At 30.2% G+C, this 144179-nt stretch overlaps 9 protein-coding genes and 4 non-coding genes across 18 annotated transcripts; 4 read left to right on the top strand and 9 right to left on the bottom strand.

Moving 5' to 3' along the window:
• Window positions 1-9115: 9115 nt before the first annotated feature.
• On the bottom strand, window positions 9116-13235 carry LOC123199114 (protein BRASSINOSTEROID INSENSITIVE 1). The gene has a single exon (XM_044613960.1). The coding sequence runs from the start codon at window positions 13046-13048 to the stop codon at window positions 9467-9469; it is 3582 nt and encodes a 1193-aa protein (XP_044469895.1). The 5' UTR covers window positions 13049-13235; the 3' UTR covers window positions 9116-9466.
• Window positions 13236-34662: 21427 nt separating this feature from the next.
• On the bottom strand, window positions 34663-41518 carry LOC123198659 (UDP-rhamnose/UDP-galactose transporter 4). Of its 2 annotated transcripts, none has more exons than XM_044613396.1 (6): window positions 41305-41518; window positions 40146-40336; window positions 39115-39299; window positions 38819-39019; window positions 38342-38503; window positions 34663-35284 (listed from the first exon to the last, which is right to left on the bottom strand). In XM_044613396.1, exons 2-6 carry the CDS (start codon window positions 40273-40275, stop codon window positions 34964-34966), a joined length of 999 nt encoding a protein of 332 aa, XP_044469331.1. In that variant the 5' UTR covers window positions 40276-40336; window positions 41305-41518; the 3' UTR covers window positions 34663-34963. The 2 variants fall into 2 exon arrangements, with proteins under 2 accessions (XP_044469331.1, XP_044469330.1); XM_044613395.1 differs by having other exon boundaries at window positions 40146-40339; window positions 41305-41513.
• A 15883-nt stretch (window positions 41519-57401) lies between these two features.
• Window positions 57402-60647, top strand: LOC123198658. Its single transcript, XM_044613394.1, has 3 exons — window positions 57402-57901; window positions 59648-59728; window positions 60155-60647. The coding sequence occupies exons 1-3, from the start codon at window positions 57743-57745 to the stop codon at window positions 60509-60511; spliced, it is 597 nt and encodes a 198-aa protein (XP_044469329.1). The 5' UTR covers window positions 57402-57742; the 3' UTR covers window positions 60512-60647.
• A 2498-nt stretch (window positions 60648-63145) lies between these two features.
• LOC123198785 (TSL-kinase interacting protein 1) lies at window positions 63146-67378 on the top strand. 2 transcript variants are annotated; one of them, XM_044613558.1, is made up of 8 exons: window positions 63146-63278; window positions 64260-64400; window positions 65026-65249; window positions 65330-65565; window positions 65645-65894; window positions 66262-66675; window positions 66768-66881; window positions 66982-67378. In XM_044613558.1, the coding sequence occupies exons 2-8, from the start codon at window positions 64274-64276 to the stop codon at window positions 67072-67074; spliced, it is 1458 nt and encodes a 485-aa protein (XP_044469493.1). In that variant the 5' UTR covers window positions 63146-63278; window positions 64260-64273; the 3' UTR covers window positions 67075-67378. The 2 variants fall into 2 exon arrangements, with proteins under 2 accessions (XP_044469493.1, XP_044469494.1); XM_044613559.1 differs by having other exon boundaries at window positions 63203-63278; window positions 64263-64400.
• A 1360-nt stretch (window positions 67379-68738) lies between these two features.
• Window positions 68739-80519, bottom strand: LOC123198572 (crossover junction endonuclease EME1B-like). 2 transcript variants are annotated; one of them, XM_044613281.1, is made up of 13 exons: window positions 80137-80519; window positions 74898-75050; window positions 74640-74713; window positions 73864-74049; window positions 73618-73771; window positions 73402-73511; window positions 72247-72422; window positions 71456-71519; window positions 71228-71346; window positions 70843-70932; window positions 69968-70082; window positions 69251-69443; window positions 68739-69142 (listed from the first exon to the last, which is right to left on the bottom strand). In XM_044613281.1, exons 1-12 carry the CDS (start codon window positions 80423-80425, stop codon window positions 69273-69275), a joined length of 1701 nt encoding a protein of 566 aa, XP_044469216.1. In that variant the 5' UTR covers window positions 80426-80519; the 3' UTR covers window positions 68739-69142; window positions 69251-69272. The 2 variants fall into 2 exon arrangements, with proteins under 2 accessions (XP_044469216.1, XP_044469217.1); XM_044613282.1 differs by having other exon boundaries at window positions 80173-80519.
• Window positions 80520-95997: 15478 nt separating this feature from the next.
• LOC123198614 (ubiquitin carboxyl-terminal hydrolase 27) lies at window positions 95998-100551 on the bottom strand. The gene is made up of 10 exons (XM_044613328.1): window positions 100113-100551; window positions 99537-99648; window positions 99093-99193; window positions 98775-99008; window positions 98569-98637; window positions 98315-98443; window positions 97939-98076; window positions 97411-97473; window positions 96990-97307; window positions 95998-96639 (listed from the first exon to the last, which is right to left on the bottom strand). Exons 1-10 carry the CDS (start codon window positions 100512-100514, stop codon window positions 96367-96369), a joined length of 1839 nt encoding a protein of 612 aa, XP_044469263.1. The 5' UTR covers window positions 100515-100551; the 3' UTR covers window positions 95998-96366.
• Window positions 100552-109648: 9097 nt separating this feature from the next.
• LOC123199851 lies at window positions 109649-109772 on the bottom strand. The gene has a single exon (XR_006498454.1). It is a non-coding gene; the product is annotated as a small nucleolar RNA SNORD14 (small nucleolar RNA).
• A 178-nt stretch (window positions 109773-109950) lies between these two features.
• LOC123199829 lies at window positions 109951-110074 on the bottom strand. Its single transcript, XR_006498435.1, has one exon. It is a non-coding gene; the product is annotated as a small nucleolar RNA SNORD14 (small nucleolar RNA).
• Window positions 110075-110158: 84 nt separating this feature from the next.
• LOC123199828 lies at window positions 110159-110282 on the bottom strand. Its single transcript, XR_006498434.1, has one exon. It is a non-coding gene; the product is annotated as a small nucleolar RNA SNORD14 (small nucleolar RNA).
• Window positions 110283-110456: 174 nt separating this feature from the next.
• LOC123199840 lies at window positions 110457-110563 on the bottom strand. Its single transcript, XR_006498446.1, has one exon. It is a non-coding gene; the product is annotated as a small nucleolar RNA snoR99 (small nucleolar RNA).
• Window positions 110564-114835: 4272 nt separating this feature from the next.
• Window positions 114836-119414, top strand: LOC123198468 (protein S-acyltransferase 8-like). Of its 3 annotated transcripts, none has more exons than XM_044613148.1 (5): window positions 114836-115146; window positions 116640-116690; window positions 117217-117525; window positions 118049-118279; window positions 118787-119414. In XM_044613148.1, exons 1-5 carry the CDS (start codon window positions 115096-115098, stop codon window positions 119069-119071), a joined length of 927 nt encoding a protein of 308 aa, XP_044469083.1. In that variant the 5' UTR covers window positions 114836-115095; the 3' UTR covers window positions 119072-119414. The 3 variants fall into 3 exon arrangements, with proteins under 3 accessions (XP_044469083.1, XP_044469082.1, XP_044469084.1); XM_044613147.1 differs by having other exon boundaries at window positions 116640-116825; XM_044613149.1 differs by lacking the exon at window positions 116640-116690.
• A 1467-nt stretch (window positions 119415-120881) lies between these two features.
• Window positions 120882-127907, top strand: LOC123198484 (26S proteasome non-ATPase regulatory subunit 12 homolog A). The gene is made up of 12 exons (XM_044613168.1): window positions 120882-121034; window positions 121126-121320; window positions 124218-124325; window positions 124412-124516; window positions 124602-124658; window positions 124776-124972; window positions 126044-126143; window positions 126225-126337; window positions 126452-126605; window positions 126697-126774; window positions 127317-127562; window positions 127654-127907. The coding sequence occupies exons 1-11, from the start codon at window positions 121032-121034 to the stop codon at window positions 127533-127535; spliced, it is 1329 nt and encodes a 442-aa protein (XP_044469103.1). The 5' UTR covers window positions 120882-121031; the 3' UTR covers window positions 127536-127562; window positions 127654-127907.
• Window positions 127908-131652: 3745 nt separating this feature from the next.
• On the bottom strand, window positions 131653-133832 carry LOC123198866 (ethylene-responsive transcription factor ABR1-like). The gene is made up of 2 exons (XM_044613664.1): window positions 133151-133832; window positions 131653-132422 (listed from the first exon to the last, which is right to left on the bottom strand). The coding sequence occupies exons 1-2, from the start codon at window positions 133428-133430 to the stop codon at window positions 131731-131733; spliced, it is 972 nt and encodes a 323-aa protein (XP_044469599.1). The 5' UTR covers window positions 133431-133832; the 3' UTR covers window positions 131653-131730.
• Between the last annotated feature and the right edge of the window lie 10347 nt (window positions 133833-144179).

The raw sequence follows: 144179 nt of genomic DNA, 5'->3' as shown, positions 1-144179 counted from the left end.
TATTTATATTTGTTGATAAAAAAAATATCGTTTTATTTTATATGAATTAAATTTTTCCAAGATTAAGCTTGACAATATGAAACACTTAGGCTCAAGTCAAACTCAACAATATAAAGCCCCTAGACTTAGATTCTAGCTCGGTTAAGACAAACTCGTTTTAAACTTATTCAAATAAAATTGATAAATAAGTTCATGTTTAACTCAAATTTAACCTCTAAAAACAACAAAGAGATTAAGAATTGATAATATCATATGTATCCACCGATCTTCCCAATATGTCACACTAAGTATTTTATAATTATAATATTATATTTCAATTTTATCTTTAACAAATATACTATAACAATCACGACACAATTTTTTTTTATTTTAGCAAAATATTATGACACAATTTTTTTTATCATAAATAGTAATTCTAAAAAATTCTTCCCATAATTGTGGGGATGCTTTAGTTGGAAGGAATAAGAGATTATATTTGTGATTTATTTTTATTATTTGTTTTATTTTATTTAGTTTATTAAATAATAAATAATTATAATAATTTTTTATTAATTATTAATTATTAAAATATTAATAAAATAATATTATTTTTATTATTTTTTAATAAATTTATGTTAACGTAAAATGATATATATAAATAATTATACATAATAATTATTTATATATATTAATTTACCATACACCTGGTTAATTTATAATCATGGAACAGGGGAGTAAAACATTAAAAGTCACGTGCCAAGTACACATTGTGCCGCACGTCTCGATCGGGTAAAAATCCCGAGGATCACAGATGAATGATGACAAGTTAACGTGATGAGTTCATGGGAAATCGGACGGTGAAGAACGAAGTTCAGAGGTCAAATTGAGTGGGCCTAGAAAGCGACAGTAGGATTATATGGAAGGCGACGTTGTAGGGGAACCCACGCGACAAAACCAGGTTGCCAATTGCCCCACGTGTCAGGCACCATGCGCGTGTTTGGGTGAAAGCTGTGGCTCCGTATGCGCCAACCACATGAATGGTAGCAGCCCATTTTGGACCTTGAAAGTCACAGACTCAGTCTTATTCATACCCTTACTTTGTCTCCCAAGTAGGTCGTATTTTGGTCCCTGTGCGGCGGGTAACGGTATCAATATGGATAATAATATTGGATGAATCAAATTATCATTTTTTTTAATTAAAAAGACCAAATTTCAAATCTCTATTAAAAGAATTAAGCTTTCAGATCTTTCCATCGGATAAAAAACACCTAATTATATTTTTTATTAAAAGTATCAAATTAATCATATAATTTTAAAAAAAAAAAAATAATTATAATTATGTTTATTCGACATATTCAAACTTAATAAAATATACTAAAAGTTTGGTCATTTTTACAATAAAATTGGCAAGTTTAATTCTTTTATAGAAAATATGAAGTCCCTTTAGCAAAAAAATTTGAGAGTTCAGACTCTTTAATAGAAAAAAAGATCCATTCATTAAAAAAAAAGATAGTTTGAGATCTTTCAAGTGTTGTAGTCCCTTATCAATGCGGTTATTAGAATGACATGTCTCATAGTAACAATATGGGCGAAAATGATATGTATAAAAAATTGGTCACGTATTATATGACACAATACAAATCAATCCATATTGTTAATTTTATCAATACAAATCAATACATTTTTTTAGAAGTGTTGAAGTTGTGAAAATGTATTTCAGAATTTTTAAAAGGCCAAAGGACTTATTCCCACCTAAATATTACTCTTTTCTCAAATTCCCACCTTTTATCTTTCAAAAACTCAAATACTTATTTATCTATTAAATTTTTTTTTGTTAGAGTTAGAGGTAAACTTGTCATTTAGCAAAAAATTGAAAAACTAAAAATTTATCATATTTTTTGCCTAGTTTAAAAATCTAATGATTTTTCTTGTAACACTCATAAGTAAACCTAAGCAAGTTCTAGTCTTTTCTCTTGTCTTAATTGAGTTAATATTGATTTTCTAGAGAGATGTACACCCATGTATAGGAGTATACTCGATCGTGCATACTGCATTGTCAAAAAATTTTGAATTCGAGGATAAGATAATAATCATGACAAAATCAGATGATTTCCATAATTGGATGACACGACACACACCTCACCTGTGTACCATAGATACATGTTCATGTGTCGAGTTTAGGAAGCAAAATAAAATAGGCGTTTAACCTAATTTTCGCTATTCTTTACACCTCTAGCCACACACCCAAAAGAGAAAAGAGTGAGAGAATACCCTTGGTCGTTGGAGGAAGCCACCGATTATCAAAATTTCCCATAGTCATGCAAAGATTGCTTATATGTTAGAAGTCAAGTAAGTAAGGTGGCTTTTCAGTTGATTATTTTATGAATCCATGTTGTTTGATGATTTGGTTGGTATATTGAATCTGTTTGATGTTTGTTTCCATTGTTTTAGCTAGAAATATCTGTTAGTTATATGTATATTTAGTTATAAATTTATAAACATGGAGATTGAATGAAAAGTGTGTATGAACTTGCTACTAAATAGTATGATTTGCTAGTATAGGTGATTGTGTATGTTTTTGGCCTTCTTATTGATAATATATACGTATATATTTATGGTTGATTATCGTGTGAAAGTCTCCAACCATGAAAGTGAGATGAATGCAATAGGTAGATAATGATGATGACTAGGCTTGCATGTGTTAAGCATGTTCACATGGGTATAGACAATGTTTTTAAAATCAGACATTGAATGAATCGGTTGTCTCATTGATTCATGATTCAATCAAAAATCGATCGATTCAACTTACTATCAAATTATAATAATTTTTTTAAATAATATTGTATTAACCACATATTTTACTTAAAATTTTGTAAAAAACAAAATCAATCAGGATACCCAAACTTATAGTGATTAGAATATATCATTTCTAAATAGTAATAATTATTTATCTAATTTTAATGAAACAATTGGATGAAGAAAATATTTCTATCTTATGATTAAAAAAAAACTGTAATTATGTAAATCATTATCTATAAAAGACATTTTAATAGATATAAGACACATTTTTTTCCTTTTTTATTTTATTTTTGAACTTATGTTTTCTTTACAGACCTTTAAAAATTCATCAAATTTAATATAAAATAATCAAATTACTCAAAAATAATTAAATTTTTTAAAAATATCTTAAATTTTGGTCAAACTCAATTCTATCAATTTTGACTGGGTTTAACTAAGTCAATCAATAAACTACTTTTTAATATTAATCAAACCAAACTTAGAGTCGATTATCAGTTCCACAGGTTAAACTAGTCTATCTGATTAGTTTTCAAAATGTGGTTATAGATATGACAAGTTGATTTAGGGGGGTTGCAAGTATGTTTTGAAACTTGTATATGTGTATGGATTGTCGAAAAAAATTGAAAATGATTAGAACCAGTAGACCTGTGACTTTTAGGCTGCGATACACAGTTGTGTAGGGTAATCTACACACCCATGTGTCTTATGTTTAAACTAGGGCAAGTTTCATCTTTTGTGCGCTCATTCTGAGGAAAAGCGCACAAGGTCATGTGATATATGACATTCGTTTATGCATGACTTTACAAAAATGGATGTCGTGCTTAGATAAAAGCACATGGGGGTGCAACACTAGGCACACACCTTTGTAATCAATAAAAGTCAAAAAAGACCATTTTACCCTTAATCCAAGTACAAGAAAGGAAAAGAGAAAGAAAAATAATAAAAGACCTTAGCAAGAAAGACAAAGTAGTTAAAAATAAAAGAAGTGTTTGTTTATGTGGAATGTATAAACCCCATTTGAATTAGATCTGGGTCGAAAATTAGAAAAGTTAAGCAAATTGGTACACATCCATATAGCCACCAACTATATGTGTAAGTGGCAAGATACATGAAAGTAGTAGGACTTGATTCCCACGAGATACATCATATGTTTGGCGCCAAAGTGCTAGGGATGTGCACGGTCTAATTTGGTTTGAGAGTTTTTTCAAACCAAACTAAAAAAAAAAAAGGTTTAAAAAATTTTTAAACCAAACCAAATCATTTTAGATTTCAAACTAAACCAAACTGAAAAAATTCGGTTTAGTTCGATTTGAATTATGGTTTGAACTATAGTTATTAGTATCATACAGTACGCTATACGATACGATACAGATAAAAAATAATATGAATCATAAGATGTATCGATTTAATATAACACAATAAATGTGTTATAAAATACAATATGTATCCTATGATACAATATATATTATCGATATAAATTAATGCATATTTTTAGAGAAAATGAGAATGCATTAGGAATGTATATGAAAAGTTTTTAAATGCTAATGGTGTTTATGATATTTTTCAAAATGATAATATGACAATTATAATATTTTATTATTTTAATTTTTAAAAGACGTATCATACTTTATAATACCCCATATAATAAAATATGTTTTTAATATACGATACAATATAAGATTCAACTACTATAGTTCGAATATTTTAAAATCGTTCATATATATATATATATATAATTTACTAAAATTAACTGAATTATAGATTTCTAAAACATAATATACACATATAAAATAAATATACAATATAATGACAAAATAAATATGAAAAAAAAAGTTGTATATCTAATTATTTATTGAAAAATTTTGTCAAACATAATTATATATATGTATTTTAAAAAATATAATTTACAGTTTAGTTCAGTTTGAAAATCTCCCAAACTGTAACCCGAATTGAAAAACATGGTTTAGAAAATTTTAACCCAAACTAAATCATAATTTTTAAGTAGTTCTGTTTGGTTTTATGATTTGAATCGAATTATGCACACCTCTACAAGGCACATAGGCCACTTAGTTCAGTTTAAATGTGCATGGTAAGAGATCGTGGTTTTTCAAATATTTCTCACTCGATCAACAAGATGCATACATATATACCCATGGTAGGGGCTATTCTAAGATGGTTTTAGATAGCAGTTTAGTGACTAGCATATGTAGTAAGGGAGGGATTGCTACTAGATTTTCCTCACATAGCAGGGTATCACAGTTAGTTAGTTCAATATGTCGTATGACACGTGTACAAGACATAATAATTAGTAGACATACAAAGTGTCATATGTTTTCACCATTGCATTAGATATGTCGAGTTGAACTTAAGCCTTAGTAATTTATGTGGATGGCCTATGTCAGGGCATGAGGGTATTGAGTTGTGACCACTTCAAGATTCACTAATGAAAAGCCAGATTTATTACTTGGAAGCATTATTCAAATAGTCGAGAGGCCACCAACTTATTAAATGTTTTCACTTACGTGTTCCTTTTTTGTTGTTTTGTAGGTAGAAATAAATAGTATGATATACAGGAGAGTTGACAGTTTAGTTGAGTAGTTGCGTGAGGGTGAGGGGTAAATTTGTCTTTTTACAAATTTCTTTTGATTTATGTATTTTTATCATTTTAGTTATGATTTCATGATTAATTATGCACAATAACTATTGGATTGGATTCTCAGACACTTTGATTTATAAAGTTTAATAAATTAGGTATTTCAGTTAATATTTCATGTTCCACCTTTTTGCATGCATTCAAGTTTGAAAATTTATTATCATATTATCTTCCGTTGTTTTAAATTTAAAAAGTTAAGTTGTACACATCTTTTCAGATCATATTTCGTGGAGGGATATGTATTTAGATAGAGGTGTTACATCCCCTCACCTAAGGTTTGAAAAGTAATCATTTTTTTTCTAACTTTTTTACCTTTTTCTAATGACAACAACGGTTTCAACTGACAACTCCACCCAAAATTTCTCTCCCTCTCGAATTCTTTTTCTCTCTTGGTCATCGCCCTTCCCTGTGATGAAAACGAAATCCCTATTGTCTTTGACGGAGATAAAGATGAGATGAAAATGATTCATCATCTTCATCTGAGAGACGAAGATTTATCATCTTCATCTAAGATGAAGAAGGCAAAGGAGGGTGACAACCAAGAAAGAGAACGTTGATAGTTGGAATCATTGTTGTCACCAAAGAAGTGAAAGAAAAACCCTATAGGGAAAATGGTCACTTTTCAAACCTTGGTGGGGGAAATTTATACTTTTAAACTAAGAGGGGAATGTGATAAATTTTTAGTCGTTTAATATTTTTTGCTAAATAATAATTTTATCTCTTCTTTTAACAACAAAATTTAGGGGTTTGCACAGCCCGATTTGAAAGTTTTTTCAAACCAAATTGAAAAAAATGGTTTAGAAAATTTCTAAACCAAATTAAAAAAACAATTTGATCCAATTTGGAATACATTTTGAATCATAGTTATCAATATTCTATGATATACTATACAATACAAATAAAAAATAATACATATCATAAAATATATCAAATTAATACAATACAGTAAACATATCACATGATACTTTACAATACGATACATATAACTGATAGGATTAATACATTTTTTTGGAGAAAATGATGGTGCTTGTAATATTTTTCCAAATAATGAAATATCAATTATAGTTTATTAATATTTTATTAATTTATTTTTTTAAAAGTGCATCATATAATACGATTTACAATATGAAAAATTAGAGTTTTGATATATGATTCGATTATTATAGTTTAAATATTTTAAAATCATTCAATTATAAATATATATTATTTAATAAAATTTACTGAATTATAATTTTTTAATACATAATATAAATTATATATACAATATACATATACAAAAAATAACAAAATTAATATAAAAAAAAGTTATATATATTGTTTATTGAAAAATTCTCTTAAAGATAGTTTTATATATATTGGTAAGGTTTAAAAATCATCCAAACTGAAAAAAACAATTTAGAAAATTTCTAACCCAAATCAAATCATTTAACAAATTAAATCAAATCAAACCGTAATTGTTAAGCAGTTCAGTTTAGTTTTATTGTTTGAACCAAATTATATATACCCTAATAAAATATAACAAATAAGTAAGTATTTGAGTTTTTGATATATAAATGATAAAAACTTAGAAAAAAAAAATAATCTTGGGATGAGAATAAGTTCTTTGGGCTTTTTAAAACTTTGAAGATTTTTAAAATATTTTCTTAGATAATTATATGATAATCAATTATTTATTATTACTTTAAAATAAATACATTATTATGTAAAATTATATATGTGTAATATTATTTAGTTTAATTTATATTATTATATTATATTATACAAAACGTACGATACACCATAAAACACTGATAATCATGACTGTAATGCAACAAAAGTACCTTTTTACAGAGGAAATATCCGTACAAATTCATGAAATAGAACAAGACAATAACAAAATAAAATAAATTATTTATTTAATTATTATAGCCCCGACAGCTTTTGCAAAATTCAATAATTTATATTTTAATGTTGATTACAACTTGAAATAAGCTGTAACCCATGCTGTAGAACAAAACAAAACAAAACAAAAGAGCTTGATTACAATATTTAATTATATTGCTAATTACAATTAATTTAATTAGGAGACAGCAAATTGTGACATTGTATCAATCTGATTAGGGTTTAAATTAATTAATAAATTAATTAAAACCCTAATTCCCTTTCTTTGGATCTGAGATTCATGCATGGATGGAGCTAGAGAGTGTGAATTGACTATCATAATATATTATAATTTTTTTAATTATGATATAAAATATAATATTGTTGGTGGGTTTGAAATTAAAAATTAATTGAATTTAAATTATTGTTATGTTGGAATCTAATCTACTATCTTGATTTGAATTGATCCCCAAAATTTGACCAAATTTAGTGTGTTAGAATTTGATTTGTTTTGAAAATAATAATCCTGTGTTCTATTTTAGCAAATTTATTTCATTTGTTTATGTTTATTTATTTCAAAGTAATATTTAAAAATTAAAAAATTAAATATTTTGTATAATTTTTTTAATTATTATTACTATGGGCAGGTAATAATTATTTTGAAAACTCAACAATCTTTTAGGGGTAGATGAAATTACCCTTTTTTAAACTCAAATTTGTTTTTAAAAAAACTATTTAAGTAATACTATAATAGGAACTAACTTATAGGCATCAAGGATATTAATAATTTATTTACTTAATTTTTAATTTAAAATCAGTAAATTATATTATATTATGTCAATTCTTAATATCTATATATTATAACATAATATTCAACTTAAACTTGAGTTTAAGTTGGTGCACAATGTTACTGTATCTCCAAGGAGTTATTTGAGTAATAACAAAAGAAGTTTTATGTATAAAAAAGTACGAGTTTAAATATCTTTTAACGATATTTTTAAATTAAAATTTTAATTTATTTAGTACAATGGTTATAAAGTTGATCATTGTATTTATAGTTTGATTTATTCAATGTGATTAGTTTAGTCTTAAAAAGGTGATTTAATTCGAATAAAATTCTTTGTTATTAAAAAAAATTGCAAGTGAAGCGAAAAGTATCATCATAAGGGTACAAATGAATCAATTTTAAGCTGAGTTGGAACTCTAGTTCAAAATCGACATGTTCTAGTTAAGTCATGAATATGATACATACTAGCTTAAATAAGATCTTCCCCCTCACACAACACAACTTCCAAGATATAATTGAGATTGGTATTTTTTAAACTACAAGGGATGTCATGGATGATGATTTAAACCTCAAGGGGCTCAAAAAACTTGCCCAATTATTGTATTTGTATTGCTTTCTTTAGTATTTAATTAATAGGCCCACAATTCTTATTGGTCCATTTTATAGCCTGGAACAACCCCACAACACTGAAACCAAGTAAAAGAGGAATGGCCCATTTTGAGTAAATCTTTAAGGACCACTTTCAAAGAAATCAAAGTTCATGTCCTCGAAAGAATTTTGATGTGTATGAACAGTTACACAAATCCAGAGTTTTCGGCACAAAGAAGGCTATTAGTATCTAATTTAAAGTTTTTAATTGAATATTCAGATAATATATCATCGTATAATTAAATATTATTGTATTCTAAAATAAAAATTATTAAATCACATTATAACACATCATCTGAATACCTAATTGAATACTTAAAACTGGATACATAAAGAGAGAATGAATAGGAACAAATTGAGCAAAATAAAAGGCCAAAACAACTCTCCAATTGGTCACAATTGATGACTTCAAGTCACAAATCAAAATCTAATCAAGAAACCAACTTAGGAAAACAAATTGGCATTGTATATTTACACATTTTCTAGCAAAGATGAACAGCCTTTTTATGTATAAATAACAAGAATTTTAAAAGGGATACAAGAGATACATACATTAAACTGGTAAAGATACAAAGGCAAATTTTTTCCTGCCACATTTTTGAGTTTTTTTTCAAGTGGGAAAGAAGAGGGAAAATTCTTTAGGCAGCTGAATGGGATCATTACCATACACCCTCTTTCTTTGTTTCAAAGAATTCTAGTCGAAAACTGGTCAAATTCGATTCGAATGTGGGTTTGTTGTTCTATGCCTTGTTGCTTAGTTCGGGGGCTTCGCTTATGGTCATATTAACCATTTCGACTGTACTAGTGAAACCTCCATCATCAGTGGCAATGGTAGATTGCGAATCAAGCCCAGAACCAGCTTGAATCTCCTTGAACATTGCCATAACCTGAATCATTGTTGGTCGTTTCCATGGTCGATCGTCTAAGCATGCACACGCTACATGCAAGTGTTGCAGAAGCTCAATCTCAAGGCTTGAATCCTCTTTCATGAGTTCTGGGTCGAAAACGTTGCTTATTTTGAGTTTTGCATGCTGCTTCACCCATCCTACAAGGTTATTGTCACCAAAATCTGCTGAATCTGTTGGCCTTTTTCCTGTTAGCAACTCCAGCAACACTACACCATAACTGTAAACATCGCCTTTCGTTGAACATCTAAAGCTCTGGTAGTATTCAGGAGGCACATAACCAGGTGTGCCCGCTAGTGTGCTGACACTCAGATGTGTATCGACTGCACTCATAAGTCTAGCCATTCCAAAATCCGACACTCTGGCTTCAAGGTGTTCATCGAGCAGGACATTGCTCGATTTCATGTCCCTGTGTATAATGTGTGGGGTGCAATTGTGGTGAAGAAAAGCTAACCCTCTTGCAGCTCCAATTGCAATTTTCCTCCTTGCAGCCCAGTTTAGCTTGATCCCAGCTCTCTTCTGATCATGTAAAACATCTTCTAAACTTCCATACCTCATGTACTCGTAAACTAGAAGCCGCTCTTCACCTACCTTGCAATAGCCCAAAAGAGGTACAAGGTTCCGATGCTTGATTTTCCCAATGGTTTCCATTTCTGCTGTGAATTCTCGATCACCTTGTCCACTGATATGTATCAGTTTCTTGATTGCAACAATGCTTCCATCTTTCAGTTGAGCCTTATAGACATCGCCAAAACCACCAGAACCTATAAGACTGTCATTGTGGAAGCCATTGGTGGCTTCAAGAAGATCTGCAAAGGTAAGCTTTCTTAGGGGCTTCTCAAATGTAGCAAGGTTAATGCTTAATGCTTCGCGAGCTCCGGTTAGCTTCCAACTGGTGTTTGCAGTGCCAGAATGTGATCGACTGTCGATATAAACATCAAGAGTTGAATCTTTCTTTTTCCTCCTTTTCTTCATTTCCACACCAACTATGATCAAACCAAAGATGCAGAACAGGGAGAACAACAATCCCATTGCAATGCTGCGCACAAGAGCAGCTGGTGTCCTATCAGACTTATTATGCTGAGAATTCACCCTTGTTGTAGGATCTTTCCCACATGGAGAAAGAGGCAATCCACAAAGGCCTGAATTGTTGATAAATTTCGAAGGTGGAAAAGTTTCAAGCTGTCCGCCTTCAGGAATCATTCCAGTGAGATGGTTGTTCGACAGATCAACCTCTGCCAGAAAGCTAAGAGAACTCATCGATGTTGGAATCGTCCCTTCAAGATCATTGCTCGAGAGGTCAAGAATGTTAAGAAGCGTTAGGTCTCCCAGCTCCAATGGAATAGAACCCGAGAAACTGTTGTGCCCCAAATTCAAGATATAGAGAGTTGACATGGTGCCAATCTCCTTCGGAATGGTTCCTGACAGCTTATTGTATGAAATATCGAAAAACATCATTGATCCATTGTTGTTAAATGTGGGCTGGGTGAGCCCTTTATACACTCTAGTGAAGTTACAGGGGTTCTTGATTGAAATTCTGTTCAACTGCTCCTGTCTAATTCCTGCAAACTCAAGCAAATTTCCTGCTCCATGGCACTCCTTACTACCATCATTCTTAATGTAAACATACTTCTTTCCTGCAATGAAATTCACCGCGATTTTACCCGACTGTTTGAACAATGCAGGAGGGATGGATCCATTCAAGTTATTGGTATTAAGATCCAACCAAATTAGGCTCCTACAATCACCAAGCTCAGGTGGGATGCTACCAAAAAAGGAGTTGTTACTGAGCTTGAGAATCGCGAGGTTCGAAAGCTTGCCAATCCAACGGGGAATCTCACCGCTCAGCTGGTTATTCGACAATGAGATCCAAGTTAAATTGGTGCAGTTGCTTAAACCAGAAGGGATGGGTCCAGACAACTGGTTGAAGTCAAGAATCAATGTCTGCAATGTTTGAATGTTACCAAGCTCCTGTGGAATCTCCCCATGGAGATTATTCAACCACAGCTTCAAATCCTGAAGCTTGGACAGAGAGCCCAAGCTTGAAGGGATAGTTCCAGAGAGACGATTGAAGCTCAAATGGAGAGAAACAAGCTGTGAACAGTTACTAAGGGTTGGAGGAATGAAACCAGTAAGCAAATTGTTAGCAAGATACAACTCTTTCAAGCTATTTCCAGGATCCTGACACAAATTAGCAGGAATAGAATCTGAGAAATTATTTGAACTCAGATCCAAAGTCTCCAAGTTGGTGAGTTTTGACAAAGAATCAGGCAGAACACCAGTGAAATCATTAAAGGATAAAACAAGCTCCTTCAAGCTACTCATTTGCAAGAAAGTGTCCACAGGCAATTCACCTGAGAATTTGTTATTAGAAATATCAAGAGAGGCCAATGAAGAGCAAGAGCTGAAGCTGCTTGGAACCGTACCAGACAAATTATTAGAAGAAAGATCGAGCTTGACAAGACTTGAACAAGAATGAGCTAGTTGCAGAGGAATCTCCCCTTGAAAAAAATTGTTTCCCAGGAGAAAATACTGCAAATTTTCAGCTGAAGAGAGCACAGGAACTTGGCCTCCAAATTGGTTGCTAGAAATGTTCAAGAAAGTGAGCTTTTCACAAGCTGAGATTGCATGAGCAATATCAAAATTGAACTTATTAGCCGAGATATCAAGATGCTCCAAGGCTAAACAATCACCAAAAGCAGGCATAGGCATTGAGATATTGTTTGCAGAAACATCCAAGAACTTTATATTCTTGCACTTTGATACATTTATCTCTCCTGTCACTTTGTTGCCCTTCAAAGCTAGCAACTTTAAGTCCTCACAACCATTGTAGACAATCCATGGAATAACATTGGGGCCTGAAATCTGATTATTATAAGAAAGATCAAGAGACTCCAAACTGAGTTTCAACCCACCAGACTCTTTTCCTGAAAAAGCAAGAAGATTACTTGAGAGATTGAGACCTTTCAAGCTTGAACAAGAAGCCCAGTTGGACAAAAGGGACAGCGACCCGGATAAGCTGTTGTGAGACAGATCTATGGAGGTCAAATATGAGCTGCACTTAGATCCAGGAGGGAGAATAATGGTGCCTGAAAGATTGGTGTTTTGCAGAAACAGAGTTTGGAGATTTTCAAGAGTCAAAAGATAAGAAGCAACAAGATGAAAATCGGTGTTCAAATGAAGAGAAGTAAGGTCTATCGAAGAAACTCTTGTTTCATTACATTTTACACCATCGAAGCTACATGGGTTCTGGTCTAATTGCCAGTTTTTCAGCACAGAAGGGTCTGGTAGAGCAAGTTTGAAGTTGATCAACTGTTGAGCATCCGGGTTTTTTGCAGAAGTTGAAGAAGAAGAAGAAAGAGAACTCTGAGAAAGAAGTAAAAGAAACAAGAAGGAGAAAGTTGTAACGCTAGCCATAGAGAACTTAGTTAAGAAGCCTTAAAGCTTGGAGCTTTGAGAGAAAGAACTCTTTAGGGGTTACTTTCAGCCATTAGAGAGAGCTCAGGAATGAGGAAGAAGGAAAGCTGTGTTGGTCTCTTGGTTGTTTGTTGTTGTTTTGTGCTTAAGAGCTGTGTGTGGGATGGAAGCTGCAGCAGTGAAGGAAAAAATAACAAGTTAAATAACTAAAAACAATAATTATTAACAAAAGGGATGAAAGTGAAAGAAATCAAAGTATTGAAGGGACGAAAGTGAAAGAAATTAAAAGTTTGAGAGCGGTGTTTCTCAAGTCAAGTTGAAGTGTGGACACAACAGCTGTTGCTCACATGCCATGTGACACTCTTTGTTTCACATAGCTTTAATTTTTAATTAATTTAGATTTAGATTTAATTAATTAATTACTTTTCATGTTTCCGAGGAAAACTCTTAAACTCTAAACTAGGGTTTTTGTTCTTCAATCCTTACAAAATTATGTGATAATTTTGTCTTTCTAGGTACTTTACACACAACGTGATGAGTAAGATTCTGTAATACTTTATATATTGATAATAGTTACAATTAATTGCGTGTAATTTTTAGGTCAAAACCACACATTTATATCCGGATAAAATTCAATTCGAATTGAACTCATCCAATTTCAAAAGTTAGGCTCGATTTAATTTAATTCAATTTAAATTTATTAAAATCAAACTCAAATTTGAATTTATAATTTGAGTTAAATTAGAATTTATAATTCAAATTTATAACTTAAATTCATTATTTAAGTTCAAAACGATGTTATTTTACCTATTATTAAACAAAAAAAGATTATTTTGTCAATAAAATACGAATCAGAAACACGAATTTGAGTTATAAATTTTAATCATGAATTTGAGCAAAAATGTTTTTATTTAAATTGAACTCAAGCTATCATTAATTTTGGCTCAATAAACTTAAGCCCATCCATTTTTAACGTCAGTCAAACTCAAGTCAAGAAATGTTTGAACTTGACTCGGTTTGTATCTATCTCTAGAAGGGTTGACTTATTTCTAAAATTAAACTGAATTTATGCTAAAGAATTCGGCTTTATCCTATCACAAGTTGAGTGGTAGATCAATTCAATTTGAGCTTCACTTATGATTTGGTTTAAGTCATATCAAATAATTATCAAATGACATTAATTTTGTTGATGAGTCATATACTCGAATCGCAAATTCAAGCCACAAATTCGAGTTATGAATTTAAATTACAAACTTTAGTTGAGCTTCAAATTTCAAACTTAAAAATTAAGTTGAACTCAAGTTACCCTTAATTTTGACTTTGTAAATGTGAATTGTCCTATTTTTCATTCAAATTCAACTCAAGTTAAATGGTGTTCATACTCAATTCGGTCAATATTAACCTATATGTCTAAAGGTGTAATTGAGTCCAAGCAAGTAGAGTATTACTTGCTCTAAGCTTGACTCAATTAAACCCTAACCTTCGACATATTATTTTAAATTTTATAATTTATATATTTATCTATTATCTTAAAATTTAAAATAAGATTTTAAAAATATGAATAATAATTTTTAAATATTTAACAATTTATTAATATTTTACACCAGTTAAGTTGTAAATTCGGCTTGAGAGCTTAAACTAAGAAATCCGAACCCGAATTCAACTTGTTTTACACATTTATTTATTTATTATTTTTATTGCGAGTAGTATTTCTAAATATGAATGTAAATGGAATAATTTCTTTATTATTATAATTATTGGCCCTTCTCAACTGGGTCCAGCTTTTATATTTTTCAATTATAATTAATTAAAATAAAAATTTTAACACTTTGATATTATTATAAATGGAAATAAAGTTTGTATTATTTTTATATTCTCTTTGTATTATTAGAGGTCTTTTATTTTTTAGATTATGAAGGTTTAAAAGGGTTTCAGTTTTGAATTCGAATTTAGAAATAAATTTTAATTTTTCTGATATAATATAAACGAGCATTAATTCCATAAAAAAAAAAATTATTCTATGTCAATATTGTAATATCTCTGATTTAATAGTAGATTCACTGTCACTTTAGATAGATAATTTATCATAATTTTATTTTTAAATTTTTATAACTTTAATCAATATGAGATATACAAATATATTTGATATCTTTTTATTTTATTTTATTAATATAAAATTTAATTATAAATATTATAAATACGGTCAAATCAGTTAATATAGTATGGTTTTAAATACCCCTTCGAAACTAAATAATTTCAAATTTTAGAATTTTTTTATTGAATATTTACTTTTTACTCTTTAAATATTTTCGTGGGCAAATTGTCATTTTGCTTGTCTTAACTTATTGTAGCTTCTATCTTAAAAGAGATCATGGATTTGGTTTTGATGAGGTGATGATGTGTAACATGAATAAAGTTAAATTTTAGTAATAAATTATTTTTACTTTATTTTAATTTTTTAACTTTTATATTTAATATTTTAATATATTTTATCTCTCTAAAACCATCTCTTTATCTCTCTAGCTTTTCTCAGCGTTCGTGTGATCAACGACTGATCCATCACTTTCAATTAAATGAGATTCCATCCATTAATTTTTTTAATTAAATATTAATTTAATTTTGTCTTCCAATACTTTTTTATCTTTATTATTTTATTATTGAGATGGAATTTGCATTAATAAGAAATATATTGATTCCTCGGAAAATTCAGTAAAAACATGAAAGGAAAAACAGGAAAATGAACTAATATTAGTTTTTCATGTGGTTTCGCTAGGCATGGATACAGATTAAGTCAACTCTACAGGGTAGTTCGAATTTGGTTTAATCTATAAGTTTAAAATTTAATTCGAATTTATAGTTTAAATTTGTGATTAATAGATAAAATAATATCATTTTACGAACAATAAAATCATACATATATCTATATTTTATATATTTGAATATACAAATAATATATTATAATACGATTAGATAATTTCGAATTAAAAATAAAGTATCACTTAATAATATATTATTTATGTATTTAAATTGTGTATAAAAAATATGTATATATAGTATTTCTCTTTTCTAGTTCTATGTTGCTTTCAAAAAAGTATACGTTTTTTTTTTTTTTAATTAAAAATAGTATTAATTAGGCGTCATATTAATTTAGAAGTTGGAATAACTAAAATTGAGCAATATTATACATAGAAATTTTTGAATACACAATTAAATACGTAGATTATATATCATCATATAATTAAATTAAACTTTTTTTTTAATTCAAAATCCTCCAATCACGTAATTACATATTATCTATATACCCAATTATGTACTCAACGTGCATATGCATAGTTATATTATTTAGAATATTTATCATGGGTTTAAAAAGCCAGATCAAATCAATAAGTTAACCCAGTTGAACCGTTAATTGCTAATCAAATCAATTAGATCATGTATAAAACAGGATTTGACTTGCCAATATAAAAAATTGTTTTTTTTTTTAAATTAATTATAAAAACTAAGTTAATTTTAATATATATACTATCAAATTAAGTTATTTTAATGTTAAATAAGTTAAATTATATATTTAATAATAAATTACACAAAAGTTTTTGAATATAGTCTTTGGATAGTTAATCGGTTTAGCTATCAATTAGACCAAATAGTCATTTTTATCAAATTAAGATTCGTTCGATTCTAAAAATATTGGTATTTATAACCAAAATACAAATGATTAATAATGAATTTTAGAGTTATTCTAGTACATTGGCATGGTGATAAAAAAGGTAAAATATATATATTATGTGATTAAAATTTCTCCTTAGTCAAATTTGCTTATAAGTGAAAATGATCTTATTCAGAAGTTACAAATAGGAAATAAGGGTTGATATTTACCATAAAGTCCACGGTCTTTCTAATATCAAATATCAATTTCTTATTGTTTTAGAATTACTTTTCATAATTTCAGTAATTACAGTTATATTTAAATAATAAAACCACGTATATACATTTTTTTATATATAATTTGAGTATTTAAATAATGTGTTATCGTGTGAATAGATAATTTTAAATTAATAATAAAGTAATATTCAATCACATAATAATATATTATTTATATATCAAAATTATGTATATATGACATTGTTCATAATGAAATCACTTTGCTTTTATATTGAGATTATGGTGACATCTATCATATAACTCTCCACTTTAACTAAACAATTACACATGTAACTTTAATCTCTAATAGCATAAATTTAAAGAGCAATATTATATATATTCATTCTGAATGTATAAATTGGTACATACTATATGTCATCACGTGATTGAATATTATTTTATTCTTAATTTAAAATCATATAATCATATGATAATACATATAAATATGTATTTATTTACGTATCTAAAGTTGATACATATAGTTTTATTGATTAGAAAATGAGGAAGTTTTCTATCATTTTTAACGTATTAAATCACAAATATTTCAAATTTTGAAATTGTATTTTAATCTTTTTTTTTTTTTTAAAGTTAAATTCTTTGATTGTATGGGTTCTTCTTGATCACAAAATTAATAAAGTGGATTTGGTTTTTAGGGGTGTTTAGTTTATAATATATAAAGATTAACTTTGACAATTTATCTTTTATTACTAATATTATTTTGTTTTATTTATCAGAATAAAAAAATTAATAATTTATTATTATTAATTGTACTGTGACAAGTAATATAAAAGATTATCTGATTATCATATTCACCTTAGATATTAAAAAATTATCGAAGTAATCTTAATTTTATTACTATTCTATTCATATTTATTAGTTGTTTAAGACATAAATATCCTTAATTTCAATTGATATAACAACTTAACAAGTAACATAATATATATTTTATATTAATTATACATAGAGTATTTAAGTAAAATAATATATTAGTATTTTTTATTACTTCCTATCAAATACAATAATTATTATATAGAGAACCAATTCTTATTAAATTGTATCAAATATAATAATAATAATTTATACTTAATAAATTTAATAATAATTTATTTTTATAAACAATTTTTATTTTTGATAATAAAAAAATTATTAAACCCACTAGCACCCATGATACCTTTGTTTAAACTCCATTTATGAGAATTAGCAAGGGTAAAAGTAATCATGGTTCGGACATCCTAATGGAGCTAGTCGGTTCAATTGGTCCGAACAAGACTTATTGTCCAACCTGATTTGATTAAGTTTTATTTAAAGATTCGCAATTTAACCAATTCAAGTGTCACTTTAATCTTGGTCTAATGGATTGGTTGAGCAAAATTTCCACTTGTCAACATCATCATCTTAAAAATATCACAAACACCATAAAATTCTTAAATTTACATATACACCATTACACATTATTACTTATCCGAAAAGATGTATTAGTTCACATCATTAAAATTATCTATTCGAATAAATATATATAATTTTACATCAATTTTTTATATATTATTTTTTATTTATATTATATTATATATTATGATATAAATGCATATTATTATTATTATAGAAAATATTATTGATTAATAATGCACTAATGAAAACAAAACTAATTTTTAATTTAAATTAACATCATGGAAAATAATTTTTACAAAATAAATTAAAATATGATTACAGTTTTATTAAATAAACTTAGGCCAAAGTATCATCCAACCCAAGGCTTGATGAAATGACAGTTCTCATCCGCCAACTTTGAAGAAATTATTTTTTGACTAATTTGTTAATTTATTTAAAAATATGTTTTTTTTAAATAAAATTGATGAGAAGACAAAATAATCTCAGTCTAAATAACACTTTATCTCAAAAATTTTATTAAATATTTTTTTATCCTAATTTATATTAATCTCAATTAAAAATAAAAAAATTTAGTAGCACCCATATTGATAGGATGGTTAATGGCACAAAATCATGAGTTGGGGATGCATTGTGATTTTTGAAAATGTTTGGAGTGTTAAGGAAAATTTTCATGAGAATTTTTGGAAATTCAAAAAAATTTTGAGTTGTTTTTTATTTTTCGAAATTTTAAAAAATATTTTTTACCCTAAGTAAATTTAAAAAAATAACATATACATTGCATAATTATATTTATAATAATATTTTAAAAATATTTCACTATTTAATTATATAATTTGAATTTAATTATAAAATAATATACAATTATATAGTAATATATCATTATTTGATATTAATTTAATATTAGTTATAAGTGTTAATAGCATTATTCAATCAATAAAATTATATATACAGATAATAACGTATCATCGTATAATTAAATATTATTTTATCTATAATTTTAACTATTTAATTATATAATGATACATCATTATTTTTATATAAAATTGTGTATATTATTTATGAATATAATATTATTTTTATTTAATTATAAAAATTAAATGATATTATATGTATAATATTATATATAAATAATAATATATTACTATTTTAATAAATAACTATAAATTTTATCAATAAACCGTATAGATAACCATGCGTGTGAAAGCATCCACAAAAACGTAATGGCAAGACTGTCCTTATACTGTCACTCTCGCTCGTGTATCAAAGGGACTGTCTCAATCCAAACACTGACCATATCATTAATTATTTCTTAGCACAACCCCAATCTCACCTGTTTACGGTGTAAGCACGCTCCAATCAGCCGTGGGCCACGGCGTTCCATAAGTGACAAAACAACATCAATTTTGTACAGTTCGGCCTCACCATGTACCTGACAAATCACTTCATTGTTAAATTATTTGTGCGTGGTTACCACGCGCTGCAACTAGATTCTCTTTCGTCAATATTTTTAAATACTTGGGCAGAATGGGCACTGTACGGTGAGGCCCATTTGTCTCCCGCTGTTTCTGACCGTTGATCAGATCTGACGGTGGACATTGAACTGGTGATGTTAGAAACTATCAGTGGTTGGCTTCTCTGTATCCAACAGTAAATCTAGTACTCATGTGGTTAACTACGTAATTGTCCCTTGACAGTGGAAGCTCCCTATCTGTTTCCGAGGGTGATTTGGTAAATTTATGATTTTCAGGATATTTTTTTTTAACTGTAATGGGAACAACAAAAGTACAGAACACAAATAGTGCAGTTAAACACTAGACAGTTTAACTGCGGTTGAGTTGAAAAAGACTAAGGGTGTTTTAGTAATTAAGCATGATTGTGGTTGGTTTTATTTTTTTTCTATCGAGATTACATATTTAACCTTCAATAAATCAATCGGTATACAGTTTTAAATATAATTAAGTATATAAATAATATATTATTATATAATAACTAAAAGATTTGTTTCACCCCAAGGTTAGATGTAATCTCAAACTTTTACTTTCTAACTTTAAAAAATTCAAAGTTTCGTCTATGAGCAAAATTCTGTTAAAATTCTTTGGTAAAATTAAAGACAAAATCATTATTTAACAAAATAATTTTAAAAACTAAAGTTTTATAATATTTTTTATTTCTTAGTTTGAAAATCTAACATTTTTCCTTACTCAAAGTTTGAAAAATAACAATTTTACTCTTAAGGTTTTGAAACCATCGCCAGAAATAGCAAAGTTCACTGTCTCTTACACTTTTGTCCTCCCACCTGGGTTATCTCTCCCTATCTACTTATTCCCACCTAGGGTTGGATACGAGTCGAGCCCAAATAAGGCTCAACTTGTTTTTAGTGAACCCAAGCTTTGGCTCAGGTTCGGACTCGTCGAACTTACTAAACATATGTTTGTGTTCGACTTGTTTTATAATTTTAGTATTCATGATCGATTCACACTTAGTTTAGGTTCGTGTGTTCTAGCTTGGGTTCACTTTGATCAACTTTGGGCTCGTATTTCAAGTTGGACAACTCAGCTTTAGGCTTGCATTTTAGGGAACAAATGGTGCCGTTTGTTCCAAGTTAAATTTTTTTTCATTTGAGTGAGCGGCTCAAGAGTTCGGCTTGCTCAACCTGTGCTCAGGTTCGAATTCGTGTTAGTTTTTCGCTTAAAATCTAGGCTCGCATTCTTACTCGAACTTCTTTAAGGCAAGCTTGGTTTGGTCTCGTTCAAGCAAAACTCGTTTTGAGTCTGAACAAGCTCGCTTTGAATCCAACCTTATTCCCACCCATTGATTAAAGCGATTAACTCTAACGAAGACGAAATCATCTTCGTCAAAGTATCTTTGTCTCTAATTACCCTTTAATAAAACTACGTATATATAGTTTTGAATACAACTGAATAAAAAAATAATATATCATCATATGATTATATAATTTTGAATTAAAAATAAATAACATGTAATCATATGATAATCTATTATCTGTATACACAATTATATATTCAAAATTATATACCCATAACATTACTCTTTACCATTGCCAATATATTATTATTATTATTATTATTATGTGTTTAAAATGTTATTTAAAGGGTGTTATTGGAAGATTATCAAACTATAAGCTTATTATAAAAATATATTACCAAAGGCTTTTACTTTCGATAATATTTTCTTTTTAAAACAAAAAGATTATTACCAAAAAAAAAATAATTTGAAGATTAATAAATATAAATTAATATTGTCTCTAGGGTGAATTAATATATATAAATAATTATTATATTTATTTTAAGGGACCAAAGGACTATGTCACATCCAAGTTTTACTTTAATCTCAAAAGCACATCGTGACAAATAAAAAATCCAAACACCCACCAATCTTTAAACTTTTGTTAAATTTTGTGTTAAATATAAAAGTAAAACCGTCATTTAATAATAATATTAAAAAATATATAATTTCATATTGTTTTCTCCCAAGTTTTAAAAATTAACATTTCACCCCTAAATCTCAACTTTGAAAAATGATTTTTTCCCTCAAATCTCTAGGTTTTTTCTTTACACTTCTGCCCACAGGTGATTGTCGGTGGTTAAAGGCCCCAAACGTTGCTTGACGACGAAGTGTCATCCATTTTAGATGACACTCGTCGTCCAAACCCCTAGATGATGAAGCGTCATCTAGAAGTTACTACGCTTGTCGTCAAGAGGTCATCTTTTAGAATACGACATCTTTGTCCATTGTACAGTTGCCATTCGCAGGAGGAAATGGCTAGATTTTAGGTTTAGTATTTTAGGGGAAAAAGTGAATTTTTCAAAATTTAATTGTGAGAGAAATTATTAGTTTTTTATACCAAGAGAGAGAAATAAGAAATTATTTTAATTATTTTAATATTACTAGTAAAATAATAATTTACCCTTTAATTATAACAGAAAATTTATAGGTATGTCCTAACAGGCTAAAACTTGGGTAGGTATTTAGGTTTTTTATCTGTTATAGGTATATATTTGTCATTTCACTAAAACTTGGGTGCGTATTTGAATTTTTCATCTGTCATGGGTCATTTCACCAAAACTTGGGTAGGAAATAGTCTTTTGCCAATTTGTAGTAATTAAAAAAATATTGAGATATTATTTTACTTAAATAACCGTAAATATATTAAAACTAAATCAAAAGTATAGAGATAGAACATTGAAACAAATCAAATATGAGAGGCTATAGAAGAAATGGCAAGGGAAATTACAACAAATCAAATATGGGAGGGGCTATAGAAGAATTGGCAAGGAAATTTGTAATAAATCAAAAGTCAAGGATTGGATAAAAAACCATACGTTGTCGAAAAAAATCTATTGAAAAATCGTCCATTATAGTACGAAAACTTTACGAAACTACCCATCATTAATAGAAAACTACAAGGCAACTACTCATATCATAAACGACGACATGAGAGCAACATCATAAGGGGCCAATCTATCTAAAAGCAAACATACGATATGCTCTAACCTTCGTCGTCTTCTTTGCATGACAATAAGATCTAGACATCTTTGCATTTTTCGCATAATAGTGGTTGGTTGAGACCGGTGATGGCACGGTTAAATTTAATTTAAATGAATGGCATTTTTGTCTTAATTTATGTTTAAGGAAAAATAGTCAAATGGGGTTTAGGGGTACATGTAATTTTAATTGAATATGATGATTTTTTTTTCGTCTTAGTAAAATATTAGGAAAAAAATTGTTACAAAATTAAGATTACATTAGTAATTTTTTAACAATAAATTTATGTGTATACATTTTTAAGTACATAATTAGATACACAAATGATATATCACTTAATCACATAATAATACATTATCTATATATTTAATTATATACTTAAAAGTGTATGCACGTAGTATTAATATATAATCAGAGGATGGTAATCAAATTGAATAATATTATATATACAAACAAATTAACAAATTGATGTGTACAAACTGAGATGATAGCATTCAATTAGATAATTTTGAAATAATAAAAAAAGATAAAACATCACATTATCCAATTACATGCTGATACTTCAGGTTGTATAAATTAGTTTATATAATTTGTTTATACACAAAGTTTTATTCAATTCAATTATCTCATATAAAACTTGTCAAAAATAAAATATTATTATAATAATTTATTATTCTGTCAAATAAATATAATAATGTTAATAATAAAATATAAATTATCGGGATAATTTATTATTACCCAAACATACGCACCTTACGAATCAACAAATTTCTTTCTTCAACATGGCCCCAAACACAAGCACCCTAAGAATTAATAAATTTCTTTCTTCAACATGTACTTACAAGGCAATCTCTCCAATCAATTTTTACTTTTTATAAATATTTCTAGAAGCTTTTTTTTTTTTTCTAATTTGAAAAAAAAACAATTCTAAAATAAAAAGAATTACATATTTTATATATAATTCAAAATTTCAATTTAAGATAAATTATATTTCAAAAATAAAAATTAATTTTAGTTTCTTAAACTAATTTGCCTATAAAATATATTAAATTTAATCATAAAAGGTTTTTTATTTCTAGAAATACTCATAAATTGATCTATGTTGCGATTTTAAATTAAAATAAAAAAATAATTGTATTTATTCATTTGTCTATTTTAACTCAACATTTTTGACTTTTTGTTGCATCCAATAATTCAAATTGCAAGTACACAATAGGATAAAAATTAATTGAGCTAAAATTCTTTTTAAAAAAAAAGTCAACAGGAAGGACAATTTTTTTTTGATAACGATTAGAGTTGGATTCAAACTGAACCTATTTGAGCTTGAGCTTGAACGAGCTCAAAATGAGCCAACGCTAAGCAAGCTCGAGCTCTCGAGCTTGAGCCAATATTTTTCGAGCTCAAGCTTGCTCATCAAACTCTTTGAGTTAAAAATTTTGATACAAAATGACGTCATTTTGACTAATATGTATTAAAACGACATCGTTTTAATAAAGAATTAATTAAACGAAATCAATCGAGCCAAACTCAAACCGAGTTCGAGCTCAAACGTAATGAGCTCGAGCTCTATTATATGTTAGTCAAGTCGAGCTCGAACTCGACTCAACTCAATTCGAATCTAACCCTAATAACGATAAACTTTATCTAAGTCAGATAATCCAACCCTAATAATGATAAATTTTATCTGAGTCAGATTACTATATTAGATCAAAATCAACCATATTAAGTAAGACAAAATGAACTTCAATTAAAGTAGGCCTAATATATTTGATCAAGGGTCTCAATTCATTGTGAGTTTGCATTGTAACTTCTTTGATAAACTAATTGCCCATGAAATCAATCAATCATTTTCATAATGTTGGCTAAAATGAGACCAATCACACAATTACTGACTAAATGTGTTGTCTACACGTAGATTATTTTGGAGTATAGATAGAAGGGTTTTCAACTAAAGATAGTGGAAAGATTAGAACTTGGTTGATTCTACTATTTCCGTTATTTCTTCAACATACCAAATTCAGTTTCCTATATTAATAGGAGTGTACTCCTATTCCATTTTCCACTTACTATAGAAGTGCAGTTGGAAAAAATGTATAGATTCATCGTAATATTAAGAGAACTACATTCTATTATGTAATTATATGTAACCGTACCTTTTATTTTGTAAATAAAAGATATTATTAAGGTAAAGGGATGGAACTTGTGAGACTAGATATTACTATTAATTAAATATCTAATTATAAAAAAGAGATATTATAGTTTATGTATAAAAACTATGTGTATAATTTAATTAATAGGTAAAATAATAGCTTTCTTTCTAAAATTAAGAATGAATTTGTAATATTAAAAACTTAAAGAGGGCAAAAATGTCAATATAAGCACACAGGCGCTCTCTCAGTCAAGCTAATATTCTTGCTGGGCCCCAAAAAAAAACCATCATTTCTCATCCCGTTTTGAATAAATTGGCACTGAAATTTTGAGAGCTACAAGATGATGGATGATGCTGATGCCGTTGATGATGATGGGCGATGATGCTGATCTTCAGAAAGTTTAGGGTCCCACAGGCTGCCATCAACACGTGCTTCTGTCCAGTCTGATGACGTGGACCCCATTACGAACGTAGATTTCTATAAATGTAATGTCGATCTACCACCGTTGATTTGTTCCATCGCTTGGCCATCGACAGCTGGGCATGGCTGTCACGGTTAGTATAGCCAATATTATTTGCTTGTGTCCTGAGAGTGTGTGTTACAGAGAGTATAGATAATATAAATAATTTTATATCTAAATAATTATAATAATTATATGATTTTATATAATTAAATATTATACTATTTTAATTTAAAATTATTAAATTATATGATAATATATTATTATTTATATATAATATTTATATATATGATATTATTTTTTATGAAATAAAATAATATTTTATCTTATTATAATATAAAATAATATTTAAAATAAAAAAAATCTCTACTTCTAATTAAGTATCAAAAATGAGTTGAATAAATCCTAAATTTAAATAATAAATTTTAATTTTTAAATAAATGTGATTAAAATACTCCATTTGATCATAAATTCGATAAATATTGTCAAATAAAAGTTGGTCGAATATAAACTAATTTGATCAAAAAACTCTATTGGCCCAACTGGATAGACACATGCTGAAATATTATCATTGTTACTTTTTTTTTTTCATTTTTATTTTACAGATAAAATTATAAATTTTGCAAAAAACAAAAAAATTTTTAAAAACATTTCAACTAAATTTATTGTTTAGATAGATAAAATATGTTGATAAACCTAAATAAAATAAAATTTATATATGATAAAAATATTTTTAAAAATTTAAATAAATGCGTTTCTTAGCGATAAATTAAAATTAATTTAAAATAAAAATAAATAAAGAATAGGGCCTACAATTTTATTATTTTCTCTTTTTAAAGTGTATTGAAACAATAATAATAATAATAATAATAATAAATAATCGGAGAAAGAAAGAAAGGAACACCACACGTGCGCAAACACGCGCACGCAATTATTGAGGGCCCACTTCATTAGGACCCTGGCCCATTAATTTTTGGGCGGTTTCTTTTCTTTTTTTGTATTTATATTTATTTTTATAATAAAATTAAAACAAGGGTCAACATTAGTTTTAGTAATTTTTTCTTAGATTTGATAATAAAATTGAAATATAGAGAAATCTCCCCAAGTCTATAAAGTTCTCCAGGCCAAGAAAAGTAATGTTTAGGGAAAATTTTATGTGTGTCCAGTTTCAATTATATAATTAAGTATTTAGGTTATAATTGAATATTATTTTATTTTTAATTTAAAATTATTAAATTATAGAATAATATATAATTTAAGTATCTGATTTAATACTAAAAAATAAATATATATAATTTTATTAAAAATTAACTTAAATTTTGCCTCAGATAAAAAATTTTCCCATGTATAAATAGTTAGATATTAACAAATATAAATAAATTGATATATCATTATATAATTAAATAATTTAATTTATAATATTTTAATTTATTTACACCCGTAAATACCCATTATCTATTAATGTAATATTGCTTTTTTTTTTTTCGTAAATTACCTTTACCGAGATGTAAATAGACTCAACTAGTTTCGAAAATTGGGTAAACTCAAATAATTACCTTTTTTTTTTCAAAATTTACCCATTGTTTTTATATTATGAAAGATCAATAATCATAAAATTTATTGAAATTTTAGAAATGGTTGACGACTAATATATATTTATAAGTAAACTCTATGGCTACCAAAGTTTTGTAAGTTGTATTTAACAGTGTTGATATAGTTTCCTATAATATTGAAGGGAATTTCTTCTATAAATATTACGCATGAATGATAAAATATCATATAATTATATACATAAGATTTCTCACGATTAAAAAAAGTATATTAATCTGTATTATATGATACACATCATTATTTTAGAAAAATATTATAAATATCATTAAAAAAATAAGATTTCTCATATATATATTATTATATTATTATTTTTTAAAAAAGTATATCAATCTATATTTTAAGATATATATTATATCATATAATATATTTATTATTTATATTAATTTAATACCTATTATAATATATACTATTTTTTACATATAGTATAAAAATACTTACCATATTAAGATGTCGATAATTATGAGAACAATGTAGGGGCGGTGTAATTGAATGGATAAGAGAGAGAGATGATTAAGTAATGAATTGAAAATTAATTAAATTAAATTAATTAATGAAAAGAGAAATGTTGGGTAGGAGAGGGAAGCGGGGCTCACATTCTTTTTGGTGTTTTAATTGTATGAAATGGGTAAAGTACAAAATAAAAGATTATAATGAAATTCAATGCCACACGAGAGAAGATGATGCCATGAAAATTGGGGACCCAACTCCTTAATTATTTTGCTGTCAAAAAAAGAGAGAGAGAAAGAGAACTACAAGATAAGGGTGGGTTAGGGTTGAATTGTTTTGGGTTTAATCTACATTTGACTCAGAGTCAAATTAGAATTCCATTTCGATAGTTCAACTTTTTTGCACATTTAGTGACATTGTTTGGATAAGTTCAAATTAAATATTATGAATTTAATTTAAGTTTGACCTGACTCTTTTTCGAATTCAATTCGACTCAAATTATCATTGTTATTGTGTTATGTTTTACTTTTGCTCTAACAACATATTGGGCTTGTGGGCTTTGGGCCCATTAAAAAATCCAAACCCTATAATGCTTACATGTTGGGGACTCCTATAAAAATGATTGATTTAGGGGGCATTTTGTTTTACAAAATTAGGGTCAATTTGTTTTTGATTTGAATAGAGTTAAAACTCTGAGAGTTTTTGCAGACGGGTGATACTATTGAGTACCGATATTAGTATAAATAATTATATATTATTATATAATTGAAAATTATTTAATCCTAATTATAAATGTACATAATTTTTATCATTTGGGAAAATATTTCAAATTTATTTGAAGTTCAAAGAATATTTTTGATTATGCTTAGCCCTTTCAACTAAATATTAATAGAAAAAGAGTAAGTATTAATTTGAGTATTAAAGATAATACGCATAATGTGATAATGTATTACTTTGAATCTAATTTTAAATTACTCACTCATATAATAACATATTATTGTGAGTACACAAATTGATATTTATTGATAGTACACATAATTTTATTGTTAAACATAATGCCAAAATACATGGTTATTAGTACCTACAAGACATGATACATATTATACAATATGATGCAATACAAATAAAAAATTATATATTTTTTAAAATATATAAAAATAAATACGATATAATGGTTATAAATGTATTATAAGATATGTATCATACAATATGATATATATTACTTATAATGATCTATACGCCTTCTTAGAGAATTAATTATATGAAATGGGTATATCTAAGGAATTTTATCATTTTAGAAACTTTGTAATAATTTTCAAGATGATGATGTGACTATTATAAATTTTTTTATTATTATTATTTTAAAAATATATATAATATATATGATACATAATATATTATATAAAAATTAAAATTTCAAATATACAATATGTCACGTAATTCAACTACCATTATCAGAACTACTTCCATCCTCTCACGCATCTCCATGAATTTGTGACAAAGAAACAAGCCCTTATGGGGCACAACTTCACATATTGCAAGCTAAGCTAAGCAAACTTGTATTTTGGTCTTTTCATTTCAAATGACAACAAATTTGGTTATGGAAAAACAAAAACAACAACAAAAGCAAAACGCTTTTGAAATGTTAGCTCAACAAAAAAATTGAAAAAAAAAAAATTAATTTGTTGAGATTTCAATACAATGAATCTCTCGGGGTTTTTATTTTTTTTTAATTTTTATTTCTGATTTATAAATTAAAAAAGCCTATCTCCACCAATTGAAAAGTATTTTGTTTGTGGTCTTCCTCCAAGTCTTTGTGGACAAAAATTTGGCACCAATTATTGATTGCATTTACACCAAATGGGTCCCCAAAAAATCAGCCTAATTTTAACAAAATCTTTCTTTGAATTTTATGCTTCAAAGGTTGAATTTTATTCTTAAATTAATGGGAAGGACAACACTCAATGACTGTTTTTAAACGTATCTAAACTATTGAAAATTGACAAAAACACTCCTAAACAAACTTGGATGACGAAGTCTATAATGTTAGATAAGTTATGATAGATCAGTTCAAGACAAGTCAAATTCAGCCAAATTAAGTCGAGTTTGAGCTTGTGTGGTTTGAGTTTAGCTTTCAAGCACATAGTTACATGACTTGACTAGCTTGTAATTTCTAAAATCTTATTTATTAACTTTAAATATGAGATAATTAATGAGTATATAATTTATGAGATTTAACTGTAATTTTTTAAATCAAACTTGAATTAATTGTTTTTATCTATAGTTTGAGCTCAAGACTATAACTCCAAACTCCAATTTCGTATAAACCTAGTCAAGCTAAACTCAAATCAAGTAATACTTAATTCGATTCGATTGTAGCCTTAGTCGAGACCCTCAACAAATTTCAATCTATTCATTATATATAATAATCTTTGGTGTGAACATGCTGATTTGCATTGAATAAAAGCTATTGAATAGTCACTAGTTTACAAGACAAGAGCAACCAAACGTTGATATATCATCATATAACTAAGTAATTTTGAATTAAAAATGAAATAATATTTAATAATATGATGACATGTCAATATTTATATATGTCTTTGTGTTTAATAGTAACTACTAATTCACCTTGAATTTACTTATTAAGTATTTTAAAATTTAAAATGTTTTCATTTAAGAATAAACAATGTTATGTATATACAGTTTTAAGTACACAATTAGATAATCAGATAATGTGATATTATATGATTCAGTATTATTTATTTTTAATTAAAATTATTAAATAATATGATAATATATGATCTATTTTTCCTATTATATTCTTAAAACTAAATGCCCATAGGTTTATTGTTTAAAAATTCCAAATAAACAAAAATTTAATTATAGCTATTTTGTACCAAAAAAGTTGAGCAATATGGCAACAGTAGGAGTATTGAAAACAAATCATATGATTATAATAATTGAATGTGACATTTGAGACAAAGAAAAGAAAGAATAGACTAAAAATAAATTGTCAAATTTTAATGACTGTAGAGAGAAAATTATTTGAAGTAACTATTTCAATCCTAATTTCATAATGGATATGAACCCCCTCAAAATGAACTGTTTCACAACATGGAAATATTCTCCAACAAATGTATTTAACTCATTCAAATCTTGTAGTATATTCACCTAATTGTTGTGAACAAGTTTGATTTCTTTAGAGTAGGGGTATATTTGATTGGAATTGGGTTTAAGGTTAACTCAAGTTTGATTCAAAATTATAATGTCTAGTTCGAATTTAAGTTTAAACTTAATCAAACTGGTATATAATATCACAAGTGAATCATCGACATAAAAATAGTATTGTTAAAAGAATGAATAGTATTATCAATAAAATAAACAATAATAAACAAGTTGATTGTAAATCAAGTTAGAGTTTATTGACTTGTTCAATCTAAGTTATATATTTGATTTAAAACGATTCAGATTAGGTGTAACCTTACTTTAGGGATGAAGAACATGAAAACAAAACCATATAGGGACAAATAGAAGCAAAAATTACTTGCTAGTATTCCTTTTCTTTTTTCCCTTAATCTCGATATCTCTATTCGGCGATACAAAAACAAGAAAAATGTGTGAGGATTACAAGATTCTTGAAACTTTGGGTAAATTTATTAGATAAGAAAATGATCCAAATTCAATAAACAAATCTCAACTTCTTTATGAGTTGTAAAGAGATAACAATCTCTTCTAATTTGAAATTTTACTTGAATTATTAAGAAACAAGACAACGATCGATAATTAGAAAAAAAAAAACATATAATAAAAGAATAAGTTTTTATTTTTTATAAGCAAAAAAATAAATTTTTACTTGAGTAATATGTTAAAAAACAATAATCACTTTATTTATAAGATATTAAATTGACACATATAAGTTTTGTTGTCTAGTCAATAGGCGAAGACCTTACTCCTCAATAAAAGGGCAAGGGGTGTAGGGGATATCGCTCTCAAGCCCATACATAATATTTAATTACCTACTACTCATTTCCTACTATATAGTGTATAAGATGTTACCTATTAATAGACTTTATCTATAATTTGAGTTTATCACGTAAAGGGCCGTTTTAATATTTTATAAGGAATAAAATTCTTAGTAGGGTTTAGTTTGGTAATAAAAGTTCTGATACAGTTTCATTTAGGGATGATAATCCAAAAATAGATAAATAAAATTATTTTCTTATATGAGTGTGATAACAATTATGTAGCATATGCATTCATTGTAATATAATAATATATAAAATAATATCAACCCTATCAAACGTAGTTGTTTTTATACAAATCGAGATAAATATTGTGTACATATATATATATATATATATATATATATATATATATATATATATATATATAAAACTAAGGAACTTCACTTGTATTAGTTGGATAGATACATAATGAAACACAATCTCTAGCCCATTTTCTAAGTAATTAACAAGCAATATACCGATTTAAAAAAAAAAAAAGGAAAAGACGTTAGTGTCAATTGGTAGATATTTTGAAAGAAAATTACAAGAGAAAGAGGATCTAAATTCAATGTCAACTCGTAGATATTTTTGAAAGAAAAATTATAAGAGAAAGAGGATCTAAATTCAATGAACAAGAAATGGGTGGTGATGTTTACTTTGGTCAAAATTTAGGGGACGTCCATTTATCAAGAACTCATACATCACCAACTGTTTGAGAAATTGAGATTCAAAGGCTTACCTTCCTCAACATGTGAAAAAACAAGGATTACTTACGTTTCAACAGTGAATACCTACTTTATTCTAGTGGCCTTTGCCCCCACAAAATTAATTCAGACAAAGAAGTGGATGGGACTATTAATATTTGAAATTAAATTATAAAAAAAAAAATTTATACATAATATATCATTAAGTTTAACACGATTGTTCTAATAATATTATTTATTCTATTAATAGTATTAATTATTTTATTAATAATACTGTTTATTTTGTTAATAACATTTTTTGATAAGATAGTAAATCAGTTTGAATTAACTTGAATTAGGCATTATAAATTACAGCCGAGTTTAAATTGATTCGAGATTTGGGTTATCAAATCCACCCTATTATAGATTAAAAAAATAATTCTGGAGAATTAGTATACTGCAAAATGAAAAAGGAAATGTGAAAGTTGATGCACAATTTTACTTTATTCACGTTTCAGATTTGAATTAAAGGGGGCCTGGAAGTGCGTGCTTTAAACTTCAAGAAAAGCTTACAAGAAGAATGAGTCAGTGAAGCAAAAACTCCATGTGTTCAATGCGTAATTGTCAGAAAACTTCTTGTAAAAGTAAAATAATAATAATAATAATAATAATAATTTATCAACATTTTCTTGATATATAAATGAGTTGACGACGTTGATACCCCCATAAGGTGTATGATTTATTAACAAAAGATCCTTTCATTATTAAGTTTGATAATATTTATTAATTTTTAATTTATCTAATATAATAATTATAGATTGAATCATTATATTTTATATTTATTTATTTATCTAATATGAATGAAATTTTCTGTTACAAAAATAAATAAGATAAATTCGTAACAAGTACATTTTTATATTATTTTGTTTTGAAAATCTCAACAAAATTTTGAGAATGAGACGACTCAAACACGGAATTTAGAAGTGGATTCAATTTAAACCTGGCTAAGTTGAATAATAGTTTTAATTTAAATCAAATCTATAATATTTAATTTATTCGAATTGATATACAATATCATCAAAAGACTATCAATTAAAAACAATGTTATCAAAAAGATGACTATCAGTTTGGATCGAATCTATCCATAATTAGATGTCTAATTACTCAGCTAACTCTTCATGGATACTCTTAAGAATTATTATCTACACAATAAAATGACCAAAAACCCCCTCAAGAGAGAGTTAAATAGGAGCATGGTTATTCAATGCGAACACCATTAATCCGCAAAAGTTTCAGCAAGATCACCGCGTAAAAGAAAGCAATCAGCAGTCACCAGACTAATAAAAAAAATTGAAGGCTCCCAGAAGTTGCTTCCAGGCTATGGCCTGATAAGAGGCAGTTAATACTTAACGTGTTACAACCTGAATTTAAGGCTTTTAAACAGAAAAGAAACAAGACGGTGTATTTATTTTTGTTTTAAAGCCCTGTCCTCTCCACCAAGCACATGCACGCTCGCAGCACCAACCAAACACGCCATTAATGACTTTAAATTAACAACTAAGTTATGAAATTTCTGCACCAATGCATCATTCCCAATGTCTCCAACTCAGGGTTTGTTAACTCCCTGCTTACGGATATATATATATATATATATAAAACCTCACATACAGATCCACTAAGAGGCGAGTTTTGACATAACATGACCTGTGAACCTAACAAGCTGCCAAATATAACCTAGCATAGCCACGAACATCTCTAGGCACTATAAACCTTTTACGTAAAAGTCTAATAAGATTTAGGATTACAATTGTAACCGGGCTGAACCAAGTAGGATTGGACATGAGTTTTGCCCAATTAAGGCACAAGCCAAGTTTGAATTCAAGATAAGAATGATAGATGAATTTGACTCAAAAAATGATAGTTAAACCTTGTAAATTATATATTTATCAATTATCTCTCATACTTAAAGTAAAAAAGTTAGGTTTTAGAGTATAAATATAAAATTTTAAATTTTTAAGAATTTATGAATATCATCTCAAGTTGAGCTACAAGCTCACAAGCTAACCAAACCAAACAACACGCTTGAATTTAACTTCAGAGTCAAACTCAAACTACTTGAGCTTAAGCTCAACTTGATAATAACCGAGCAAAGCAATGAGCGGCTTGACTCATTTACGGCCTAGTTAGAATAACTAACGGTAATTTCTTGACCATACTAAACTGTTTGTATCCCGTAGTAATATAGTTATGTTAGGAGTTAGTGGGCAGACCTAATTGTACAGGGACCACTATCAATAAGCAGATGCAGGAGCAAGAAGCTGAACCAGTGCTTTGTTATAACCTCAATTATTCAAGACTTCATATGCCTTACCTAATATTATATCAGCATTTACTAAGCCTGCTTGAAGTTCTGATACTAGAATTTATTCACAACGTACCTAAATTGAATATGAAAATTGACATGGAGTAGGCATTTTATTGAGTAAGGAAATAAATTACCATTAATATTATTGGTGAAATAATGAAACTTTTACAGGGAAATTGCTCCCACTCAACAGCATCTTTTCCCTTGAATAAATTCTAGAACACAAGAATGAAGACGTATAAATTAAATCTAAAGATAAAAGAGGTAGCAATCATTTAGTATTCTTACCTTCCAGGTATAAGAAATTTCTGGAATTAGGTGAGTAAGAAGCTCAATTTTGCTTTGTCTGTTTTTATAACTGTCTGATCGTTCATTGACTCTAGACCTTCTCGTCCAAATCAGTGGACTCTACAATTTTTTGAGATTTGTTGCTAGGCATGGAGAGGCTGCGACGCTCCTTCCCGCCAGGCTTGGATGAGGCATTGCCATACCAGATCATCCCCAATACTGCAATGATCATGCCTAGAATCACATGGAGATTGAGACCCTCTTTTCCGAAGAAAATGAATCCTAATGTAAGCACAAGAATGGTCTTCATATGGCCGAGAACTTGGAATGACACAGCAGTGAACCTGCCTATGCAGATGAATTGGCTGAGGTTGGTCCCGACTGCAATGCTACAGGACAATATTATGAAGAACTGCAGACAAGAAAGAAGAATCCATGTCATTTACTACGGCCAAAACAAAGTGCAAGAAAATGGACAACACATATCCGTAATTATACAGATAAAGAAGCATATGTCCAGCACAAACTGTAAGATTGCACAAAAGTTGTCCAATTTTTTGTCACATCATAGCACATATAACAAATATGATCATATAGCAATTGTAGGAAAAGAGCGAAGAGGGACCAACGTTACCATTAAAAAAACTACTAGGTATCAATGTTGGCAATAAAAATACAAATATGCAAAAATTAACATTAAACACTCACTAGCTCATCATACATATCAAATACCTGAGCAAAATCTAAGGTCACAGAAGGGCATAAATACATGTTATATTACCACAAAAAAGGCACTATTAAGGAAGGACAATAAACCATGGTTGGTGATAATCAACACCTAAGCTTGTATTTTAAGAACATATTCACAAGACTGCTGTACCATACAACCTCACAACCCAAAGAGTGTTCATGTGCATCAGTTACAAAACCAGTATAATAACAAGAAAAAATTATGAGATATTAATTTGTAAGTCCAGGATTGGAGAGGTAGAATGCATCTCTTTACAATTCACTAAAGTGAAAACTGCCAGCATTAGGAGCCGTTCTTGTAATTCATACCCTCCAAACAACTACCATGTCAAATGAGCACTAGGTGAGATGTGAGGAGGTAGGCAACAAAAAGATTCTTCTGAATATATCAAAATCTTGAAGATTCGCAGAGACCCTTACATAAACACCAAAGATAACTTGGCAGACAGCAATTTCAGTTCACTAAATTGGGATATTTTCTCCCAACAATTAGTGCAGTAGTAGCCTATATTGATGGTGTGCCTTCCATAATAGATAAAACAGCCACAGTTTTTTCCAAAAAAAATTTTAGGGATCCATTAAACAATATGATGCAATAATGAGATTGGAACAGTTCCCACGAAATTGACACAAAATATTAAGAGAAGTATGATGATAATAACATCACAGGTACTGTAAGACTTGACCAAATATGAAAGGAAAACTGTTTCGCCAAGAATGTTCCATGATGTGCAGATATTTCCTGGTTTGGAAAAAATTTTAACTTCATACAGAATTCTACAAATCTTGACAAAAAGGAAGGTGCAAACTATTCGGTTACTTGAAATATAGAACAAATACAGACAAAATTTATCATACTAGGACAAACAAAGCAAAACAAGCACAATTTATTAAACAGTTGCGCATAGAAAAGCTAAACTTCAAAGGGAAAAACTCAGATCAGTTTCACCAGAAGTTAAAGCGAAAATAATTTAAAAGAACAGAAAAGGAAAACTAGATGACAAAAATACGAGATCATCCTTGTATAAGGAAATTCAAGACTAGAAACCATTAGAGAACCTGTTTCAGATTAGTTGAACCTGCCTACACAAAAGTTCTAGGTGTCTTACTGACGAAGGGCCTAACAACCAATGACAGGGAAACTTGTTAGATTTATTGTTTTGCAAAATTCTAAAACAATTGCACTTATTCAGAGAATTTTCCAAAGCATATGGTATGACTTTGAGTGCGATATAGAAAATCACCTAAACTTATGAAAAAGTCAGCAAAAATACTCTTCTTTTATTAACTTATTAAATAAATAGTTTCAGAGAATTCTAAAATAACCCCACTTGTTCCGACAGTTTTCAAAAGCATATGGATAGGTTTTTGAGTGAAAAACAAAATTACCCAAACATTTGAAAAACTTAGCAAAAACTCTCTCCCTCCCTCCCTCCCTCCCATTTCCCCAATACTTATGAGTTAAGTAAAGACACTATGCTGCCTTTTACTTCTGATTTTTTTTATTTTACAATTTCTTAGTCCTCTATACCAAAGCATGAGACTCGGAAAGTTACAGTATTCCTTTCCCCCTCCATTCTTTCTCTTCTCCATCTTCACCTCTATTTGTTCTAGTTCCTGGAAGTGTAGGTGGTAGATGTTCAATGAACACCAAGCAGCATCCACGTTTATATCATTTGATTGAAGTTGGCAGCACACAAAAATTGCATTCTTGAACAAAGTAAAAAATATGGCTACATGTATCTCTTAAGTGAAGTAAGGGAGAAGAATTTGTGCATCAAATTTAGATGACATAGGTACCAAATAACATAAATAAATGAAGGTTAAATGGAAACAGATTCGATCAGCAATAGGTCAGTGTTAAATATAACAAAAAGATTCCAAGCTCTGCATAACAAAATCCAGCAAAAGGGCTTACAGAGCGGATGTACAGAATGCAATAGAAAATTTAGTGACAGACTTGAATATGAGCAGTAACTTATTCTTAACTGCCAGTAAGAGTGCTCTAATAACTAATCAACAGTTGTACTAATTTAATCCTAGTTCAAATTTTGCTAATATCCTGATATAGCTAAATTTTAGTGAAATGATTTTTGTACAGGTGCAAGTTTAATAAATGACAGAGCCAAACAACAGCCAACACCTAATGATAAAACCAGAAGACTATTAATTACCAGAAACTGTCTGATGGCAGCCCTTTCCAAGGCAATGCAATTCCTAAACAAGTGCCTAGGTAAACAATAATTTTGGGTCCCTTTCATAGATATTTCTCATGTTCCTTTCGTCCATATGTTTCCTCTTTAGCATGATTTTGAAGGTTCCATCTAAAGAAGTCTGAATACATATCAAGGACGCCCAACAACTCCAATTGGATCCTCACTTGCTATTTTAATTGGTCAAGCATTGGCTAATTTTGACCAAAGGTCTATTTGGTTTCTTAATAGTCCATAATATATATACCAACTATGGCAATAACAAAATCAGACATTTTTAGAATGAAACATGCACTCACTGGCACGGATACAACTTGAAGCCTTTATGAATGCGACCACAATAAGATGTTCAAAGACATTAAATAATAATGATAGCATGGAGAGAGGAATGATAAGAGCCATGCTGACTGAACTTTTCATAAGCAAATACAAGCTAAGCAGAAAGAAACAATCATTATAGCAGCTAAGCAGAGATAACTCTAATTAAAAGACACAGACACACTTACCACTGATGTTAAAGTATAGTTATAGGCATCAACTCTCTTATCTGTCAACCAGTAGTCCACAAAGGGCCCAACCAGCAGCAGAGACCCTGCTTGTACAGGAGCTGTATGCCCCAAAAGGTTGAAAGATCCAAGAGAATAATTCCTTTGAAGATAATGTACATACTGCACAAACATGAAAGATTAAGATGATATATTACATTCACCAAATAGTGAATACATAAGAGACCAACATTAGAGTCAAGAATGGAACAACACTGTCCAGAATCATTTAGAACCAAAATACAAGTCATAACTCCTTCAACATAGGGTAAAGATGATGTACCAGGTTAAAAAATTAGAAGCTAGATTAATATCTGATGCATGTATATAAATGTCTGCGTAAAAGACCAAAGTAAATTGACATTGCCACCTCCAAACTCAGTCCACCTTAGTAACTTTTATATGTAGGATCAAGGGGTTAAATAAAGAATTACTTACATACTGCTGCAAGGCTGTGCTCCAAACAGCAATGAAAGCAGCTATAAAACCTTTGGCATTGACACTCACATCTGTAACAGTACACACTGCAACACCAAGAAGAACTAACACTATGCTAAGCTTTGTGTCTCTTGAGTATCGCACCTTGTCCAATACAACTTCCAGAAAACAAGACACCGGGATCATACTCAACTTTGCAATCTGATAAGAAATTTTAAAATCAACAAACATCGTAACTTCCAAAAATCTAAAATAGAAAAAAGAAAACAAAATATCTAAAGCTTACTGAAACTGACCTGATAGAAACCCACTGAGTTCCACATTAAACTCACATTCATTCCCACAATAGAGAAGTTTGCAAAAAGAACAAATTTCAAAAGCTCAGGTACTGGCAGATGAGAGGGCTGGATATATCCCAACCATCTAAGAAATAGAGTCAAAATGGTAGTTGTGGCAAAATGCAGACCAGTTAATGTTGTCGCTGCACAATATCAATACATAAAAACAATATCAGAGTTTCTGTTGATAGCAAATATCAAGTAAAATTTAAGTAGATCTTTGAATCTAACCTCAAGCAAACATTACACAGTACAAATAATTCCCATGTGCTTTATAATTAAAATATAATATATACACACGCGTGTGTGTGTGTGTGTGTGTGTGTTGGCTTTATCACAAACTTTTACTCATGATGGTTATCATTTGATTCTCTATACCAATTTCACAAAAAAATGTAAAAACAATCAGGACTCTTCCCACAGAATTATTCATTAGCTCATCCTTTAACCCAGACTTACAAAGCCTCATGCGTTGTCAGCAAGCACCTTCATGGTCAACATAATACTTCTTGAATCACCATTATTGTTCAATTCTTTACTATTTATTTGACTTAAATTATAGATACCAAAGTCTATCTGGCAAGACAAAAGACCTGAAGAACAACAAGCAATTTAACAAAACATGTCTTATTCTGAAATTGCTAAACTCGAATCAAAGTTCAGTTGAAGAAGTGTTAAAATGGGTGTACAGTTCCATGTATTTTCCTTTTTCAACATGGAAATAAAGAAGGCAAACTCAAAGTTGGCTTAACATAAATCAAATCATAGAAATACATAAAAATATAAAAATTCAAATTGTCAATAAGTAATGCAAGAGCAGAAAATATTTCAATCCAGTAACATGAAGGACAAAAATAGACATGAAATGCAAGGTTCCCCTGCCTCAATTGGTTCTCTAAAAGCTATTGATCCACCTTAAAAAAATAATGCAAGAGCATAAGTTAATAAAAGTTTGTGAAAGATATATCATATAATCAACAGGGCTGTACCAAAACTGAAACCATATGTCGCCATCAAGGCTTTATTGACCATGATAATTCCAACAGACGTGACGACATTGAACATCCATGAGGCCGCATCTAAGGTTGCCTTCTTGTCAGCCTTTATTGTGGAAGCCATTTTTGTTTTATAGCTTCCAATTTTTCAGCAGAAGTCACTAGTCAAATCTTCATGCGAACAACTACTATATTCAAATGTAAAAAGCCAATCATATATCTGAAAGTAAGAGATTATTTGAAAACACACAATTGAAAAAAAAAAAAAATCAGAATTAACAGTCTTTCATTTAAAAAAAGGGTAAAATCAATTATCAAGAGACATCCAGAGACAATCAAACGAAACAAATTACAATATCTATTATGTAGACATGAAGAAGCATAAACTGATGGTCTACAGGATCTCTCTTCACTTGCATACAGAATGTTTAGACAACTCAATTAAGACGCTTAAAATCAAATATGCAAGAACCCAAAAATAATTTTAACTTCATATAAATCCCCTCACGCGCAATCCTAGAATTCATCATCAAGCTTTTTACATAGATCAAGACAGTGCATTAAATCTACTGATGGTAGCAAGATTCAAGCATAAAAAGCTAAAACAAGCAGAAGCTATTAGGTAATTGAACAAGAACAGCTTTAGGCAGCGATAAATAACCTCAAAAACAGATTTAAAAAAAAAAAACTAAATCCATTGACAAAGTCAACGAGTGAAACCAAAAAGCTCATTGTAGACACTAATTCTTCACAAGAAACAAGTTACAAGCACAGTAAATAAAATTCACTCCAAATCTTCCAGCTATTAGGGTTAATCACTAAAACAAATTCCAAAATTTCCTGACTTCAAAAGATCACGCCTCATGATCAAAGAAACCACAATCAACACAGCAATTAACAACAAAAACGAGGCAAATTTCAAAAAATTTCCAAACAGATCCATCACGCTTCAACACTAAAGTTTCCCCAAAAAAAAAAAAATCCACATCCTAATCCTATACATTCATCCGTTCACTCATTCAATTACTTCACTTCATCCACAAAGTTTCAAACCACAAACTGTCTCTTCCAGCTAAAACCGAATAACTATTTTTTCTCGAGAAAAGAAAAGAATTTTCCTGAAAAACAAGCAGAAAATGACTGTTTCACTGACCTGGAAATAGTTGAGAGAATGAGAAGATTGTGGCACTCCGCTTCGAGATTTAAATAAATCAATCGATTAAAATGTGAAAATATTAAAATAAAAATGGTACTTAAAATATTTATTTTATTTTTTGCAGATTGAAGTGTTTCGTCGTCACCATTAAAGTAAGAGACGTAGAATATGAAACAACACAACCGTGTTTTCCACCTTTTCGCTTCAAGAGAGATATTTCCACGAACATTCTTCAAGGTTTCTATATATCAAGTAGACCCCTCATAGTTAGGAGTAGACTTGGACAAAATTAGCGCTGCTCAAGTTGGCGTTTGGCTTGAGTCCTCCTTTGACGATACTATTTATTTGTCAATGACATTCAAAAGATATCTCTTACATGCTTAAATTCAGTTTAAGTTACTTATTATGAAATCAAGCTAAACTGAAGCCAATACAAGTTTTAACTTGACTCAAATCGAATTTAAGTCGATTGATAGTTTGAAAATTGAAGATCTTTTCCAAAGAGGTTGAAATCGAGATAGCTTTGAGCAAAGCCGAGCTAACTTAAATTTGAATCTATGTTTGATTCGAATGAGTTAAACTTAGATCAAAGTTTCAATTTAATAATTCGGTTTGAGTCTAAGAACTCATAAGTGATTCCTCATCGGAGCTCTTCCTCTCCAATAATTATTCTTCTTTGAATTATTGGAGAAGATTCGAATTATATAAAAAAAAAAAAAGTAGGAGAAGATTTAAGTTGAATTTGAATTTAAGTTCGCTCAAACTAATAAACAATAACATTTAAAAGATAAATTGCAATACTAAAAAGGTAAATCGATAATGAATTCTCAAATTTTAGTCAAATTAAAATTTTAATTTGAATTTAACTCGTTTGAGTCTGTCACTTTAAAAGGCTATATTCATAAATATATGTTATGACGGGTTCACACACTATAGTAAATTTTATTGTGATTACAAACCGAATCACCCCAAAACAGACTTGAAAAGAGGAAAATGAGTAGTTTTTATGATTATGGGGGTGCTTAAAAAAGTAGTACCAAAGGTTAGGGGTTTAAAATGGCTCACATTAAAGTGGGGAGATTAGTCGTATTTTATTTGTTAGAATTAAATAATAGTTAGGCTAATTAATCAAGAATTATGTCTACATCCCATGGACTTGAAAAAGACCAATTAGAATACTTCTACGGCATCTTGTACTTGTTAGTAGACAAGTAGTGGTTAGGTTTTTAGTTTGAACACTAATTCCATATCTCACGGAACGATAATTTGAAACATGATTTGTTAAATTAATATGCATAATAAAAATTAAATTAAATAATTTTGATATTAATAAAAAAACAAATTATGTTTGTACCAACTCATTTGTTAAATTGATCATATTCGGATTAATCTTTTATAACTTAAACGTAATATGTTCATGATATAAATAAAATTACTCTTCATATTCTGGATAGCTCGATCTCTTATCTTTTCCTTCTCGCATTTGCATCACCCTTCTCTTTCGTCTCTTCATTATCGTTATTCTCTAGAATCTTATTATTGCCCTCTTCACCCTTCTTGTTCTTTTGATCTTATTCTATTTGCCTTTCTCACTCTCCTTGTCCTCTCTAATGTTGCACTCTTCACTCTCCTCATTGTTTTCTCCAAATTCCAATTTTGTTTTATTTGTTCTCTTCACTCTCTACCTTTTACCTTCAATCAATAACAGACATAAAAATATAATACAAAAGAGTTAAAATTAAATAAAAGTAAAAATATAATAAACCAATTAAGAAATGATAAAATTTTAAAAAGATTAGTGTGAACATTTAGAAATTATTTTAATATTTTAAATATATTAAACTAATAAATTTTTAAGTCTAAAAGGTATTAAAATATTCAATTTTCATACAAAGGGCGGTATTTCAAAATTTTCAAACCCAAACATCTTGGTCTGTCCCTACCTTCAACCTTATTTTCTTTGGTCTCTTACATGTTTTTCTCATTGTTATAACACGATATGATATGTGTCTAAAATATGTGGTATTGTGTCAACTTGTTCACAAATATATTATATTTAAATCACTATAATTATTCTTTGGATTGTAATCTGACATGTAAAATAAAAAGATATAACACGAACACAACTCATTTATAAAATTGTCGACTTTAATTAACATCGTCAATCTCTATTTAGGAAAAAAATATACGAAATTATACTATCAATTCCACTCATCTAACTATTTGTATAAAATCATACCATTGGCTTTGCATAGTTCTTATTGAAGTACGTGTGACATTAGATTTTTCAAGGGCTTTGATTAGTTGTGGAAAAGTAAAAATAATTGTCCAATTTTGAATAGACTTTTCAACATTTTGAAACAGTCAAATTTGTCATTTCATTTAATTATTCAACCTCTACTATTTTTTCAGGTAAATTTTGGAATGTTCTTTTTTTCTTTGACTGAGTCATAAATACTTTGAATTAAAAAAGAAAAGAACTTTCAAAATTTCCTTTAATTTCTAAAATTGATTGAAAAATACCCACATAGAAATTTAATTATTATTATAATTATTACTATAATCATTATAATTATGATTATTTTTATTGTTATTTGAAATGATTGGTTATTGAGAAAAAGAAAGGTAGGTTTTGTAATACAGTTAAGTAGGGCCAAAAATGTCATTTTATTGATAATTTTCAAAGTTGATTAATTTATGATCAAAATTAAGAACTGGAATTTGTGAACGTGAGCGGTTGTGGCCCATTTTGCGATCTTCACTTCCACATTGTTAGGTTTGATTTTTAGAATAAATTAGGCACGTTGGGTAGAGGCTGCTAAAAAGGAAATTTGACAAGTCAAACCGAAATCAAAAAATTGGTTAACCGATCCATAGGTTATGGTTTGGATTTTTAACATTTTAGTTTTTGGATCAGTTTCGATTCTTCGTTCTAAAACATTATGGGCATTGGTTAAATGAATGTTTAAGAAAAATAAACATATATGATACGACGCTATTTCTTAAACCATTCACAATTCAGTTTTGTTAAATTTGGGATAAAAATGAATAATGAAAGAATATTCATCTCGATAAGATGAAATGCCTGTATTTAGCCAAGAAATATTGTTTCATTACTTGTACCTCTTTCGAATGAGATTAAAGCAAACTTGGTGTCGAGAATGAATGCTCGACCTAGGTTAATTGGAACACTTGTTCCTTTATTATACCTATTTATGAAATCTTATAGATTCCACAATTCACGGATACATGGAAGACTAAGGATTTTTTTTTTTTTAAATTATTAAGGTTTTATGGATGACTTTTGTTTACTTAATTATTTGACTTTTTTTTGGTTGTGTTTTTTTAATTATTGAAGTTGTATGGTTGACTTTTGTTTATTTAATTGTTTGTTTTTCTTTTTTTGGCTAAAGGAGTATTTTCCACCCAAGTTTTAACCCGTTCACAAAAATATACTTACGATATTTCAAAAACTCAAAAACTCAAATACTCATCCATAAACTGTTAAATTTACCCAAAATTATTAGTTATAAGAGATAAAATTGTTATTTTACTAGTAATATTAAAATAAATAAAATTATATCATATTTCTCTCCCTTAATTTTGAAAACTAACAATTTCTCCCAAAATTAAGTTTTGAAAAACCTACTTTTTCTCCTTAGGGTTTGGAAAACAAATCCGACCAACTATTTGGCGAACGATGACCTCTCTCTTTGGCATTTCTCTTTCTCTCCGATAACCTCCTTCATCGTCTAGATTTGGACAACTCACTTTGTCTTTCATGGTGGTGGGTGGTCATTCTTCATGATCAGATCTGAAAGATATGTGTAAAATGTTGACTGTTAGTTAGAATAGTAATGGTCAAAGAAGGAAACGAACTTTATGGGTGAAATGTTAACTTTTCAAATTTTAAAAATAAGGGTAAAGTGTTAGTTTTTAAAATTTAGGGAAAAAATGATATTAACTTTTAGGGTTTAATAGTAAAATAATGATTTTTCTCTTACATATAACTGAAAATTCTAACAGAAATTAATCCATGAATAGGTTTTAGGTTTTTAAAATATCGTGAGTGTGTTTTTAAGAATAGACTAAAACTTGGATGAAATATAGTCCTTTGGCCTTCTTTTTTTACATATACAACATTTTGAAATTTCGAGTGAAATTTGATTGAATTTTTAAAATAATGTTCGATTGGTTAAAAAACCAAAATTACGGATAATCAATCCAATATTACTCGTTAACCGCTAATCAATGGTATTAAATTGGTTACAATTCAAAATATAGAAAAACCGATAATTTGGACATACACAATAGAGACTTAGTTTACATATACAAAATTATAATTCGTTTACAAAATAATTTAATATATGTTTAAAATTTAGTGTGAAAATTGAAATGAGAATTATAAACATGATAATTATTTCTCTTGTTTTCCATATTTCCAACTCTATTAAAAAAAAAAAAAAAAAGTCTCTAATCACATACTAAAAACTACATATTTTAAAAAAATTTAAAATTTATAATTCTAAATGTTTATTTATGTTGGGTGAGTAAATTTTATTGTCAAAAAATATTTAAAAAAATTTAAATATGTTTATTTAATATTTGACTTTCACTGACATTTATATTAAAATATTTTAAACACTTTATATCAATTATTTAATGTAGAAATTGAAAAGGCACTATAAATGTTTTTTTGACTCAAAATTTTTTTAATAATAAAAAATTACTTCGAAATTCACTTCAATTCCAAGCAAAAAAAAAAAAATTGTTCAATTGAGTATAGTAAGTGCCAAGATGTTTTTATTAAGTTCTAACTTTAAGTCTAATTTAGAGTGTCTAAATATTTTTTTAATAATTTTAATACCTAAATTATATGTAAAAAAATAAAATTACACTAACAAACATTTATTATAAACTCAACCGTATTAACTAACATGACAAAATATGATTGAATGAAATGATTATTTATAGTTTTTGATCGTATAAAATTACTTACCCATATGTTGACACGTTAGTTAGTATGAATAAGTTAATAAGTAATATTATATATATAATTTTGTATATAAATAATAACATATCATTATATAATTGCATAGTTTTATATTAAAGATAGAATAATATATCATTTATACAGTGATATGTCATTATTTGTGTACAAAGTTATGCACTGTCTTATTGTAAGTTAATAATAAATGTTTGATTCATTGAACAATAAGTAGGGGTTGATTCGATCAGAGAAACTGGTTCAGTTCGAATTCATAAATCAACTCAAACAAGATGATCTTGATTCAGAGCTCTAACTCAACTTTAGTTCGTTTCTTATATTCATCCAGTGACATTGTTAAATTTTGACAACACTGATCACACTATCAAACAACCTTTCAATGATGCTATAAACTAGCTCGAAAAATGACATAATTAATTTGATCTGAGCTTGAATGAACCCCAAAATTAGCTTGAATCAAATCTACCCCTAGCAACTTCAGTCTCAGGGCAAAGCAAAGAAGTGATGCTCACTCGACCAAAGTGAAGCAGAAGGGGGTAAGTTGACTCTCTTTCATCAGCCACGGCTGCCTCTCTCTGGCCAGCTTCAGATCGAAGACAACAGTGAAAGGGGCAGAAGCGATGTTTCACATTATAGAATTTTATATAAACTTAGAAAGAGTTCATGAGAAAATTTAAAAATTTGCTTTAAAAAAACCTATTTAACTAGAAACATATAAAATAATTTTATAAACACTGATAATAAATGCATATAATTTTATGAGAAAAAATTTTAAATTATTTTCAGACTTAACCTAACTTTATCTAATTCCAAAATTGCCCTTTCCCTTTTGGATGGTTAATAAAATAATACTTTAGTGACAAGTATGATCCAAATAATTTTTTTTTTTGCATATTTTAAAGAAAAAATAGAAATATTTTTTGGAAACAATAATAATTCTTAATTAATAAAATATGATCTCTAATCACTTTATTTATGCTCAAGAAAAAACTTTTAACTTTGCGTAAAATGTATGCTATTTTATTATTATTTGATAAGGCTGGCTAAAGTAACGTTTACATCACTACGTTAAAATGCTCAAATTATACGGCACCGTTCCATCACTACGTTAAGATGCTCAATTTATACGGCATCGTTCCATTTTTGTTTACGTAATGCAGAAATCTACGCTTAGTAAGGGAGTACTATTATATTGGTTTACCCTGAATCTCAAGATTTGCACTTGCATTGACATCCGTTTGCCTAAGTTTCCTAACAATAATAATACATTAATACCTTATTGACAAAGGGTAAAAATGTGATTTTAGTAGTTGAATTTACATTTTATTTTTTAAATAAAAAAATATACAATATTATCATAATAAGATATCATCACATCCATCACCTTTATTATTGACATTTGTTTTGGTCGCGTCACATCACTTACACTTAGATTCACCTGAAATGTAGGTAGCAGGATTACAAACTATTTGAAACTCAAAATCAAATTATTTTAGTTTATCTTTTAAACAGAAAAAGTTTCTAAATTTTGTGTTTACTTTCTTAAAATCTCGATACTTAATTTTAAATAGAAAAAGTAATTAATAAATATATAAATTTATAAGGTTTAAAAATATTTTTTTCTAAATTAAGGGATTAAAATATATTTTTTCGAGTTGAGTTCGCCCTAGCTATTTTCATCTTAAGCTAGAGTTTGAATTAAGATCTTATCGATTCGATACATCAAAGCTTTATGTATGTATTGAGTTGAGTTTGAACCAAACATTACTCGATTTGGTTTCTTATATTTATAGAGATTATATTCCTATTATGTCTTTTATCTTTATAGAATAATAACCACTGAGGTTATCTATTTACTGTAAAAATAAAAATGAAATAATTATCTAAATTTATTATATTATGATTTAATACATTCAATTGGGCTAGTATGATGTTTTATTATTTATCTTTTTGATAATATTATTTATTATATTAATAACTTTTTAATGGTAATGTGAATCAATTTAAATGAACTTGAATTAGATAATTTAAATTTAGACCGAATTGAAAATTGCCCATTCTAAAATTTGGTAAGTTGGAATCCATCTTTGTTTACAAGGACAAACATGATGGGCTTTCCCCAAGGCCCATATACTTTCCACTTTGCCAGCAAACCACCAGACCAACTAAAAACCGACCTCCACAAACATAACCCACTTGGTGCGTGCTTTAACTACCGGCCTCCACTCATTATGCATCGCCAAAGCCTCCATATACATTTATGAGAGCAAGTGGATGAATTTAAAAAAAAAAAAAAAAGGGTTTCGGAGTTTTGATCATATTTTTTATATTTTATTAAAAAAATTAAAAAAATTATACATATATAATTTTAAATATTAATTAAATACTTAGTTGATATATAAGTTATACCTAATCATACAATAATAATATATAATTGAGTATTTAAAATTAAATACACATTACATCATATTACTCTAATAAAATTAATGGTACCAAGATCTGATGGACCGATAATTTATGGTTTTCGAGCAGTTGTTGCATTTAATAGTAACTATCAAATTATAATTAATAAGTAAATATATAGCAAAGAGAGAGAAAAATTACTCACGGTTAACCCAAATTGACTAAATAGTGGAATAGATGATGTTGTATCGTTTGTTTTAAAATTTGGATTAGATAGGTCAAACAAATTGATTTAATCGAGATTTGGTTATTAGTTTTATTCGAATTGATATATAAATGTATTTTATTAGTTGTATCAAATTGACTCAAATAGAGTCAAAAATAGATAGAGTCAAAATTGGCACATCCCACATAAAAGCAGGCCTTTTTATTGGCTTTGTTGGCCTATGAATTTTCAAAGTTCAGGGCACAATCCAATGGTAGGTCGTCTCTCCGTGGGTTTTTTCACAAGCCTACAAGCTATAATATAATTTTTAAAAAATTAGTTATTAATTCTTTTTTTTTTTTTTTTGTTGTATGTGTTGTGCCGATTACAAGTAGGGCTGGATTCGAGCCGAACCGAGCTCGGCTCGCAGCCAGCTCGGGCTCGGCTCGGCTTTTTAATGGCTGGCTCGAGCTCGATTCGAGCTGACCTTGGCTCGGTTCGAGTTCGACTTGCTTTTGGTTCGACTCGTTAACGGCTCGGTTCGGTTCGTTTTTCATATCAAAACGGTATCGTTTTGTGTATATATATAAATCAAAACGACGTCGTTTTGTATAAAAAATTAAAAAAAAATCAATCGAGTCAATCCGAGCCAGCTCGAGCTCGATCGAGTCGAGCAAAGCCCGGCTTGTTTCGGGTTCGAACCGAGCTGAGCCGAGTCCGAACTCGAACTGGCTCGATTCGAATCCAACCCTAATTACAAGCCTTCTTGTGAGACCTTGACATGACCTGTTTCATTTGTAGAGCATGTTACGCGTGGGCCATGCCCACAATTTGTGAGTTTTGTAAAGACGATCCATAAACAACTTTAGACTTGACGTTGAACTAGATCAATATATGATTATTACATATTATTAGGATAAAATTATATTTTGTTGTATATTGTTACGATGCTTTTTAAATAATTCATTAGTCTGATATTAATTGGATCAATCATGACCCAAAATAGCCCTAGATTGGATCAAAACCTGGTCTAAGTCTTAAAAATATTTGTTGTACCAGGATGGCAAATAGGGATTTGAATATTTTTCTTTATAATAGCGTTCTTTGTTGTTGGGAGAACCACGACAAATAATGAATTATTATATCATCTTTAAGACAAATGCATTTATCTTAAAAATCTTTGATCATATAAACTTTCCAAATATCTGGAGACAAAAAAATTATGCAGATTATGAATAATATCCCAAAAACAAACATTATATTGATAAATTAAATGAGTTGAGTTCGATTTGGATACTATCATGATTCAAACGATGGTTCAATTTAGCCAATTTTTCTTTTTTTTACACAGTTGGAACTGAAGTTTGAGCCCTAAACATTTTATGGAGTGGGCGCTGTGAGGTCACACACCATAACTAATTTTTTTTTTTTTCCATTTAAACTTATATTTGGTAGGATGACCAATTGATTTGCGCTAATTTTTTCATAGTATAAGTGCCTGCTGTGAATATGAAAACCATAACTGATACTTCGATAAAAATTTGTGAGATGAGAAACAATTTCAATCATGCTTTCAAGGAGTTATTTGAAGAGTTTGTTCAATTTCAAAATATATTTTGCTCAAACAAATCCGAACCAACCTTATTTTAAAATGAACACGAGCCTAAGTTTTAAGCAAAAAACGATTACGAGCTTAAACCTAAACATGGGCTGAGCAAGCCAAGCATGTTTTGCTTAAATGAAAAAATTTTTAAGCAAGTTTCATATGATATAAATTATTGTACATTTGAATAATTATACTTAAAAATATTTAATTAAAATAATATGTGATAATTACACAAACCAAACACACCTTTAAGATTATTCATTTTATTTTGTTTTACAAACAAAATAAAATAATTTAACCCCTTTAATATAAGATAGTGAAATATTTAGTATTTTAATAAAAAAATATAAAATTTTAGCTTTTTTAATAAAAAATTATTAAATTGAGTTTCTTCCATTAAAAAAAAAAAGGGTCATTTAATGGAATAAAATTGATAATTTGATGATTTTAAAATGTTGTTAGCGTAGACCTGGCCACGGTTCATGAACCGTCGGTTTCGATTCGGAACCACCGGTTCACGGTTCGAAAATATAAGGACCCTGAACTGAAACCGTAACAGGACGGTTCGTCCACGGTTCGGAATCGCCGGTTCCGGTTCATGGCCCCGGTTCGGAACCGACGGTTTCGATTCAGAACCGACAGTTTCGATTCGAAACCGATATTGAACCGTCAATTCTAATACATGATCTTGATTTAATTTTTAAATTATTAATTACAATAATTGAAATTTAAAAGAAAGGCTTGGACTTAATTTTTCAATTAAGCTTCCTACGTATCTTCTTGGGGTTTAGAAGAATCAAAGCCTACATAGTTCTCTTACCTTTGCATATCTAATAGCTGACAGTACCCCCTTACCTTATCATTCACCTCCACTATCTTGAGTATTATTTCCCGTCGTCATCGAACTATCCGTAGTTAAATCAAGCGATTCTTCATTGAAGTCCACTTTTATTTCTTGTTGTCGTAATTCGGCTCTTGTCCAATCGTCCATGCATACTTGAGCTTCAATAGATTCGAGAGCCAAACTTGATCGTCTCTCATCCAATATATTACCCCCTTGACTAAAAGCTTGTTCTACTGCGACAGTTGATACCGGTGCTGCTAGAACTTGTTTATCAATAGCTGTCAATATTGGAAAAGTTGATGCGTGTCGACTCCACCATTCTAAAACTGGAAAGTCTTTACCTATATTGCTGTCACCAAACTCAAAAATAGTAGTTAAATAAATATCAAGTTCCAAGGTGGAGCCTAATGTTCCTCTTGGTCTTTTGCCCCTTTGCATCATAATACGATCACCATAACTCATATTTTGGGTTGATGATGGGGCAATAAGTGGTAGAGAGGAAGAAGAACCACCATAAATTAATGCATATTCAGCATAAATTTCTTTAATTAAATTCATAATATTAGTTATAGTTAATGGAATATTAACTTCATCTAATTGCAAACATTCATAATATAATGTCAAATAATCTGTGACACCATCTAATTTAAATCTAGGATAAAAAAAACATGCAACAAGAAAAAGTTCTGGAATTATTTTATAGTAATTTAATCATTTTGTTTTCATTAAAGAAACAGCTTCTTGTAAAATAATATCTTGTTCGGCTTCTTGTAAAGCTCCAATAATATTAACAGCTTCATTTAAAAATAAATGAGAAGTGGGATAATAAACCCCACTTAAAGTATATGTTGCATTATTAAAATTTTTTAATACATTTAAAATTTTTGAACAAATATCCCAATGTTGGGGATATAATATAATTTGTGGCACATTTTATGAAATAAATGAGCATAATAAATCCTTATAATCAAATGACTCGTTGAGTAATTCATATGTTGAATTCCAACGAGTCGGGACATCTTTAGGAAATCTTTTTGATCTTTTATTATGTTGTTTACAAAATTTATCCCATTCTTTCATAATTTGGGGATGTGTCCATAAATATGAAATTGCTATTTTTATTGGACTAATAAAATTATTAAGACATTCTAAACCATCTTGTACACATAAATTTAACACATGACATGCACATCTAATATGAAAAAATCTACCACCTAAATTAGGTCTGCAAATATCAATTAAATTATTTATTGAGGTAGTATTTGAACGTGCATTATCAAATGAAATTGAAAAAATTTTATAAAGTAATTTATATTTTTCTAATATTCTTTTAATTATTCGATAAATATTATCAGCCGTATGTCACTCATCAAACACCCTAAATGATAAAATTCTTTTTTGTAATAGAAAATCATCATCTATCCAATGACAAGTTATACCCATATAAGAGTGAACTTGCCAATGGTCACTCCAAATATCCCTATATAGAGATACACGTCCATTAAAATTTGTAAAAAATTGAATTAATTTTTTTTTTTGTTTTTTATATAAACTAAATAATGTTCTTTTTAATGTATTTCTTGGAATAGTTTTATATGCAGGATTTAATGCAGTTTTACAATAATTATTAAAACCTAAATTTTCACAAAAACTAAATGCTAAATGATCTATTGCTACCATTTTTGTAAATTTTTCTTTACTTTTATTATCACTATACATAAATAAAGATTTGTGTGTAGAAGAACCATACCCGATTATTTGTGTTTGGCCTCGGCTTTGTCCCATTTTTTTCGGATGCTTTGACTCCAAGTGTCTTTTGAATGTCCCATATCCACCTCCTTATTTGAATTTGTAAATTTGCCTACAATAATTGCAAGCAATATCAAAATTACCATCTTCCTTTTGTATTTTCTTGAAATGAATTTTGAAAATATCGGATGTAGGAATTTTTGGAGATTGTTGTTCCATCTCCATCTGTTGTTGATGTTGTTGTTGTTGCTCCACCTCTTCATATTGGTTTTCACTTTCTTGTGAATGAAAATCATCTATAAATTGATTTTCATTCACATTTGATATATGTGAATATTGACCAAATCTTCGTGAACCGGAAGAATTTCCACTACTTGTCATTTTTTGATAATAAATAAAATTAATTATATAAATAAATTATATGATTAATTATAAAAGATAATAAAAAAATAATAAATAAAATTAATTATAGAAATAAATTCTATAATTAATTATGAATTGTATAAAAAAAAAATTGAAATTGAAATTAATAAAAAATTAAGAAAGAATTTAATTAAATTTAAGAAAATTTAATTGAATTGAAAGATTGAGAGAATATTAAGAGTTTAAAGAATGAGAATAAGAGTTTGAAGGATTGAGTGAGAGAGTAGAGAGATTGAGATTTGAGAGAATAAAATTTAAAGGGGTATATATAGAAAAAATTTTTTTTGAAAAAAATTAGAAATAGGGAGGTGAATTGAAATTTCAAAAAATTGCAGGGGACCGGTTCCCTGCGCAGGGAACCGTTGCCTTTTTAAATAAAATTAAAATCAAAATCAAAAAATTTTCAAATTTTTTTCGGTTTAGCACAGTAAACCGCCGGTTCATAAACCGGTGTGAACCGGCGGTTCCACGGTTTTAATTTATGTGAACCGGAACCGAACCGTAGAGCCACGATTTCGGTTCTGATTCAGTCCGGTTCTAGGTCTGCCGGTTCTGGTTCTGGGTTTATTCGGGCCGGTTTCGATCCGATTCACGGGCCAAACCGGCCAGTGGCCAGGTCTATGCGCAGGGAACCGTTGCCTTTTTAAATAAAATAAAAATAAAAATAAAAAAAATTTCAAAAAAATTTCAAATTTTTTTCGGTTTAGCACAGTAAACCGCCGGTTCCACGGTTTTAATTTATGTGAACCGGAACCGAACCGTAGAGCCACGGTTTCGGTTCCGGTTCAGTCCGGTTCTAGGTCTGTCGGTTCCGGTTTCGGGTTTATCCGGGCCAGTTTCGGTCCGATTCACGGGCCAAACCGGCCCATGGCCAGGTCTATGTTAGCGGAGCCAAAAATTCGTTCTTTGTAAATAAATCCTATATCCTTTATGAATTTTGCTTGTAATAAAATTGCAAAAGCTCTTCAGCAATACAATTAGGCCAAATGACTATTTCCCACCCAAGATTTGGTGCATATCCACTTTTTATCTACTAACTATCAAAAATCTAAATATTTACCTATTTATTTAATTTTACTATTACTATTAGAGATAAAATTATTATTTAATAAAAATATTTTAAAAATTAAACATTTATCACATTTCCAACCCCTAGGTTTTAAAACTGCATTCTCTCATTCAAAATTTGAAAAACTTATATTTTCCCTCAGAATTTTTCCAGCACATTACTGATAATCAGAGACGACAATGTTCTCCCTCCTCTTGGCTTATCTCCCAGTTTCACTCTATTTTCAATCATCACTAACCAACAAAGATGAATTATGTCTTCATCAACCTGTTTCTTCGATCAATGATAGCCAAAAATGAATCACGACTGACAAAAAAGTCAAGAAGGGGAGAGAACGCCACTGTCGCCATCTCTGACCCTCAATAGTGGTGGTTGAAAAAATCTTAAGAGAAAAGATTGATTTTTCAAACCATAAATTGAGAGAAATTTGTTAATTTTTAAACTTATAGGAAATAAATGTGATAAATTTTTAATTTTTTTAAATATTTTAGTAAATAACAATTTTTCTTCTGACAGTAATAGTAAATTTTTATAGATAGATAGATATTTAAATTTTTGATAACTAATGGGTGGAAATACACTTGTGCCAAACCTTGAGTGGAAAATAGTTATTTGGCCATACAATTATTCAACAAATTATGCGGCGCATTAGTACTTGTAACATTTATCCAAATTGTGATTGAGCAATTCTAAATTGAACTGTTAATAGTTTGTCCATAAAATGTGATTGAATAGATTTACATATATTCCATTAAAAATAAAATGTCAATAGTTTACATATATAAGTAATTGAATGATTAATTAATTTTTTGTAAATAATATTGTGAGCTGATATACTCTCTTAATCAAACAAACTTAGGTATACAAATTGAGTGTGTCATTGGCAAGCACATCAATTCAAGATACAGGTAAAAATCTTTTCATCGAGAAATAATTGGAGTAGTCCGAGTAGGAAAATTTAATCATTTCTAGAATCTCTCTAACAGGTTAAATCTATCTCTATAAACTATCAAATTATATTCTATCTTTATATCTAGCCATATGGGGATGATAATTACGGTTGGATTTATGTCAAATTCTCTTCAAAAGTGTTTAAGTTTTACTCATTTAAGAATAGTTAAATTTTAGTTTGATTTGATTTCAAACTTAAATTAAGTTTTAAACTTGATTCAATATTATAACCAAATAAAAATTATTAAAAAAATAATATCATTTTGATACGGTAAAAATCATATTATTTTAATCGATTTATATTAAAAATTTTTACATTGACAAACTTGATAAGTCGAACCACCTTAAATTCAAAAATATTTAATTTGAACCTAAATTTGGACTTACTTTAAACCGATTTAAAACTTAAATTTGATTTAAATCTAACTCTAATAATAATCACTTCTTTCCATTTCGGGAGTAGAAGATCATTCACTTTTGATAGAAATCGAATTGAATAAATAAAGTTTAATTATATATTATTGTATAATTTCATTGTTATCCCTACCACTTTTACTATGAACAAAAAATTATATTGAAATCCAACCATTTCAAAACATTTTATTATTAATCAACTACTTGTACTGAATTACACGTCATCATCTCATTTTTTTTTATTTAAGTTTTGACATCAAGAAACTATACATAGGAACAGGCGTATAGCAATATTTTAAAATGATAATATATTTTTAAATTATAAACAAGTAAAAAAATTATTCAATATAAATAACGGCGGCCAAATGATTATTTTTCTTTTAAGTATAAACTTTATTTTTTATTTGTTAATTATCAAAAATTGAAATATTTATTATTTTATTAGATTTTATTATTATTTTTAAAAATAAAATTATTATTTAATAAAAATATTTTAAAAACTAAAAGTTTATTATTTTTTTAAACCCAAGTTCAAAAACTAACAAAATTCTCCTATTTACAGTTTAAAAAATTTACATTTTCTTCAAAGATTTTTACAACAATTGTAAGAGGTCGAAGATAATGACGATGAAGACATTCTCCTTTCTTTCAGGCTTCTCTCTCAATTATGATCTATTTTTTACTATCATCAGTTTCTTCCTTTACAGACCAATACATAATGAGATTAAGATTTGGGTATCTTTGTCACACGACGATAGGATGTTAGTATCTTCGTCGCATGGCAAAGCAATGAAGAAATCGAGATTTCCTTGTCATTGACAAAGAGATTCAGATCTCGATATTGTCATGCTCTGACTAATAAGGGAAGAGAACAGTCAATAATGATCGAAAATGGATAAAGGTTGAGAGAGAAGTCGGGAGGAAAGGAGAACCTTGTTGTTGGCATCATCTTTGGCTGTCGACAACTACTATAAAAACTTTAGAAGAAAAATATAAAATTTTCAAACTTTAAATAAAAGAATGCAAGTAAATTATTAGTTTTCAAATATGTGAAGGAAAAGATATGATAGATTTATAGTTTTTAAAATATTTTTATTAAAAAATAATTTATTTTTAATAATTATAATAAAATTTAATAAATAAATAAATATTTAAAATTTTGATAATTAACTAATGAAAAAGAAACATCGCACCAAACCTTGGTGGGACACAGTCATTTGGCCGATAAAGAATTATCACAATTAACCATTTGTAAGAATTAATATTTGAGTCTTACTTGCAAAATTTATAGAGAATTACTGAAACCAATGAGATGCTGTGGGACCCACAGAGTAAAACACAGTAGCCCACGTGTTAATACACGTGGCAGAATATCCTCAAACACAAGCAGAGACAGAAATCCTTCTTCCCTTCTCTCCTATCTTGCTTCCTTTCTTCTCCACCCACCAAAACTTTCCTTTCTCTCCACCTTTTCGTAAATAAATTGTACAACAACGAAGACAAAATCTGAAGAAAAACAAAGTAACAATTTATAATAATAATAATAATTATTATAATTAGAAAAAGCAAAACCTCATCGGCTTCTCTCTTTCAACCGTCCACGCAATTCACACACACCAAACGAACGAAACTTTCACAGCAACAAGAAGACAAAAAGGAGGATAAAAGGGAAATAAAAGAATTTGGGGAAGTTTTTGAAATTGGAAACAGGGTTTGATTTCTCTTTTGGGTTTGCGATTTTTTTTGAGGGGTTTGATTTTCCCATGGCGAAGAAGAGGAAATCAGACGCCACGCGCCTTGATGAAGTTGACCGTACCATGTACACCACCTTCTGCAGCGCCGCCAACTCGCTCTCTCAGCTCTACTCGCAGGCGATGAACCATCAGCGCCTCAGCTTTCAGACCGGCGAGCGCCACGCGCTGGTATGCTTTTATTTCTGAAATAAAAGTTTTGATTTTAATTTTATTTTTTTTTCTTGAGCTGCGATTTGATGGGGTTTCTGTGATGTGTTATGCGTGATAGGTTTATCTCTCTCTCTTTTTGTAATTTTTGATTTTGTGAGAAAATTGGAAATTTGTATGTTTTTGGCCTTTTAATCTGATGCTTGGTAAATTATGTGGTTGATCAGCTTATGTCTTTTTGGTTGGTGAGATAATGGCAGGGAAAATGCGAGAGCAGTTTTGGCCATGTTGGCTTAATTGTTTGTGTTAATTATCTGGTTGATGAACTGGTATCTGTTTGGTCGGTGAGAAAATGGAAGAGAAAACATGAGAAAAGTTAATGTTTTATGTATTTTAAAATTTTTTGAAACAAGCTTTGTGGCTGCTATAGGCTTGGTTGAGCCAAGCTTTTACTTTTTTTTTTTTAAAAAACTATTTTTGGGTGTAAAACTTTGATTATTTTTTCTGAGAGAACAAAAATGATTACTTTCTGTGCATTTGCCTGGAAGTATAATTTTTTTGAGTTCATCTCTGTATTTCATGTTTTTTTTTGGCAATTCTGTAAAACAATGTCTCATTCCTTGCACTGCTGAAGGCTTATTTGGTAATTAAAACAGCCTTTGGTTGTAAATTCTTCTCAGTATTGTAAGAAAGACTGTATGAGTGCTGAAACAAGTTTGGATTGCTAAGAAATTTGTCGTGATGTCTGCATCTAATATTTTGATTTGAATTTTCGCTGCTAATAATTAATTAATTATTTAGGCTTTATTGTTTGTTTTGGTGTTCTTTCGATTGTTTGTTATATATCTAGGGTTCATGAACATTTCCCCGTGATAAAATCAGGGTAAAGACATGTAGAATGGTGTAATAGTTGTAAAAGAGTCAAAGTTTGGAAATGATTGAGTTCATGATTTGCGATTAATAATTTGAATTGGTTTGTTTAAGTAGTCACAGTACAAATTCTTATGTGTTCATCTTAGTGGATGCCTGCAACTTTCTCTCTCATGTTTGAGCTAGCAAAGAAGAAATCACATTCGTGAAACTTCAGCAATTTCTTGTTTCTGCATGCATAAAAAGCAGGAAAATTTTCTTTCTTTTATTTGGTTGTAGACAAACAGGGTATAGGCACATGATATGGATCTGTTACTGTCATGCTCTAAAGATGCATACTGGCATACATACTGCAAATGAAATGACGTAAAATTTTATTTTGTAAGGGAATTGGCTAATCCTTTTCTTTTGAGAGTCTTTTCATTTTTTTGCTGACCTGTTTTCCCTTGAACCGGTCTGCTTTTTGCCTATTTAACTATGACGTTTTGGACCTTTTTTTTTAACTTAGAAATTCCATATCTATTTTACTTGTACATGTATTCTTTGCTTTCCGTTGTTTAGGTGGTCATTCCTTTAGGGATTTATAAAAAGTTTATTATACTTTCCTTGTGGATGAGGTATATCGCGTGTTGCACTTTTAATAAATTCAATAACTTACAAAGAAATGGCTTCTTAGTTTCCAGATTTGAGTTTGTGGTTATCTTATTATTTTAATTCCCTTTCTATGCTCGTCTTGTTTCTTGTATATGAATCAATATCTACTTCATGTTTATTGTAATTTCCACTTTCACGATTCTCATGAACTGTTGCCCTTTCATTTTCTGTTTTAGTGCATGTCACATGTTTACTTATTTTATGACTTTGTGTATACTTATGAACACACTCCTTTAATTCCAGGAGAAACTTTATCAGTGGATTCTGAGGCAGCAAGAAGAAGGATCAAGAGTAACAACTGTTGATATAGTTGCTTATTTGCAGGTTTCTTACTTAACCCTCATTTATCGATTTTATGCATGCTCTTGCTGTCCTGATACATCTGTAACATGTTGTTGTCTAAATGTGTCATAATTCAAAATTTTCTATGCATATAGAAATGAGATTTTCCATTTTGGATGAATGTTTCATGGTGGAAACTAATTAAATTGTGCATAGTTGTGGAATCATTCGTGTAAAGTATTTCAGAAATGAATTTTATCTATATATTGATCTCCATATTTCTCACAGTATCTCAATGAAGACTATGGAAGATAAGGTATATTGTTTTGCCTTATAAAATTTTGGAAATACATGAATTTTTCTTCTGTTATATTCCATTTATGAACATCCAAATCTTCAAAGGCAACTTGAAGAATTCACTTGGAGAAATCTAATTAGCTCTGGAAATTTTTTCTGATATTTGTGTAGAATGAGCTTGAATATGGAGTAGAGGAGCCTCCGGTGTCCCCCAGGTTGCCTATTCAGCACCAACATCCTCAAACTGCATTAAATAATTTAGGAGTTCCCAATGCTTCGATTCCATGCGTGCCAGCAGCAGTGGGGCCTGGAGTCCGTCCTGGACTACCAGATCAAGCGAAAAACTCTGTTTTCTCAAATGCTCTCTCCAGCCCCGTTCGTCGCAGCCTTCAGCACTATCACTTGTCACATGGTCCTCGGAATACTGATGCCAACAATGTTCATCAGCAGAACAGGGATGCCAATTCTCCCAGTTCTGAATCCATGGATATCCCTGCAGATAGTCCAGGCCATGACTTTCCATATTGAAATTTATGTGTGGTTTTTTTACATTATTTGTTTTTTGTTGTTTAAAGGTATGTGTGGTGCTTAGATGCCTTGAAAATTCACTGAAAATGTAGTGTGCAAGTTCCATTTTATGTACTACTAATATCATATTTCTCTATGCTTGGCTATGCATCTTTCTTAGAATGGCGATGTGTGTGCTTGCGGCCACTACTGAGGAAAAGTTCCTGTTTTACCTAACCACACTGACACATTTAGGGCTGGACGGCTGGTTTTGACTTAGCCGACATAGTTTGATTCAAAGTTATACAGGATGAATTCAAGATGAGCTTGAGTTATGATGGTTTGCTTGTTTTTGAAACCTAACAGAACTCAAGATGGAGGAATTGGGCTCGGTTTGCCTCACAAACGGGGCAAATGACTCGAATCTATTTAAGCTTAGTTTGCTGCACATTTTGAGTTGTGTCAAACAATTATAAAAATTATATTGTTTTGCCTATTATTGATTAAAACAATTTGAATTATTAATTCGAAGCTAACTTTAAACTTAAAAGATCAAACTAAACTTAAGTTTGTGATAGTTAAATTATGTATTAGAACTCTAATTTTTTATATTATGTATTATATTATATTGCATAATATATCTTTTAAAAAATGAAATAATAAAAAAATTATAATTGATATGTTACCATTTTAAAAAATATTATAATCTTTAAAATTTTAAAAATTCATATGCAATCATATTGTATCATCATTTTTTTCCAAAAATATGTATCGTATTACATGATAAGTTTATTATATCGTATTAATTTAATATACTTTATGAGACATTATTTTTTTATCTGTATCATATTGTAAGATATATATCATGTATCGTAGAATACTAATAATTATATTTAAGCAATCCTTAATTTTGATTTGATGAAACGAGTTGAAGTCAAATTATTTTATTTTTTATTCAAATTGAAGTTCAATTAAAAAGTGTTTGTGTTTGGTTCAATTCAATTCCCAATGAAACACAAGCACAAAGCTATTAATGAGTATATAACATTACTATAATATTTTAGGTACAAACAGTTAAGTATTATTTGATATAAACAAATGACGTATTATCATACGATTGAATAATTTTGAATTAAAAATTAAGTAAAAGTAATGTTACGTACACTTATTTTGAGTACATAAATAGGTACACACTTATGTGTTATTATGTAACTAAATGTTATTTTATCTTTAATTCAAAATTAATTAATCACGATGATGATACACATAAAATATATACCCATTTATATATTTAAAATAGGTAGACATAGTTTCACTAATAATTTTTTCAATTAAAATACTATGATAAAAATTTATGAAGACCATATATCCATACCATCTGATCTAAAGTAAATTATAAAAAATTATCGTAAAGCCGATAGAAACTCTTAAGCATAAGATAAAGAATAATATTATGTGTATTTATTTTTGATACACAAATATATATATTTATATGTATCATATTATAATTGAGTGTTATTTTATCCTTAATTTAAAATAACAAAATCACGTGATAATATATATAAATATGTATTCATTTATGTATTCAAAATAAACACACATAAATTTATTGTAAGATAAAAACAATTTACTTAAGAATTGATTTAAAAATTAATTTTAACCACACAATTAAAAAATATATATACTTTTATAACTTAAATATATTAATCAACTTGCTATGAAATAAATGAAATTTTTAAGGGAATTGTTGACCTCAATAACTCATGAGTCAACTAACATCAAATTCAAACTCGATTCGATATGAATCGAGTTAAATATAACAACATTAATTAAATTGAATCATAAGTTGCTTGTTTTATTTACAATGTAGTTATTAGTATCTCATAATATACAATATGATACGATATATGTAAAAAATATTTTAGGTGTAACAAAAATTGTTATAATATTTTCAGTGTATTATACATTATGATACATATTGATACACTTTTTTTTTTTTTTAAAGAAATGATAATATGATAAGAGGTGTATTTAAAAAATTTTGGAATTACAAAAGATTTTTGTGACATTCTTCAAGATACTAATATCATAATTAAATTTAAAAAAAAATCCCACAATATGATATAAAATACATTATACCAAAAAATAAAATTTTAATACATAGTATGATACGCAATTCACTTATAATGGTTTTACACCCTTAGATTTACTATAAAATATAAACAAAAGCAACATTATATATACCAATATTTAAATATTTAAATATATATATATGATATATTATTATTTGATTGAATATTATTTTATTTTTAATTTAAATTATTTAATAATATGTATTAAATATGTACCTATTTATATATTCAAAATAAACTTGTATAATTTTAGAGTAATACTATGTGTACCCATTTTTGGTACACAATTCATGTATATAATGATGTGTCATTATGTAATTAGGTGGTTTTAAAACATGTGTTATCATATGATAAAGAAATATTCAATCACATAATAATATCTCATTTATGTATATAAATTATTTACCAAAAATGGGTATACATAGTTTTATTGATAATTTTATTGGTATAAACAAAACCTTTCAAATTAATCTTTAAAAAAATAATCATTTTGGGTCCAATCAAGACAAGGCCCGTAAACGTTCGGCCCAAAACGATCCATGTCTCGATAAAAGTGAAAAAATTGCCGCCATTAATAAGTCTTCCTTGAATTCATTCCCGCCAACATTTTTTTAATCTCATTATGAACACGTTCTCTCAATCGCGCTTCGATTAAGGTACGCGATTCGGTTCAATTCGATGCGATAATTTGTTTAATTCTGTATTAAATCTCTGAGAAATACTTTATTTCCAGAAAATTTGGAATTTTAGTTCTTTTTTATTCAATTCATCCTTTCAACGCCGTTGTATTATAATTCCATTTCGTTTCAGTAGCTAGAAATTCGATTTTTGGTGATTTTTATTATTTTGTGATTAAATTAGTTGTTTTATAATTTGTTAAGAAAAATTTGCTTTTGCATTTTTTATCATGTGGATTATATTTATAGTTTTTACGTTGTTGTTTGGTAATTAGGTGTCGTAGCAGTAGCTAGAACTCGATTGAGTGTAAATTCGATTCTTGAATTCGCCTTGTATATGATTCGAGTTGTTATTTGGCGGATTTGATGGCAATTAGGGTTGATTAGTTTTGTTAAGTTTTGATTTATTTTAGATAGTGGGATAGGGCTTTGTTGGTTTATCTCTTGTTGAAGTCAAGATTTAGATGAATATTGGAACTATAATGAAAAAAAAAAATTGGGATTTGGGTTAGGTATTTATAGTTATATTTGCTATAACTTTGGTTGTTTTGCTTGTGTAGAGTTAAATTATGTGAGGATTTTGGGTTTGTTTTGAAGGATATGAATTAGGAGTACAATGTTTTTTGAAGATGATAATAATGAGGGTTTTTTTTCGTGAAGTTTAGATAATTTTTAGGTGGTTGTGTAGGTTGTGTTATTTAAACTTCGTGAATGTATTGAGAAACAGTGATACATTTTAGAAGTAAGAATTATGTTCTCATCTCATTAGTATTTTTTGTTGTCTTTTATCTGGAAATAGGTAGAACTGATAACAAAAAGAATGGGAAATTGGGCAAGGGATTTTTTTTTTTTTTTTTAAATTTTGGACTTTAACGTAGTTTTTAGGATTGTGTCTTACATTTCTTGCTTATAACATGAAATATTAGATTCAATTTGTTTTACAAATGGTATGATATGCAGAAGGCTGAATTGCCATGACATCTTCTAGAAAGCGAAGGGGGAAGGTAGGTGAGACTCTGGGAAGGCAGAACACAGGTACAGTTGCCACTGGAGTCATTAAATCTGCAAAGAGATCTAATGTGCAGCACCATAAAACAACCGGTATGGTATTTCATCCAAGTTTTGTGCTTCAACTGCTTTTTTCAAAACAATTTTTTCTTTGAATTAATGCACTATTATGAACCTGGTTAAGACAAAATTTTCAGATTGAACTTTGCAGGCCATTGGCCTTTTGGTGTGGGCTAGGGTCAAACACTTACTAGTACTTCTCAAATTAGGTTCTGCTATGATACTCAAGCAGTACATTGGTGTTAACCGTTTTGAATTTAATTCTGGATTCCAGCTACAAAAGAATGTGAAAAGGCTTCACACCTCAAGCTAGTTAAACTAGGTGCAAAATTAATGGTTAGTGAAAAAAATAGGTGCTACTCCTAGTTCATCCAAAATCTCTTGTTCGTGTTCTGGTACGGGACATATAACCTTGTGTGGAATTTGTAGAAAACGTAATCTGGTGGGTCCATACAAAAACCATAAATAAGCAAAACCGAGCAGCATAAAAAACACATCAAACTTTGGCAATCTCTGGACTTCTGCACTTTTTTCACCTAGAACTAGAATACCTTTTATTTATCACATCATCCATCAGTCAACCATGACTGCTTTCGTTTATTTCGTCAGTACTCAATAATTTTTTATTTTGGTTTGGTTTTGGATCTTCTGTTTTCAGGGAAACGTGATAATTTTTCAATTGAAAATGATGAGAATTGTTCACCTACTAGATCAGCTGTAGCTGTGAGTCTGCAACATTCAGGAAAAGGTGAATGCCTCTTGGAAACAACTAAAAAATTACCTGGACTTAACTTCTATCCAGAACAAATACTTCATCCATCTGCAAAGATTAAGTTGCAGCTTTTCCCCCTAGATGAAGGCACTTGCATGGGATTGGAAAAGGTAAAGTGATAAAACTAAGCTTTGAACACATTAGAAGCTTTTTATAACCTATTAAGAAATATTATTGTTTTTCTGTGTAGGATGGATTTCATCCATACTTGGAGCTCACTCTAAACAAGCGGAAAAAGATATCTTCTGTGCTTAAGCATCTTAATAGCAAATGGGGTGGCTCAAAAGTTGCTCTTGGGGAACCCATACTTTTCCCATACAATGTGGTGGAAAATTTTGCTAGTTACAGATGGACAATGAATGACATTGACATTAGTGCAGGAGATGTCTATACAGCAATTGGATCTCCTGCCATCTTCCGGTTAAGGTCAAATTCCTGATCACTTTCTCATGTTGTAGGCATGTTGTAGTTTAGTGCGAGATTCTGACTCAGTTTCTGTTACAAGGTATGCCTGGTCTACCTGGTCTACCAATACTGAAGCTTCAACCTCTGAAATGCCTTCTACATCAATTTCAATACAGGGATCATTAAAATCTGAAGTACAGAAAGGTTGCAGCACTAATGTGGCAAATCACTATGGCAAAGTGAAAAAAATAGAAGAAACTAGTGCAGAATATGAACATGTTACTGGAAATGGAGCAACAACTGCAGTGCTGGCTGAGAACATGTCTTTTAATAGACCAATTGATCCCAAGGTATGACATTAGTAGCCATGCTATTATTTGCTGTTTCATCTTATATATTGGAGATTTTTCAAAAGCATAACATGTTACAAATGACTTTTTAGTGCATATTCAACATCTTGTAATTTTCCCCCAAATGCATATTGATGACTGAATATTGAATAATCATCTGGCTAATTATCTTCTGACAAGCTTTTTATGATTTAAGGATTTGACTGTAAAATTAAATGATCATGTCCAATTTCTTTGATACAATTATGGAATTGACTCTTATTCTAATATGATCTGAAATTTACCATTGTGAAATCTAGATTTTGAGCATATATCTTCCTCAGATGTTGTACCTCTTTCTGAAGCATACTCATTGTGATATAACTAGGATAGTGAAGTGAGGATCAATAGCAACGTTGGGCAATCATCGTTGTTGTGGGCTGATAGCCTAACCAACATTAGCATTGGAGGCTTGCTTTCTGAAGCATCCTTACAGGGCAGGTTCAATGCTGGTGACGCAAAATCAAATGAGGCCAATGCGGGCTTGCAGCCATCTCAACTAATTTGTGATTCATTTGATGCCTTTCTTGCTGGCCAAATGAATCAGTCTCAAGGTCCAAGGCCTCTTACTCCAACTCTGCCTCTGCCTCCGCCTCCTCAATACTCACATTCGTCTATTTTGGATGCTGAAGACACATGTCATGCATTTGCGTTTCAAAAATTCTCTTCCTTAGAGAAAGAATCCAAGTCAAGCAGTCTAGGTGCTGGTCCCAAGTCATTCAAGCTCCCACATGTGACTGAGGTTTGCTCAAATTTATGTATAATTTTTAATTTATGTTGCAACATTATGCACAATATATTTTTTCTTGAAAGTTTCCACCATACTTTTCGCAGGCCAATTCCCAACCGGCACTTTCACAGAGCCATGCTTGTCCAGAATCTGAGACAGACTTGCAGCTTCGGGTACACAATGATGAAAGCAGCCTTGGTCTGTCAGGCATCAAATGGGTAAATTTCTTATGAAAAGTGTTTTTAAACCTTCACTGCAGAAAACTATTACTGGCTAACCTTCCTCTTTCGATTTTGCGGTTATAATGTCTTTATGCAGACCGACTCTTTGGGGCCATTTGATCTTGGCTTATCATCCTTCCGGAAGATTATTAGTGGAGACAATATTAGCATGAGCAGCATTGTTAAGTAGCAGTTTCATTGCCGGTGGGAGCTACTTCCTGAGATCGAAAGGCTCCTTCTTTAGACACAAACATATAAAAGACCTGATAATTCATTATAAATGATTGGATATACTGTATACATTATTTCCTCTCTTTCTAGTTTTCCTTCTCGAAATTTTCTGCATTAACATCTTACAAAACAGAATCAGTTACGATGATTCTAATAAGTTAGAGTTTGAAGGGGTGGATGAGGGATGGAGCTGGCTTGGGCTCTTCCCCATGATATACCAGAGAAAAATGGCAGACCTTTTGGGTTGTGAAGTGAATTTTAGGGCACATAGCATGTTTTGTTTTGTTGTTTTTACGGGCAGTGACGTAGGCTTCGTTTTGATAGCGCGTTTTAGATGATAATAAATTTGTGTATATAATTTGAGTACAAAAAACAACAAAAATTATGGGAGATTTAAACTCATCCCAAAATTAGTATTTAGTCCTAACGTTTAGAGCAAGTGGGTGGAGTTTAACATGAATATAATAACATATCGTTTGTATAAAAAGTATTGTTGAGATAAATTTGAGTGTATACATTTGGTTGAATTCAAATAAAAAAGTATTATATATATAAATAATTATGTTATTATATAATTAATAATTTTAATTGAAAGATAAAATAATATTTAATTATATAATAATAATTCATATATAAAATTATGTATATTGTTTATATGTATAATTTTATTGATTTAAATATAATATCATTAAATTTTTAAAATTTATATTTTGTTATTATTATATAATTTTAAATTAATATTTAATTAAATAATTAAAATTAAATGCCAAAATAATTGTTAGGAGGATGATAAAAGCATTGATAAGAAAAAATAATAATAATCATCGGAGGTAGGGAAGAGACTGTTAAATGGTGAGCAAAACTGTTGACGAAAAGATAGGGCTACAAAGGTGATGCAGTGGTCAGGGTTTCAACCGTGGCGGCGCTGGTGGTGGACCTGGTGGTGCTGGTAGTCGGGCCCATGAAAATTAGGTTTTGAAAAGATGGGCTACCAACACAGTCCACAGTTCACTTCTAGCGGAAAGTGATGTGGGCCACAAAGGTCCATTAGATTCTTCCAATTTGGCAGACTCCCACTTATCACATTTTAATGTTTTACCAATGTTTTTAGATGCCATCAGCAAGTGAAAGGTTGGCCGCGCGTCAACCGATATGACAGACCAGTAATGTTTGCATAACATAGATAAAATATTTAAATAAATTCATTAAATATAATTATTAAATAATTTATCAAACAATAAATGTTTTCAACCTAATAGTGTATATGCCATCATACACTCTTTATTATAAATTTTAAATAAATGAAACTGTAATCTAACATATTCTACATATTCGCTTGATTCAACTTTAGATCAATTCAATCCAATGACTAAAACAAGTTTGATCTTTGGCCAAATTGGATTGACTATTGGTTCGATTAGCTGGTCCAAACTAAACTTTTAAGCATTGTGTTTTACATGTTCGAGAAAACAAGTATGTTCCATTTGTGCCGATGTAACATACTCTCATCAACCAATTGTGCTGCAACATGTATACAAAAATTTTCCCCTAAAGGTATCATGTAGTTTGAGAACAAAGATATAATTCTATCCACACACTGATGATGAAAATCACAAGAGAAAATGATGATGAATGTCCTCAGAAAATCATTTACTTCATATAAGATTTACTCTTATCATCAAGTAAAGCATTTACGTGACAGGTAAAAGGGCTCAAGATTCAGATGTAACTAAACATCATACTTGAAAATGGCATTGCTGAAATAGATATCGACACCACGAAAATAATTGGCTATTTTGTTGGCCACTTTTGCAACCCTAAAATGCTTCAAATTTATATAGGAAGTTAAATGAAGAAGCACTTATCTCCGCACATTCACTGGCAATTGGTTGGTTCACATCAGCCGAGCGGCGAGATGATCTTGAGACAATTTGATTTTGAGGATATGGGTCGATTTTGCATGCCACTTGACAGTGTATTCCAATTTCAACAATGTTGTCATCAGATCCAACTACAGAGACATGTACCTACAGAATATTTAAAATGCGACCAATGAAACTCCAGAAAAAAAGGCTATATTGAGTAGATATGACCAGTCCTTTTGTCTGTATGGTTAAAAGATCTCCAAGAAATACCATTGGAAGTTATTTAATATGACTAGCATCTGAAGAAATCAGCACCATCCTCCACATCATCAGTTTTGATGGCTCCATTTTGAGCCATAAGTACTCTGTACACCCTCTTCGAGCAAACCTCACCTAATCGTCTATCGCCACCAAGTAACCCTTCGGTGGTCAAGTCCTTGAGTAGAAATTCCTTTTCATGCACCTGCAGTTTCGATATAGGAGACATATACATATCTTACTATCATTAATGGTACCACTGATAGTAAAGAAAACAAAAAAAGAGAAATCAAAGCTTAAGAATGGCAGTGAAAACAGCACCAATCAAAGCATCATAATATAGCCATTCTGACAAATTTTTGGACATTGAATTTTGGAAATCACACAAAGCACGCTTTTACACCTGCCGTGGAAATGCCTAACGTGTTGCACATCATTACACGAAAATGCTAAACACCAATGCGAGTTAAAGGGGACATGGCAATTGCAATTACAAAGCCACAAAAATAAAACCAATTGAAACGTTAAGGAAAACCATCAGCTGTTCTTTAATAGATATTTTAAATGGTAAATTTTTGTACTGAATTTTCTGTAAAGCACAATGGAGTCCTTAAATATTAAAGCACGTACGCCTAACAGTTTATCCGTGGGCGTACCAAATATAGCAGCAAATAGAGCTTATATTTTTTATCATCTGAAAACAGAGGCATATTTAGCTTTTGAACTTACTGATTTATTAGGGTCCATGTAAACACTCAACAGAGCTTTCATGGTAGGATATTTCTTCCATATAGCCATGGCAAATCGGGGCTGTACCTTTGGAATAGCTACCAAAGCTTTCAACCTGGATACAAAGAGATAATTAAGAAAATAGAAATGCAATGCCCAAACAGAAAGCAAATATTTTGCACTTCATTTGTTGGCAGTTGATCATACACACAGGAAGCACATGGCAATCTCTAGTTTGGCTTGGAAGTGAACAAGTAGGAACTTCAGACACAGTGGCAGACAATTTATAAATTCCAGTGAGACAGCTGTAGTAAAAAATGGTCAAACAAAGCACCGTAACAACTGTTTGTTATTGATCTAATTCTTCTCAGAGAAGACATCAAACAAAACAAGCTGTAATTCCATAAGAAAGCACTTAAAGGACTCATCAAAACACTGATGTAGATATCCTTGGCTGAATGCCAAAAATAAAACCAAGGAAAAATTGATCCTTTCACAGAAAAAATAACAGTCTTACTTATCCCTTTGTCAGATAGGATCATATGACCAAGTCAAAAAGTTGAGATAAAAGAAACTTCATACAAATATTGCAGTCCATAAAATTGATTTAAGGTAAAAATTTTATTTATATAATTGGAACTTTTGGACATGAGTCAATAAAATAAAAGAAACAAACTACAATCTGTACATACATAGTGCAATCCACGGAATAAATTTTTAATGGGAATGGTTAAAAAATTGCAGTTGGATACATAGAAAGACATTTAACCCATTACTATTAGGAAAAATTTTATTAAAATTTGCAATGTTTTGATTATATAATATCTGTCAGAACGGACATGATCTTTAAGAATTATTTCGAAGAATGTACTTACCATGGGCTCTTCTTAATTAAATTCCTATCAACAGAGTCCTTAGGGACCAGTAACCCATTGGCATTTACAGAAAGTCGCGTTAATTTCTTTCTGCAATGTGAAGTAAAAGGCAGCTTTAGAGTATTGATCAGCTTAATTATGAGAAAGAATGAATGCCATTCACACTATGAGGTACAATAATGGACCACACACAGGCAATTCTTTGTTTTTTACAAATATGGCTAAAGAAGAAAGCATATGACTCTATTTATATCCAATTTGTTTAACTTATTCGTTTCTGCATAAATGCAAGTACTATTAGGTGGCCTCAAAAAATTAATGTGTATTTTTTCTAGCCCACACTTTTAAACCAAGAATTCACTCAAAATAGAGGATGATGCAGTACCTAAATTGGCAAGAGGCTAGGCTGCTTGTTAAACCAACAACATGTTCAGCCAATTCAGCTTCATCAATGCACTGTCTGGAATGAACCCTGACAAAATGTGTGGTTAACTTTGCCAGTACCTGTAGTACAGTTTTACAGATACATTCAACATTAAGCATCAAGAGTTTGAAACACCTACAGAAGATAGAAAGCATAAATTTTCAATAATTGTTTTCTCAATCATTTGACCTCCTCAACAGGTGGACGTGTCCAACTATTATTGTTTGCCAGATTTTTGTACTGTTCCTTTTCCCTGACATTGCAAGAATCAATGTTTTAAATTACTGCAATATTACATTGCTAAGAAAAGAATAGCATAGAATACCCAAAAAAGCAAAGACAAAACACTACACTGTGATTCTCTATTGCAATTTCATCACAATCAGAATTAGGAGCCTATCTCCATCTTTTAGTGGAAAAAAGAATAAAAAATAAATACTATTATACAAATGAAACAAAGTGCAATATAAATAAAGTCTGCAATAAAGAAATTTGTATTGAAAAACCTTCTGTAAGCTGGCACATGAAAAATGAACGGTAACCAATATATAGTGATGAGCATGACTCTTTCACAAATGAAACAATGGTTTACCAATTGAATAAAGAAAATCATAATAGTGATTGAACAAAGTCTACAAGAAATTGATTGTAGAAACTGTTTTGTTATGATAATAAGCCCATTTTTTTTGATGAATTACTAAACTATGAAATTTTGGTATAAGTTTTGGTTTTCTTTTCTAGGCAAATTTACTAACATCCCCTCATTTTTGCCTCAAAGTGTAAGAAGCTACTTTAAATATTACTCATGAAATTTCCATTAAAATTGACTATTGACATAAAGATCTCTGCTAACATGAATAAACCCCCTTTACAAGGTTTATATACATATTTATTGGGTGACATAAACAACTCTGGTACAGTACACTTGTACAATGCCCACAAACTTGCATAAAATAACAAAAATTTCAGTAATGGCTCACCTTTTATGAAGATATGCCATTAACCTATTTGTAAGGAAGCAAATTGTATAAGATGGATAATGTCTTCTAACTCTGGAAACATGATCCATAAATGATTCATTGAGAACAAGATTACAAAACTCTTCTGCTTCATATACAAGTAATACATATTGAATCACCATTCCTTGTGGAGAGAGCTGCAACATATGAATGAAAAAATAGATGTCAAAATGATAGTAATTGAGTGAATGTCCATCTACAGAAAGATCCAGGTAACAAACTTGCAGCAGCTAGAGCAAATCCTAATTTTATCAGTTATTACTATTTTGTCCCCACTGAAAATATATGAAGAAAAGACAGAGATAGAAAAAGGCATCAAACTGACCAATCAGATATAACATGTGACCAAACTTTTAGACATTGGCAATAAAGCATGTCAATTAAAAGATCATAAGAATTCTTCAACATAGTTGAATAGAAAATGCATTATGGAAACAGAAAAACATTCCGGGGCTCAAGACATAAGTTATGTGCTTCAAGCATCAGACATCGATAAGTAAAGCAGTTCTCCAGGCGATTGGCTTCATCACTTAAGCTGAGAACATATTTGAGTCAATCAGGAAAAGGATTCTCGTCAACAACCATTACTCTCATAGTGATGTAAAACATGGAAAATTGAATGTGCAAATAAGCAGAACACATCAACGTTGGCCTGTATGTCAATTCTAACAGAATAAGCAAACAAAATATGAAGACAAATAACTTGAAAGCTCAACAAATGCAACCCTGAAGAAGAATAAGAACAAGCAACAACTTTGCTGAAGGATATGTGGAATCCGTAGTTGTGAGTCGCTCTTTAGTGCAATTGCATCCATATAAGCATATAACTTCAGAAAACCCAATTAAGTTAAATATTCTTCCAGGCATTATTGTTTCTCATTATTAATATAATAAGAGAAATCGTAACAATTTATCTTGATGGAATACATCTCACTCTTCAACAAGGATAAATGATTTCTGCCAATTCCAACTAGTAGCAATTGATTCTAATATCTTAATTCCTGATTTACATATGAAAGGTTTTTCTTAAATCAAATATAGAAATGCAAACTCTGATTCAAGCGATTCCTTGAGTTGTTGAAGCTAAAATCTTCACATTAAAATCCAAGCAATTACCTGAGAAATATGTTCAGGAACTGTCATGGACCACACAATTGATCTTTCAATTGGATTTGAGGCTATGCGATATGTAAATCCTTTCTCTGCAAACCTTGAAAGCAGATGTCCTAAATTAAGACATAAAAGAACTTCTCAACCCCATGACCACATTGGAAGTAGATGACATTGATAAGTTAGTCCCTCAATTAGAAGGAGACATTAGAACCACCTCACCTCCTACTGAGCCTAGTTCAACTACTTTCGTGTCAATTTCAGCCACAATAGATTTTTGTGCAAACTTTCCCTTTTCCCATTTTAGCTTTTCTTTCTCCAATTTTTTCATTTCAGCGGCCTCAGCCTTCAGTGTTGCTTTTTGCAATTTTTCTTGCTGTATAACAAATTGTAATAATTTAGATATCTGCAAAAGTAATATAATAATATATTAATAAAAGTTCAGCAAAGTCAACATTAAGCACTCACTTCCTTCTTTTGTTTTTTTTCTTCCATTAAGAGCATTCTTTCCTCTTTTGTCATCCTCTTCTTCTTCCCCACAGTTTCAGCTTGGCCAGTTTTCTTTACAACATTCACTTGTTTACCTCTTCTTGTGGTTGGGATATTACTCATCTGCTCTATGCTAAAATTTTCTTTGTCAGGGCAATCCTCAACCTGATTGAATGCCATTAAATCATTAAAACAATTAATCAACAGAGAGGTAAACTTGGTCATCGGCGTAAAAACCATTTTTCATTTCACTTTAGGATATAAAAAGTAAGAGTAATCTATAAAAGATTATGTAAAATTAAACCCAAACTTCAAGCACACAGCAAACAAAGAAAAAGAAATTCACCATAATGAAAGACAAGTTTCCAAAGGTTTAGAGTTTATCATAATTTAACTATTGCAAGAGAATTTTGACCAGAAGACCATTCAACCCAAAAGCATAAGTAGATCAGTAAAGGTTCAACAATTTCAAACTTTTATGATAATGCATGAGCATAGTTATGACATTCAAAATTATCTCCCACCATAATTCCCCAGCAGAAGCAATACATAGTACTGCAGCCATTTATTGGATGCCACACCTTACAGCCATCTATCTTTCTTCTCTATAAAGATAGATATAAGGCATATGAAGAATAAGGTCAGAAAATTTCAAGGTATAAATTAAAATTTTATTCTCATGAGATGGCATATTTTCTGATTTCTCCAACTTCAGGAAATTATGAAGAAAATTATGAAAGGTCTCTGGCAGGTACCATATCACTATCATGGAGCAGACAGGTTGGTTGTGAAGAATAGTCCTCAGATGTCTGGATCAGATCGGCATTCCCTGATAAACATATTTCCTATAAATTCCATCAATAAGAAAGAAAACATATTCCAAATAATAAAGCTATCTTTTCTCACTTTCAAATATCAGAGAAGAAAATTCAGGCAAAGTGCAATCACAAAATATAACAATCTAGATTCGTTGCTCTTTTGGAAAGAGACTTCTAGATATGATCTCAACATACCAAGGAAACATGACAAATTAACAGCTCTAGAATGCCATTCTAAGTTCTTATCGTCAGCAGCACCAGAAGATGTTTCATTCTTTGCCAGATTGTCCCTTCCAGAACCACCTTCAGATTCATTGTCAGACTCCAAACATATCAGTCCATTACTTCCTGTGACATCACAAACAAGGACAATAATAGAAATGAAAATACTAATAATATGCTGAAAACAACATTTGTCTGTACTAAACATGGTACATAAAAGAACACACACAAAAGCAATATGAATACAATAAGACAAAAGTTTTAATTGCTTTGACAATAATCTCATTACATGCAACTAAAAATTAAAGAATCAACAATCAAACAAGCTAACCCAAGGGTGGCTTGAGTGGTGTTAACTTGGGATCCCCAAGAAGGAGGTCTTGGGTATGAGACTCTGCAAGCCCATATTAAGATCAAATCTTAATTTACTTGGTGTTATGGTTGTGGGGTCATTCACTAGACTTGGGGTTTGACTTGCTCGATGTGGTCGGTACAGTCCTGAAGGGGAGGCCTAGCTTGAGGAGGGTTCCTCTTTACCAAAAAAAATAAAACAATCAAACAGGCTCAAACAAAGCCCATTCCTCGTTACATAACGCATGCCATAAAAAATTGTTAGGAACTTGGCAAACCCTACAAACAACTAATTGACACAACTTTGACTTGCTCGGTGTGGTCGGTACAGTCTTGAAGGGAGGTCTGGCTCGAGGAGGGCTCTTCTTTACCCAAAAAAATAAAACAATCAAACAGGCTCAAACAAAGCCCATTCCTCGTTACATAACACATGTCATAAAAAACTGTTAGGAACTTCGCAAACTCTACAAACAACTAATTGGTACAATCAACCATTGTAAGAATCAACAAGTGTAATAAATTGTAATTGACAATCACAAAATATTCACTGACCAAATGCAACAACACCCTAGCAAAGTACCTTGCTCCTCTAGCATTTGAAAGGCTAGACTCTCTCCACTTCTGTTGGCTTTCGAGAGACCAACTCTCTCCCTCAAAAAGCCAATGGGTGTCCAAACAAAACCCAATTTCTTCTAGCTTCTCTCTACCCCCAATCTTTCTTTTATGCTTGCTTTCGTAATTGCCTTTGGGTGCCAGTTGTGCTCCCTAATTACCTTCTCTTACGAGTCACCTAAATCCTTGGCTCTAACATTACCTATACCTTTGAGAACCAACTTATCCTAAAGGTGGTAAAATTGGAAAGTCCTCTTCTTTCATAAATCACTAGACAAATATCCATTTCCTGGTCTCATCCTTTACTAAATTGATCGTCCTTATCCTAAAAACTTGTAGCTGCTCTAATACCAATTTGTTAGGAATCCAACCAATAGTCAAACAATAACCAATGGAATCCACACAGTCAGCCAACAAAGAAATGAAACCAATCATCAAAAATGAAAAACCAGAATACCCAAAACAGAATATAGAAAAGGACTATGCTCTTGTCTAGCATTTGAGAAGCTACTTTCCATTTTTACTGGCTTTCAAAAGTTCAGCTCTCTCCCTCAATCAGCCAAAGGCTACCCAAACAAAACTCAATTTCTTCTCTCTTCTCTTCTTACCCAATCTCTTTTTTATGCTTGGTCATTTCATAACTACCAATGTTTCCATGGTTTCAAAGTTGCTAATGCTTTCATAACTACCCTTATGTGAAACTGGTGCTCCCTATTCCCTTCATGTGATTCGCCTAAATCCTAGGCTCTAACAAAACAAGAACTAAAAATCTTAAAAACCTCAAGCATAAGCTAAAATATATACGACCATATGTATAATAACAACATATACACTCAAGATTTGGTAGAGGCCCCAATTTTCAAGTTCAAGTTGCCTCATAGGTTTCAGGGGATTATCCAAAAAGATATATATACAAATATGAATTTGATAAACTAAAAATCTAACAAAGAATTCAAAGTGATAAGAAATCTAATGACCACGAGCAACCTGATGAGCAAAACAACAATATTAAATGCACATAACACTAAAATCAATTAGATATAACCAACAGAAAACATTCAAAAATTTACCACTTTCCCTTTGAATCCACCCAAAAAAAAAAAAGTTCTAAACCGTAATGCACAAACCCACACAAACTTTGATCGTAAAGTAATAACAGTTAAACAAGAACCATAAGTTTACAACATGTGAAGTTTTGGGATTTGCAAAGTTACCCTAGAAGTGAAATCGCATCATGTTACCAAAATACCATCTATAAATACCACGTAATAACAAATGTCACATGAGTAACACTCAACATGTTTCCAACAAATTTATATTAAATTTCACTAACACTAGATTCTCTACTACTATCAATGAAATTATATCATGGTTCCAATGGCAATGCAACAGTACCACGAACAATTTTCCTAATTTCTTAGTGACTTGCAACAAATAAATTTGTTTGTTTGTTTGTTATTTTATTTCCATAGATTAAGGAAAAATTTTACCCTGATTTATTAGTTCCTAGCTGCTTTATTTGTTTCCCAAATAGTGGAAGAAGGGTTTTCAGTCTCTCCACCATATAAAGCTTATATGTTTCTTAATTAAGCAATGGAATAAAAACTCTCACAATTTTTCACATGGTATTTGAGCATACTTCGATCCCCAAAATTTCCACATAACCAAACATGGGATGGCCACTGAAAAGCATAGATCCTCCTCCTTTGAAATCACTATCTAGTCAAGATGATGGTCTCAAGTAATAGTAGAGGTTCAAATGGCAATCTCATCTCTATTACAGTTCACAAGTTGAATGAGCACAACTATTTCCAATGGTCCTAATATGTGATGATATTCATCACTAGTAAAGGAAAAAATGACTACTTCACTAAAGGTGCAGTTCAACCAAGGAAGGCTAATACAAAGTTTAAGGCACAGAAGTCAAAAAAGACATGGTCATGTCATGGCTAATCAATTCCATGACAAATGACAAGAGAAAACTTTCTACTTTATGGAACAACGTAAGAAATTTGGGAAGTGGTTGAAAATACTTATTCAAATAATGAAAATGCATCTGATCGGTACTTGAGTGAATTTTGGCAACACCTCCCCTTGTAAAAGCACACTCCCAAGAAGACTATTGTAAATCAACTTCTTGCAATCAAGTCTCCAACAATAAAAACTATATTACTCTATTGTTATCTCTTATCTCTATTTACTCAATCTCCAATCAACAACACAACAATCCAACATAATAAAAGCAATTCAATAAGACAGTAAAGAAATCACAAATGGAAAAGGAAAATTCATCTTCTTCCTTTCTAAGAATTTAAACATTCAACATAAGTCCATTACAATTGGAATTCACCACAAAACATTCTCAAAGCAGAAATAAAAGTAAACAACTGCAACTAATTTCCTAGACTATTCGAGAGGCCTAGTCTCTTCCTAATCCTTACTCTTTTTCTCTGAATGTTTGCCCCCTTCCCATTGATTCATTTCCAATTTTTATTTTTTCTCCATAACTGTTACCCATGCTATGCTCTTGCCACGTTCCAGTCTTCTGTCTATGTGGTCCAGCCTTCTTTTTGCATGAGTGACACTTGTCCTATCTTGTTCTTGTGCCTTTTGGTTTTTTTTTTTTAAACGGGTATATACATAGGTCCTAACAACATCATATCTATTCAACATAGAAAGTATTCTCCATGATTTACGTCAAGGTGATTTGATTAACTCAATACTCAACAGTTGGATATATTTGAGGAATACAAATGAAACTACCTAAAAAGATGGAATCAAGTACATGAAGATTGTCGAGAAGAAAAAAATAGACAAGTTCTTAATTGGTCTCAATAAATATTTTGATCAGTTTGAAAGAGAATATTGGGTTCAAAGCCTCTACACAACATTCTAGATCCTTCTCAAAAGTCTGTAGTGAAGAGAGTAGGAAAAAGTGATGATGGGGTCTCTAATAGCCACACTGAATCTAGAAATTCTACACTTTTTGTTTGAGGGGCTCAATATTATAATAGTGGAAATAGGCAAAGGAAAGGATGACCGTGGGGTGACTATTGTTAACAACCTGGCCATATGAAAGACACTTGCTAGAAGATCCATTGAAAACAAGCTAATTGGAAGCTTTCACGTTTTGCTAATGACAGAGAAGGTTGTAGCAACCTGGCCTCTACTGATGAGAACCCTACATCATCTGAGTCTAATCTCTTCAACAAAGAGCAACTAAAATTATTATAGAAAATATTCAGCTAGTCATAATATAGCCCTGTCACCTCTGTTATTGGAACCAACTTTTTAAGTGCCTTTAATTATAAATAGAAAAGTTGAGTCAAGAAGTAGTGTGTAAGTTGAATTCCAATCCATGGCACAAGACATATGAGAAGGAATATGGTTCAGAAGAAAACTGAGGAAACTGAGAATCTTGGTTGAGGCATTTATGAATATGCTCTGTGACACTCAATTTGCTATTAGCATTGCAAAGAACCCTATGTATCATGATATGACAAAACATGCAGAGATTGAACGTCACTTCATAAAGGAGAAAATGGAGGAATTGATAATCAAACGATTATAAAAGCTAACTTGTCTTCAAAAGGCTGACATTCTTACTAAAGCCCTACCAAAAAGTAATTCAGAAGGTCTGATTCCAAGCTAGGCATGGAAATATTTCAGTTTTAATTTTCCTAATTTCTAGGAGATTTACAACAAATAAATCAGTTGATTTCTTAATCCCAATTTATTAGTTTCCTAACTGTTTTTATTTTTTTCTGAAATAGTGGAAGAAGGTTTTCAGCCTCTCTACTATTTAGAACTTGTAAGTTTCTTTGTTAAGCAGTGTAATAAAAATTCTTTCCCATAATTTTCCACACTAACCTAACATCATTTGAATTGGTAACATGAAAGGTCAAAATTTCATACTACCTAATTTCAAATTACAAAAGAATCACTTGCAACACAATGTCATTTTAATAGTACATCATAATCACCCGGTAATTATGATGTTACCAGATCAGCATAGTGCTCCTCAATCAAAGACAACAATCAATTGGCCTCATTTTACACCCTAAACAGCTCTCAACACCCTTTTTTTTTAAGTACACCCACTATCAAAAAACCAAAAAATTAATTTTTTACTTGGTATATTCTCAAAATCAATAAATAAATAGTTAATTCAATAAAATTTTCATTTCTAAAATTTAATGATGTGTGTACTTAGTAAAAAATATCGGTGCGCATAGTCACTAAAACTAACCAGGGAAATTTCTATCAAAACTTGTTGAAACCCTACTTTGGTGATCAAGCGAAGAGGCCATGGAGCATTTGACGATAACCAGGTCGGACATCGGAGTCTCGGCAACGAACGACGGCGTGGAGGAGAGAGAGGAGGTGGGGCCCGGTTTCTCTGGGGTCGGGTCGTCGAGGACCAGAATTGTGTGGGTTTTCCCATCGGGTGGCCCGGTTCGGGGCTTCTTGGAGAGAGATTGAACTGGTGTTGTCAAGGGCGTTTGGTCTTCGTCGGAGAGAATGATCGGCTGAGCCATCGGAGGAACCGGAGGGAAATCGAGTGTGAGAGTGGAAAGTTCGAATGAGCGAAGCCAGCGCGGGATTTGTAAGGCGGAGGTGTTGTTTGGATGGTGAAATAAGTTTATTCTCCATCTCGGGTTAGGGCTTAAATAATAGAAATAAGTCCAGCCCAGTAAACTGGAGCTTTAATGGGATGGGCTCGGCTGGATTGGGCTGAACTAGGTTGGGCTTAACTCACAACCTTTCCGGGGAAAAATAATTAAATATTTATAAAATAAAAAAACTATGAACACAAATAATAGCATATTATTATTGATTAAATGATTTTGAATCATAGATAAAATAATATTTAATCATATAAAGACATATTATTATTTGTGTCTATTGTTTGTACACATATACTATTCATATAAAAATGACTTAGGGTGAATTACAGCTGAGTCAAGTCGAGGGTTGACTTGAGCTCTGCTTGAATCATAAATTCAAGTTTGAGTTTATTTGAATCGGTGTACAATATCATCAAAATGTTACTAATAGGACAAACGATTAGTAAGGTGAACAATATCTAAAAAAAGATAAATAAGTTGAACTGACAAGTTAGAGTTCTAACTCAAATTTAAATCAGTTTGAATTCATTTTTTGACATATTTATGAGATTTAGTGTGTGAAAATGATGATTAGGCTAATCACATGGTTATAAAAATTTATTTAAATATAAAATTCTCATTTTTTTGAATTGATCAACCATTAGTTTAAGAAAATGGCAAAATGCAAATATCGCATACGAGTAGTTTTTAATTTGGTCTGTAGTTTATAAAAATCAAAATGGTTATCTCAAACTTTATCAATATTACAAAGACATCAATAAATAACAAAATTTGAATAATTATGATAAATGAATCAGTTATAACTTATCACTTTACTTTTATCAATATTATAATAATATCGATAGATAAAAAACGGTGAACCTTTTTGAAAAATGAATCCATCATAACAGATCACTTCAAGTAACTATTTTCACAAACATAAATAGGTGTCTTCGTTAATAAGGTGTGTAGATGAAGAACAAATACATGTGAGGTTGTGCCCTAATTCCTTGCCAATAGTGTTTGCCGGCTCAAAACTTTGACATGAACTGAAGTTTGAAGAAGACTTACAAAATTAGTTAAGCAGAAACCTAATTAAGCCATAAATAATGAAGCAAAGGGCTTCATAATTATTGTGATTGCAATGTTAGATTTTGGGAGCCGTTGTTGAGTCCAAAAAGCATGAAAGAATTAAGGCATGGTGAGAGCCACCATGGAGCACGTGATGGACCATGGGTGGACCACGGGGGTTAGGCGGGCCAGGACATGGTTGGAACAGACATCCTTCTCAAATGATTTGTTAAAGTCGGTTTGAAGTGATTCGTGTGTCTTTCTTTGTTTGCTCAATTAGGGTTTGTGGACCATCCATCAATGGCATTGGCCCCTTTCTTCTCTTTGGCCCTTTGTGGGTTGATGGTTTGTTTGAGCTAGGGCTGCGACGTGGTCATAGCTTGAGGCTTGTTATCGGCATTGTGGGCACGGCGAAAAGGGTACTTGTTTAACTTATTAGATTATGTTGTTTATTCGTTATTATTAAATTAAAATCAAATTATAGGTGATGATTTATTTGTTTCTGTAAATCATGTCCGAATCATTTTAGTCTGTTAAATATAATTATCAGTATCTTATAATATATAATATATATTTTATGATATGATACGATACAAATAAAACATCATACGTATCATGAGATATATTAAATTAATACCATACAATGACATATCATATGATGTAATATATATAATACAATATGATATATATTATTGATATAAAATGATATATTTTTTTAGAGAAAATGAAAAAGTAGTAAAGGTGTATAGTGAAATCTTAAATTTTCAAAGGTGCTTATACTATTTTTCAAAATGAGGATATATCAATTAAATTTTTTTATTATTTTAATTTTTAAAAGTTATATCATATGATACAATACGATATGCAATTTGACTATCATGGTGTTAAACACAGATTATCTATCTAAAAATACGAAATATAATAATTGATTTTTTCATTATTGTTATATCACATCCGACCCATTACTAATTATTGTGTTTAGTGATGTTATATACTTTTATAATGAGTATTAATTTAGGTACTAATGATAATATATTATCGTATAGTTGAAAGTTATTTTAATTTTAATTTAAAATAATTTAATCATATGATATTTAATACTGTTTTTTCCTAATCGTACATTAATGTATACATTTACTATATTCGTTTAAGTCATTTTTGAGAACAATAAAATTATGTACATTTATAATAATATCAGTTTAAGTATCAATATTGATGTATCACTATACGATTAGGGGATTTTGAATTAATAATAACACAATACTAAATTACATGACGACACGTCATTATTGATATCCAAGTTAATACTTATTATAAGTATACACAACATTGTTTTTTCGAAATTCAATATTTTAGTTTGAAAAGTTGATATCCCAAATTTTCATAGCCTTTTTAAGAGTTTATCAAATCAATAATATTTCATGCACTAACAATAAAATTAAACACAAGTATAAATGTTGATGTATGTTTATGCAATTAATTAATAAAAATAATATTAATGTATTATTTTTATATATAATAATACATTAATATTTATACTTGTATTGGTAGTTAATATTAATATATAGACCAAAAGACTTATTATCACCCAAGGTTTATTGAAAACTTAAACTGGTATCCGCTAAATATTAAAAATTTAAACTCTCACTTATAAACTGTTAAAATTAATAGAATCAATTAATTTTAAAAGTAAAATCGTGACTTAACCATAATATATTAAAAATAATAAAACTTTATCTCATTTTTTCTCTTAATTTATAAAACTAATAATTTTTTTAAAAATTAAACTTTAAAAAATTACAATTTCCCCATAAAGTTTCATTTTCAACCCATTTTCTTCAATGGTTGGAATCCAACCATGATTTCTCTTTCTCTGTCATCAATAGTCTCTATGAACCCATATTCTTCTGTTTGATGTCTTCATCTAGGGCCACGAAGACATCGACAAACAAAACACTTCATCCATCCACAATAGACCATCGTGGAAATCATGGATGTCGATGTGTTTTTAGAAACGAATCATGGATGTCAATATAATTTCAGAGATGATTCACCGTATTCATCTCCATCTGAGACATTAGGCACCCACCATGTCCATGAGTGTCTCCATTGGAGATACCAAACCTTCATAGATGTGAAACACATTGATTTATGATCACAATCAATCTAGAGTTGTAAAAGCTTATCTATCCACTGTTTTTGACTTTGAAATGTTGCATAAAATTATAAAAATTTTGTCCTATAGTTTTTAAGTCAAGAAAGAGAAAGCAAATCAAAGATTTTACAATCATCATTTAATAATTGATACATTTTTTAATTGGCACTTTTTTTTTATCATATCACCCAACAATCAATTTAAAATTAAAAGTAACATTCCTTTCATATCTCACATTTGTTGTACTTGGAATTTCGTGCCAGGAGAATTTACAATTCTTAAAACATTATCCTAATTTTTTATTCTATAGTTTTTATGTCAATAATTAGAATTAAGTCAAAGATATTGATACTTTGTGTTTTATATTAAATGAATCTCTCAAAACTTGGAAATTTACATTGATTTGAGAGGCATATAATGAAAATATGAATAATAATTGAAAACATAATGATCGGATCTGGGATAATTTTTTTTTTTAAAGGTAACTGTTGAGATTAGAGGATTTAAAATTTATATATTAATTTTTTTTTTATGTGAGATTTAAATTTATATATTATACTTAATATCTTAATATATAATCACGCTTTTTAATTCCACATTCACGTGGGTTTGTTGTGTGTTAACTCTTTTGTTTATAATTGAATTGATCGGTCTAATCTGAATTTCAAAAAAATCCACAAATTTACATTAATATTGATATATAATTTAAATTGTAACTCAATGCAACTTGTCCAGTTGAATTATGGTTAAAAGAATTTTTACGATAATAAATTAAGTTTAATCTTAAAAAAAAAAAATTTAACAACTAGTGTTGAATTACAAGACATTCAAAAACGGTTTTTAATTTTTTTTCATGACTAATCGATTGGTCTAATCTAGGTTTAAAAAAAATTCATAAATTCATATTTACATCAACATATAATTTAAACTACAACTTGATATAACTTGCCCGGTTAAACCACGGTTCAAAGCATTCCAATGTGCCATTCCCTAGGATCACATTGAGCTATGAGTATCGATTAGATCGGTTAAATTGGTTGGTCCAATTTGAATTTCAAATAGTTGTTTTTCACTATAACTTGGTTTTCTTTGACATAAGATTTAAAAAAAAAAGATAAAATTCTCACAAAAACAAGGTTAATAGGGGGTTGAATTGACAAATTTTTGTGCATCACAATTAACTTTTTAGTACACGAAAATGATACCAGCAAGGGACCATACGTATCATCTACACACAGGATAATTAGAACTTTAGTGGAAACCTTTTCATCCTAAAATAGTGGGAAGGGTGAGATTTTGTAGATCCAACAATTCTCCTTAAATTTTGTTAATGTGAGGAACCCTTACAATAAACCTTAAGGGCTCACAATTATTTAAACCTACAATTATGAACTAAGAAAATCATAAAATAAACTTTATTGTGGTATATAATATAAGGGTTGCTCGAGTTTTGAACATTTATAAATGATCTTTGATCCTTTACTACTTAGGTTAATCCCTGAAGTCTTGATTACGTGAATACATATAATGTTTTTTATTCTATAAATAAAAGATAACAAAGGAACGATAATATAAACATATATTTTATTATTTTACTAATTTTACATAATAATAGATTTTAGAGGTTAATAAAACTAGTGAAATATTGAAATTTTAAAAAAATATGTTTACGTTTGAACTTTTGTCACGCTTTCAGCAAGATGAACTATTTTAAAAACATCTATGATGTACAGTGTACTTGACATCAACAATGTGATTAAACAAGATTTACTATATTTATGAAAAATACATAATTTAGATTTTATGATTTTCATTTTCCATTATTTTTTGTTTGGTTGTGAATTAACGTCTCCATCTTACGCCAGAACTGGTTAGATAAATCATGTTTTATTTGATGCCCAAATTAAACGACACGTCGGACCCAAAGAGTAGATAATCACGAGAGCGTTTCACGTGATCTACGTACGTAAAATTGTCGTTTCCTCTTATCCGATAATGAAACCGCGCCCCACAGCTTGTCGGTTATCCTCCCTCCATTCATAAATGCTTGGTTTGTCAATGATTAATCCATGATTAGCCAAACAAAAAGCTTCTTTTAATATTTATTTTAGTAATTTAATTGTTTCAATTTTTTAAGTAAACTTAGTTATTAATAATATTAGGTTTAATAATTAAAATAAAAAACAATTCCAAAATTTGTAGAGCATATGAGATATCAAAATTTTGAAATAAAAAATAGAATGGGATGCTATAATTTTACTTAAATTTCTTATTAAATTTTTAAAAATTAATAACTAATAAAAAATAAAATTAGTGTATAAACAAATTTTATTAATTTATTTATATAAATCGAAATGATAGTATATATTGGGTAATACAATTGTTTATTTTTTTTTTTATTGCAAAATCATTTGATCAAATATTGTTGTTGTCATATTTGTATATATAATAAATTAATAAATTTATTTGTATGTATGATATCACTTTTAATAAAAATACTATTATCTATATATCAAACCAAATCACTTTTTGCGTTTGAAAATTTTCTCTTATGAATTAAAATTATTTATAATTTGATGTAATTAATATTGAACAATAAAATAATCTAACAAAAGTTTACAGATGAGTTTAATTTGATTAATTAGGATAATCCCATATAATCATGGGTCATGACTAGAAGTATGGTTCAATGTAAGCGTTGGATCTTTTATAAGAAGGTTCAATAATCTCTTATATATTGGGTAGGCCAAAAGACTTATTCCCACCCAAGGTATCCTATTTTTTTAAGTTTCTATCTCTTAACTTTGAAAATCTCATTTAACCATCCATAAACGAATAAAGTTAACAAAACTTTAATCCCTTAAAATTCTTATTTAACCACCTATGGACGAATAAAGTTAACAAAACTCTAATTTCTTAAAATTTTATCTTTTTTTTCCCCTATAAACCTTAAAAACTAACAATTTCACCCTTAGACCAAGTTTTAAAAATTAGAATTCTCCCCTCTAGGGTTTAGTTTTCAAACTCTAGCGTCATCTCCAATACCATTGTTGACGGCTTCTCCCTTTGGCAAACTCTCTCCTCTCACTTGGACTTTTGATTGGTGTCGATTGAGGTTGAAAAGACAAAGATCTCATCTTTTCGACTTCAATCGATGTCGATCAGATATTCAGGTGAGAGGAGAGAGATAATTGGAGGAAGAGAAAGCGTTGAAAAGGAGAGGCTATTAGCAATAGGGTTAGAGTTTGAAAATTAAACTCTAAGGAGAAATGATTAGTTTTTAGGGTTTATGGGGGAAAGAAAATAAAATTTAAGTTTATTTTTAATATTATATATGAAATGACGATTTTACCCTTAAAATTAACAGACTTAACCACTCATGGGTGGGTAAAAAAAATTTTCAAAGTTAATGGGTAAAACTTAGGAAAACAAGATACTTTGGGTGGGAATAAGTCCTTTGGCCTATTGGGTATGTACATTTCTAAAATCCAAACACAGTAGTTTTATCATTGAAAACCATCATTCAGAGAGGTTTCAAGAGAGTAAAATTAGTCACCACAATCCAGAAGAATTTAGGAGGTTTATGGATTTAAGGAAAATGTCTCAATTAGGTTTTATGTAACCTTATTTCAATTTAACAATAATTATTCATTATTTAATATCTTATGCGTTCATCCAATGGAATTGTTAATTAATATAACATCATGTACAAACAGTTGATGTTAATAAATTGAAGTGTCGATACATAATTGAGTGATTTTGAATTAAACTATTAAAGTAAATAATTAGCAATAATATTTCCATTAACAAACAGTCGGATACTAACGAGTATAAACAAACTAATATGTAATTATATGATTGAATAATTTTGAATTAGAGATAAAGTAAATAATTACATTACTCAATTGCACGAAGATACATCAATTTGGTTGTACTTGTACTCTGTAAGTGCACATTTGTTTATTTATATAATATTACTAGACACGTCAATTGGGCTCGACCAAATGGAGGCTCGACCCAAAACACTAAACTGAAATGTGTCATGAAAGGACCTAGTTGACACTGTAACGTGTTGGGTTAACCCTATAGGCCTGCAGGTTAGTCTTCGGGTTTTAATATTAAGCCATGGGCTGGCCCAACACAGTCAAACATTGTGTAAAAAATTGCTTGCTTGTGGTAGAAGCAACTGAGGCTTCTGCCACAAAGGCAAAACCATCTTCAACAGCTACTGGCCTCCAACCAGTACCCATTGTTTATTTTTTAATTTTTAATTTATTTATTTTTCTCTATATAAATCAATTCAACTTTTCTTCATATTCAATTTTATTTACAAATCTCTCAATCTCAATTTTTTCATTATATTCTAAATTTACAAATAATAATTCTTTGTGTTTATAATTTTATTTTTATTTCAATTTTATCATTACAAAATATTACAAATAGATTTAATGTCAAATGAATTCAATTTATTTGAATATTATCATGTTGACATTAATGATATTATTGATGATGCATAAGGTGAAATAAGTGGAGCCCCAATAGGTGAAAGTGGTACAAGTATAGGTTAGCATTATTCAACAGAGAGAAAAAGAAAACAAACGTTAATAGTGTGAGAGCACTTCGATTGAATAAAGGAAACAATAGAAGAAAAATTAATTCGTTGAATAGTATGTAAACATTGTGGTTCTTATTTAACATGTGCAAGTGCAAGTGGGGCGGGACATTTTCGCCGACACGTTATTGATTATTATAAAAAAATTCCAAATAAGCTTAGAGGATAAAAACAAATTGCATTCACCGATCGTGGTCCATTGGTCCTAATGCCAGTTCAGCAGGAGATCCGACAATAATGAATACATAGAGAAATGTCAAATTTCACATATGATCAAATGAAGATGCGAAACTACATGGTCAGGTACGTAGTTGCTTTTGATCAATCTTTTAGTTATACAGAATATGAAATTTTAAAATGAATGATGTAAAATAGTGTTCAATCGACATTCAAAAAAATTTCTAGGCAACTCTTAGGTCAGATACCTTGAGAAATTATGAATTAATGAAATTAAAATTTATTAGAGAATTAAGTAATTTTAATGGTGTTATTTCAATAACTTCTGATTTATGAACTGCTACAAATCAACATATAAAGTATCTTTGTGCAACTGTCCATCATATTAATTTTGATTGGTAATTATGCAACAAAATTATTGCATTTAGTAATTTAAAATATTTGCATGATGGTCTTACAATTTATCTTTCATTAGCAAATATTTTTGAAGAATATAAAATTAATAATTATATTTTTTCAATTAGTTTTGATAATGCCAAAAATAATGATCAAGTTATTGAATATATGTATAATCATTTATCTTCTCCATTTAATTGAAAATTATTTTATATTAGGTGTGCATGTCATGTTATTAATTTAATAGCTCAAGAAAGCTCGAGCTTAGGTAAAAAATATTTACAAGTAATTAGATATGTCATTGCATACATTTCATCATCGTCATCATAGGTACAAACATATAGTCAATTATATAAATCAATATGGTTGAGAAGAAAAAAATTAAAAGTAAATACTAAAACTAAGTGAAATTCAACATACCTCATGTTGAAAGCATGTGAATGGTCTGAAATTCTTATAACACGATACTTTAATACCCAACCAAAAGATTTGACGGATCTGTTTTTCTAACATATCAAGATTAGGAAATAGCTAATGAACATGTTAAAGCCATTAAAAACAACCACAGATCATTGTTCAGATGTGTATTATCCAATAACTTATTCAATAATATATAGTATAGTAAAAATAAATAATATTTTAAAAAAACATAAATCTCATCACTCTCATCATACTTTCTAGAATATATTTATGCAAATGAAACAAAAATTTTTAAAAAATATTGGAGTGAAATTCTTTTACTTTACTATGCAGCTACTGTTTTAGATCCTACGACAAAAATTAATAGATTACAAAATTTATTTGATGTTATTAATGAAAATTTGTCAATTAATAGCATTGTTAATTCTGTTGAATATGTTTAAAATTTTTTACTTGATATGTATAGTATTTATGAAAAAAAATATGGAAAACTGGATAAAGTTCTATACCAGAGGTAAGTTAGATAGTTCAGACAAAAAAAAGTACCACATATAGTCTCCCTTGTGCAAAGGTAAATAACCTGCCAGTCAAAGTACAAATTATGATCAATTTCATAATTATATAAATATTGACCATTATTCAGAAATTGTTCAAAGATATAATACTGAAAAATTAGATGTTTTGACATGATAGAAAGATAAGAGGAAAAAAATTTCTTGTGCTTATTCCCATGACCTGAGATTTACTAATACTTTCGGTGTCAACCGTAGCATCAGAATCCGCTTTTAGTGCAAGTGGATACGTGTTAGATGATAAACGATCTAATTTATACTCAAATATGGTCGAGACGATAATGTATATGAAAGATTGGGTCAAAACTGATTTCAAAATATAGAATCATGTGACATAAGATATCTTTGAAGAATTAAGAGATTCTGATGTTGAAGATGAGTAGATAAATGATATAGTATATATATATATATATATATATATATTATTTATGTTTTGTAATTTATATAGTATGTAACTTAATTTATTTATATAATGCTATAATCTTATAATATATTTCATCATATAACCACGGTATTCCTCCGTCACAAGTGAGAAATTATGAATAAAATGTTTATGATACTGTCTTTGATTTTAATAATTGAAAAATGATTTGTGTTTAAAAATTTTGATTGAAATTTTTTAAAAAAATATTATTTAAATGGGCCAACCCGACTCGACCCTATATTTATAGGGTCGGGCCTTGGGCCTTCACATGTCAATGGGTTGGCTCGACCCAAAGGCTCATTACTGAATGGGCCTAGGGCCCGACTTAGCCCATTAGACCGATGGGCCGAGCCAGAGCCGGCCCGACCCATTGACATGTTTGAGTATTACTCAACAATTAGATAATCCGTGATATTTATTACATCAATGTATTAGTATGTATTAATATATATTGTTTGTATATGTAATATCATTTCATATGAAAATATTATGTGATTTTTTTGTTTTTTGATACCCGTAAATTTCTCGAAATCCAAGTGCCCTAAGGGAATTTTACAAGAAAAGGTTTTGTAATTTTCGTTGATGAGAAATTTGATTGAAATTTGCAATTTAATATATTATGAATATCATAATTAGAATAAATAAATCATGAAATTGGCAGTGTCATGTCTTAGCACAATGAGCTCATAAATTCTACCTTTGTATTTGTTAGGCTGCTTAGAAGTTAGACCCACAAATCTTTTTATGCTCCAAGCTGTTTCCTAACTACTTAATATTTTAAAACAAAACTTCCAAAATAAAACCACAAAAAAATTCACAAAAATTGATAATTAAATATTCTTTTACCGTTATTATTTATTAGATCAATAAAATTATGTGTACATTTTTTTAGTATATAAATAGATATATATTTGATATGTGTTATCACGTAATTAAATATTATTTTATCTTTAATTCAAAATCATATGATACATTATACGTACATAATTGATGATATATGTTATTATGTGATTGAATATTCTCAATTATATGATGATATATTAATTATATATTCAAAAGAGTGTACATATAGTTTTATTGAATTGATAAATACATAAGTTATCTAGTTTAGTTGTAAATTATCGAATTGAGCTCGAGTTAGTTGTTCACATCTCAAACACAAACTTGAACTAAATACTTTTTAACTCAGTGAACTCAAACTTAAACTTTACTTGAATAAAATCGATCTGAGCTTGATTACGACTGTAATCCCTCACCTCTCACCTATCATCATTCTATTCAACTATAACAGGAAAAGATCAAATAAAACCAGCTTCCTCTAATTAATTTATATTTAATCAAGTGATTAGAGCTTAATTAATTAATATTTATGGCTATAATTGTCATGCAGAGACAGCTCGTGACATTGATGTCGACCCCTTCATCTCTCTCGTAGAGCTACTACAAATTTCTGTCACCATCTCTGTCTCCTCACTTGCCTAGCCATTTTCTTCCTCTTTATCTTCTGCCTATTTAAGCCGCCAACCTCTGCACATTTCTAACCAAAATTTACACCCAGAGATTAAAATCACTCCGTAATATGATCAGGATTTCTCCCCACCGTCTCGTTCTCGTAGCTGCTCTTCTTTTTTGCTTCATTTCCTTCTCCTATGGAGGTTGGTTTATGATTTTTTCCTTTGTTTGTTTGTTTTTTTTAGCTCTTTTAGTGTATCACTTAGAAAAAGGGAACTTTAATGAGGAGGAAAATGTTTTTATTGCTGTCAATAATACAGTTAATGAGAAAAATTATAACAACAGTAGACGGTAAAAGTTTTCTATCATTAAAACTTTTTTACGAAGGAAGTTAAATTTTTAACAAAGGAAATTGATTTTTAACAATATTTTTTTTTTGTTAAAGTCAAAATTTTATTTGGTTTTAACAAGAGTATAAATAATTAGTTGTTAAAATCATGAGAAAATATTTATCACAAGCGGATATTATCCACTCGTTATTTCTTCTCTTGCTAATATCAATTTTTTTTAGTATATTTAATCGGTTGATTAGAGTTTTTCACATTTTGGGTTGCTTGCAGCACGGAGTTTGGGAGTGGCAACACGGCATAGGGTTGCCGTTGGAAGAGAAAATGGTGATGATATTGAACCATTAGCTTCAAGAGGTGTTGATGGAGGAGAAGTGAAGAAGAAGGAAGAAGAAGAAGAAGAGATGGTGTCTGTGGATTATACTCCTGCAAGAAAGAAGCCTCCAATTCATAACTAAATCCAAGCTAAATTTTTTGCTCAATGGATCAATTTTTAGAAGATCTTCTTTTGCTATTGGGGTGGATATTAAATATTTGATTTTGATGTAAATAGATTTAGTATAAGACAATTATCTTTTGGAGATATTGTGATTTAGGGTTTTTGATAGAGCAATGTTACATGTATCAATTTTGAGTACCTAATTAAATATTTAAATGATGTGTTATCATATAATTAAATGTTACTTTATCCGTAATTCGAAACCTATTAATCATACGATAATACATCATCTGATTACTCAACTAAGTATTCAAAACTGGGTAGACGTAGTTTTATCATTTTTGGGAAGGGAATTTGAGAGAAAATTGAGTGTAACATACATGCATGCATGCTACACTGGTTTTGGCTTAATTTGTATATATGAGTTATATTTTTCTTATTTATATAATAAAATAAAAATAATTTACAAGAATATTTAGTAATTAATAATTAATTTTTACTTGGAAATTTTAGTGGTAATTAATAATTAATTGATGCATTATTGTTCTTTAAATTAATCTAACCTACAATGAAAATTAATTGATTCTTACATAAATAATTTCTCCATGATTCTTAATAAATTTTCATGCATAGAGAGCTATCATATTCCTGAAAAACAAGAATAAGTAATTAAAATTACTAATTACTAATTAAAGTATACAAATAATATAAGTTTTTGGAAAATAGTAAATTAAACTATTTGTTTGAACTCTTTTTTTTTTTTAATTTCATGAAGGGGTATTAGGCTAAGCTTAATTATATAATTAAGTTAATCTTAATTATAATTAGTAATTAGAAAATACATATATTGAGATATATATAATTAGAAACTCTTTCTGTTTTTTTCTTTTGACTAATGGTTTAATTAATTTGCTCTGAATTTCATTAGAAGGGAAAAAATTGATGCAATGAATTTAATTTTAACTCAAAAAAAAAAGCAAATAATGATATATAGAAATGAAAGACAAAGAAAAGACTTGATTTGATTTTAGCATAAGATACAAATATTTGAGGATTTCTTAGGGCAAAAGAACATGTGATGTAGCTGACTTTAAGAACTTGTCAATTTTTATTTCTTTTTATTTATTTATATATTTTTTGGGGTTATCAACCTTTAAATTCTAGGGTTTTGATGTGATAAATTTAATTATTATATGTGCCTTTGAAAAAAGGAGCCTTAAAATATATCATTAGGGTTGTTGAAAGGTTTTGATTTATAATTATAAGTTTCTTAAACAAAAGATAAAAATTGAAAGTATATATTTGAAAAGAAAGGCCCTGATTAGGGCAAGATTTGATCTAAACTAAACCCGAACAAGACCCAATTAGAGATAAGTTTGATCTGAAAGAGTAAATTCAAGGTTGATGAGTTGATACTTGAAACAATTTAATTTTTGATTCAATTAGAGTCCACTCAATTTAAATATTCGAATTTGTTTAAATAAGACTTATTTATGAAAACTAGTTTAAGTTTTAACTCAAACTTGATTTATTATATTCAAGCTCGAATATAAGCTCAAACGACTTCAATCAAATCCAACCCAAGTCTTGAATGTTTCTCATCAAAATTCTAACTCAGAATTTTGGCATGAAAACAAACCTTGTCGATTTATGCTTGAACAACTTTGAAAACTTAGCAAAGCTTGGGCAAGAGAAAGTGTTTTGTTGAGAGCCACGTACATAGCCAAGGAGCAAAGTGAAGCATCGTGACATAAACAACAACATGAGAAGAATGTATAAGATTGGTTTTGTGATGTTATCAAGATTAGAGGTTGCTCCAAGGTTGTGAAGTGTAAGAGTGGAATCATGTGCGACATTAAAGAAAACATTTGATCATTTTCTTTGTAACTCAATTAGTAGGTAGAAACATCTGTCGCGGTCATGTATGATCAAATGTTATTGTGATTTATCTTCAACAACTGATGTATGTAATTTTGAATCAACTATGTTATCTACTATTACAAGAACAATAATAAAAGTGTGTGAATTAGATAGAAAAGCATTTTTAATATAATTTAATTTGTCGGTCAAAAGTTTATATTTATTATTATGTTATTGACAATTCTAAGAAAGTAGTCTGACAGAATGTAAACAAAATTTACAATAGAGATTATAAGGACTTGATTTAATAGAATTTTCTAAGAAGAATCTTAATGTGAAACTTTTCTTATAACTTAATCTAAATGTTGGGTGTAAACTATTTTCCTTACAAATGTCTTTTTCTTCTCTCTGCCTCTCTCTCCTTTGAATAATCCTTTAGGGTGTGTTTAGTTTGAGTAATGAATTACCACTAAAATTAAAAGATTATTTAAAATATTATTGAATATAAAGCATATTTTATGTTTGATAAAAATTGATAAATATAAATAATTATTAAATAAGTTGATATAAATAATTATTGTGTTTGATTAAATAATAACAAATATATTATATTATTTTACTTAAATGTCTTAAATATAATTATTATAAAATATATTTTATATTATTTGTTATATTAATTAAAAAATAAGATATTTTTGTCCAAAAAAATTAATAAGTAATAACTAAATAAAGATTAGGTAAAAATAGTAATAAAATTACTTTCTATATTATTTTTATATCATTATTGATAATAAAATATTACTGAAATATTTTATTATTAACAATCAAATGAAATAATATTAATAATAAAAAATAAATTATTTGAGTAATCTTTGGATACTTGAATCAAATCCATTCTTATAGTTATAAAATTGAGATTGATTACATTTCAAATCATTCATGACAACAGTGATCCACTATGGTAAAAAGTTATTATCATCTATGGTGAATATGAGATACAAAAGGAAGACAAGTTACAAGTTCGCTTCCTTGTGCATGGAGACACAAACTTGCATATTGAGTTGTTAATTGCTATTTTTGTAACTAATATCGTCTTTGAGTGTCATTCTACGAGTTTGGTCAATAAAGAGTTTTTCCTTATAATATTTTTAGCACCTCAAACGTTGTCGAAAAATGAAAAGCACTTTTTTCCGAAAAAAATCACTTTCTCAGAAATCGTTTTTCAGAACTTTTGTAAATTTATTGGGCTTTCATGCAAAGCTCTTTTGCAGCACTTAAAGCTTCCCTGGTAAGTTGATAAGAAACAGACATGAAGAACAGAATATTTCAGCTGAAAAAAAAATCTAAAGAAACATGCATGCAGGACAGAGTTTGAATGCCTGGCTTGGCATCAACAAATAGATCTGAAATAAACACTAGTCTTATATATGGCATTTGCATCACAAGCACTTTCTAGTATTAATCGATAATCTTAAGTAAGATGAGCATATCATATCATTCAGACGACTGTCGAACAGAAACTCACGACACATATATATCGATTTTTTAGACCACCAAGCATGTTGGCTATTTCCAAGGTTCAAGAATTTGCCTTATTTTTTCAAATGCAAGCAAGTTTTCAATACAAATTCAGTTTGATTATAAGTTACAAACAAATTATCCAAGCCCTATGTGTCAAAATTCTTTCTACCTATTCTGTTTTGGATTCCCCTTAGAGGTGTCGTAATAGATGCATAAGTTTTTTCTTTCTTTCACAAGTATAGTTGACGAACCTTTTCGATTCACGGACAACTCAAGCAGCTAGAAGTGAAAATGCCTTGTGGTGGTTGTTTGAAGTTTCGATGTGGTAGTCCTGCACTTGCTTGAAGGAAGTTGCAGCAGGGTGGGACATTGGGCCAGGATTATATTTGTATTTTTGAAACAAAAACAGCAGTTGTACATGCATTGTCAGCTTTCTATGATTCTCTCGTAGAATAGCAAGCTTGCCTCTGCAGCGAGAACGTCTGTTTCTGAAACACTATGAACCTCAGAATCTGATATACAAAACCAGCGAGATGAGGGAGTCTCGGAATGTTTATCAGGATCCTCTATGTTTGAGTCAGCTCTAACACTTCTGTAAACAGTGTAATGTCCGCTTCCAACTCTTCCAAAGTGTTCTACCACAGAAGAAAGACGATAAAAATACGCTTTTGGAGGGCAGAACTGGGAAAACTTATTTACCTGCATTCAAGAAATTTGAAAAACAAAACATAAAATAACCTTAGAGATCTACTTATAAATTCTAGAATATATTCAGCACTTATACATAATAGTTTCAATTATCAGAATAATATGATTCAAAGTTTCACCTTTGAGACAAAATCATACATCCATGGTTGAAGTAAGAGCCTAACAGGTGAATGGAATGTATGCTTATGATACAACACCAACCCATTGTTTGGTTGATGTCATTCATGGGCCAAAGGCATAGGAAGAATGGCATGACTGGAAATATTTTTTTTAAATGAAAAAAAGGAAATCTGAAAGTCAACCTAGAAAGATACATTTATAGCAGCAAAAATTCTACCAACCTTATCATCAGATCGCATGTGCATGTCTTTGCATATGGTATTAGAACAGCCTTCAGTCCGGGGCAATTTGGATTCTCCCTGAAATGCTTTTACATGTGCATTGAATCCAAGTTCAGCTTCAGCTAAGACTTTGGCATATATATTTTCTCCCATATGTCCGTAAATGGAATTAAGCTTTTGTGTATCATATTTCACATTAACAGGGTTGGTAGAAGAGCTTCTCTGTCCTCTTTGCCAACTTTCTTCGAAGTCCTTGATTCCTACCCCACTTTTCATGAATGGCATGAGGTCCAAAATCAATGGAAACCTGATATGGCCCTACAATTATCCAATCAGGGGTTCGCCATTATGACAAAATCACATCCCACAATTTCGACAAGGAAACTGGAAAGCATATGTACAATGCTAAGAGATCACACACCTTAAGTTTGACTAGCTCTCCGAACATATTCATGGTAGCACGTTGCAGTTGAATGCATAGAATCTGTGAGCGCATGATCAGACTGATGAGAATGCTCATGAGACAAATGAAATTCTGAAGATGCTCATACTCCAATAAAAGAATAAAGCACTCATTTTCCAGAAACATTATCATCTAAATTAGAAAATTTTAAGAACAAAGGCATTACATCGAGTTGCAGTTTTTCTACCCAGGATTATGCTAATCATGAAAGAAACTAATACTTGCAGCAGAAAAAGATAGCAGATTACAATGGCTTCTAACGATAAAGTGAAGACCTAACAAATGATTTCATCAATAGATGTTGGAAGGTAATCAATCTCGTCTCCTTTCAAACAGATCCTATAGATAAATCATGAATTCCTTGTCCTAGACAGTACCCACTTTCAGCCCGATTTCAATGCTTTCATGACTTCTAAATGTCCCATTTAAAACCTGAAGTGCACATTAGGTCCTGTTGCAACAAATGGGAAGTATCAGTATTCTTACCTGGGGACAACGAGAAAGAGCTAGTTGTTTGAGAGTATGGGAGAAGTTATTTGACCACGGTAATGATTGAAGATGAAGAAGATTAGTACAGTCACAAGAATCTTGAGCACTACAACTCCTAAGTCCTTCAATCTCCATCTGCATAAGTCAAAAAAATTAAAATTAAAATTAAAATAAACTATTGCTCACAAGTCAGATCAATTGGATGAGGTGTCCAACACAGTCAAAGAAAAACAGATGGTGAATTGAACAGAAAAAAGGAGCAATCTGCAAGAATTGAGGCTATGTTACAAAAGTACCAAGAGCAACAAATTAGTGCCATGAGGTAGCATCCAATAACCAAGAATCTGAATAATTTGTTAAACAATAGAACTACCTCACTTGCTTCTATCGCAGATAAGTACTTTATGCCAGCTATGTGCCAGCAGTGGCTGCAGCGGTAGTTCTCAACTCTTTCAGCAATGACAAACTGTTTCAGGCAATCCTCCAACGTACATCCAAACATCTAGCATGACATGGCAAAAATTAAAATTGAAACAATAGCAATAAGAAACAAAAAGTTTAACTGTAAAGAAACCGAACATGGCTTAAAAACTAACAAACTAAGTTATTAAACCTTTGGTCACATACAATAGAGGAACCACTATCTAGAACAGGTGAAACAGGTAAACTATGAAAAAATTGATAGTCCAGTGAAATCTGCAAGAAAACCCACAGGAACCTGTTAGAATCCATTCTTAATATAACATTATTCACTTATGTATGCGAATGACAGCAGTGTGACAACTGTTATAAGCATTTCGAAACAGAAACTGTTGTATGATTGCCACATGAACCTGAGATGAACAACTTTGACAAATCAAAACGCTACAAAGAATCCCATCAAATGGTCCAAAGGAGTGTTTCCGCCATCTTTTCTGCTCACTCTGGTCCTCCAACTTCTTTGAGGAAAGAATCCTAAAATTTTGAGTAGCAGTGGCATCCACCAGAAAACTTTGCTTTGGACTGTAGCAATCAGAAAATTCTTTCCTTAAAGAGGACAAAAGATGAAGAAATGCTTCTGCTGCATCCTAAATGTGTGCAAATAAATCACAAATCAAGCACTGATAACAATACACCAAGTTGTTGAGACATAGAAAAGATGTGACCGGCACCTGCTGGCTTGTTAGATTGAAGTTTTGAATGTACAGTTCCAATGTAAGCATCACTTGCCGTGGACTTAATACAACTCTTCCTTCAGCAACTAAACATAATTCTGGATAGATAATGGATTTAAATGAAAAAATTCAGAGTTATGAAAACATGGTTGTTATTCTCCAATAATTAATAATAATGTAATCTAGGAAAGCAAAAGATAAATTCCAATTTCCAACAGGAAAGAGTAACTAGAAGAATATAAATTTTGGATAAAGTCAGCAAATACTAATGAAAAGACACCATATAAAGTTCCATGATAAAGTTAACTAATGCGCCCTGACTCATCATCACTTCTTGGGCTAAAGTAGTCAAAACATGCAATAGCCGAATGGTTGCCACTTACCATTGCTATGAAAAAATGATACCAAAGAGCATGGTCATTCAGAAAATTTTCTTGTTACCTTCTAACAAAGCAGCTAAAGCAACCGTAAGTGGTAAGTTTTCATGATGCTCATCACATTCCTCCATAACCTTCTGCAGAAAGGGTTGAAAGTATGTACAGCTAGCTAGAGCCTGAGAAAACATATTTAGAAACTCCAATCAATAACTCCTAAGCTTTGAGTTCCAATTCTCCAAAACTCCATAAGTGAAAATATCTAGTCAACTAAAATGTCTGTTCCAACATCAATAAGGGAACAAAATGCAATGATACTGAAATATTCGAACAACCGTGTCACCATTTGTACATGTACAACATCATGTTAATACCATACAATTTTAAAGTAGTAAAAATATGAATGCTAAAAAAAATCATTTTAGAATGATTGTCAAATTTTAACATCATATTAAGACTATATTAACATCAATTCGTGCTATATATCAGTTGTTGAACTCTTCATTGAATAACTTTAGCAGTAGACTCAAGGTCATGTTAGCATTTCTAATCTTTTAAATATATTTTTGCCCTATGATTTTCTCTCAAACAAAACATGATTTAAGCAAAAAGAAAAATACCCAGTTAAAGTATCTGAAAGAACCTGCAAAATAACATTCAAGAAACAGTTATTTCCAAGATTTTGCAAGCCAGGTACTAAGTACACCGTCTTCTCCAAACTAGAATCCCTCTCAGGCAACCATGAGAAGCCACTAAAGCTTCCAAATTTAACATCCTTTTTCAAAGCAAAAACAAGCCCAGCGGCGCCCAGAAGACCGGCCACGGATATGTGAAACCCAGAAGCAGAAACCCATGAAAAAGCTCCATATTTGAGAGTACGAATAAGTGCTTTTACAGTTGAGTGTGCTTCAGTTTTCATTGCAGGAGATGCCAAATTCAAGAGTTGTGAAGTTGTAAATGGAGAGGGAATCGGAAAGGTAAGAGCTTCAATGAAAAATTGAGCTGTTGAAACAACTGAATTAAAAGAATTGTTAAGAAAGAGCATCGCCTTCTATAGTAAAGCCCCTTCCAATGGCTTTTTGGAAAGTCCTCTAGTTAGATGAAAGTTAAATTACCTTAAAATTCCCCGAGTTATGTTAAAATACAAGATACCTCTAAGGTTACAAAAATTACAGACGTCTCGTTCTTCTTAAATTTTAGGCACGAAATAAGTCATTAAAATTTTTAATTTTTCAAGCAGAAGTACGTTTCTTGAGATATGATATAAGTCAAATATGGTACATGGTTAAAAATATTTTTATCACCGACATTACAAATTTATCATGAAGATGTGAATTATTATAATATTTTGTAAAATTAATATGTATAATTATGATGTTTGATTTATAATAATAAAAAAATGAAAATATTATTTTATTGAATTTTTTTTATATTAAACTAAATTAAATATGTGGATAAAGGTAAAATGAAACTATAATAAAATAAAAATGAGAGGGGAGTAAATGAGATAAAGTAAAGAAAACTACGGTAAATGAGAACTATAGAGCTACATTGGAAAAGTCCGATGACTATTGTGAGAAAATTGTTGTGAGCATCTCCAACAATCGACACAAATGAATCGGTGAAAAGGTCATCTCTTCTTTCCAAGTAGACATTGTAGGGGCAACATTAAGGAGAAGTAAACAAATTCGGCACAAAATCTCTAAATCAAAAAATGCGTATCACAATTTGGGAGATCTAGTGGATGATGATAATGTGCAGCTTTTGCTTGCACAAGTAACGACAAGGGCTTTGTCAAGCGATGAGGCAAATGAAATTAAAGGAAAGAATAATTGTAAAAGATAAAAATTTTCACTCATTTTTTCATTAGGTATAACAAATAATATATAAAATGTACAACTTTGATCTTAGTCAAATTTTAATAATATGAAAATTAGGGATCTAATTGACTATACATTAGGATAATACAATAATAAAAGGTAATTAGCAATCTTAATTAGAGGTAATGACAAAGTTTGATTTTAGGAATTGCTTAATTGAAGAAGATAAGCTTGGTTTGAGTTTCTGTTTGATTGAAGGAGATGAGCTTGATTTGAGGAATTGCTTGATTGGAGGAGATGAGTTTGAAGAACGAGAACAAATCCAATTGAGCTCAACTGCAATGGTTGCAACTGATCGACATTCAGCCTCCATAGAAGAACGAGCCACAGTTTGTTGCTTTTAGAGCTCCAAGAAATAGGATTACGACCAAGCTAGACAAGATAGACACTAGTGGAGGTGAAATCATCTTTGTCACCTGCCAATCTACATTTAGGAATGCATGGAGAGATAAGGATCAATGGCAATAGAGAACAACCTCATGATCTAAGGTCCCATAAAAATAAAGTAATAGGCACTTTAAAGCTATCCATGGTCACTAGTAAGTTGATACAATAAACTAAGAGAGTTTGCTTCCTGTATAAGCAATATCAAGGCATGTAAGGGACAACTATTGGAGACTACCAGTAATAGTGCGATACTCAAAGGGATTGGAGAGCACCATGCCAAAGTGAAGTGTGAGTGTTGTGGTAGTGGCAGGGGGTGTATGTAACACCCACATGTAAGCCCAATAGTATTTTAGTCATTTGTCTAATTTTAAAGTCGGTTGATTTTTTTTAAATTCTAATGTTACACGCCCGTATATAGGGATATACACGATCGTGCATGGTTAGCAAAGAGTCAAACTTTTAGATTAGATTATGATCACAACGAAATAAAAAGTTGTCTTAATTATGCAACTAAACACACAGTTGTGTATGATCCATATATGTATGTGTATCTCACCTTGGAGATACAATAAAAACATGATCAACCCTAATTCACAAACATTTTTTTGCATTTTCAATTGCTCAAAAAAGTGAGAAAGGAGGTTGTGGTTGCCCAAGGAATCGTCACCGATCACTAGAATCACTGTACTCATGTAAAAGAGACGTTTTTGCTAGAATCCAAGTAAGTGAAACAACTTCCTTTGTTTGGTCATGTAAATCTTTAGAATTTTCTATTATATACACGATTCAAAGGTGATTATATATAATGGTGATAATCTATTTAATGAAATTGATGTTATATGCGAATAAGAGGAACTATATGCATGTTTGACCTCTTGGTTGTATGAATCTTATATGTTTTTGCTTAATTGATGCTTTAGAGACATCTATGTATATTTTGATTAAATAAATCATATGAATATCATGTTTAGGGTGTGTAGACACCTCTGTATATGCTTTAGAAAAAGTAATCTTGATGAATTGCAGTTGAAAAAACATAAAAACCCTTAGATGCGATTTAAAGATTGCGACACACGACCGTGTGTGATTCTATACACGACCATATGTCATTCCAAAAATTTTGAAAGTTCAAAAATCCCACATTTGTTCTGAGGGGAGAAATGCACAGTCGTGTGGTATAAGACACATACTCGTGTATGACTTTCCAGAAGTGAACGACGTGTGCTAGAGGATATATGGCTCATACACGTGAATCCAAATACACGAAAGTGTGTCTATGTTAACTCCTTATGTGTATCTGCTATATACACAACCGTATGCTAAGTGTCATACACCTGTGTATATGGTTCAAGAGGCACATGGGCGTAGGATGAGAAACACACAATGTTGTACTCCAAAACAAACTCAAAAGATGATTATATCCTTAAATTATGTGCATAAGAGAGGAGAGTTACATAAGAAGAATAATGAGTTAATAGAGGGTAAGGAATTCAAGAAAGATAAAGATGAGGTGTTCAACTATGTAGATGACAACACATACTTAGATCGAGATAAATTTGAGTCAAACAATTGGCAACTTTAAGGTTAGTGTCACACAACTAGATAGTCACTAGCTATGTGCTAAGTGATGATATTTGTCAGAGTAATAGGACTGGATACTTATGAGACACATCTACACTTAGTGTCAAGGTACATAGCCATCAAGTTTTATTCAGGTGTACATGGTAAGGATATGGCTTTTAGATACTTTTCACATGATTAGTAAGATGCATCACATATGTACCCGAGATAAGGCTCATCTCCAAATGATTAGTCAGTAATTTCAATCGACTTATATGATAAGAAAAAAAGCTGTTATAAGAGATTTTTTCATATGATTAAGGTGTCCCAGTTAGCTAGCCCAATAAGTTGTTTGACACTTACGTGAGGCACCATAGTAGCTTTCACCAGGACATTAGATATGTCGATTCCAACTTAGGCCTCTACAGTTTTTGTAGATGATCCATGTTAAGGCATGAAGATGTCGTAGTGTGACAATAGTTAAAGTACAAATGAAATGCGAGTTTTACCATCAAGTAGTTTAATAGCCATAGATGTCGAAAAGTCTTTACTTACTAAGTTTTACTCACATGTTTCCTTTTTATGTTTTGTAAGTAGAGGTAAATAATGGGACAAACAGAGATCCAGTGGTCCAACAAACAGATACATAAAGAGAAGGGCGTTTATGTTATCTCAGTATTGGTAGATATAAACTTATTATTATTATCAATATTTTCAAAAACATTGATGCAATTATTATTTTATGAGTTTGACTTATAAAGTGTTATTATTACATCACCTTTTTGTACATTTTATAATTATGATAATACATTAAAGTTTTTAAATAGTTTAATCGTGTACATCTCTTTTGATATATTCTCATCAAGGGTATGTATCTAAAGAAAGCTGTTACAATATAACAATAGGCTTAACATTAATCATGCGTGTTCGAGCAAAGAGGTCCTTTATGTATTTGCATAGAGACAAAAACAGGTGTTGAGATTGGGGAACCATTTCAACTCCGAGAAAGTAAGTTAATGGTTTATCATCCTTAATGGAGTATCCATGAGCAAATAGTTTAATGAAATTTTGCATAAATTTCATTATTGTCACCTGTAATAATGACATCATCAACATAAACGAAAAGATACATCATAGTCTCATCGTTATTGAAGATGAATAAAAAGGTGTTTGCATGAGAGTCGATAAAGCTAGAGATGATAAGAAACTAGTGCAACTCATGATACCAACCCCGAGGAGCCTGTTTAAGATCATAAATACTTTACAAAATTTGCAAACATGATGAAGTTGATCATAACCAATAAAGCCCAATGGTTGAGTCTTATATAAATCCTTAGAAAGAGTACCCTAGAGAAAGACATTATTGATAGGTTGTTAAAGAGACCATCCACTATTGATAACAAGACTAAGAACAAGTTAAATAGTGGTAGGCTTGAATACAAGACTGAAAATGTCATGATAATCAACTTCAGGGCATTAATGAAACCCTTTTGCAACTAGACGAATCTTGTACCTGTCAACAAAACCATTAGATAAATACTTAGTACAAAAAATCCATTTGCAACCAACTTAATTTTGTGTTGCATTTGGTGGAACAAGTTTCCATGTCCCATTCTGAACAAGAGCATCATACTTGTTAGTTATGGCTTACTACCCCTTAGGATTCTTGATGACTTGATTGATAGAGGTTTCAAAGTCATTAAAGGTAACAAGTTGAGCAATGAGGCTTAATTTGATGTTTGGCTTATGAATGTTATTTTTGGATCTAGTGACAATAACTCAGGAAAAGGAGATGATAGATGCGAGAAAGGATATAAGTGGTTCAGTGATAAAGGTAGAGACAAAAGAAGGGACAAATATGACCTAAATTGGATTCGTAAGGGGAATAGAGGTTAATGTTATAAATGGTGTGTTGATAATCAGAAGGAAAGACATAAAAGGACACCAATGAGAGTGTGTCTCGAAAAAGGGGTGTTCCAAGTGAGACTAAAGTGAAGTGAATAAGAAAATAAACTCAACCAATTTGACATGACGTGATGTGTAGATACAAGATGAGGTAGGTCTAAGACACATGTAAGCACTTTAGGCATACGAGTAAACAATAAAGACACAAGAAAAGCAATGAGGGGCAAGTTTGTGGGACGAGTAAGGTTGAAGCCATGGATAACAGAGACATCCAAAATTATGAAGTTTAGAATAGTCTAGAGGAGTCTTAAAAAGTTTGGCATATAGGGAGAGAAGACTAAATGTTAAGGTGGGTAGACGATTGGTGAGATAAGAAGCAGTGTTGAATGTATAAGACCAATAGGATAGAAGCATGGATGCATGTGAGAGAAGAGATAAACATGTTTCAACATTTTGATGATGACAACACTTAGAATATTCATTGTGTTCTGTTGTATAAGGAGAAGTGAGATAAGAGATGTCATCGGTAGCAAGAAAAATAAAGAAAGTTTGATTTTCCCCCCATTATCAAAATAAAATGTGATAATTTTCTTTTCAAAAATTTTTCAACAAGTGATTTAAATAAAACAAAAATATCATGAAAATGTGACTTTTGTTTAAGTGGATTTAACCAAATTTACTTAGTAAAATGGTCATAAAAAATAACATAATTCTTGAACCCATCAAGAGAGTGGATAAGAAAGATCCATACATTAGAAAATATAATTTTTAAAGGAGAAGAAGTGACAAGAGAAGAGATTGAGAAAGGTAACTTGTGACTTTTATTACATTGACACGAATTATAGTTACGATTCAAATTCAAAGGACTTGACATTTCAAGATGAAAATTTGAAACAATATACCCATAAATAGAAGAAGATAGGTGCCCTAATCTATGATGCCACATAGACAAAGTGGTTTTGACACTAAATAAAGCCACTAATGAAAAAGACTTTTATAAGGAAGAGTATCATTCAAAGAAAAAGTATGCAAGAAAGTGTAAAAGGATTTTGAACCGGTATAGATGATGAAAAGACTTGTGTCATCACTCATCACAATGTGATCAAAACCATTATAAGGAATATGAAAAGAGAGATTGCTTAAGTAAATGGTGACATGGTGTGAAATGTCATTGTCAAAAAGCCAATTGGAATTATTAGTTGTGTTAGCAATAACAAGATTGGCTCCTGGTTGCCACGATGTTGTTAGATGATATTGTTATTTTGGAGCTAGAATCTGACAAAACGTAAGACACTATGTAACAGTGTGACCTTAAGTACACCACTGACAACAATCTAGGTAACGCCAAGGTGAGGGACGAGTATCATGTGTTATGGTGTTGATGGAACCAGAGATATGATGGTGGAAAGGTGAACACCCTTAATGACCATTAACTGCGATTGCCATGAGTTCCCATATTAGATTGGGAATGAGTTGGATTTGCAATGGCTAGAAAATGGGATGAATTAGAACGCTAAAGGTGTGAGAGTTCCTTCTTGATTAACTTCCCATATAGTTCATCAAATGAAATTGGTGTGTCACGACCATTAATAACATCAATGATATGCTTGTAATTGTCATCAAGACCATCGAGAATTTTCTCAATAAGATCTTTACAATCCATAAGTTTGCCTAAGGCTGCACGTTCATCAACTTAGGTTTAAATGAATTACATATAATTGGAAATTGTTTAGGTGCCATTGGTGGCTTGTTTTAGTTGTTTTTTTTTTTTTTTATTTGTTTAATGTGCTTACGAGAAGGCCTAGCATAGGTGTTGGCAAGGCAAGAACTTGTTAAGCATCACATGAGATCTGTAACTGAGAAATAAGTGGTATGAAAAAAAAGGTGAGAGAGCTAACAAGAGCTCCAAAAATTAGTTTATCTTAACTAGTCATACTTAGTGTTCTAGATTGGGAATGGTGACATTATTTATAATGATTATGGCTAGAAAAGCAGGGTAAGAGCCATCAATGAATTTGTATGGGTCATAACCAATTAGAAGTGCTTCAATTTGAAGTTTCCAATTGTGATAATTGGTGGGGGTCAATTTGATAAAATTATTGATGTTGATAATGGTAAAGGGTTTTGTGGGTTCATATGTATTAGAGATTGTGAGTTAATTGTTTTCATTAGCCATAATTGGTAATGCGAGTGTACTAGAGATGAAGGAATGAAAGGAAAAGAAGAGAGAATGAGGTTTTACAGTTTTAAGAAAACAAATTCTAATATCATAATGAAATTAAAGGAAAAAATAATTGTAGAAAATAAAAATTTTCACTCATTTTTCATTAAGCATAACAAATAATATACATAATATACAACTTTGATCCTAGTCAAATCTTAATTATAGAAATATGAAAATGAGAGATCTAATTGACTATACATTAGGATAATACAATACAATAATAAAAGGTAATTAGTAATTTTAATTAAAGGTAATAACAAAGTTTGATTTTAGAAATTGTTTGATTGAAGAAGATGAACTTGGTTTGAGTAATTGTATGATTGAAAGAGATAAGCTTGATTTGAGGAATCACTTGATTGAAGGAGATGAACTTGATCGAAGGAGATGAGCTTGATCGAATAATTTGTGAAATATACCTTTAATTTTATAATTTGTATTAACAATTTAGTAAATACAATATTTCGCATACGCATTAAATAAACATGAGACTATCGTACAGATGCATCAATTAAAACTATAAAATAATAAAATGACTTAAATGAGTTCACATACATCCCTTCAAATCCTTTGTAAGAATAATAGAGATTCAACTCCAATTTTAAAAGAAAATGGTTTTATTATTAATTTACTTTAAAAACGGACGATATTAAATTTTTTACTGGACAATAAAAATTTTATAATTTTTTAATACATGTCTATGTAAAATTTCAATACTCTTACGCATCATTATAGATCCTCGGATGAGCTAAACAATTATGCAAACACATAAATGTTTTTAGATAAAAAAACTTTTAGTTCAATATTGCATAAATTTTAATTACTTTTATAATTGTATAATACAATTTAGATGATAAAACAAATAATTTTTCTAGTATAAATCTTTTTTCGAAAGTATTATCAATTATACAGATAAATTCTACACCATGTTCACCTATAATTTCAATATGATAACTATTTTTCTTATATTTTTAAAACTAAGTAAATTTCTTCTACATCTATTTGGATATAATACACCATTGATACGCAATTTAATCTAATTTTTCAACACAATTGTGACTCTTCCAGAGCTTTTAACCAGATTTATCGATCCTTATATAATATTTATTTAACTTCAATCAATGCTAAAATTAATAAAAATTCTTTTCTTTGAAAATTATATGCATTGTTGCACTATCCACCAAACACTCTCTTTCATCAACTTTTGAAGTCAATATTTCAATTTTGGAATCCACCTCCTTTCATTTAAAAATTACGTTAATCATAACATATACAAAATATTGAAAAAAAAAATATGACAATAAAATACAAAATAATATTCATAATTCTAAAATAAATATATATGATAAATTTTAATTATAAAAATCTTGAACATTCATATTATTATTTACATAACTCATATTTTATTCTTTAAAAGAGGAATTGAAATATCAAGATTCATTAGATTTATAAAATCTAACTTATCACAATGTAAATTCTTATGAGTGTTTAATCTAAATCCATCCAATGTTTGTGTATTATAAATACACCACCACACCTATTATTTTGTGTTATATTCTACATTAAAACTTTAGGTTAAAAGCAATATAAACACATTAAATAGATTACATATTAACTTTAAAAAATATAGTCATTTACTTGAAGGGAGACAAGAATGCTTATAAATACCCCCCTCTTTATATTTTACGCATCCATAAATCATACTTATCTCGATTACTTTTTCTCTCTATCTTCTCCTTTGTTATCGATTGTTCTTTAATTTATTTAATTTTTTATATTTATTTATTATCTTTTAAAGATAAATAGATTTTAAAAAATTGGGAAAAAAAAAAACATAAACAATTGAGAAAAATATGATTTGCGAATACTCAAAACACAGACAGAAAAGGATATTTATAAAAATTCTTCTCTCTCCTCATATCAAGAAAAATGACTATTTTCTGAAGTTAATATACAATACGTTTAATATGTTTACACTGCTTTTGGATTTTGTTATCCCGGGAAACAAAAAGGCATTTTCCATTGGTTTAAAATTTCAAGCAGTTCTCCGGGTTTGACCAACTACATAAACAACCTAATTATTAATATGAACTGGACTAGACTTGAGCTAGTTCTTCCTTCAATCGAGTGAAATGAAAAAAATTTTGGCGAAATCAAGTGAACAAATGCTGAATCCAAAGGAAATTAAACAAACTTTTTAACCATTTTGAGATTAAAAGGCACAAAGTTCTCAGACATCCAAGGAAGGATAAAAGCAGCACAAGCTCTCAAGCCTGGCGAAGGCGAAAGCTCTTAGGCGGCCACTGCGAATGTTTTGAGAAACAAGCCTTAAAAGATGTCATCACTGAACATTACAAAATCTATATACAGAACAGAAATCGTTTATATTACAGACTATTTTAATAGATCATATGGTGATGGGGTAAAAGGTATATTTAGTAGCAAAAAGTTTCATAAATCTTTGAAAGGAACAGACGTTCAATAACTACGCAATGATCAAAATCAACAAACAAATTAGCGAATTGCAAGGTCTCAGACATCCAAGGAAGGATAAAAGCAGCAGAAGCTCTCAAGCCCGGCGAAGGCGAAAGCTCTCAGGCGGCCACTGCGAATGTTTTGAGAAACAAGCCTTCAAATTTGTCATCATCAACACAATGATACAAATCAAACAGTAAGAACACACATTCAATAACTAAGAAATTCTCACAATCCAAAAACAAACTAGCAAGTTGCCAAGGTCTCAGACATCCAAGGAAGGATAAAAGCAGCACTAGCTCTCAAGCCCGGCGAAGGCGAAAGCTCTTAGGCGGCCACTGCGAATGTTTTGAGAAACAAGCCTTCAAGTTTATCCTCATTGACCTCATCACGATCAACATACCATATTATCAGATCTTAAATTACATTAAATCAAAAACCCACGATGTGAACTTGGTTAACAAACTAGTGATCCATGAAAGGACATTTTAACGAGCTAAAACCCAAATGAAAAATTCTTCGAAAACTACGACTGAAACTTGAATATATGATTGGAATAGCATGTACCATCCTCTAATGATCAGCAAGAAACCAAAGGAAAAACTGCTGACAAAGTGATTGAGATGGAGAAAATAAATGTTAGGGACTTGTTCATCCCTAGAGCACTCATTAATCTGCTAAAGGGGCAGACGTATAGTCCCCGAATTAGACTACATAATACCCGAAGAATTGAAAACCGTGACCCTAAAATTATTATAACTACCGAAACGACGGCATATTGAGGACTATAAAGCATATAGCATCTTGTTATCGGGATTTACAGAAGAGGAAGACGGTGGCGTTGGGGAGAGGAGAGAGTATTTCTTATATAGAGGGGAGAGCTAGGGTTTAGTGTTCACGCAGAGAAATTAGGTTGTCAAGGATGGACGGCTGCGATTTTGTGGTGGGCTCTTGATCGAACAATCCAAATTGGACTGAGCGGTCTAATTTGGGCCGGGCTTGAAGAGATTAAGCTGGGCCCTATGCAAGCTTTGTGTGTTAAGAAATTTGATTTTGTTTGTGTTTAAAAAAATATTGCATTTTTGTTTTTAAAAATTATATATCAAATTTTATTTGGTGTCTTCAAAATTTTAGTAATGTATAGAATTATATTTTCTCCAAGCTCTTTGTGTTTATAAAATTAAAAAAGTAGTGTGATATGCACAAATAATGATATGTCATAATATAATTGGATAGTTAAAAATTAAAGATAAAATAATATTTAATCATATAATGATATATTTTTTTGTATAAAATTTTTTTATATAGCCTTATTAAAATAAAAATGATAAGTAAATATAAATTACGTGTTTCACAACAATAAAATAAATAATTAAAATAATAGAAACACTACTCTATTGTTCCATTTTGTTTCAACTTTTTTATCAATCATAGGTAAGGTGGATGCAATCCAAGTGTGACTCAAATTTGAATTGTTGTTTGAAGAGCAAAGGACTATTTTTCACCCAAGTTTTAGTCAAATTTCAAAAGCATATCCATGCTAGTTGAAAAATACAAATATTTACCTATAGATTAATTTCTATTAGAATTTTTTGTTTGAGTAAAAGGTAAAATCACCATTTTATATTTAACCCTAAAACCTTAAACATTTCTATCACTTCCCCCCCTTAATTTAAAAAACTTATAATTTTCCCTTTAAATTTTCTTCTATCTTTGATGACCAAATGTTGTTCCCACCATTAGTTGATGTTTCCACCATATTCTTTTCTAACAATCAATGTTCACCTGGCCAATTTCATTGGACAAAAACGATTTATCTTTGTCCAATAAAATGGGTCAAGTGGGAATGTTGGTTAGGGGAGAAGAAGATGGTAGAAGGCTGACCAATGACGGAATGACAACTAGTTGTCAGAGATGGAAGAAATTACTCTTGGGGGAAAATACAATTTTTTTAAAGTTTAACAATGGGGGAAAATGATATAAATTTTTAGAGTTTTAAGGGTAAAATAATGATTTTACTCTTGTCTTTAATATAAAATTATAACAGAAGTTAGTTCATGAATGAGTATTTAGGTTTTTCATTGGTCATGGTTATGTTTTTGAGATTAGGGTAAAATTTGGGTGGAAATTAGTCCTTTGGTCATTCTATTTGAACGAATTAAATTTGATTTAAGGTTTAAGTTATTAATTTTAAGATGATTGAGGCCTTATCGTAATGTTTTAGTGGAAATTGTCTTATCGATAATTTTTCTTCTTCAACAATAATTATTATCCTTTTCTGATGATTTTTATCCATTTATAACATTACTAAGCAACCAACTTAAAACAAGTTGAACTCGATCTATTAACTATTTTAGATTCAAATCAAACTTAAGTTAATGTTTGTTTTAGTTCAGTTCGGTTTGAATCTTTCCCTAATACAATTTTTTTTTAAATTTTATGAGAGATATGAAGATAATTAAGTGACTATTTAATATAATTATTTGATTGCTATGGATTAATGATTATAAATTAATATATGAAGTTATATTTTCTTAAATGTAACATAAGTACAATAAAAGGCCAAATGCTTTTCCCACCCAAGGTTTGATGCAAATCCCACTTTCCACCTACCAACTATTGAAAATCTAAATATTCACCATTTTGTTAAATTTCACTGTTATTATCAAAGGTAAAATCGTTATTTAGAAATTTTATTTAAACTCATATTTTAATATTACCCTAAAGTTTTAAAAATTCACTTTTCACCCTAAGTTTAGGGTTCTAAACTCTCATATGTTTTTCCATTTAGTTGCCCCCATATTTTTAAAAAATTTTAGTTGCACCTCGATCTTCTTTAGGGCTGGATTCGAGCCGAGCTAGCTCGAGCTGGAGCTCTGCTCGGCTCGGTTCGAGCCCGAAAAGAGCCAGGCTCTACTCTGCTCGATCGAGCTCGAGCTGACTCGGTAATTTTTTTAAAAATTTTTTATACAAAACGATGTCGTTTTGATCCATATATATATACAAAACGGTGTTGTTTTGATATGAAAAAAGAGCCGAGCTGAGCCATAAACGAGCCAAGCTGAAAATGAGCCGAGCCGAACTCGAGCCGGCCATAAAAAAATCGAGCCAAGCCTGAGCTGGCTGCGAGCCGAGCTCGGCTCGGCTCGAATCCAGCCCTAATCTTCCTTTCTCCTTCTCTTCAACGACGATTCACCACCATTGACTATTGATCTCTCCCTTCCACCTTGTCGATCCCTCTTCCTTTTCACTCTAGTTGTCTTTGTCGGAGATAAAGACAACAAACTTTGTTTTAAATTAAGACCGTTTGTCTTTGTCTTTAACAAAGATAGAGGTAGAGTGGTTGGAAAGGAGAAGGAAGGTAGGAGAAAGAGAGTCGACAATTGAAGATGACAAATGATCGTCGAAGGTTAGATCTGGAAACTAAGGGAGAGAGTAGGGGTGAAATTGAAATGTTTTAGAAATTTGGGGTGGGATAATGGAAAAAAAATGAGAGTTTAAAACATAGACTTAAAAGGAAAATGTCAGTTTTTAAACTTGAAAAGTATTATGTTACAAGGTAAAAATAAGCATTTTAAAACATTAGAATAATTCTAAATATGAATTTAAATAAATTTCTAAATGGTGTTTTTATCTCTGACAATAATAAAGAAATTTAATAAACAGATGAATATTTAGATTTTTGATAATTAATAGGTATAAAGTTGGGTTTGCATCTAACCTTGGGTGGGAAATAGTCTTTTCGCCTATAATAAAATTATGAGCACAACTTTTATGCATATATGTCGATGTGTTTTCATTTGATCGGAGGTTGTTTTATCTTTAATTTTTAATAATATAATCGCATGATTATACATTATTATTTGTATATAAAAAAATATGTATATAATATTACTTATATAAGTATGTATTTATTAATTTTATTCTAATGATATCTCAAAAAAACAAATTAGGGTTTGATGTAAGTGAAGATAAATCTTCTTCGTATTCTTCCACGACAAGATGGTCAAAAAAGGAAAAGAAAAATAAAGCAGTTTCTCCTTGCTTTATGAAGAGGTAATCTGAATTAAAAGCAGCAAGCCTTCATGTATTTAATTCCCAAAATACCCCTACTGTCCACCTCAAAGCTACCATAAATAATTCTTTTTTTGTCCTTTTCGTCATTTCACTCTGATCAGTAGAGAAGTTCCATACTAGTAAAATTCCGTCATATCCCTGAAGTTTTAAAATAAACATTTTAACCCCTTAAATTGAAAAATGTTTGTAGGGTGCCAAACACACTTTTGAATTGATTCATAATATTGTACACTCCACCTATAACAACATGGAAGTTGGTAATGGGGTGCAGGTCAGAGTTTAGCCAAATCTAAGCAAGAATTAGCTCGAGTTTATTTCATTAAACTAGTGAATAATAATATTAGATAGAGTAAATAATAATATCAGAATATAAGAAGAATTGTTAGAGTAAAAAAAAAAATGTTGTAAAAAAAAATAATTAAGGAAATGAGTTTCGATGCCAACATTGATCATGGATTGAATTTGAGTTTGACACTTTGATATTGTTTTAGCTCAAGTTTGAATCAGTTAAACGAAATATCTAGTTAAATCTGAATCACTTTAATTTGAATATATCTTTAAATAAAATTATATCAAAATAAAAAACGAAACCAAATAATTATATATTATTTTATTTATAATTTAAAATAATCAATCATACAGTGACATGTACATTATCGTTAGTATATAAATTACATAATTTCATTGAATTTCAAATTATCAACACAACTTTACATATACCTCACTTGAGTTCCATTGTTTGTCAAAATTGAGGGGAAAACTGAATATTTCTAAACTTGAGAGGAGTTGACTGTAATCAAATCAGAGGAAAAATTATTTAAGGAGCGGCTGCATACCTTAATTAAACACAAAGCAAACATTTTCCGAGTAAACAAGCAAGCATTCTTGTGAGAAAAGTGTAAAACTAAAGTGAAAAAAGGCAAAATCAAAAACCCACAATCTCATCATTCGTTACAGCTCATTTGAACCCGAACACCGCCTTTTTTTTATATATTTTTTCTTTTTCTTTTTAATAATCTCTGAAAAATGAACTCTAAAGCTACAAGTTTCAAGTATTCTTCTCTTTATCTCTTGCTTTACCTGCTCATTCAACTCTTACTTGTAGTGAAAACCATTTCGTTATGGCTAATTCTAAGCCTAAGCGTGTTTATCAAACTTGGAAGGGGAAAAATGTATGTGGGTTTTGTTCATTAATGTAGTGAAATATGATCTGGGTTTTGCTTTTTTTCGTGTTTTGTGTTGTTTTTTGAACAAATTTTGGGTTATAATTTTGGACTTCTAGGCTTGTGGCTTGCTTATTTTTAGGGTAATATAGAGCGTATTCTACTTCACGATTTTCTTTGCCCATATTTATGAGAGTGTTTTGTGGGTTTTTTGTTATGTAGAGAAAGATGATCAGGTTTTGTTTGTTGTATATTTATATTTTTTGAAAATAAGAGTTATAATTTTGGCTCCTAAACTTGGGGCTTTTTTTTCGGCATACGTGTTTGCTAGTTTCTGCTAGAGTTTAATTGGTTTTGGTTGAATTATGATCTCGGCTTAATTTGCTGTTTTCTTCTTATTATTATTACTATTATTTTGAGTATAATTTTGTGCCTTTCTTTCTTTTTATGATAATATAGGCGTCTTGTATATGTACTGTTTTTTTAATCATATTGATTTGTTTAGTTAACGCTAGAGTTTGATGACTTTTTGTTAATATAGTGAATTGCGATCTGGTTTCTAATTATGACTTAATTATGTTATAATATAGCCTAGTGTTGGCATGGCTAGTTGTAAAAAAAAAAGACAAAAGATTTCTCTAAATATATCCTTCCTGTAGTCCACGAGATATATATATATATTCTACCATACGGTATTGTTTATGTCAGAGTATGGTGGGTTTTTTGTCAGTGCAGTGACAAGTGATCTGGGTTTGGTTTGTTATGTTGTTTTCTGGTATTGTTGAGATGGATATGAGATCTGTTGGCCTTTAGAATTATGGCTTGATTATTGTTTTTGAATTTTGATTGTGGTAAGGTGAGGTTTTGTTGGTATGGTTTGTAGTTATTTTGTTTCCCACTTTGTTTTGGTCACTTTATCTTTTTTGCCTTCTAGATTCTTGCTAGTTTGATGGTAAACTTTGTTGGATTTTTGTTTCAATTAGATGAGTTTGCTTGATGATACAGCTACTTATTTGGTTGTCAAATTTGGGCTTTCTTAACACTGTGAGATTGTTGGTGGTTTTATTCAAGTGTTGATTGTTTCTGTAGTTTTTCAATTTGTTTTGACTGCTAATCATTTCAAATGCTGAAAAGTATCTGCCAAAAGGAAAAATGAAATGTTCTTAGCTATATAGAGGAGCAATGGCAACACATCAAGTAATAAGTTTAGAAACAAAATGTTGCTTCTGGAAGAATATTATTCACTTCAATGTATAGCAGCTCTGATTATATTGAAGTGAATAACTATTTCTTTATATTTTGATTGGTGCCGGACACTGAAAAAAGTTTTACATCAGTGACATTTAGCTGAAGAACCGAAAATCTGTATGCATATGTAGATGACATTCTCTGTACGTGTGTACCCCTTTTGTACCATGAATGCGTATTGATTTGTCAATGTTAGCTTTCTTCCCTTTTAACCTTTATTTGAATAAGTTTCTTACTTTGGCTTCATTTTCCAGAAATTCCTCTGCAATGGAAGGCTTGTGTTTGGGCCAGATGCCAAGTCACTGGTGGTCACCTTATTGCTTATTCTTGTTCCTGTTATTATCTTTTGTACAAGTGTGGCAAGGAACCTTGTTCATGAATTTATAGCATATAATGCAGGCTATGCAATTCTGGTGGTGGCAATTTTGCTCACAGTTTATGTTAGTTCTTATCTAAGCTCTAATGTAGCCTTGGTGTTTTTTGTAATTTTTTTAATCCTGCATTTTAGCTCTGTTTTGAAGAAATGGCATATGCTTGGTTTTAAAAAAATTGGATAAATGGTGATACGATAAGTATGATGAATATTGTTTGACATTCAAGACTGTTTTTATCATTTGTGGCTTGATTTACTCTAATCTTCTAAATTATGGAACCCTCTAAAAATGAGATCTGATATTTCTTTTTCTCTGTGTGCATGATACACTTATCTATATGTGTCAACATATGATTGCTTTATGGTTAGCATTCCAAACTTTTTTTTGTGGGTGTATGTTCAATGTTTGGCATTTTTAGCAATCATGCAACTATAATGCCTTAGTTTGGTCATGATAGGTGTTGCTGCTGCTCTTTCTTACTTCAGCCCGAGACCCTGGCATTGTTCCCCGCAATTTAAATCCACCAGAAGAAGAAATAGTCGATGAGTCTTCAAATTCAGTTGATACTGGTGGAAGAACACCAACACCAATTGCACTACCCCGCACAAAAGAAGTCATTATTGATGGCGTTATTGTTGTCAAGGTGAAGTATTGTGATACATGTAAGTTGTATCGTCCACCACGTTGCTCACACTGCTCTGTATGCGACAACTGTGTGGAGCGATTTGATCATCATTGCCCTTGGGTCGGCCAGTGCATCGGACTGGTATGTAGTTTGGGGTCTCAGAATTCCTGTTTTTGTAGCTGTAGTACACTGGTGCTTGTCCCCTATTGAGTGTGATTTTAATCAACCCCTAAATCTTGTTCATTCTTTCATCTAAAAGGCCAAAGTTCCTCTTCCAAAAACATGTGAATTTTCCTTTATTTCGTGGAAATTTGGCTCACTTTCATGGTGTCAGTTTTACATTCTTTACTGGTTTAGCAAATTCAAAAGCCATGGGCTGCTCTAAGATATGCATATGTCTATAATATGAGAGAACGAAGAAACAAACAAAAATAATGTTTTTAATGGTGAAGGATTTTTGGGAGTGAGTGATCTGCTTTTGAGAATTGCTACACATTTACATGATAAAGTTCGAAAATTTTCTGCAAGACACAGAAAAGATATTGGATTAGTTGTCAATTAAAACACTAGTTCCTGGTGGCAATTTTTTTTTAATAATCTTTTCTTTTTGGACCTTCTCTCCTAAGTACTATATTAATTTAGAGAAGTATTTGTACATGTGCAGCGGAACTACCGTTACTTCATTCTGTTCGTTTCTTCTTCAGCTCTTCTCTGCAGTTTTGTTGTTGCAATGTCAGCTTTGAATGTAAAACTTCAAATGGACAATTATGGAACTCTCTGGAAGGGAGTCAAAGCAGCACCTGCTTCAGTAATACTAATGGCCTATAGCTTTTTCTTCCTCTGGTTTGTTGGAGGTCTCACCTGCTTCCACTTGTTTCTCATATGCACAAACCAGGTCAGTTTCGCTTTTTCAATTCTGCTTGATATCATGTTCATATGCATAAGTTCTGATAGTCGGATCTACAACTTTCGGCCACTTTTGTTTACAAACTGAATCAAATCATTTTGATACGGCCTTTGTCAACATCAGTTTATTACAGCTAGATATAAACAAGAATATGCTGGGCTTATAAAATGCGTTTATAGCTCAATTGTAGCACATAGAAATACTTAGGTATATTATCATCTAGTGTTTTCTGAATTCCTTTTTCATCTTTTTTGCTTGCTCATACCAGGGATATATTTGGTATTTGAATTTATCTGTCAGAAAGTTGAACCTGTTTTTGCTGCTAAATGAGGGATGTGAAACTGGATACTGGATTCCGTAAGGTTTACAAAATATAATGGGGGAATGATTGGACATGTTGAATTTTATTATTCGGGATAAAGGCTTGTTTGCTATTTAACTATACATTGCCTTCAAATTGTTGAAAACTTTCTAATTCTGTAATTGCTTCTTTAGACGACATACGAGAACTTTCGCTATAGAGGAGAAGATCATATCCGCGTCTATGACAAGGGTTGCCTGAAGAACTTTCATCAAGTATTCTGCACCAATGTAAAGCCTGGAATCAAGTTCCATGCATATGCACAAGAAAATGAACGGAGACCTTCAAATGGCTTGAACACCCCAGAATCTGAGGCCCGTTATTCGGGAGGGGACCAGCGAGTAAAGGTAGAAGATGACCGAGAAATTGGTGGTGATCTCCTCCAGCTATCCCAGCGCCGCGATGATGAAGAAGTATAGGACATGCATGCTGGAAACAGGAAGAATCGGTATCATCCCAAAGTGCTAAAAATGATCGAGCTTGAGTGGGTTGTTAAAAAATCTTGTGTTGTAACCTTGCAATGAAGAAGCTTGGAGGTTTACCCATTCATCCTTTTTCTCTTTTCGCAAATAGTACAGAGACATTGATAGCATACTATAGAATTCCAACACAGAGAACATTACATTTGAGTTGAAATTTTATTTTTTTGTTTTAACTGCAAAATCTAAATGAGTTGATCTTCTGGTAAGCAAATGAATGTTCACGGAATTCTTTATCCTTAGAATTTTGCTTTATTTTTATCAAGTTTTTGTTATTTGCCTCCATTTCTGTTATTTCAAAAAGCTTCTCAATGGTTATACAAATTGATGTTGATTGATGCATGATTCTGAAAACCGGATTAGATCGGTCAATCAGACCAGGTTCGATCAAGGATCATTGGCTAATCCAGTCCGGTTGAGTAGTTTAATGGTTTTAACCATTGGAGTGCTTTGAAGCACAGTTTAACTGTGTCTATTCGCAATTTTTTTGTAATGGATGGGTAACATTGTTGGACCACAATTTTCAGTTGAAAATATTACAAATATTTATATATTAAGGAGTATTGTTTTTTTTTTTTCATCTGACCATCAATCTAACCAGTCGGACCACCAAAACTTTTAACTAGTTCAAAGCTTAGTGATTTTCGATAATTTATAGTATTTTGTAATTATCTCCATACCAATCTTTCTCTATAAACAAAAGAAAATTTTACTTGATCTCCTAAAATAAGAATGTAAAAAGGATTGAAATTTCACCAAATAATTTGATTGGATTAAAATGATGTTGTTGGGTTTTGCTTTATTTTATACCAATCAAATTTGTTTAGCATGCAAATTTCAATATCAAAAAATAAATAAATAAATAATTATAATTTTAAGAACCACTTAAACTCAAGATGGTAAATATGGAAGCCAGATTGAGTTTGAAACAAGTTGACAAAATTGTGCAAGTTAGAAAGGCTTTATTAAAATGTCAACAATCTGGTTTAGTGATGCAATCTTTAAGAAGCAATAAAGGGACAATCAATTTCAAATGTGTTAGGTGAGTTTAAGAAAGACATTGTTGTGAACATGTGCATAACACTCTTGTTGTGATAATAAAGTGGGATACCATCATTACGAGAAATCAGTGATAGACCTGTAGATATAATATTAAAGGATCAAAATTAAATAAAAGTAAAATATAAGAAATCAATAAGAAATAATGAAATTTAAGAAGGGTTAGTATGAAATTTTAAAAATAATTTTGAGATTTTAAATATATTAAATTAGTAATTTTTTAAATATACAAAAATTAAATATTTATTATTTTTTATATCTAAAAGAGGTAATTCATATTTTTTAAACCTGAAACGAGTCAAGTGACCCTCCTTTACTCCTTATGTGAAACTCCAAGAGTCTTAGATGGGTCATAGAAGTCATATGAGTTTAAAAGTAGTGTTAACAAGATAGTTGTTAAATTATGCCTATTACGATCGTTAAATAAAATAGATAATTTTAAAACGGGAAGAAGGGGAAAACGTGAAAACCTATGCAAAGAAACTAATAATGTATAAAGAAAGATAACTTAACTCATTTATGTAAGGAAACTAAATTAATAAATTGCTTATTATAAATTTAACAACTAATTCAAAGTTATTTATTATTTTTTAAAAATAGGATAAAAGTCATGAAAGGGTTAAAATGAAAAGTAAAAATAGTTTGTAGCCATACTAGACTTTTGTAAATTTGGAAGGACTTATCCAAATTAAGAAAACTATAAAAAAGTGAAAGTAAAACCTTTCGTGTTCAAGGGTTTTCTGTTGCTATATATTTCTTCTTAAAAAATCAGACTTTTAAATCTCTCTCTAGGGTTTGTTCTTAACACTCTGAAGTTCTGAAGCATTCAATCGATTCAACAATGGTAAGTATCTGATTGGATCAGATCTATAATCTATCTTTGTTCAAAATCACTTATTTTTGGCGCAGCTTTTTACTTTTATACAATGGTTCAGGAGGGTAAAGCCAATTTAGAGGCGCAAATAGATCAGCTGTTGAACAGCGAGAAGCAGATGAGATTAGCCGCTGACGTGGCGGGCACCAAGAAGGCTGTGACCGACATTTTGCAGCTTTGTTTTGAAGCTAAAGATTGGAAGACCCTCAATGAACAGATTGTTAATTTGTCCAAGAAACGCGGGCAATTGAAGCAGGTTAGTTTATTTTTAATTTAAGTGGTTGTTTAGATTGTGATTTTGTGTTTGTGAATTGGGTATTTGGTTAAATTTTAGTTTATTTTTGAAGGAATTTGTGTTTTTTGTATATATGGTTTGAAGTATAATTGGATGTCTATGTATTAATTTAAGTGGGGTGTAGATTGGAACAGTGTGACTGTGAATTCGGTGCTTTGTAGATTTTTAATTGTAGATTGTAAACGAGAGGGTATGTGATATATGGTTGTGGGGATTTATATTTTTAGTGTTTTGAGAGATAATTGGACGTTTATGCAAATAGGTTTTGCCAATGAGGGTTTATTTAAGGGCATGTTTGATATGCTGAAGGAATGATTGGTCTTGAAACCAAGGTTTTAAAAGCCGGACCGGAACCGGCTGGACTGTGAACCGGGCACTGTAGCGATTTTTAAACAGGAAAAACCGTCCATTTTAAATTTTCGGATTGAACCGCGGTTGAACCGGTGGTTCATTGGCGGTTCGAGGTCAATCTGGTTCACAATTGTAAAAAAGCTCAGTGTAAAATTTTCTCCAGCTTCAGTCCTACGTTGTCGTCAACTTCGTTGCTCCAGTTGTGGGTTACGGTTTGACTGACATCAGTTGGTATTTTCTCCAGTCATCTTTACTGGTTGGTATTTTCTTAGGACTGAAGCTGGAGAAAATACCAACTCGTTTGACATCTTTACTCGTTTGACTGGAGCAACGAGTAACCCAGTTGTGTAAAATACCAACCAGTAAAGATGACTGGAGAAAATCCAGTTGTGTAAAATACCAACTCGTTTGACATCTTTACTCTAGTTTTTCTGCTAGTGGTGAGATCTTCTGCTTTGCCGCCGACAACATTGATTCAGTTTTGTGTTTGACTGACTCTCATGATGCAACTGCAAGCTTGAAAGTTGAAACCATGGAGGAACTATGGTTTAGTCAAACGAGTTGGTATTTGAAAACCATTAATTAATGGGCGTTCTGGTGGTAGGTATAGGTGGAGATGGGGAAGTGGAAACATGTACTTGAGAAACAAGCGAGCTGCCAAAGCGAGAGGCTTATTGTAATGGACATTTCTTAGGAAGTTACCCTCTGATGGAGAACAGCTCACCCACGTAACCAAACCCACTTGACATACCTCTTGCCTATATATACCTTCTTTACATTTCTCATCTTTATCAAAGCCAATCTTTCATAGCTCCTTCTATTTCTTTATACTATTTATCAAAGTGGAAGTATGTTGGTCAGTTAATTTTATATTTTATTTAATTCATATATTAGATTTTTAATTTGTTTGGGTGTCCAATAATTAATAGTGCATGTGTTTGTAGAATTGGATTTGTTTAATGCATATGTTTTGTTTTGATGCAAAGTTAGCTATTATTACTTATTAAATTTATGTTCAATAATACATATATTTTATTAATCGTGAAAACTGAAAAATATGTACAGTATAAAATTTACTGTGTAAAATATATGTAATTAATAATTAGATATAATATTTTTAAGTTTTTACGTAAAATTGTAATTCCGGTCCAACCGACCGGTCTAAACGGTCCAATCGGTCCGACCTAAACCAGTACTTAAAACGGTTTTTATTCCAGTCCGGTTTTGAAAACCTTGCTTGAAACAAAGAATATGAGAAATTTAAAGAAAATTTGATAAAATGTGTTTGGATAAAATGTTTTAGAATTATTATGGGTTAAATTGTGTTATAGATTCATACTAAGTTTTACGTGCAGATGTTTGTAATGCAAATGTTAACAGAAAGGATATGTAGAGTAGTTATGTGAATTAATTAATGATTTACAATGTGAATTTACAATTCTTTTTATAAATGTGGTTCAATTGCGAATTTGCAATTGTTTATTTGAATTAAAGGAGTTTTGTGGTATTCCGTTATGTTAATAGTTTGTGATACTAAGTAATTATCTTGGTAGATTTTTGTCTGATGTAAGCTTGATAGATGTTATTCGTTGGTTCTGTTAAGCTTCAGTCTCAGCTATTTGAGATTTTGTGGAATTGTGTGCAAAACTGAGATTCCGTATGGTAATTTTTATCATGTATGGGTAGACTGATCCATGTACGTGCTTATATTTTATGTTTTAATTCATGATCCTTAGAGAAGGGGATTATTGGGATTATTTGTTAGTTTTAATGAGCTGTTAGTTCTATGACAGGGCTCTTACAAAATTTATCAGTTATTATCTCTTTTGGAAATAATATAGAGGATATACATTATCCCAAGGGCTGGATTTATTGTTTAGAGCCTTGGTTCAACTTAGGGTTCAAGGTTCAAATCTCCTTACGACCACCTACATGGAATTTTATATCTTGCAAGTCACTGACTGCAAAATAGCATCCTGTCTTGAGCTTCATGAACATGTAGGGAAGGTCAAAGGATTTCATTATATTGAGAGAGAGAGAGATAATTGTGAATATGCCTTTGCTTATGAGTTAGTGTTGGGAAGAACCCCAGATTGCATGTATCATAATGGTGTTTAGAGCTGTATTCTTGTGTTCCTGTTGCATCCATTTCACAGCCATGTACAGTGTTCAATTGATGATAAAATCCTGAGATTTGAATTTTGCGGCATGTGACTGTAAAATTCTATTGCATGTGTTATTGCATGTGTTAAAGTTCTCATTTTATGATATAATTATTTTCAAATATCTCTTTTTCTATGGATGAATTTAGTGCATTGGCGTATTAATAATGAAAACAGAAGTAATGCTATGTAATATTTAAAACTTCTATCTGCTTTGTTGCTATTTATTCATATAACTTGCGTGGTGAACCATTTGATCAGATTAGGAATCATTTGTTGCTAAAAATCTCAAGGGAATATTTAAATGTTTCACTTTTTGAGATACATTTTTGACGTTTTCTGCAGGCTGTAACTGCAATGGTCCAGCAAGCAATGCAATATATTGATGAGACACCAGATATCGATACTCGTATAGAGCTCATCAAAACACTAAATAATGTCTCTGCAGGGAAGGTAAATCTGAAGTAATTTTTTTGCTTTATAGTTAGTTTAACACTACTCACTACTGCATTCTTTCTAACAAACTTAATCTGTTGCAGATATATGTTGAAATTGAGAGGGCAAGGTTGATTAAGAAACTTGCAAAGATTAAGGAAGAACAGGGGCTCATAGCTGAAGCAGCAGATCTTATGCAAGAAGTGGCTGTCAGTATCTTCTGTATATGACAATGCCTTTCATATATATTTCATTCCCCTATGGCATTCTTTTTAATAAATTGGTAAGTTTCAGGTGGAAACGTTTGGTGCTATGGCGAAAACCGAGAAAATAGCATTCATTCTTGAACAAGTATGTGATTCTTCTTCTTCTTTTTTAATGCTTTCATTATAATGAATGCTTAATTATTAGCATATATATATTTGGCTATAAATATGATGATACCTGCTGATAAATTGAATTTTGCAGGTTCGTTTATGCTTAGATCGCCAGGATTATGTTCGTGCACAAATTCTATCAAGGAAGATTAGTCCAAGAGTTTTTGATGCTGATCCTTCAAAAGACAAGAAAAAACCCAAAGAAGGTGACAATATTGTTGAAGAAGCTCCTGCTGATATACCATCACTATTGGAGCTGAAACGGATCTATTATGAACTAATGATAAGGTATCTTATCACATTTAATTTGTATTTTTTGGCTCAGTATGTGCTTTGTTTTCTTGCGGATAGTTTGATTAAATGTGTGACCATATTCTCAAAGTTCTTGTGTGATCCTTGATTGAGATGAGTGTATTTTTGGGCATTATTTGTGTACATCTAGGTGAAATACTGCATGCATGACACATGCTTTGTAATTTTATCTTTCTTCTATGGCTTACTCCTTAGATGGTTGTTCCCATTTACTGCAGTACATGGAAAAATATGATATGTAAATGTAATCATATTGTAGATATATAGTCCCTGGTAGATTTGTACTTTTATCATTTTATTTAGAGGCTGGAAAATATATTGTGTGTTTTGGATTTCACCGGATTGGAGTAATTTTGGAGTTTTATCCTTGAATCATGAACTTCATTAAAGGTGGAATGGTTGACAGTGTTCTCTTAAGACTGTACTTTAAATTTTCCTTTTGGTAAGGTATAGACCAGAGTCATGTGGCTTTTTGATATGTGATGCTTAGGTCTGCACTTATTTGTCGTTTTGTTTTGGAGATGTGAAATGGTGTGTCTTTGACACCTCTTTTTTCATTAACAGCAGCCCCCTGAAGTTTTTTGCTGACATTTGCCTAATTTGGCAACCCTGATAGTTGGAATATTTAGTTTAGTTCCAGGTTGTTGGTGTTATGAACTTGTAATGCTTGGCTTGATTGGTCTATGAAATAATAGATTAAGATTTCACCAATGGAATTTGAGCTTCATTTTTCTTTCTTTTTCCTGTTTGGTTGCTGTATGCTAGGGGATTGTAAGTAATACATGAATGTATACAAATTTATGGAAGGAATAATATAACTAAATTCCTTGTGCACTAATAGCACAATATTATAACTGAATTCCTTTTTAACTGACTCATATTGGGATTGGTGTTTTATCATGATCTTTTTCCTTTGAAAGTATCATATTGTTCAAGCTTTTAAATTATAAAATTGCTATGGAGTTTGAAATGCTACCTTTGATCATTTTTTCATACCTTTGTTGGAACTTGTCATACAAGGTGTATTTATTCTTCTCATCTTTGCAGGTATTATTCTCACAACAATGATTACCTTGAAATTTGTCGCTGCTATAAGGCAATATATGAGATCCCTTATATCAGAGAAAACCCAGACCAGTGGATACCGGTAAAGCTTGTTCTAATTTATGCCTTCTCTTAGTTCTTCAAAGAATCTATGTTTGTGTATTTATTTATTTTTAACTTGCAGGTCCTGAGGAAAATCTGTTGGTATTTGGTGTTAGCCCCACATGATCCTATGCAGTCAAGCCTTTTGAACTCCACATTGGAGGATAAGAATCTCTCTGAAATTCCTAATTTTAGGTATGCCTTTAAGTAAATAGTGTTTGTTTGAATATCTTCATGCCCTCTAGGTCATTTTTTAACATATTATGGTATTTACTTGATGTCTTTCTTTATCCGGCCTTTCTTCCCTAGGTTGCTTTTGAAACAGTTGGTTACAATGGAGGTCATCCTGTGGACATCTCTTTGGAATACATATGAGAAGGAGTTTGTTAATGAAAATAGCATGCTCGGAGGACCTTTAGGTCCCAAAGCTGCAGAAGATTTGAGACAAAGAATAATTGAACATGTACGTTCTGGTCTAGATTTAGGTTTCATGCATTGTTGTTTTGCTGTTGTTCAATCCATTATTCATTTACAATGCACTTGTTCTTTCTCAGAATATTCTTGTTGTTTCAAAGTACTACTTGAGAATTACCTTGACAAGACTTGCAGAGCTATTGTGTCTCAGTATCCAGGTTTGTCTACTAATAAAGTATTTTCATATGTTAAACTTCATCCATGAGAAAATTTTTTGACCAGAGTGTGTGGGTGGGTGGGTAGGTGGATTCAAGGGAGAAACTGATATTTCATTAATTTTTCTTGAAATGGTGCAGTTTCCCTACCAATTATTGTGTCTTTTCTACATATAGCTTGTAAAACTGTTGTGACTTCTGTTATCAATTTCATTGCATTGCCAATTAAATCTTCTTGACAATCACTTTTTCTTGAAGTCCAAAATCTGATTAACGAAGCAATCAGTCAAAATTCCAATGAAAAACATAATCTCTGAAGCTTTCTGTTATGGTGATTTCCTCATTTCTATAAGCATCTTATAAAAATGGGTCATTCTAGTGATTGTTTATACCTTTAACACTTGAAAATACCTTTTGGAAAAGTAACTTATAATTAATGCAGAGGGTGATGCCACAGCTGCATCTGCATGAATTTGGTATTTCATCTGGAAATATTATTGCATGATCGGCATTAAGACTTTCTAAAATTTTCCACTTAAATTCAGGATGCCGAGAAGCACCTGTCAGATATGGTTGTGTCCAAGGCATTGGTAGCTAAAATTGACAGGCCAAAGGGAATAGTCTCTTTTATGGTAGCCAAGGATAGCAACGACATTCTCAACTCATGGGCAACAAACTTGGAGAAGCTACTTGATCTCGTCGAGAAGAGTTGCCATCAAATTCACAAAGAAACTATGGTTCACAAAGCCGCCCTCAAAGTTTGATAATGACGACATCACCCTACTTTTCAGGTAGATTTCTCTCGTTTTCCTTATTTTTTCATCACACCATCAAATATAGCAGAGGCATGTAGTGACGTCTTGTCTTCATTTTGTTTGATAGGTTTCAGTTGTGATCACAATCAATGTGAATTCAACTTCGATTGGGTTGATCAAACAGGCATTTTATCATCAGGTTCTTTCTGGAAGTTATTTTGTTTGTAGAAGGTTAGGGAATATAGATCTCGAATTTGTTTCCAAAAACTTAAAGATTGTTGTACACTATTAGTACATACTTTTACCACTGGCTAACACAAAAACTTCATTGGGCTTGTTTAGTAGCAGTGGAAAGAAATTAAATTTATCCACTTTGGTTCATTTATAGTTTCTCATGTTTTCTTAAGATTCTGATCTTTCTCATGGTTTCCTCCATATTTGTGTTTCAACAATGATTTTGCTGTAATCCTGTGATTTAGAGTTTTTTCCACCGGTCCCTGAATCAACTGAGTAATGGAATGATACCTTTATTTCCTAGCATGTGGTAACACTAGATGCATGAAATAGTTAAGCAACCGCTCAAGAAACCTTAATGGTCACTAGAAATTGCCTCGGAAGTGATTCTGGCCAATTTCAAAGGATCCATAATATTACCTGCGCTGTAGCAGGATCAAAGAAGAAAACCATAAAGTAAGCAAGTTTCATGAGACTCAGTTTTGAATCATCTTTTTGTTGTGTTTTTAATCTTTTCCCAGATATTTCATGATTGGTATAAATGAATACGTATTTAATTTTGAATATATTTAACTAGATATTTAAAAGATGTATTATTATATACGTATAATAAAGGGTATCAAATGGAGTATTTAAAATTGGGTGCTTAACTCTTTCTTAGTACAAAATCCTCTTTTGATTGATATGTGTAAGAAAGTCAATTATAAAGATAAAGGTCAATGCAAATAGTCAGATTCAAAATATTGACTTTACCATTTGTGGGCAGAGTCTAAAGTATTACAAAGTAGTAATGGTCAGTCAAGTTACAAAGCTGTTCACCAGATGGTCAATTTGGGATGGCAGTTAAATTTCCACGGTATTGAAATGAAACTTTGACTATTGGCTATTGCTCTATCTTTTGTCATAAGCAAGCATTTATGCCATTGGTTTATATCTTCCAAGAGAATTCTTCTGGTCATTAATCCATTGAGTACTACAGATGTTTTACGGTTGTTGTGTTATCGTATGAATGAATATTATCTTATTTTTAATTTAAAATTATTCAATTATATATGTTATTGACATGATAGTTGAATCGTGTATTAAGTATTATATCATATCGTATAATATAACTTTTAAAAAATAAAATAATTAAATAATTAAAAATATAATTGACACATTATCATTTTAAAAAATATTTTAAATACTTTTAAAAATTTAAAATTCTCATACACACTCCCACTATATTATTATTTTTTCTAAAAAGTGTATTCATAATATATATCGTATCATATGATACATCCAATGTATCGTAATAATTACAATACATCTTATGATATATATTGTTTTTCATCTGTATCGTATAATAAAATATATATCATATATTGTATAATACTGATAACTACAATTATTAATATATAAAATACTCTTGTATAGTACTTTGATTACATGATTTTATCAAATTAGATACTCAAATGATATATCATCATATAATTAAATATTATTTTATCTTTAATTTAAAATTATTTAATTATATAATAATACATCATTTAAATAATTAATTAAATACACATTTTTTAATTGATTATGCGTAATACAAGGGCCCGTGTGGTCACAGAATTTCAAGTATTCAATTATTATTATTGGGTTGAAATGGAACCGGTAGAGTAACCTTTAGGCCAATTCCAAGCATTCAATTATTATTATTGGGTTGAAATGGAACCAGAAGAGTAACCTTTAGGCCAATTCCAAGCATTCAATTATTATTAAAGTGCAGTATTGGGTTGACATGGAACAAGTAGAGTGCCCTTTAGGCCAAGTCTCTGTCTCTATCCGTCAATCAAGGATTATCATATAAACTAGGCCCAAACACCGTTTTCACCCAAGTTTTAATATGCTTGTATAGTTATATCCATAAAGTTTTAAAAACTTAAAATCTCATCTATACATCAACTATGATTAAAATTTTCTGTTGGAAATAAAAATAAAATTATCATTTTACTAATAATATTAAAAAATATAAAATTTATTAATTTCTCCTCTAAGTTTTAAAAACTAATATTTTACCTTTACTTAAAGTTTTTTAATTTTAAAAAGTCATATTCTTCTCCCCTCCTTCCTTCCCCCCCCCCACCCTCCACCCTCCCAAAATAAAAAACCTTAGGGTTTGATGAAGTGACCGATTTTTTCGTCTCTAATGATGCTCAAATAAGAGGGTAGACGTTAACCAATGTTTTAGGATAAAGAAGAGAGATGGTCAACGTTAGAGATGGAGGCCAAATGGGTGAAGGAAAAAATCTTAGGTTTTAGGGGTGGGGGATTGTGACTTTTTAAAGTTAGAAAACTTTAAACAATAGTAGAATTATTAATTTTTAAAATTTAAAAGAAAAATCAAATAAATTTTATATTTTTTAATATTATTAATAAAATGATAATTTTAGTTTTATTTCTAATAAAAAATTTTAACTATAGTTAACCTATTAATAAGATTTTAAATTTTTTAAACTCTATAAATATAACTTTAAAAACTCATCAAAATTTGAGTGGAAAATAGTCGTTTCACCTATAACTATAAACTATCCAAATTGGTCCTGACATCCAGACTAAGAAGACACAGAAGAAATTTTAAACTAATTGCCATTATCAAGTATCATGAAGAAGAAAAAGAAGAAGCGTGCTTTAATTTTATGAATTTTACCATAAAGAAAGGGATTACTTCTGACCTCTACTACTAATCTTTGTTTGGATATATCAAATTTTAATCAAAGTCTCCATAATTATTTCTTACACATTATTAGGGTCATACTTGAAATCACAATTTTAAATCTATATTTTTACCCATATATATTAATATATACTATCGAAATTCAGTAATATTATACATACATACATATATATAATTAAATAATTAGATAATATATTATTATGTGATTGAGTGATATTTTATTTTTAATAAATTAGATACTTAAAATAACTTACATAAAGTTTTATTACAATAGATTACGATATCTTTTAAAATTATGGACATGTATGGAAGAAAATAACAAAATAATAAAAGGTCAAATCCCTTTTCCCACCCAAGGTTTGATGGAAATCCCTCTCTCATTTGTTAATTATCAAAAATCTAAATTTTCATCAATAGACGATTAAAATTAATAGAAATAATTAACTTCAATGATAAAATCATTATTTAACTAGTTATATGTTAAAAATAATAAAATATTATCTATTTTCTTTAAAGATTAGAAAACTAATAATTTTTTGTATGATTAAAATTTTAAATCTTACATTTTCTCCTAGAGTTTCTCTTTCCCTTTTTTTAGGTCGAAATCGACGGTTTCACTCTCCTTGCCCTTTTCTGACACATCTTTGGCATGTTCCTCCCCACAATGATGAGTCACTATAGGAGGGAGCACGCTAGAGATACGCCAAAAAAGGGGAGAAAGAGTGAAGTCGCAAGTTTTAATGTCAAAAAAAAAGATAGAGAAACCTTAGAAAAGAAATTGTTAGTTTTTTAAACTTAAGGAGAAAATGAATAACATTTTATAATTTTTAATACAGTATTAATTAAATTACGATTTTACTTTTGAAGTTAACTATTTTTGTTAATTTTAATAATTCATAGGTAGAAATTTAAATTTTCGATAATTAATTGATGAAATGTTAGATTTACATCAAACCTTGGTGGGAATATGTCTTTTGGCCGTTATAAACAAATGATGAACAAGGCTATATGTATAAATTTTTGAATATACAATTAGACATATAGATGATATATCATCACGTAATAGATGTTATATATTATTTATATGTTTAATTATGTACTTAAAATACACACACACATACATATATATATATATATATATATATATATATATATATATATATATATAGAGAGAGAGAGAGAGAGAGAGAGAGATAATCCGGAATAAGATAAATAATATAGCTGTAAAAAGGCTGAATAATTGTACTCACTGAAAAACTAAAAATTTTATCCTGAATTAGGAGGGTATAGATTGGAGCTCATCCATGAAGGAATTTCAAAATTTTCACCACTGCTGTGGGTGGAGGCTGCCATGAAGTGATGAGGAGGCTGAGGCTGGAACATCAAATGGGGTGGCGGCGGCGGGGACAAATTGGAAGCCAATGAAGAAGAAAACACAAGCTGGTCATACAAACTCATGGGCTGCCTCTGAAATTCAGCAAAATCCAAAACCATGGGAGCAGGAAACCCCACTTGAAAATGAACAATCGGCTCAGTGGATGTGGGAGTGCTCAAAAGGGTTGGTGCAGAACCGGAAAAGGCGAACTGGGTAGTTGCCGCAGCCTCGGCGGCTGCTGGGTCTCGAGGCGGTGACCGGAGCTTGACATTTTCAGGGAAATTGAGCTTTGCCTTGTTGCCTCTGAACCTTAAAGCGGCTTCATCATATGCTCTGGCTGCATCTTCCGCTGTGTCAAATGTGCCCAGCCACACTCTTGCAGCCTTGAATGGATCTCTTATCTCCGCCGCCCATTTCCCCCACGGCCGCTGCCTCACTCCTCTGTATCTTCTTCTCGGTTCTTGAACGTTGATGGCGGTGTTGTTATCATTCTTCTTATATTGATCGCCACTGTTGGTGGTGGTGTACTCATACTTTGCGTTGAATAATGTAATTTCTGATTGAATTGTTGAATTTGAAGTTTCTATTGGAAAGAAATTAACAAGGAATCATTAATCATTAATTAGCAATGCTATCATCCAATTTTTATTATAAATTGAGTATTTAAATAATTTATCATAATATGACTGATTATTAATTAATATTTAATTTAAAATTATTGGATCATATAATTATATATTATCCAAATATTCAATTAAATATTTAAAATTCGGTATTCATAATTTTATTGGTTAACACTTATATCTTAAAATTGGGATTATATAATAATAATAATAATAATAATAATAATAATAATATGGTTACTATAGATTGCATCATTGCATGCAATATTAACATTAATACTATTATTTTAAGATCAAATTTTCGAAAATAGATCATATCTAATCGATGTTAAATAAGGGTTAACTCAAGTTTAGTACAAATTTATAAAAGATAATTTAAGTCTGATTTTGTTTGAATTAATCTATAGTATTATTAGAATGCAGATAATATATCGATTGAATAGTATTATCGAAAACTGAACTATCTTTTTTAAAAGGCAAACAAACTAAGTTTAAGTTGAACTGTTAAATTAAAAATTTAGTTTGAATTTGACCCATTTAAATTAAACATAAATTAGAACTCAAACAACTCGAATCCACCTCGAATTGGAGGGTAGAGTATAGTTTAAATATAGAAATAGTCAAATAGGGTAAATATAATTTTAAAATATATACCAGTTAATTTGGGTGTTGAAAAAAATAAAGTTACCTCTTAAAGAAGAAAACTCTTTAGATGTTTGAATATGCTGATTTCTTCCTCTTTTGTGGCCACTGCTGCTCCCTGAAGGGGAAGAATAAGAGGAGGAGCCACCATGCAAGGAGCTTTCACTTGAACCAACATTCATATCATCCATCAATTCATTTACCAAATTATCATCATCACCGTCGTTAATCCGCCGCACGCAATCATCTCCGGTCACCACGTGCGTCAGAGCAGACACCATCGCCGACATCTCCCTCTCCCTTCTCACCTTCGAAAACATCCACATCTCATTGCCAGCGGATTCATCCAACGGTTGATATTCAAACGGCCACTGCTCGTTATCAACCCGATGACCATCCTCCGCCACCTTCTTTCCTTTCTTGTTCGCCACTTTTTCAACGCAACATCACATGCAAAATTACAAAAATAAGCAAAAGGGTTGGTCAATTTCTTCGTTTTGAAGGAAGAAACAGTTGAGTGGTGGGTGTTTATATAAGGAAAAGAAAGAGAGCTGCCCTGGCAAATTTGAATGGAGACTGTTTACATTGAAGTCGGTAGGAGATCAAGTGGGGAGAGTTGAGTTATGAATGGATTAAATTAAAGTTAATGATTTAGGAAGGCGAAGGTGTTGAGATAAATAAAAGAGTCAAAAGAGGATTTGGGAGAAGGTCAAAGGATTGGAGACAAGTCGATGTTGTTCAACAGAGGAAGCAACAATTGGGACAGACTGGCTCCTGTTTTTGGCGGTGGTTTGGTTTTGTTGAGGAAGATAAATTGGGAAATTACCGACATGGCCTCCCATTTTTTTTTATAAAGCAATATTTTGTGCACCAATTTTTTAATATTTAATTGGATATTTAGATTATTTATGATTATTTTATTATTAAATTAAAATTACGTAATCATATAATAACAATTCATCTAGTCAACCAATTAACTATTCAAAATTAGATGCAAATAAATATCTTTTCTAAATAAAACTATATATTCATACTTTTGATACGTCATTTTAATACGTAAATGATGAGTGATTATATGATTGGATAATTTTAGTATGATAACCATCAATCTGTGTATTTAAATTATGTGTCAAAAGTGTGTATACATTAAATTACTCTTAAAAAACAATTTTTTGTGTACACATACTTGAATATCTAATTAGGTATTTAAATAATATATCATCATTTAATTAAATATTAATTTATTATTAATTAAAAGATAACAAACTATATGATGATGCATAATCTAGATATACGATTAGTACTCAAAATTAGATTTATATAGTTTTATTGCTGTTAAAATATACAAATTTTATTTAAAATACAAATTTATGTGATTACACTAAATTGATCAATAATGTCTTTTAAATGTAAAATTCTAGATTTAGATTAGAGTGGATTTTTGAGTCGAACTTATTTGGATTCTAATCTTTTGAATAAATCAAACTCAAATTGGAATTTTAATTTAATTTGGGTTTGAGAGCTCACTAATGAATTTACACTAAAGTTTCATTGATGATTTTTTTTCTTTTTCTTTGACAATTTATTATTTTCTTCGATGTCATTATTTGTTATTTGAATTCTTGTTTTCATATTTGAATAGAGTTTGATCCGATCTTTGTTCAAACTGAAATTCACCTCTAATCAAGTTAGTATTCAACTTTTAAGTGATTTTAAATTTAAAAAATAAATTAAATAATTAGATTAACTTGTGCCATAGGAAGTCAATTTACACATTCTTCATCATTAATTTATTTTTTATTATTATAAATGAATAAATTTGGCAATTCCCATGTGTAGCTTTGTCGACATACTTGCGTTTAGATTATTAAATTTATTTAGTTTCAAAAATAAATAAATAAAAAAATAAAAGTTCATGTTCATTTTGTCCACAGCTTCTTTAATTTTTTCACTTTAACGTGGCGGCTTTTGATTGGTTGATATGCCGGTACCGTTAGATGTTAAATGTCAACGTTGACCACAGTCAACGGTACGAATTTTATTGGCGGGTGGCTATTAGCCAACAATAGGTGAGACCACCCTAGTTCGATTCGGATAATTACATGTTTGACATTAAGGTTTTATGTCAGTACAAATGGGACCCTAACAGTTTGAAAGCGTCTTGTAACGTTTCTGTCAATGGACGAACGTTCAATTTTTAATCGGAAAAGTGCATACTCACTGGACAGAAAAGAAAAAAGTTGAGATGGATAAAAAAATTATTTTAATTAATTTCTTTAAAATAAATAAATATTAAAAATTAAAAGAAATTAACATATCATCATAAGAATAAGTAATATTATTGTTTATTTTATATAAAATTTTTAATTATTTAACTATATAATAATACATTAATTTATGTGTATTTATTAATATTTTTCCGTTTGTATAAAGTATTGTTGTAATTTTGTAAAGGAAAATAAAACTTGTGGTTTAAATTGATAGAAGGAGATATTATGATGGACTTTCAAAACATATCTTCTTTGTTTCTTGGAAATTTTGGCAAGAATTTCTTATCTAAAATTATTACAATTCTCAACTATTACCTACACATTTGATACAGTTATTTACGAATTTTTCAGTCGTTCACAATATTTTAATAATTAAACTGAGTATTGATCTAGTTAAGGGATCGGTCTAATTCTGCTTTAATCTTATTAATCATATTGATGATCAAATCGATTATCCATTTAAATTAATTTTAGAACAATACGCATAACAATTTTGTCTGTTTAATTTATCATATAGAAAATTCAATTACACTATGTGATGACCCTGAGCAACTCCCAAATGGGAAATTCCCATTTCTTGGATTAGATTGAGCTTGGAGTTGTGATTAGACTAATTGAATCAATTAGTTAAATTTAGGTTTCAAATCATTTTCATTCACATTGTGCCACAATAATTCAATGATACACGTGGCCACATGGGTGTGAAACCTATGTATGAACAAAAGTTCTAAATTGGTGGATTAGTGTGCCAAATCTAGTTGAATTAGCATACATTTTTTGCCTAATAAAAAAATGTGCCTTCCAAATTAAGCCTCATGGTGGATAGTGCAATGTTGAGGAAGATTCTTGTAAATAATATTATATATACAAATTTCAAAAAAAAATTATATAGAATGGATGAGATTGTGATCGACATATTAATTTTTTTAAAAATTAGGCAAAATAAAAATAAAAATGAGGATGTTGTAAGGTTTTCCACCTAAATTTATACCTATAATTATATTAATGTTTTATTAATCACTTTCAACGGGTGATTATAATATTAATAAGAGTTATAATCAAATCAACTTTATATGGGTCAAAAGACTATGTTTTAAAATTTAATATTTTAAAGTTTGTTTGAATTTTTATTTTTTTAAAATTTAAATAATAAAATTTTAAATTGATTAAAACATACTGATAAAAATAATATTTTTTTAAGAAAACTAAATAAATTTAATAAAAGAATGGATAATATATAAAAATTTATCTTTTTTAAATTTAAAATATGAGAATTTGCCGTCCCATCAAACTTGGATAAGGAATAGTCCATTGGCCTTTGTTTTTTATATAGGAATGGTCCATTCAAACTTCCTTGAAGGGTTAAAACAAGTACAACTTTGGCCAAAAGAAAAAAAAAAGATAATTAGAAGACAAACAAAAATTAATGCTAAAATATGACCACATGAATCGCATTAGAAGAAAAAAAAAAGTCAATTTTCTTTTTTTATGTAGAAAAAATGGGTCAAATTTGTTTGGTTGTCCACTCTTACAAGGTGCAAGCACTTGAATTGGCAGATTAAATTCATTGTATTCAAATAGAAGAAAATAATTAATTCGGCAACTTTAGCTTCATGTTGCCGCATATGTGAACTCATTTGACTCCGACATTAAAATAATTTATTAATAAGATTTTTGCACGAGGGTATTTACATGACTTTGATATTTAAAAAAATATATATTATATGTATTTATTTTGAGTATATAAATATATATATTTACACGTGTTATCATATATTGAGATATTATTTTATTATTAATTTAAATTCATCTAATCACATGATGATATATATAAATATGTACCTAAAATAGGTACACATAATTTTATTGCTTAGAAAATTAATACAAAATAAAGAAAATGTTTTTTTATAATATATGTTATTGGGTCAATTATGACCTACTAAAAATAATAACTTTAAAAAGTCATATATTATATGCTACTAATAAAATACTATGTGTCATAATTCATACTTTTGAAAAAATGTGAATGTTAAAGACATTCACAATTATAATAGGTATTTTTTTTCTTTTTATACTAAAACATGTTAATGATAATTATATTAATTATAATAGAGTGATTAATATTTTTTTCACCCTAGGTTTTGGCCTTAAAACTTTTTTTACCCACTAACCGTTGGTAATGTTTACTTGAGTTTTAAAGTAGCAATCAGAGATTGTGAGGAAGTCAAAGATAAATATGATTGTTGTTACGACAATAGAGAAGAAGAAGAACTTGAGGGTTTGAGGAGAGGAATTGCAAGTATGAGTGAACAAAAAGAACGACAGGACGCTATTGGAGTGGGAGAAAGTGAGAGCGTGAGACACAAGTGGAGTTTGTCTATGACTACGTTGACTTTTGTGTTGGGAGAGAGCATTGGAGGTCATACAATGATTGTGAAAGACGTGAAACCTCATGATAACCGTAAAAAAAGACTCTTGACCTTTAACTAACAATTGCAACCCTGTCCCTAGCCATCGAAACCTTGTCCTTAACTACACCTACTAAAGTATGATCTCAACTTCTACATATGCAATTGCCAATAGATCTAGGCTACAACAACCATAATTTTTTTTCCTTTTTTCGTCTTCATTTCAAACGATGCCTTCCTTTTTTTAACTCTATCTTCCTCTCCATTCTTTATGATCAAATTATTTTGGGGTCAAAATCATAATTTTACACAATTTATTTAAGGTATGCAAGTCATTTTACTTGTTTGAATTGCAAATCAGTTTCAAGGATAAAAATCAGAAAATAGACTAATTAAGAAAAATAATTAAATCATTTTGCACCTCTTCAAATAATTAATTACACAAGTAAAACAATAAGGGTAATATGGTCATTATATAATGAATTAGTAAAAACATTTCAAGACCAAACCTAAGGTGGGATAATATAAATCACTCAAGTGCACCTCTAAAATTTCTACCGACAACTATTTCATCCAAACTTGTATCTTAAATTTTATAACGATTGTCACATTGCTCTAGTCATAAGAACCAATGAGAGAGGCCAAGAGTATGACTACAAAACTCTTGCCCAAATAGACAAGGTGAGAATAGTCCAAGTCAAATTGAGAGCAAAATGAGCATATGCCACCATCAATGGATCAATGTTGACTATTGTGGATTTATGTTTAGTTAGTTGATAGAATTAAAGATATTCTATATTATTAGTCCTCAAAATGCTTTTTGACCTTGATTTTCAGGTCCAATTAAGCATAAACTTTATGATATAAGATTTGGGATTAAATAATTAGCTTGATTTGTGACATAAAATCTGGGATTTTCATTGACTAACTTCATGGAATTATACCAAAGAGAAGAAAATAATTCAATAAAGAAAGTTTACTATTGCATTACAACGAAAGCCAACTAATTTTTTTACCTCTATTTATATTATTTACTAATAATGGGTAAATGGTAGAAAAAAATAATCAAACTTCAAAGTAAAAATAATTTTTTTATCTTATAAAGTTATTGATACAAATAGATGAAAAATGCTTTTACAATTTGGATTGGATCATGTGGTTCAATCAATTTAACCGAGATTTGACACCTAATCAAATCCAAGTAAGGCCAAAACAACTTTTTGAAGTTCAATTGTTCTGACTTGTAGACAAACCGGCCAGCCTATTCCAATTCGTGATTCATTTATTGGGTCAAAGCGTCACAAATCAACATGATATTGGCATAAAATATCGCAATAGTGGAGACACGAACCCAACTCCCTATAAATGAATGTACACATGCATGACAACCAAACTAATTAATAATGATTTTATATTTAACAATTAAATAAACAAAAATATTTTGGATTATTTTTAATATCTATTTAAAAAGATTATCAGTTCGACTATTGATTCAACTAGCCCGATCAATAAAAATCCGAACTGACCTCTTTATCTGATCAATATCCAATCTAAGTTTCATACATTGGACAACATTTTTTTTTAAAGATTGCAAAGCTTACACTATATATATATATATATATATATATATATATATATATATATATATATATATATATATATATATATATATATATATATATATATATATATATATATATATATATATATATATATATATGTATGTATGTATGTATGATTGAGGAAACCTGTCTAACTTTGCCCAATAAATAAACCCTCGGGTGCTTTGAGAATGAAGTCTGATAAACAAATGACAATCATATTTAAATAGGTTGTGTTACTTCTCTAACAAGATCATCATAATCCAAGAGAACGTCTTGACTCAGATCTATATTAAACAAGAACTTTTATTTGATAATGTTAGTATTGTTAGTTTCAAGCATCGGAGAATAAAGATCAAAACATACTAATTTTTTACGCTTCTATTTGTTTTTTGAAGTTTTAAACAATTACATAACTTGAATATGAACAATATCTGTTCCTATTGTTAAAATAAAATAATTATTGGTGTCCAAATTGAAGGAAAACTATAATTGTAATTTCCTTGGAAAATGTTATGTGTGTTGGTGTGTGCGTGTGCGAATGTGATCGTGTGCGCGCTATGGACTACAATAAAAATTCAAAATGTTTGTGGGTTAATTGCAATATACTATCACTTAGTTGAATTTCTTTCGTACAAGTAAATAGTTGAGATAATACATATGTTTGGATATAGTAGGCAATGGGCTATTGGAGTTGATAACATTTCGAAATACATTGGCGGGGTTTAGAAATTAGTATCAATTGATGCAAAAATAAATTACAATGGATTCATAGAAGCAGTTTGTTCTTGTTTGGGCACTAACTGAAGTTGCAATGATGTAAAAATTTAGATGTAAAACCCAAACACCTCAAGTAATTTGTCGTATATGATAAAAGATGATTACTATGTTCAGATTATCATGAGGTTATTGAGGGACGCAAAAGGAATTTGTTATTTTTTGGTGTGGTTACAAGCCTTTAAGAAGTCAGAACCAACTATGAACAACGATATCCCGAAGCATAACCAAAGGTTCACTCATCCCCATTTATGGATGAACAATGGTGTTAAGGTTGGGGCAAACTTGATTGCTCCCTTTCAGGATTGGGCATAGAGTGAAAGAGCAAGGCACCGAGAGCCATTATGGGGTACACCCGAGAGTTGTTTTAAGATGGGTGACGTTTAACCATAAAATTTTCAATCAGATAAAGAAGAATATGGTGGTTGTGATGATGATGGTACTATTGATGGTAGTGATGATGGTGGTGATGATGTGGGGGTTGGTCCTAGTGGGTTGGCATTGGGTAGTTCAAATCATGATGTTCCAATACATCTTGGTTTCATTCCCATTGATGTTTAAGTTCCAAATACATAATTTTTAAGGGTCTAGAGTCTTATAAGGATACTGAAAATAAAGGTATTGAAATTCATTTAGCTCTACCATAAGATGAGAGATTCAAAGTAAATGATCAATTTGTTTATAAATAGGTCTTAATAGATACGTTTCATATGGATGTATTGAAAAATAATTATTAGTTCAAGGTGACAAGTTTAAACAAAAAAAATGGATGAGATATCAAATGTGTGTATAAACAATGCAAATGGAGAGCACAAGGGATGAAGTTAAGTAACTTTAACCTTTTTGTGTTTTATAGGTTTGAAAAACATACTTGTCCTTAGGATGTTATGAGTGTTGTAGGCACGATTTAGCTTTGCCTTAAAGTGCTTGATTATGTCCTCGTGGCTATGTACATTTTTTGTAACCTTACAACTATGAGCATCATGGTACCGCCTCTTCTCGACCTATTCATTAACTAGAAATCTCTACAAACTCAAACTTCGAATTGTTAATTCATTAGTTAAAATAAAAAAATTGTATGTAAAAAACATAAAACCTCATTTTATGAACAATGTTAGTACCGTGTTTGCATGTGCTTTTATGTGAGTATGTTTGCATGGACACTATATTTTTGCGTGTCTGAGCGTAGTTTCCATCTCTATCAATGACAATTGTTTAATCTTTTTCTGACCAAATCAAAAATATTAAACAATAAAATATGCCAAATAAATCATCACAATACTATTTTCAACATTTTCCAACAACAAAACTAACCAAACTAACACTAATTTGGCCAATTTAGGGTTTGACACAAAAAACTCTAACCATTGCCACATTCGACTAAACAAAAAATAGGTAAAGAAATGGTGGAACTTATCTCTGAATCATTTTCGAGTGTCTAGGTGCTTGTCGAATCTTATGAATTGGAGTGTCTAGGTGCTTGTCGAATCATATGAATTGGAGTGAGTGATAATATGATGATACGTCAATTTAATTTTATCTTATAATACTCATCATTTATACATAAAATATTATTGAAAGTTCAAAGAGAAACACCGACATATAAAGGTGGATTTGAGTTGAGTCAAGTTTGAGATTGGGCCAACTCAAGTACAACTTGGCTTGAAAGAAGACAAGCTTAAGCTAAGGCTCGAGCTCCCCTCAAATCAGTTCGAATTCAAATTGGTTTGAAAGGAATTAAGCTTGAGAGATCAATGTTGTAATTGACTCAAAATATATTAAAATGATATTATTTTAATGCATATTAATCAAAATGACATTATTTTAATCAATTCAAATCAAATTTTTTACCCTTGTGAGTTTGACAAACTAAACATCTTTTAAATTCAAATTTTAAAATATGAGACATTAATCAAAATAGGCACAAAAATTTTCATTTAAACATTTTTAGGCAAACTTTGAATGAATTTAAATTTTTAAGCAAATTTAATTTTTATTTTAATAATACCCCTCTCTACTAATTACCTCAGATTCAATATAGTTTTTCGTCGACAACTTTTTCTTCTAGAGCATACTTTTGCATCATCATATTGATGATACGTTCAGCAACTTATGAACCAAACATCAAAAAACTTATTTGAAAACAAATAATTTTTTTAAATTATTGAAATGAATAGATCAGAATGAAAGGATGAACATAAATGCAAAGAGTGTGTGAGGGTGCGAAGAGTGCGTGTGAGTGTAAAAAATGCGTGCAAGGGTGTGAAGAGTGCAAGTGCGCAAAGAATGCGTATGTAGAGTGAAAATATTATAACATAATATATATATATATATATATATATATATATATATATATATATATATATATATATATATATATATATATATATATATAAAATGAGTGCAAAGAAGTTTGTGCACTTCCTTGCACTCTTGTTATATATATAGAGCAAGTGCAAAGAGTGTGTTCGACCGCATGAAGAATGCGTGTGCAATGTGAAAATATTATAATATATATATATATATATATATATATATATATATTCACACTGCACACATATTTAGTGTGCACTCATATTCTTCATGCATCTACACACACTCTTCGCATTCACAAACACATTTCGCATCGCACTAGCACTCTTTACACGCGCACGCACACTTGCATGTACTCTTCACACCCGCACACATCCTTCACACCCACACAAACTCTTTGCACTTATGTTCATCTTTTCATTTGGACCTATACATATCAATAATTACATCAAAAATTGATATGTTTCCTAATAAGTTTTTAATATTCACTTCATAAGTTATCAAATGTATCATCAATATGATAACACAACTCTAAAAGAAAATATTATTGACGAAAAACTATATTGAATCTAAGGTAACTAGTAAAGAGAAATATTATTGAAATAAAAATTAAATTTACTTAAAAAAATAAATTCATTCAAAATTTATTTTAAAAATTTAAACAAAAATTTATATATCTATTTTAATTAATATCCCTTTAAATATAAAAGTCTTAAATTTAAGTTCAGTTTAGAAAAATTTATTTTAGATTTATTTCAATTGGTCTGACAAACAAACTTGGACCAATTTGGCTTAAATCCTTTCCCACCGGCAGAACTTGGGAGTGCTAAAGGATGCACCGACCCACTTGAGGGGTTGGTTTTGGTTTTGTGGTCGGTCAAGTAACAAAGACAAAGATAAAAACAAAAACACATTTCCTTGGAACTCGCTACAATTCAACAGCCATGAGATTAGTCAAATTCAATTTTGGAAACACGTGCCATAAATCTCAATTTTGTCACGGATTTTGTTCCTTCTTGACAGCATTCAATTACGGTTACAAATTTAAAATTTATGAGTTGATAGTATCATGGGGAAAAAGACTATTTTCCACCAAAATTTTAGTTTTATCTCAAAAGTTTATTTATGTTTGATAAAAAATTTAAATACTTGTTTAAAGTTTAATTTGTTTGGATTCACCCATATATTTTTTTGTTAAGATTAAGGGGTAAATTTGTCATTTTATCAATAATATTAAATAATTAAAATTTTATCTTATTTTCCCCCATTTAATTTGAAAAACTAACATTTGTCCCATGAATTAAATCTTAAAAAATTCACTTTTGCCTCCTGAAATGCAGTCACTTTCTCCGACAACGATGGAGAAGTTTTCATCCAGAGGTCGACCACCTCTGGACAACGATTGTCATACTATCATCATCCAATAAGAACGATCGTCGTCCAGATCTGGATGACGAGCATTGTCCGTTCTGGACGACGAAGAGTCATCTATTCTGGACAACGAGGGTCGTCTAGAATGGACGACAAGCATCATCTAGAGAATGGATAACGCTCCGTCATCCAGTGAAAGCCAACGAGCATCATCCAAATATAGACGACGCTCGTCACTCTCCCTTCAGCCACGTTGTCGTCAATGGCCAGAGGAAAAGTAAAAAAAAATTAGGGATTTGGGAGGGTAAAAGTCACTTTTCAAAGTTTATGAATGG

The sequence above is a fragment of the Mangifera indica genome, chromosome 16, assembly GCF_011075055.1.
Source record: "Mangifera indica cultivar Alphonso chromosome 16, CATAS_Mindica_2.1, whole genome shotgun sequence".
Taxonomy (NCBI): Eukaryota; Viridiplantae; Streptophyta; class Magnoliopsida; order Sapindales; family Anacardiaceae; genus Mangifera; species Mangifera indica.
Note: the sequence above shows the minus strand (reverse complement) of the source record. Positions and strands in the feature narration are given on the sequence as shown.

Bases quoted from the DNA above. Each gene is read 5' to 3' on its own strand.
- LOC123199114 (XM_044613960.1), bottom strand. From the start codon at position 13,048: ATGGCTAGCGTTACAACTTTCTCCTTCTTGTTTCTTTTACTTCTTTCT.
- LOC123198659 (XM_044613396.1), bottom strand. From the start codon at position 40,275: ATGGCTTCCACAATAAAGGCTGACAAGAAGGCAACCTTAGATGCGGCC. The intron at 39,300-40,145 runs GTACAGCCCTGT...GATATTGTGCAG, and splicing joins GACATATGGTTTCAGTTTTG to CGACAACATTAACTGGTCTG. The intron at 39,020-39,114 runs GTCAGTTTCAGT...ATTTCTTATCAG, and splicing joins ACTCAGTGGGTTTCTATCAG to ATTGCAAAGTTGAGTATGAT.
- LOC123198658 (XM_044613394.1), top strand. From the start codon at position 57,743: ATGGCGAAGAAGAGGAAATCAGACGCCACGCGCCTTGATGAAGTTGAC. The intron at 57,902-59,647 runs GTATGCTTTTAT...CTTTAATTCCAG, and splicing joins CCGGCGAGCGCCACGCGCTG to GAGAAACTTTATCAGTGGAT. The intron at 59,729-60,154 runs GTTTCTTACTTA...ATATTTGTGTAG, and splicing joins ATATAGTTGCTTATTTGCAG to AATGAGCTTGAATATGGAGT.
- LOC123198785 (XM_044613558.1), top strand. From the start codon at position 64,274: ATGACATCTTCTAGAAAGCGAAGGGGGAAGGTAGGTGAGACTCTGGGA. The intron at 64,401-65,025 runs GTATGGTATTTC...TTCTGTTTTCAG, and splicing joins GCAGCACCATAAAACAACCG to GGAAACGTGATAATTTTTCA. The intron at 65,250-65,329 runs GTAAAGTGATAA...TTTTCTGTGTAG, and splicing joins CTTGCATGGGATTGGAAAAG to GATGGATTTCATCCATACTT.
- LOC123198572 (XM_044613281.1), bottom strand. From the start codon at position 80,425: ATGGCTCAGCCGATCATTCTCTCCGACGAAGACCAAACGCCCTTGACA. The intron at 75,051-80,136 runs GTTAGTTTTAGT...GTGATGTCACAG, and splicing joins TTTTGATAGAAATTTCCCTG to GAAGTAATGGACTGATATGT. The intron at 74,714-74,897 runs GTATGTTGAGAT...TATGTTTATCAG, and splicing joins TAATTTGTCATGTTTCCTTG to GGAATGCCGATCTGATCCAG.
- LOC123198614 (XM_044613328.1), bottom strand. From the start codon at position 100,514: ATGCTCTTTCTTAACAATTCTTTTAATTCAGTTGTTTCAACAGCTCAA. The intron at 98,444-98,568 runs GTATGTGACCAA...ATGTCATGCTAG, and splicing joins TAGATAGTGGTTCCTCTATT to ATGTTTGGATGTACGTTGGA. The intron at 96,640-96,989 runs GTTGGTAGAATT...TCTTGAATGCAG, and splicing joins ACATGCGATCTGATGATAAG to GTAAATAAGTTTTCCCAGTT.
- LOC123198468 (XM_044613147.1), top strand. From the start codon at position 115,096: ATGGCTAATTCTAAGCCTAAGCGTGTTTATCAAACTTGGAAGGGGAAA. The intron at 115,147-116,639 runs GTATGTGGGTTT...TTCATTTTCCAG, and splicing joins AAACTTGGAAGGGGAAAAAT to AAATTCCTCTGCAATGGAAG. The intron at 118,280-118,786 runs GTCAGTTTCGCT...TTGCTTCTTTAG, and splicing joins TTCTCATATGCACAAACCAG to ACGACATACGAGAACTTTCG.
- LOC123198484 (XM_044613168.1), top strand. The intron at 124,326-124,411 runs GTAAATCTGAAG...AATCTGTTGCAG, and splicing joins ATAATGTCTCTGCAGGGAAG to ATATATGTTGAAATTGAGAG. The intron at 124,659-124,775 runs GTATGTGATTCT...TGAATTTTGCAG, and splicing joins TAGCATTCATTCTTGAACAA to GTTCGTTTATGCTTAGATCG.
- LOC123198866 (XM_044613664.1), bottom strand. From the start codon at position 133,430: ATGTGGATGTTTTCGAAGGTGAGAAGGGAGAGGGAGATGTCGGCGATG. The intron at 132,423-133,150 runs GTAACTTTATTT...TCTTTCCAATAG, and splicing joins AGAGTTTTCTTCTTTAAGAG to AAACTTCAAATTCAACAATT.